The sequence below is a fragment of the Rhinoraja longicauda genome, chromosome 25 (genome assembly GCF_053455715.1).
Source record: "Rhinoraja longicauda isolate Sanriku21f chromosome 25, sRhiLon1.1, whole genome shotgun sequence".
In the NCBI taxonomy this organism is placed as follows: domain Eukaryota; kingdom Metazoa; phylum Chordata; class Chondrichthyes; order Rajiformes; family Arhynchobatidae; genus Rhinoraja; species Rhinoraja longicauda.
In genome coordinates, this window is record NC_135977.1 from 8,661,505 (window position 1) to 8,805,683 (window position 144,179).

The 144,179-nt window shown below is 45.7% G+C and overlaps 1 protein-coding gene across 1 annotated transcript; it reads right to left on the minus strand.

Moving 5' to 3' along the window:
* Window positions 1-20,358: 20,358 nt before the first annotated feature.
* On the minus strand, window positions 20,359-112,982 carry hnf1a (HNF1 homeobox a). Its single transcript, XM_078421450.1, has 10 exons — window positions 112,636-112,982; window positions 99,155-99,354; window positions 93,432-93,687; window positions 89,472-89,707; window positions 82,662-82,819; window positions 57,202-57,403; window positions 55,733-55,924; window positions 42,125-42,243; window positions 32,918-33,050; window positions 20,359-21,040 (listed from the first exon to the last, which is right to left on the minus strand). Exons 1-10 carry the CDS (start codon window positions 112,980-112,982, stop codon window positions 20,916-20,918), a joined length of 1,968 nt encoding a protein of 655 aa, XP_078277576.1. The 3' UTR covers window positions 20,359-20,915.
* Window positions 112,983-144,179: the final 31,197 nt, after the last annotated feature.

Below are 144,179 nucleotides of genomic sequence, written 5' to 3' on the forward strand. Positions count from 1 at the left end.
GACCCCCAGATGAAGTGGAAGACGGCCCGGGTGATCCCCTTGGCGTAGGAGGGAGGGACCGGCCACACTTGCGCCAAGTACAGCAGCCCCGAGAGCACCTCACACCTGATGACCAAATTTTTTCCCGTGATGGAGAGGGAGCGCTGCTTCCACAGCTCCAGCTTCTTCCCCACCTTGGCTATCCGCTCCAGCCAATTTTTGTTACATGCCTCAGCCTTCCCGAACCAGATCCACAGCACCTTCAGGAAGTCAGGCTTGATGGTGAAGGGGATGGAAGATCGGTCGGGCCAGTTGCCAAAGAGCATGGCCTCGCTCTTCCTGCGGTTTACCCTGGCCCCCGTGGCCGACTCAAACTGGTCGCAGACGCTGATCAGTCTGCGGACCGACCCTGGATCCGAGCAGAAGACGGCGACATCGTCCATGTACAGGGAGGCCTTGACCTGAGTGCCCCCACTGCCTGGCAATGTCACTCCTCTTATGCTCGCATCCTTCCTGATGGATTCGGCAAAGGGTTCAATGCAACAGACGAACAAGACAGGGGAGAGAGGGCAACCCTGCCTGACTCCAGACCTGACGGGGAAGCTGTCTGATTCCCACCCATTAATTTGGACTGCACTACAGATATCGGTGTAGAGCAGTTGTATCCACTTCCTGATTCCCTCCCCAAAGCCCATTTTGGAGAGCACGTCCCTCATGTACGTGTGCGATATCCTGTCGAAGGCCTTCTCCTGGTCCAAGCTGACCAGGCAGGCATCCACCCATCTGTCCTGCACGTAGGCAATGGTATCTCTCAGCAGCACCAGGCTGTCTGAGATTTTCCTGCCAGGTACAGCACAGGTTTGGTCCGAGTGGATCACCTGTCCCAGAGCAGACTTGACCCGGTTGGCGATGGCCTTAGACAGGATCTTGTAGTCTACATTTAACAATGTGATGGGTCTCCAATTCCTTATGTCATTCATCTCCCCCTTCTGCTTGTAAATCAGGGTGATGCTGCCCTTCCTCATAGAGTGACATGCTGCCGGCTAGAAGTATGTCGTTGTACACTTCCAGCAGGTCCGGGCCCACCCAGTCCCACAGAGACGAGTACAATTCTGCCGGTAAGCCATCGCCTCCAGGAGTTTTACTCGAGTCAAAGGAACGGATGGAGCCAGTCAGCTCCTCCAGGGTCAGAGGTTGGTCCAGACTCTCCCGCTTGCTGTCATCCAAGACTTCCGTGATGGAGGACAGGAAGTTCTGGGAGGCGGTGCTGTCTGTGGTCTTTTTATCGTACAGATCCTTATAAAAGGATCTGCAGATCTTTAGCATGTCTGTCTGCAAGGATGTTACTGGGCCGTCCTCCTCCCTAAGGCTTTTGATCACAGAGCTTCCCCTGTGAACCTTATGGAAGAAGAAATGTGAGCACGTCTCATCCTGCTCAACATGGCGGACCCTGGACCGGAAGATGATCTTGGAGGATTCAGAGGTAAAGAGCCGAGCTTGCCGGCCCTTCAACTCTCTCAGTTCCTCCCTCACATCCACCCCTCTCCTCTGCAGAAGGAGCAGTTGCTGCAAATCTGTCTGGAGTTGACACAATTCCCTCTTACCCTGTCTTGCTCTCTGAACACCTTTGGAGACGAAGAACTTCTTGATGTTCTCCTTTGTTGCCTCCCACCAGAGTGTCGGGGAGTCAAAGAGGGGCCTCACAGTTCTCCAACATGCGTAGTCCCTCTTTAGCTCCTCAATGTTCTCCGGGGTCAACAGCTCCACATTTAACTTCCACGTCCCTCTGCCCGCTTTCCGGTCCTCCTGTAGGTGACAGGTGGCCTGAAGGAGGCAGTGGTCAGAGAAGAACACCGGCGCGAGGTCGGTGTGTCTGACCGTTACGGCCCTCGATGTGAAGAGGAAGTCTACCCGGGACTGGGCTGAACCGTTCGGTCCTGACCAGGTGAACCGCGGCTGGGTTCCGCCTGCAGGGTCACTGAAGACGTCCCGCAGCTTTGCATCTTTGACCGTCTCCACCAGGAGTTTGGAGGTGCCGTCCAGTCTGTGGTTGGCACTGCCGGATCGTCTAGCCGCATCGATGATGCAGTTGAAGTCACCGGCCAGAACGAGCGGTCTAGACGTGGCCAGCAGCGGTGGGAGCTGCTGGAGGACGGCCAACCGCTCGCTCCGCCTGGGTGAGGCATACACAGTAATCAGCCGGAGCGGAGAACCACGGTACATAACATCCACCATCAGGAGACGCCCCCCCACCACCTCCCTTACCTCAGTGATGGTGAAGCCCCCTCCCCGCAGCAAGATCCCCAGACCGGACGCACGACAATCATTGCCCCCCGACCATACCGACAGTCCATGGGGCCACCATCGCGACCACCTCCGATAGCAGCGAAGGTGTGGCAGCCCGCACTCCTGTAAGAAAGTCACATCCGCCTTTACCTTGGCCAGGTACTGTAAGGCGTTTACACATCGCGCAGTCCTCTTCATACTGCGCACGTTTAAGGATGCCAGTTTCAGCTCCATTGTCCTTTAGAGTTCCAGACCGTCCTTCTGCCCCCGCATGTACATCGTCTGGGTGAGTTCCAGCACCTTTTCGTGGCACAGGTACTGGTTGTTGACTGCCTCAGCACAGGGCGAGTTTTCTGGCGTGGCCACTGCGATGCTCCCGGTCTCCCGGAGCTGGGGCCCATTGGCCACTGCACTGCTCCCAGTTTCCTGGAGCTGGGGCCCATTGGTCACTGCACTGCTCCCGGTCTCCCGGAGCTGGGGCCCATTGGCCGTTGTGCCGCTCCCGGTCTCCCGGAGCTGGGGCCCATCGGCCACTGCAATGCTCCCGGTCTCCCGGAGCTGGGGCCCATTGGCCGTTGTGCCGCTCACGGTCTCCCGGAGCTGGGGCCCATTGGCCGCTGCACTGCTCCCATTCTCCTGGGGCTGGGGCCCATTGGCCGTTGTACCGCTCCCGGTCTCCCGGAGCTGGGGCCCATTGGCCGTTGTGCCGCTCACGGTCTCCTGGGGCTGGGGCTTCATTGGCACTGCTTCCAGTCTCCTGGGGCTGGGGGACAACAGACATGTTCTTCCTCTTACCTTCCTCTTCCCCCGTTTTCTTCCTCTGCCTCCGTTGTCGGTTCTTCCCGGTCGCCTCATCCTCCGACGAGGAGAGGTTGCTGGCCTCGTCCTGGGAGAGGACTCTTTTTTGGGACTTGCTTGCTCCCTCCGGCTTTTTCTCGGTGCGCAGAGCCTTCAGGGTTTTCCTCGACTGTACCAACTTCCAATCCTCCTCTTCCTGTTCCCCCTCTTCCATTGACTCGCCCTCCTGGGCAGGGGGCTGTGGGGCTCTGTCGGGCGGTTGGGGGCTCGAGGTAGTCGAGCTGTCATCGCCCCTGCTCTCCTTTCCTATTTGGGCTTTTGCCGTGGTAGGAGGCGTCTCGTCCACCCTGGGGGTGCTGGCAGCGGCCCCTCTTATCGCCTGTGCGTAAGTGCTAGCTCTTTTAGGGCAGGCCCTGTAAAGGTGGCCTCCCTCCCCACACAGGTTGCAGCTCTTACTTTCTTTACAGTCCCTTGTCTCGTGGCCTTCTAACTTGCAGTTTCTGCAGACGACTGTCCTGCATTCTGCCGCCACGTGCCCAGGTTTGTTGCATTTCCTGCACACCCTGGGCTGCCCCGCGTACGTCATGTAGCCCCGGTTCCCTCCGATGGCGAACACCGAGGGAGGGTGGATGATGAATCCCTTCCCGTCCACCCTCAGCTTCACCTTCACTTGCCTCTTGCTCGTCCAGATCCCGAACAAGTCCTTTATGTCCACACAGTTCCCAGCCCCTTCGACATAGCGAGTGAGGAAGGTGAGGACATCCACGACGGGTACATGTGGGTTGAACATGTGCACCGTGATCATCCGTTCCCTCTGGGTGGGGAGGGTGAAGAGCGGTTGCACCTTCAAGAGCGACAGCGGGGCTTCGTCCCCCTTCTCCCGGAAGTCTTGCAGCATCTTCTGCCATCCCGCCGGGTTCTGGAAGGTAACGTCAAAATATCCATTACCTGGGAAGTCCTGGAGGCAGAAGATGTCCCCGGCCTTGAATCCACAGGCCTCCAGCAGCACCTTCTTGATGAAGAGGTCCCTTGAGAAAGGGGTCCCCTCCCTGAGGTCCTTCACCGATACTCGCAGGGTGTTCCGGATACCCTGCCCTCCAGCTCCACTTGCTGCTGCCATCCCACCTGGATAAGGGTGTTAGGTTGGTTACCCAACCAGCATGGATCCACCCCTAAACCAGACTCCTGTTCCTGACCTCGGCTCCTCGTCAATGATCCACGACTCAATACAGATACTGCTCTTATAAGAACATTTAGGGTTGTAGCTAATCAAACTCTACGCAATCCAACTCGTCCTGGGAGAACAGATACTACACTTGATCTTGGCACGGCTGTTGTTGAAGCCCCCGATACGATGCGCTTTCTTCAGGCCGCTGCCAACGACAGGGCGCTCTTGGTCCACAGATGCACCATAGAAAGCATTTTATCAGGATGCATTGCAGCTTGGTTTGGAAACGGCTCCATCCAAGACCGCATGAAATTGCAGCAAAATGTGGACACAGCCCAGACCATCACACAAACCAACCTCCCCTCCATTGATTCCATTTATACCTCACGCTGTCTCGGCAAGGCCAGCAGCATAATCAAGGACGAGTCTCACCCTGGCCACTCCCTCTTCTCCCCTCTCCCATCAGGCAAAAGGTATAGAAGTGTGAAAACACATACCTCCAGATTCAGGGACAGTTTCTTCCCAGCTGTTATCAGGCAACTGAATCACCCTACCACAACCAGAGAGCAGTGCTGAATTACTGTCTACCTTTTTGGTGACCCTCGAACTATCCTTGATCGGACTTTGCAGGCTTTACCTTGCACTTAACGTTATTCCCTTATCCTGTATCTATACTATACAGGGGTGGCCAAACCGCGGCTCGCGAGCTACATGCGGCTCTTTGACCTTTAATATGCGGCTCGTGGCCGCAAGAGACAAGCGTCGGTAGTCAGGATCAAACCCGGGTCTCTGGCGCTGTAAGACAGCGACTCCGCCATTGCGCCTCCCTCGCCTACTGTAACACACTGTTATTGGGTTTCAAAGTCCGGCCGGTTTGTTTACCAGACAGGTAGACAGCACCGCGGGGGGCTCGGGTTTCCACGGGGGCTATTTTAAGAATGCGGTCACACACACACAATGTGCTGGAACTCACTTAGTAACATTCTAGATCAGCCTTGAATACAGTGACGGAGAAGTCCTCAGGTTTGCTTGGGAGTTCATCTGTCTTTCCATTTGTCTTTCCGTCTCTCAGTCCAGCTCCCCACCTCGGCAGAGAGACGCAAAAATGCCGGGGAGTAAGTAACACAGCGGGACAGGCAGCATCTCTGGAGAGAAGGGACGGGTGACGTTTCGGGTCGAGAGACCCTCTGAAGATAGACATACAAAAACGCCGGAGTAACTCAGCGGCTCATTCAGCATCTCCGGAGAGAAGTCAGGGGAGAGAAGGGGGGGAGACACGAAGATGTGGAAGGGTAAAGGGTGTGTGCAAAACACAGATCAAAGGGGCCGCTGATCCAAGGAGAATGTAGGTAGACACACACACACACACACACACACACACACACACACAATGCTGGAGTAACTCAGCGGGTCAGGCAGCATCTCTGGAGAAAAAAGGAATAGGCATACATGCATTTCTTAATATTTATATAAATTTTTTGTAACAAAATGTGTATGTAACAATAAAAACGTATGTGTAAATTTTGTTCATGTCTTGCGGCTCTCAAACATCTGAACTTTATCGTATGTGGCTCTTACATTAAGCAAGTTTGGCCACCCCTGATCTATACGCTGTAAATGGCTCGATTGTAACCATGTTTTGTCTTTCCGCTGATTGGTTAGCACTCAACAAAAGCTTTTCACTGTACCTTGGTACACGTGACAATAAACTAAACTAACTAACTTGTATTGCAACAGTAACCAAGTGAAACATGCTGATTTGGATGTTGAATACTTTGGGACATCCAGCCCATTATGAATGCAACTCGGTGTCTGTTGTAATTTTTGTTATTTCTGAGGCGATGGAAGCTGAACAAATGCTGAAATGCTTATTTAAGTGAGGCCTTTAAAAGTAATGGTTATAAATGAGCAACTGCAATTTGTAACCAGTACTCAGCAAGCTGACAGAGGCTCCAGTGTTATTTGGTTTGATGGATTTTGTGAATCTTGCCTGTGGTTTCATTGCAGCCACTTTTTTCCGTTTTGATGTTAAAAGCATCTTGCAGGAAACAGGGGGTGATGTGTGCATCATCTTGCATTGTATTTCCGAGCTATCTGAATCCATTGTATAGGTGTGTGTGTGTGTGTGTGTGTGTTGAGGTGACAAATCGCGTTCCTAAATTTTCATTTGTTAGCATCTACTGGGAAATCAAACACTCCAAGGTCACACGTGGCAGGGATTGGATACCGATTTCTGACAGCATGCTTGAAGGATCCCTTCCCCCATTGCTTTTATGTTCTGCACAAATTTCCTCGGGGGAAATACACTGTAGCTGTCTGAACTAATTGAATTCATTTTGTTTAAATCCCCCTCTGAAGCGACTCCTGAGTTGAAGGGGCAGAATCACTGTCCTTTAACACTTGAACAGATTACTCAATGTTATTGGGGGTTTTTTGGACCCCTCTGCAGACGACGGTCAACTAACAAATCATTTAAGATAAAATAAATACGTTTTCTTTCTCGGCTTTACATCTGTTAAATGCTGTCTGTGTGAATCCATCCATTAGCATTCTCGAACAGAAAGAGAAGAGCACCACAGGCTGCCAGCAGTGAACTCGAGGAGCTTAACTTTGAGTGAGTACTTGATAGCCTAGGGCTGAAAATCTCTCGTACCTCTTTTTAAATGCAGATGCTTCCAGCAGAAATTATGGACGCAGCCCAAACCATCGCACAAGCCAACCTCCCTTCCATTGACTCAATCTGCACTACACGCTGCCTTGGCAAGGCCACCAGCATAATCAACAACTAGTCTCACCCTTCTTCTCACTCCTTCTTCTTCTCTCTCCCATCAGGCAAGAGGTACAGAAATATGAAAATGCACACCTCCAGATTCAGGGACAGTTTCTTCCCAGCTGTTATCAGGCATCTGAACCATCCTACCACCAACTAGAGAGCGGTCTTGAACTACCATCCACCTCATTGGAGACTCTCAGACCAACTTTAATCGGACTTTACTGGACTTTATCTTGCACTAAACATTGTACCCTTAGAAAATAAATTTTACAAAGGCCAAAGTTAAGTATCTGATCTTTAAAAGACCACAAAAGACTTCATAACGCCCAAGGTACGAGAAAATAGTGAATTTTAAATAAAGCAAGTAAAAGCTTTGAAACGCAATTTCTTTAGAGATACAGCATAGAATTCCATTTGGCCGACCAGCGATCACCCCGTACATTAACACTATCCTACACATTAGCGACTCTTTACAGAATCCAATTAACCTACAAATCTGCATGCCTTTTGGAGTGTGGGAGGAAACCAGAGCACCCAGGCAAAACCCCTGCGGTCGCAGGGAGAACGTACAAACTCTGTACAGATAGCACCTGTAGGATCGAACCTGGGTCTCTGGCGCTGTAAGGCAGCAACTCTACCACTGTGTTGCCCCTAAATTTCAATTTCTTAAAAAAATTAAAAAAGAATAATAATTTGGGAGCTATTTTCTTGTCCCAACAATGAAACCTAAGGACATATAACAATAACATATAACAACTACAGCATGGAAACAGGCCTGTCCGGCCCTACCAGTCCACGCCAACCATTCTCCCTGACCTAGTCTCATCTACCTGCACTCAGACCATAACCCTCCAATCCCCTCCTATCCATATACCTATCCAATTTACTCTTAAATAATAAAATCGAGCCAGCCTCCACCACTTCCACCGGAAGCCCATTCCATACAGCCACAACCCTCTGAGTAAAGAAGTTCCCCCTCATGTTACCCCTAAACCTTTGTCCCTCAATTCTGAAGCTATGTCCCCTTGTTGGAATCTTCCCCACTCTCAAAGGGAAAAGCCTACCCACGTCAACTCTGTCCGTCCCTCTCAAAATTTTAAAAACCTCTATCAAGTCCCCCCTCAACCTTCTACGCTCCAAAGAATAAAGACCCAACCTGTTCAACCTCTCTCTGTAGCCTAAGTGCTGAAACCCAGGCAACATTCTAGTAAATCTCCTCTGTACTCTCTCCATTTTGTCGACATCCTTCCTATAATTTGGCGACCAGAACTGCACACCATACTCCAGATTTGGCCTCACCAATGCCCTGTACAATTTCAACATTACATCCCAACTTCTATACTCGATGCTCTGATTTATAAAGGCAAGCATACCAAACGCCTTCTTCACCACCCTATCCACATGAGATTCCACCTTCAGGGAACAATGCACAGTTATTCCCAGATCCCTCTGTTCCACTGCATTCCTCAATTCCCTACCATTTACCCTGTACGTCCTATTTTGATTTGTCCTACCAAAATGCAGCACCTCACACTTATCAGCATTAAACTCCATCTGCCATCTTTCAGCCCACCCTTCCAAAAGGCCCAAGTCTCTCTGTAGACTTTGAAAATCTACCTCACTATCAACTACTCCACCTATCTTAGTATCATCTGCATATTTACTAATCCAATTTGCCACACCATCATCCAGATCATTAATGTAAATGACAAACAACAGTGGACCCAACACAGATCCTTGGGGCACTCCACTAGACACTGGCCTCCAACCTGACATACAATTGTCAACCGTTACCCTCTGGTATCTCCCATTCAGCCATTGTTGAATCCAACTTGCAACCTCACTATTAATACCCAACGATTTAACCTTCTTAATCAACCTTCCATGTGGAACCTTGTCAAATGCCTTACTGAAGTCCATATAGACAACATCCACAGCCTTGCCCTTATCAATTTCCCTGGTAACCTCTTCAAAAAATTCAAGAAGATTAGTCAAACATGACCTTCCAGGCACAAATCCATGTTGACTGTTTCTAATCAGGCCTTGATTATCCAAATAATTATATATATTGTCCCTAAGTATCTTTTCCATTAATTTTCCCACCACAGACGTCAAACTAATAGGTCTATAATTGCTAGGTTTACTTTTAGAACCTTTTTTAAACAAAGGCACAACATGCGCAATGTGCCAATCTTCCGGCACCATCCCTGTTTCTAATGACGTTTGAAATATTTCCGTCATAGCCCCTGCTATTTCTGCACTAACTTCCCTCAATGTCCTAGGGAATATCCTATCAGGACCTGGAGACTTATCCACTTTTATATTCTTCAAAAGCGTCCGTACCTCCTCTTCTTTAATCCTCCTAATTTCCATCACTACTCTACTTGTTTCGCTTACCTCACATAATTCAATATCCTTCTCCTCGGTAAATACCGAAGAAAAGAAATTGTTTAATATCTCCCCCATTTCTTCCGGCTCAGCACATAGCTGTCCATAGCACATAGCTGTGGAATTAAATGGTATCTCAATTACATATTTAAAATTATATTATTTGCTCACCTCTGTTTCTCCAAGCTGATCAAGTTATTCATTATTATCCTTGAACATTGTTGTCACATTGACAATAGCAATTTTATTGTTGCTTTGAAAGACCACATTCAGTATTCATATCTTACCATCAGCATCTTTTGTGCTTGGCTCTTTAAATGTCCTCTAACATACAAAGTGACCTTGTCAGAGAGAATGTCAGTGATTCGATTATGATGCCTGATCCTTACATTCTTGATAAACACAGTTTGCTTTAAATGTTTTTCAAGTGACCTATATCCTAAATTCCACTATCCGGTAATCATGTTAGAGTCATAGAGTCATACAGCATTGAAGCAGGCACTTCGGCCCGACTTGTCCATTTTGGATACTTGCATCCTCTTAAGGATACTAGAATAAACCAATCACTTCCACAGTTGACTCCAAATCATTCCCAAACTATTGCAGTTGTTATTTGTATTTCCAGTGTAGGAAGACCAAGCTCACCATCAAGGCATCTCGGATACAAAATACCAATAGTAATGTGTTAGAAACAGCTCCTTACAGATTCATAATAATGCCTCTAATGCTGTGAAGTTAGAGTTATGGAGCCATGGAGTCATACAGTGTGGAAAAAGAGCCTTCGACCCAAGATGCCCTAATCAAACTTGCCCGTGTTTAGCCCATATCCCTCTAAACCTTTCCTATCCATGTAGCTGTCCAAATGTATTTTAAATACTGTTATAATGCCTGCCTCAACTACCTCCTCTGATAGCTCGTTCAATAAACCCACCACTTTCTGTGTGAAAAAAGTTGCCCATCATGACTCATAATTATACAGTGAAGAAACGGGTCCTTTGGCCCAACTTGCCCACACCGACCAAGTTGTCCGATACACTAGTCCCACCCGCCCACCTTTGCCCCAAATCCCTCTAAACCTTTCATATTAATGTACCTGCCCAAATGTCTTTAAAATATTGTTATAGTACTTGCCATAACTACTTCCTCTGGCAGCTCGTTCCATACACGCAGCATCCTCTGCGTGGAACAAGTTGCCCCTCGGGTTCCAATTTAATCTTTCCCCTCTCATCTTAAACCTCTGTTCTCTAGTTCTTGATTCCCCCACTCTGGGTAAAAGACTTGTTATTCTGTGATACCTCCATTGACATCAAGGTGTAATGCAAACTAGAAATATTATTTTTAAGCAGCTGTGACCTTTGCATAGTTTTCCTTTTTGCAGCGCTGAATATTCCTAATCCATTCATTTAATTTGTCCATTCAATTTGCCTTGGGATAAACCTTTAGTCTGCCTTAACCTACTTGATCTCCCGGTTGCTCAGCACCTTAACTTCCCCTCCCATTCCCAACCTGACCTTTCTGTCCTGGGCCTCATCCATTGTCAGAGTGAGGCCCAGAGCAAATTGGAGGAACAGCACCTCATATTTCAGTTGAGTAGCTTACACCCCACGGTATGAACATTGACTTCTCTAACTTCAAATAGCCCTTGCTTTCCCTCTCCATCCCCTCCTCCTTCCCAGTTCTCCCACCAGTCTTACTGTCTCTGACTACATTCTATCTCTGTCCCGCCCACTCCCCTGACATCAGTCTGAAGAAGGGTCTCGACCCGAAACATCACCCATTCCTTCTCTCTAGGGATGCTGCCTGTCCTGCTCAGTTACTCCAGCATTTTGTGTCTGCCTTTGCCGTGGGCCAACCTAACCAGAGGATCAGCTTAGCATCTATATGTACTTTGATCTCTAGTTCAAAGAAAACCAGTTTATGCAATTTCAACTGCCAGTTCTCAAACCTATGCAGCGAGAGGATTTATTTTTTTTATAGGCTATATTAAATCCTATTTAAAAAGCCTCTTGAACTAAATTCCTAGTTTAGTTTAGTTTAGAGATACAGCGCGGTAAACAGGCCCTTCGGCCCACCGAGTTTGCACCGACCAGCGATCCCTAACGCTATCCTACACACTAGGGACATTTTTTAATATTTATACTAAGCCAATCAACCTACAAACCTCTACGTCTTTGGAGTGTGGGAGGAAACTGAAGATCTCGGGGAAAACCCACGCAGATCATGGGGAGAACGCAGAAACTCCATAAGGACAGTAACCGTAGTCAGGATTGAATCCGGGTCGCTGGTGCTGTAAGGCAGGAACTCTACCGCTGTGCCACTGTGCCAATAATTATTTCTAAACCTTACTACAAAAGTGTTCTAAAATATATAAATTGTCCTGCAATTTTATATCACTTGAAACTTATTACTTGATTACTTATGCTTATCAGTAATTATTGATAGTACTTATTCAGGACTGGGTACAGATGACTGACTTTTAGAATTAAAAACCTTTGCCCTTGTTAAGAAAATTCCATAATAGGGATTTTCTCACAATATTAACTAAAACTGCTGACAGCAAATCATCGTGTTTCATGCATCTCTTGATAAAAAATTGTTTAATATAATCTCCAGGAGCTTCAGTCATCAAATAAGAATTTGAAATATTGGCAATAATATTAAGAAAATGCTTACAGATTTCATGGTGAGATCATTTTTGCAATTAACTTGTGACCAAAAGGATTTGGCCAAGTCTGTAAGAACAATCGCCAGCCTATTGCTATGTCTCAGTCTGAAGAAGGGTCTCAACCCAGAATGTCACCTATTCCTTTTCTCTAGTTACTACAGCATTTTGTGTCTATCTTCTTGTTGCTATGTTTTGTTTTGTTCCCTTGGTTACATTATACAGGAAAGCAGTCATACTGCTGCAACCCAAGGTCACTGCAATAAAACCCTTGCCTTGGGTTCAAAATAATTGTCATTGATCTTTTGGTCAATATTTTTTTGTGAACTTGTGCGGTAATATTGAACTAATTGCTATTGGACTGCAATTAGCAACGCTGCTTGATTTGTTCATTAGATTTTTGAATCTAAATTTGCCATGCTTGCCCTCAGCAACCAGGGCGTTGAGTATGGGGGTCGGGATGTCATGTTACAACTGTCTATGTCATGGGCGAGACCACACTCCCACTTTTCAGACTCCCAGCTGTAGGAAGGGTTGCAAAGAAGATTCACAGAGATGTTGCTAGGACAGGAGGGCTTGAGTTGTAAGGAGAAGATCAAGAGAGAGTCAAGAGTGTTTTAATGTCGTACAGTGTATCCCATAGAACAATGACATTCTTACTTGCAGCAGCACAACAGAATATGTAAACATAGTACACTGTAAACAATACAATAAACGAGAGAGAAGAGAAAGAAAGAATATATACACATACTCACAAATACATCACATACATATATACATGTATAATGTATATACACATTAAAAAAAATAATAATAGTGCAATAATAGTCTATGTGGTTCAGAGCTTATTTGAGATTGTAGTGTTTAATAGCCGAATGGCTGTAGGGAAGAAGCTGCTCCTGAACCTGGACGTTACAGTTTTCAAGCTCCTGTACCTTCTTCCCATTGGCGGGGGTGAAATGAGTGTGTGGCCAGGGTGGTGTGGGTCTCTGATGTTGCTGATGCATAAGCAGTGGCCATTATTCACTTGAGCACTGGAGTTTGAGGAGTGACCTTGGAGGGATATAAAACCACCAGTGCCTGGTCAGAGAGTTGAAAACTAGAGGGTACAGATTTAAGGTGAGAAGGGAAAGGTTTAAAAGGGACCTGAGGGCACACTGGTGGTGGGTATATAGAACAAGCAGCCAGATGAAGCTGTAGAGACAGAACAATTACAATGTGTAAAATACATTTAAACGGCGACATGGATAGGAAAGGCTTGGAGACATATGGGCCAAACTCAGACAAATGGGCCTAACTCAGATAGACATCTTTGTCAGTATGGATTGTTAAGCCAGAGGCTCTTTTCAGGAGTGAAATGTTTATTTGTCATATGTGCAGAATAATTACATTCCTGCTGCAACTTTAATAGTTTTATTAAATACAGCAATAAAAGACACAATAAATGATCTCTTATTCTAAGTAAACATGGACTTTGATAGTGGAAAAAAACAAAGTTTTTACATTAAAATCATTGTAGTGCAAAGTGGGTAGTGATTCGGTGCTGAGTTAGGGTTGTGCAGGGTAGTTTACAAAAGGGAGGAAGCTGTTCTTGAACCTGGTGGTAACGGTTCTCAGGCTCCATCTTCCTCCTGATGGTAGCAGCGACAAGAGAGCAGGGCCAGGGTGATGTGGGACTCTGATATTATCTGCCATCAGGCAGTGCTTCCTGCAGATCCCTTCGATAGTGGGAAAATCAGTACTTCTGATGGTGGCGGCGGTAGAGTTGCTGCCTTACAGCACCAGGGAGCCAGGTTCGATCCTGACTACGGGTGCTGTCAGTACGGAGTTTGTACTTTTCCCCCAGTGGCCACGTGTGTTTTTTCCGGGTGCTCTGGTTTCCTCCCACACTCCAAAAACGTACAGGTTTGTCAGTTAATTGGCTTTGGTAAAGATTGTAAATTGCCCCTCGTGTAATCCTCGTGCCCCTAGGATAGTGCTAGTGAACAGGGTGATTGCAGGTCCGTGCAGACTCACCTGGCCAAAGTGCCTGTTTCTGCACTATCTCTAAAGCCTAAAGAATGGGCCATATCGGTCATTTTCTGCAGCCATATTTGTTCCTGAGCAAATGTTTCTGATAAGAATGTTGATGTTCCAGTAGACTGTTGATGTCTCTGGCTATTCTGTACCACAGGGACATTGTGACACTTGCTGTCCTAAGCTAATATCGGTGTCAAACTTCTGTTACATAACTTCTTGTGCTACACCCATCACCACATCTCATGCTATTTGACTGAGTAGTATTTCTCTGCATTTGGTAAAGTCACAAGCAATGGCATGGTACAAATCATTTATGCCACACCTGGTACAGGTACTAATGGACTAAACCATAGTAAAACCTTTGCATGCTTGGAGAAAGCATGAAAGTGCAAAAGGTTATCATTAAAAGTCTTGCATAAATAATTCAAGGTACAAAATACTCCCCCCACCCACCTTCCCCCACTAACCCAGTCACCTTTCAAGTTTATGTCACCACCATTCTCAATACAGATACTCCTCGGCCCATGCAATAGGCAACTAGCGTGAACTTGCATGTACGTAAATAATTCTGTACTCAGTCCCTAGTGCAATCGAGGCAGTTTGTGATTTACACACTGTACGATCACTCAACTTTATATCGGAAACAAGCCGGCAATGGCAGTGGTGCTTACCCAGAAGGCCATGCTCCACAGAAAGTGCCCTGGACGCAGCCAGTTGCTGCTGAGACAGTTCATACTCTCAGTAAGTCATTTAGGGCAGGGGATGGGGATGGTGATTCCAATTTGTATCAAATCTAACTCGTGTAAGGGTTCACGGAATGTAACCCTTACATAAGTCGGGGAGTGCCTGTACTGGGTTTGACATTAGATTTATGGTTATTGGTCCCAAAATTCTCCACCATTGACACATCAGCCATTTGCCCAGCCTCATTTCCTATCGAATGAACGGCCAATTGTGGCTCCTTCTCATTTCTTGATATCACTTCAGAAATCATTCTCCAGCACACTTTCTGCCGCATCTAATCAGTTAGCACTAATCCCAGTCAATATTCCGGAAGTTAAAATCACCTCCTATTTACAACCCTATTATCTTCTTTGATAAGGCAACGTTCTTTATCAAGAGTTGGTGAAACAACATTTTTAAGCTTTCCAAAAAATCTGGTTCCGTCCTGAAGCTGATTTAAAGACTTTAGTCTTTAGAGATACAGCCGTAAACAGGCCTTTCGGTCCACCGAGTCCACTAGCACTATCTTACACAATAGGGACAATTTACAATTTTACCAAAGCCAATTTTACTACAAACCTGTACATCTTTGGGATGTGGGAAGAAACCAGAGCACCCAGAGAAAACCCACGTGGTCACCGGGAGAACATACAAACTCCGAACAAACTGCTCCCATAGTCTGGTTCGAACCTGGGTCTCTGGCGCGTAAGGCAGCAACTCTACCGCTGCGCCCTGATGTTTGACATCAATGACTATCCCTACATTTATTTATCTTGTATGGGAATAAAAGACTTCAATGGGTATCATTTTGAAAAAGGCACACAAAAAGACTTGCTTAATTTATTAATTTAGCCTTTGGACATGCTGACAGCTGTTGAAATCTTGCACCAGCTGCCAGCATTAAAATTCAGTGATAAACCACCATCCCCACTAAAATTAGATGTCCGTGTACTTTTCTGCTTGAATTCATGGCGATGAAAGTTCTTTAATGAACATCAATGTATCTTGGAGCAGCAGGATCCAAAGACAAAGCTAGCTTCGTGAAACTCATTAGAACAGGGTTTAATTAAGCAGGATCACACATTTAGAAGCTGACAATGCAGATTACTGTAGTTATTGATGCAGAGGTGTTTTTAATTTTCAAGTCTTCGGTAGCTAGTTTCCACAGCTTTTTTTAAAAAGTGATGACCACCACATGTTTGAAAACAGAAAATGCTTTGAAATATTCATCATCTCATCCAGGAGCTGTGAAGCCTGTGCTCACCCCTGGGGAATGAGACTGGTGCAAAGGTTCAAACTGGCCCAAGTTGCTTCATTAGATTTGCCATTAAATTTGTACCTGTGCCTCGTGTCTCAAATGTCTCAATGTTTGAGTCACCAGATCATACAGCACAGGAGACTATTTGATCCACAATACTTGTGCTTTTTGAAAGGGCTACTTTGGGGGCGCAACGGTAGAGTTGCTGCCTTACAGTGTCAGAGACCTGGGTTTGATCCCGACTACGGGTGCTGTCTGCACCGAGTGTGTATGTTCTTCCCGTGACCTCCGTGGGTTTTCACCGGGTGCTCCAGTTTCCTCCCACATTCCAAAGAATGCAAGTTTGTAAGTTAATTGGCTTTGGTAAAAATTGTAAATTGTCCCTAGTGCAGAGTGTGTGGTAGTGTAACGGAGTCAACGTGGACTCGGTGGGCTGATGTGCTTGTATCCGCGCTGTATTTCTCAACTAAATCAAATTATATCCATTTTCCTCTCTCAAGTCCCGTCCCCTGCACCTCCCACCCCAATTTTCCTATAACCAGCAAACTTATTTAGGTTTTGGTTATAAAAAGGAACTGCAGATGCTGGTTATATCAAAGGTAGACACCAAATGCTGGATTAACTCAGCGGGTCAGGCAGCATCTCTGAAGAAAATGGACAGGTGATGTTTTGGGTCAAGACTGCTGAGTTACTCCAGCATTTTATGGTTTCTGTGAACTTTTTATTAGAAACAATTTCTATTACCTTTGTTCTCTGAGTTGGGAAGGGTGTGTTGAATGAGATCCATGACCTCACATGATCTGCCTCTATCATCCCCTTTCATTATGGTTCCCAACCCAGCACAGAATTTCTCTTGAATCCGTTGGCTTTGGCAGCCCACAAAATCGATTGTGCAAGAGATTTTCTTGGCGGCTAAAAGGAGGAAAGTCCCTCTTGACCAACTAATCCAGTAAACACAGCTGGAAAAAGACACAGAAACTGAGGTTGGATTATATATCCTGGATTTCAACACTTGCATTATATATTTTTTATAATTTTGATACAAAAAGCATATACTCTATAAGGTGCCTCTACTCCACTTGAAGGCAATGAAGCCACAGTAGATGCTAGTTAAGGGCAAGCTACTTAGGGTTGTGATGTGATGCCCTTCGAAATCAAAAGGCCTCTTCGGTACCCACTAAATAAGCTTGTATGTGAGGAGTCATCTATTAAATGAGATTTGTATGAGCACTTCAAAGATTGGATCAAGCTGGGACCTTCAACTGGAGAGGGAAAACAAAAACAAGTAAATTGAAGCAAGGGAAATCTGTCAATTTAGACTTGAGATACAGCGCGGAAACAGGCCCTTTGGCCCACCAAGTCCGCACCGACCAGTGACCACCCCATACACTCGCGCTATTCTACACAATGGGGACAATTTACAATGTTACCGGAGCTAACTGACCTACAATCCCGCATGTCTTTGGAATATGGGAGGAAACCGGAGTGCCTGGAGAAAACCCAGGTGGTCACAGGGAGAACGTGCAAACTCCGTGCAGACTGCACCAGGTCACGATCGAACCCAGGGTCACTGATGCTATAAGGCAGCAACTCTGCAGTTCCTTTCGACATACTCTTTCTTGTATGATTGTAGGCAAAGCCAAAAGTGGCAGGATAATATTGATGATCTGCAACTGATGTGACCGCGTGGGTTTTCTCCAGTTCCTCCCACATTCCAAAGAAGTGGAAGTTTGTAGGTTAATTGGATTCTGTAAATTGTCCCCAGTGTGTAGGATAGAACTAGTGTACGGGTGATTGCTGGTCGATGCGGACTCGGTGGGCCATAGGGCCTGTTTCCAGGCTGTATCTCTAAACTAAACTGTGCCAGATATTCCCACAGAGATCAATCATATCATATCATATCATATCATATATCTACAGCCGGAAACAGGCCTTTTCGGCCCTCCAAGTCCGTGCCGCCCAGCGATCCCCGTACATTAACACTATCCTACACCCACTAGGGACAATTTTTACATTTACCCAGCCAATTAACCTACATACCTGTACGTCTTTGGAGTGTGGGAGGAAACCGAAGATCTCGGAGAAAACCCACGCAGGTCACGGGGAGAACGTACAAACTCCTTACAGTGCAGCGCCCGTAGTCAGGATCGAACCTGTGTCTCCGGCGCTGCATTAAAGTTGCTGTAAAGCAGCAACTCTACCGCTGCGCTACCGTGCCGCTACAGTGAGGATTAATATTTTTTTTCAAGGAGACTTTGAAAACATCCTTGAAGTGTTTACTCTGTTCTTCTGGTAGTCTCTTGTAGTAATGGAGTTCCCAGTGTCTGCTTTGAAATCTGATTTTGAACATGAGAAGATGTGTCATGCCATCAGAATCATCTTAGACAAAGGGATTAAAAGTACCATTAGCAAATTTGCAGATGATACTAAGCTGGAGGGTAGTGTGAATTGTGAGGAAGATGCAATAAGGCTGCAGGGTGACTTGGACAGGTTGTGTGAGTGGGCGGATACATGGCAGATGCAGTTTAATGTAGATAAGTGTGAGGTTATTCACTTTGGAAGTAAGAATAGAAAGGCAGATTATTATCTGAATGGTGTCAAGTTAGGAGGAGGGAGAGTTCAACGAGATCTGGGTGTCCTAGTGCATCAGTCAATGAAAGGAAGCATGCAGGTACAGCAGGCAGTGAAGAAAGCCAATGGAATGTTGGCCTTCATAACAAGAGGAGTTGAGTATAGGAGCAAAGAGGTCCTTCTACAGTTGTACCGGGCCCTGGTGAGACCGCACCTGGAGTACTGTGTGCAGTTTTGGTCTCCAAATTTGAGGAAAGATATTCTTGCTATGGAGGGCGTGCAGCGTAGGTTCACTAGGTTAATTCCCGGAATGACGGGACTGTCGTATGTTGAAAGGCTGGAGCGATTGGGCTTGTATACACTGGAATTTAGAAGGATGAGGGGGGATCTTATTGAAACATATAAGATAATTAGGGGATTGGACACATTAGAGGCAGGAAACATGTTCCCAATGTTGGGGGAGTCCAGAACAAGGGGCCACAGTTTTAGAATAAGGGGTAGGCCATTTAGAACGGAGATGAGGAAGAACTTTTTCAGTCAGAGAGTGGTGAAGGTGTGGAATTCTCTGCCTCAGAAGGCAGTGGAGGCCAGTTCGTTGGATGCTTTCAAGAGAGAGCTGGATAGAGCTCTTAAGGATAGCGGAGTGAGGGGGTATGGGGAGAAGGCAGGAACGGGGTACTGATTGAGAGTGATCAGCCATGATCGCATTGAATGGCGGTGCTGGCTCGAAGGGCTGAATGGCCTACTCCTGCACCCTATTGTCTATTGTCTATAGTGTCATCGAGTTTAGTTTAGTTTAGAGATACAGCGCGGAAACAGGCCCTTCAGCCCACCGAGTCTGCGCTGACCAACAATTTCTGCACACTTGCACTCTCCGACACACACTAGGGATAATTAACAATTACACCAACCCAATCAGCCTACAAACCTGTACATCTTTGGAGTGTGGGGGGAAACCAGAGATCCCGGAGAAAACCCATGCAGGTCACGGGGAGAAGGTACAAACCTTTCGACAGCACCAAACTCCAGGTTTCTGGCGCTGTAAGGCAGCAACTCTACCGCTGTGCCACTAATGAATAAGTCAGGATTGAACCTGGGTCTCTGGCCCTGCAAGGAAGAAACTTTACCTCTGCGCCACCGTGCCACCCCGAGTTATGCAGCACTTTTAATCAGTCTTGATTAATAAGGGCATCAAAGGTTATGGGGAGAAGCCAGGAGAATGGTGTTGAGAGGGAAAGATAGATCAGCCATGATTGAATGGTGGATGAGACGCAATGGGCCGAATGGCCTAGTCCTGTTCCTTTGACATGAACTTACGAGCACAGAAACAGGCCCTTTGGCCTTACATGTCGTTGCTGACCTTTTTGCCCATCTACACTAATCCCGTTTGCCTGCATTAGGTTTGTGTCCTTAAAAGTGGCTCACTATTGATCTGGGGAAGTGTGCTGGTAATCTGCTCTTTGACCTTTACCCGATGCCCTCATTGGTATACACGGTGCACTAATAAGCCTAAAACCTCAGAAGAGGTGATCCTTCAGACGGCTCAAAGGTTGAAATCCTCAGGTAGCATGAATCCTGTTCTTAATATTTTAACCCTCTGGGCCAGAGATACCCATTCAGGCAAGAGTTACTCTGGTTGCGATGAGTTGGGGAAAGTGCCAACATTTTATAAAAAGAGATTCAATCAAAGAAAATAAAAGTCCCAGCAGTCATACAAACAAAATGTACTTTAATACTGTATATATTGCAATTTTTAAGTGAACCGCTAACGTTTACAAAGTGAGCTGCAATGACACAATTTGGTGAGTTAAATACTTTGGTCCAATTTTTATAATCAAAAGGAAAAAATATATATGTTTGATGTGAAGAGGTTTGTCAAAAATCAAAGCTTAAATTAAGTTCACATTATAAAGTATATGTGAATAAAATGGCAGCACAAAATGCAGGTTTGACTGCTAAATATCACTCGAGCATTAAACAATGGGAAGATCTGGCTTGTTGTTCTCCCCTCCCCACCCCATCAATGCCTTTGTCAAACTCTTTCCACCTTATGTAGCTCTTCAATTTGACACACAATTTGAGGATTTTCATTAAAATTATTGCACATCAACAACTCTCAAAACAGCCCTCTATAATAAAGTAATTCTTTAGACAAAATAATATGCAGGTACAATCTGCGTGCGATGTTTGCTAGAAGACTATCGGTCACACAGCTGAAGATTAGTTGGATCCTGTCGTATTTTCTGGGAGGGTCTGCTTCTGCTTCTGCTTCTGCTTTGTGTTGGCATGGTTACGGAGCGGTGGAAACCACCTGCTGTGGGATGAAGGCTTCGATGCTTTGACTGGGCGATAACAGGTGGGTGTGACCGTCGACTGACTGAGTGTTTTGGTACATCACGAGGCTCCCTGAAGAGACTGCGAATGAAGAGGGAAGAGAGAATTGTCGTAATGCTGAAACACTCTTTCGAAACACATCAAAATGGCTTCAAAGCTTTCCTACCAGGCAAGATTTTTGGTCGGAAGGAACTGCAGATGCTGGTTTAAACCGAAGATAGACATAAAATGCTGGAGTAACTCAGCGGGACAGGCAGCATCTCTGGAGAGAAGGAATGGGTGACGTTTCGGGTCTCGGGTCTGAACAGACCTCTGAACCAAAGTCTGAAGAAGGGTCTCGACCCGAAACGACACCCATTCCTTCTCTCCAGAGATGCTGCCTGTCCCGCTGAGTTACTCCAGCATTTTGTGTCTATCTAAGAATTTTGGACAATGGCATGGTGCGGTGATCCTTCATTTCTAATAGAATCTGCCTGGTTCCGAATCCATTTGTGATTGCAGCAAACTTTAACAAATCATAGTATATCCAACCACATTAAAACCAAAGAAAGATGAAAAAAATACCTTACCTTATCTCGCCTTCACCCTCTGCTCAGCCTTCTGGCTAAAGGCTCTATGTTCTCAAATCATGGAATGATTCAGGCCATTGCTTCTGTGCAAGGGCTATTCACTCGCTTATCTGCCCATCAAACATGGTAAAGGATCAAGAAGTGAGAGATCATGATGCAGAAAAGAAAGAGGCATCAAAGCTCTATGCAGACAGGAGACGATATGCCAGGAGATGAGGTGCCAGTGAGGAGAGAAAGTCTAAGCTAAATGGACACACCCTTCTTTCCACAACCACACACAGTGGTGTCCAGACAAGGGTATAAGGTGACAGTCCAATCGCCAGGAGTCAAATATGATAGAAACACATCGTTTGTGAAAAAGTATCACTGTTGTGATAGTTCAGGGACACGGCAAACTGGAGTTGAGACTGTGGGGGGATCAGACTCAAGACTACCAAATTGAGGAGCCAAGAATGTACGTCTGAGGAGGAGACGATGAGAAACCGGAATCGAGATGATGAACTGGGGCAACAGGACATGACTGATCAGAATCCAGTACCAGCGCAGACAGAGGCAGTGGTCAGACCAAAATATCATAGACCACCCAAGAGATACGAGGACTTTGAGATGTATTGATGTGAAAATGATGCCTTATCCTAAATGGTGTTGGAATGTTCACTTTACAATGTGATGATGCGGATATCCTTTTGTTTGATAAGAGAGGGATGTCATGGTAACTGACGTTGTATTTAAATGTATCACGTGTTACTATGAGTCAGAAAGATCAGAGGACACGTGTTGCTAGGATGTAAAGGAATGGCGGATGTTCAGTGTCCTTGAAGCGTGTTTATTACATTCAGATCCAGGTGAGGATCTGACACCAACCTCCCATCTACCCCATTGGAGACCTTCGAACTATCTTTATCGTGCACTGAATGTTATCCCCTTTATGCTGTATCTGCACACTGTGGACGGCTCGATTGTAATCATGTACAGTCCTTTCACTCACTGGATAGCGTGCAACAAAAAAGCTTTTCGCTGTCCCTCTGTACACATGGCAATAATAAACTAAACTTATCTAAGCACATGGAACTTTTTGAGATTTATTCCTGTACATTTGTGCAGTGATCGAAACACCCTGGTTAGTAGTGAGGAAACATGCATTAATTAGTCCATAATAATTCACAGCAACGTTTTTTGATCTCCCCCAGAGATCTTTCTAGAGATTTTTTTAGTTCATTTGCACATATTGAGATTTTCCAATTGCAAGTCATGTTGTACTAATGACAACATAAATTATTGTTTATTATGTTCCCACGGAGCTGGTGATTGTGCAGCCAGGAGGTAGAGCAGAGCAGTGAGGGAGAGGGACGTTTTAAAAGAGCACCGGCTGATTGGCCCATTGGGAGGCACAGCAGCCAATACGAAGAGGTGATGGTACAGTGGAGCAGCCATTTTGGGAGAGACTTTTTGTTGAGAGCTAGTTTAGTTTAATTGTTTTGTTTAGTTTAGAGATATAGCACCCACTGAGACCGCACCGACCAGCGATCACCCCATATGCCAACACTATTCCACACACTAGGGGCAATTTACAATTTTTATCAAAACAATTAACCTACAAACCTGTACGTCTTTGGAGCGTGGGAGGAAACCAGAGCAGCCGGAGAAAACCCATGCGGTCACGGGGAGAACGTGCAAACCCCACACAGACAGCATCCGTAGTCAGGATCGAATCCGGATCTCTGGCGCTGTAAGGCAGCAAATCTAGTGCTTTTCCTTCAGTAGTTTGAATTATATGAAGTTCCTCCCTATAGTTAATTCCGTCTCTCATACATTGATGACAAACAAAAAAAAATTGTTTACTGCATTTGCCAAATCTTTATTCCTTGTTCTAATTTCACCTGCTTTTTTTTCTTCTCCTGGAGACCTATAATTATTTTGCTCTTCTCTTTTATATTGTGTGTACATTGAAGTTCACGCTATTTCAAAAAATAGTTGTTAATTTACTTTTGCACTCTACCTTCTCCCTCCTCATTCATTCTTAGTTCTACCTTGCTGCTGCTCACTAATCCTTTGGTTTAATGTTACATTATCCTTCATGTCCTCGGTTAGCTACGGATGAACCATGTTTCCACAAGGAGATTTTTTATTTCTAAATAGAATTTACATCGGCTAAATTCGGAAACACATCTTTAAATGCGTGCCTTGTATCTCTACTGGCAAACTCTTACATCTATTTCCCAATCTACTTTACATAATTATCTTTCTGTCCAAACTGTCTCTCTCTTGAACTACATACAACATTTTTATTGCATTGTGATTATTTTTCCCCCCTGAGGATTAACCCTGAATCATTATGTAGTACTAGTCCAAAACCTCCTGGTACCAGTATTCTTCCTTGAAAACCATGCAAACGCGCTCTATGAATTCTTTCAAACTACTTTGGCCAATTTGAGTTCCGCAAAATAGATGGCCAGCAGCAGAATCATGGACCAGTCGCACCCCCAGTCACTCCCTGTTCTCCCCGCTCCCATCAGGCAAGAGGTACAGAAGTGTGAAAACGCACACCTCCAGATTCAGGGACAGTTTCTTCCCAGCTGTTATCAGGCAACTGAACCATCCTATCGCGAACTAGAGAACAGTCCTGAGCTACGATCAATCTCAGAGGAAACCCTCGAACTATCTTCAATTGGACTTTGCTGGACTTTATCTTGCACTGAACGTTATTCCCTTTATCTTGTATCTGCAAATGGTGGATGGCTTGATTGTAATCATGTATAGTCTTTCCGCTGACTGGATAGCACGCAACAAAAAAAGCTCGGTATCATATCATATCATATCATATCATATCATATCATATCATATATCTACAGCCGGAAACAGGCCTTTTCGGCCCTCCAAGTCCGTGCCGCCCAGTGATCCCCGTACATTAACACTATCCTACACCCACTAGGGACAATTTTTACATTTACCCAGCCAATTAACCTACATACCTGTACGTCTTTGGAGTGTGGGAGGAAACCGAAGATCTCGGAGAAAACCCACGCAGGTCACGGGGAGAACGTACAAACTCCTTACAGTGCAGCACCCGTAGTCAGGATCGAACCTGTGTCTCCGGCGCTGCATTCGCTGTAAAGCAGCAACTCTACCGCTGCGCTACCGTGCCGCCCTTGTGACACCGGTACTTGTGACACTAAACTAAACTAAACTAAACTAAGTTAATGAATATCAGAGTCTTTTTCCCAGGGTGGATAAGCCCAATACTAGAGGGTGTAGCTATAAGGTGAGAGGGGGAATGTTTAATGGCGATGAGCGGGGCAAGTTTTTTACACGGAGAGTGGTGAGTGCCTGGAACACATTGCCAGGGATAGTGGTGGAGGCGGATACAATAGTGGGGTGTAAGAGGCTTTTAAATAGGTACATGGAAGTGCAGGGAATGGTGGGATAAGGGTCATGTAATGGCAGATGAGATCAGTTTAGCTAGGCATGATGGCCGACACATACTGTGGCCTCCGGGCCCATTCCTGTGCCGTGCTGTTCTGTGTATTAATACACCCCGTAATTATTGTATTATTTGAGCTCTAAATCAAAAAAGTAATTATTTTTCAAAGCTTAATTGTGGTTGGCATAGTATTGGTTAGCCATTAGCCAAGTTAAACATTGCAGCAAGAGTGGTAAACATTGTTTGCAAATGTACAAAGGTTAAATGAAGACAAATCTAAATACAAACTAGAACAGTGAAACATTTGTCAAAGCCATGTAGTTTCGTGCGGCATAGTATTCATTAGCTCTTAGTTGCAGCAGTTGACTAACTAACAATGAATTATCAGAATGCCGCCTGGATTAGAGGATCTTAGCTACAAGAAGAAGTTGGATTGTTTCCCTTGGGAAGTCAGAGTCTGAGGGGAGACCTGATAGAAGTGTATAAAATAATGCGAGGCATAGATAGACTATCTTTCTTCCCAGGGTGGAAATTTCAAATACGAGAGGGCAAAGTTTTAAAATGTGGGGGCCAAGGAGACGTGCAAGGCAGGTTTTCTTGCACAGAATATGCTGCCTGGGGTGGTGGTGGAGGCATATACGATAGTGGTGGTTAGGAGGCTTTTAGATAGGCACGTGGATAAGCATGGGATTGAGGGATGTGGATCGTGTGCAGGCTGATTAAATGAGTTTATCTTGGTATCATGTTTGGTCTTTGTGGGAAGAAGGAACTGTTCCTGTGCTGTATGTTTCTATGCTTATGAAATACAAACACTTAGAGCACAATGGAACAAAGGCTCCACTCATTGGATGGGTAAGCTGCAAGACTAGAACATTGCTGATCTAATGACCAGTTTGTATTGAAAGAGCTGATCTCAGAAACATAGAAAATAGGTGAAGGAGGAGGCCGTTTGGCCCTTCGAGCCAGCACCGCATCGCAGCTGAGAGAGTTACTAGGGAGGAAAATAATAATTCATCTCTTTCATTGCTTTCCACAATCTGGTGACTGGTATGTGTACCCAGCTAGAGTCAGCGTGGAAACTAGCCCTTTGGCGTAGTACGGCACGGTGGCGCAGCGGTAGAGTTGCTGCCTTAATGTGCCAGAGACCCGAGGCTTGATCCTAATTCCGGCTGCAGTCTGTACAGAGTTTGTACGTTCTCCGCGTGACCCCGTTGCCATGACTTTGATAGATCATGAGGTTATGAGGAATAGGAGTAGAATTAGGCCATTCGGCCCATCAAGTCTACTCTGCCATTCAATCATGGCTGATCTATCTCTCCCTCCTAAACCCATTCTCCAGCCTTCTCCCCATAACCTCTGACACCCGTACTAATCAAGAATCTATCTATCTCTGCCTGAAAAATATCCACTGACTTGGCCTCCACAGCCTTCTGTGACAACGAATTCCACGGATTCACCGTCCTCTGACTAAAGATGCACAGGTGCCGGAAGACCAAAGATGACAGATGCACTGGAGAAAGTAATCTGACCGGTTGCATCATGTTCTGGTAGGGCAATTCCAACACACAGGAATGCAAGGGGTGGCACCGCATGGACTCATAAGGGACTGCAGCGGGAATATCCCGGCAAGCCACAGGCAGACTCACCAGCAGGCCCGGCCCACCCGCCATGGACCGAAGACCCGCTCTGTGGAACGGGAACCCGCGCGGAAAGCCCGGCTCAGCCGCTCAGAGTGGAAGGAGTCGGACGGAGGGCCGGCAAGCAGTCGGGCAGTGGGAGGGAGTGCACTGTCTCGATGGTGGAGGAGGTAGTTGAGGCAGACACTATCACAATGTTTAGGAAACATTTATACAGGTACATGGACAGGATAGGTTCAGAAGGAGATGGGGCCGGTTGGACTAGTGTAGGTGGGACATGTTGGTCGGTGCCCACAAGTAGGGCTGAAGGGCCTATTTCCATGCTGTATGACGCTGTGAACACAGCCGCAGCCGAGAACTGATCAAGGTGGGAGATTGCCAGCTCAAACTCCTGTACACCCTTCCATTCCGTGACGGGTCTAGACATCACATGGATGTTAATGGCACACAAATTACAGGCTTGCTTTTAGTCTGAATTCCAGCCTCTGAAATACGTTGCAGCAAGTCCAAATTCACACAATAAATCTTCCTGTCTCCCAGAAATCTCCCAGCCCAGAACCCTTTCCTCTGGGAGTTTAAATTGGCAACGTACAGACAAGACTTGATTTTCCGTCCATTTTATGATTGTCATTTGAAAATGTATTTGAATTCATACACAAGGTGATTTAATGGTGCTGTATACACAGGCAACCCCCGACTTACGTAGCAGGTGACTTGGGTAAACTTAGTGGGGCACCAGGTGTTGTTAAGGGCAGGCGTTACACTAAATCTTAGAGATTTTTGCTTAGTTTAGTTTAGAGATGCAGCACAGAAACAGGCCCTTCAGCCCACCGAGTCGGCACCGACCAGCGATCACCCTGTACACTGGCACTATCCTGCATACCAGGGACAATTTTCAATTTTTTACCTTAGCCAATTAACCTACAAAGCTGCACGTCTTTGGATTATCATATCATATCATATCATATCATATATCTACAGCCGGAAACAGGCCTTTTCGGCCCTCCAAGTCCGTGCCGCCCAGTGATCCCCGTACATTAACACTATCCTACACCCACTAGGGACAATTTTTACATTTACCCAGCCAATTAACCTACATACCTGTACGTCTTTGGAGTGTGGGAGGAAACCGAAGATCTCGGAGAAAACCCACGCAGGTCACGGGGAGAACGTACAAACTCCTTACAGTGCAGCACCCGTAGTCAGGATCGAACCTGTGTCTCCGGCGCTGCATTCGCTGTAAAGCCGCAACTCTACCGCTGCGCTACCGTGCCGCCCATTGTGGGAGGAAACTGGAACACCCGGAGAAAACCCATGAGAAAACAGGGAGAACGTACAAACTCCACCCAGACAGCACCCACGGTCAGGATCAAACCCGGTTCTCTGGCGCTGTAAGGCAGCAACTCTACCGCTGCCCCCACTGTGCCGCCCTCAGAGAATTACATGAGCAATTCTTTAAACCCACTGTTTTATCTCCGAGCTGTGCATCTCAGTAGTCTCGGTAACAGTGCGCTACTGCCGTGGTATGCGGTCGTCTCCACAAGCCAGTCTTGCTGTTCTCGCGGATGCTCCGCTCATGGTCTCTGCGTTGGAGCTCCTCCCATGGTCTCCACATTGAAGCTCCCATGTGGTCTCCACGTTGGAGCTCTCATGTGGTCTCCACATTGGAGCACCCATGTGGTCTCCACGTTGGAGCTCCCATGTGGTCTCCACGTTGGAGCTCCCATGTGGTCTCGACGTTGGAACTCCCTGGTGGTCTCTGTGCCGGAGCTCCCACCTGATCTCTGCATCAGATAGTAAATTTACGTGTGTGCAGTCGCACTTCAGTTTCAGACCTACGTAGCATCTGACTTACGCAAGGGTTGCAGCACGTAACCCTTACATAAGTCGGGGAGCATCTATATTCAGATTTTATTCACAAAAGCTGTGTGGGTTGTGAACAATATCCGCCGCACCAAAATCATCTGATTTGAACAAGTGCCTGTGGTACGTGATGAATGAGTCAATCCCTTTGGCCATGCATGAACAGGTTTGGTGACTGAGGAACAGCAAACTGCCTTGCACCAGGAGGGTGCAGTATTACACTTTTGCATCAGTGCATGATGTGTGAGTTGAAAAAGAGAAAATTATTGGTTGGTGACATAATCTGTGATTTGGGGACCAGTGGCTTTACCAATGCATGATGGGGTAGTACTCATTCATCCTTCAATTCCCGCTGTTACTCTGTGGGTAGATCTAATCAGCTTTATATATTTCGTTTAGTTTAGTATAGTTTAGAGATACAGCGTGGAAACCGGCCTATCGGCCCACCAAGTTCATGCCGACCAGCGTTCTATCCTACATACAAGGGACAGCTATTACGAAACCAAATAACTGACAAACCTACACATCTTTGGAATATGAGAGGAAACCGGAGCACCTGAAGAAAACCCAAGCGGTCACAGGGAGAACGTACAAACCCACTACAGACAGCACCTGTGGTCAGGATGGGGTCTCTGTAAGGCCCTGTAAGGCAGCAACCCTCCTGCTACGCCACTCTGCTGCCCAATAAAATCACACAGTTAATAGAAGCAATCTTCTCCACCTAATAGTAGGATGTTAATGAATCCGTGAAGATTTCAAATCACCCTCAAATAAGGGCATCAAAGGTTCTGGGGAGAAGGCAGGTCAACGAGCTGGAGAGGGAAGAATCAATCAAATGGCAGAGCAGACACAATGGGCCAAATGCCATAATTCTGCTGCTATGTCTTATGATCTTTATCTGCTTACTAACCCCAGCAAAAATGTCAACATAGTTGTTCAAGCAACCTCGAAATAATGGCAGCAAAATAAAGGTTTGAAGGTTAATTACCCCCCTAGTATTTAGGGAGTGGTTGCAAAAGTGGGATAACATAAAACTAATGTGAATGGACAAGCTCATACGTCATAGGAGCAGAAGTAGGCCGTTCAGTCCATTGAGTCTACTCTGCCATTCAATCATGGCTGGTCTATCTTTCCCTTTCAACCCCGTCTCCCGCCTTCTCCCCATAACACCCTTACTAATCAAGAATCTATCAACCTTAAAAATGCCCAATAACTTGATCTGATCTGTGGCAATGAATTCCACAGTTTCACCACCCTCTGACTAAAGAAATTCCTCCTCATATCTAATGGCACGCCTTTTTATACTGGGGCTATAGCCTCTGGTTCTAGACTCTCCCACGAGTGGAAACATCCACTCCACGCCCACTCTATCCAGGCCTTTCACTATTCGGCAAGTTTCAACGAGGTCCCTCCTCATCCTTCTAAACTCCAGCGAGTACAGGCCCAGTGTCGCCAAAGCTCATCATACCTTAACCCAATCATTCCCAGGATCCTTCGTGTAAACTCCGATTATCGATGGTCGGCGTGAACTCATTGGGCCGAAGGGCCTGTTTCCACGCTGTACCTCTAAACTAAAATTTACCATGAGATATTCCGGTGAAGCAGCTAATATTTCCCTCCGATCTCAGTGCCTGGCATTTAGTGCAACTCACAGATAAATTTATGCTGAGTCTGTGTTTTTAAATCAGGCAACCTGTCTGAGGGCAGGGACAGGAATCAAAAATAAATAAATCATCGCACAGTCCCGAAAGCTGATTCACCCTTGAATGTATGAGAAGGTGACACAGATTATGCCACTACATGCCCGACTGTTCCACCTCAGTACAGCGCCAACTGCAAACATGGCTCGTAATTGAAGGAAGGTGACATTTTTTCTCAATGACACAACTTCACAGGACTGACTGTACATATGTTTCATTAGAATAATTAGCATGAACCTTTCTCCAAGGAGGTGGTTCGGTTTTGCATACTGCAAACTGCAACTGCCTGTCACACACAAGAAAAGTGGCAGGGAGCTATATAAGCCAGCGTGCCAGCCAGCTGTTGTTCCTTCTGAGTTCTTAAGGAAGCCTTAAATTATGTATGATTGAGTGATGTATGAGCGGAGAGATCTTTAGAGATACAGCACGGAAACAAGCCCTTCAGCCCACCACGTCCACGCCAACCATTGATCACCCCTTCACACTAGGTCTATGTTATCCCACTTTCACATCTGCTCCCTGCATACTGGGGGCAATTTTACAGAGGCCCATTAATCCACAAACCCGCACGTTTTTCACCAGCGAGAGTGCGGTCCTGACCTCCCATCTACCACATTGGAGACCGTTGAACTATCTTTAAGCAGACTTTATCTTGCACTAAACATTATGCCCTTTATCCTGTACCTGTACACAGTGGACGGCTTGGTTGTAATCATGTAACCAAATGTGGGAGGAAACCAGAGCACCTGGAGGAAACCCATGCGCTCACAGGGAGAACGTTTAGTTGACTTTAGTTTATTATTGTCATGTGTTCCGAAGTACAGTGAAAAGCTTTTTGTTGCCTGCTATCCAGACAACAAAAAGACTACACATGATTACAACCAAGTCGTCCACAGTGTACAGATGCACAAGCACTATCCTACACACACGAGGATAATTTACCCAATCCAATTAACCTACAAACCTGTATGTCTTTGGAATGTGGGAGGAAACCCACGCGGTCACGGGGAGAACGTGCAAACTCCATACAGACAGCACCTGTAGTCAGGATCGAACCCGTGTCTCTGGCGCTGTGAGGCAGCAACTCAACCGCTGCACCACCCACCACCGCGCCACCGTCAAATATAGTGGCCTTCATAAGTATTTTCACTGAAAAATACCACATTTTTACTGGAAAACACCTGAGATACCTATTACTTCTCATAAGTATTTTCCATTACCTATTTTCCAGTACTGATAAACTGAAGGGTAACCATTAGACTGCTGAACACCAGCAAATATAAAAGAGGCTCCTAAAAACGCCTGAACCAACTTCATATTATTTGTTGATATGATTTCTTATGCACTGCACAGCTTAATTAGGCAGAAAGACACAAAATGCCGGAGTAATTCAGTGGGTCAGGCAGTATCTCTGATAAACCTGGGATTGTTTGGTAAACCAGCATCTGCAGTTCCTTGTTTCAACATCTTAATCAGACAGCAATTACCACACAACCACAGAATGATATTTTAGACCAATGCAAAAAATACTCCTGGTATTTGGTAATCTGAATTAAGAACAGAAAACGCTGAAATACTCGGTGGTCCTGGCATTTGCGACATTACTGAGCTCGGACAAAGAGCCGGGCTTTAAGGAAAGTTTAGTTTAGAAATACAGTGTGGAAACAGGCCCTTTGGCCCACCGAGTCCACAATGACCAGTAATCCCCAAACACTCGCACTATCCTACACAGGAGGGACAATTTACAATTTTTACAGAAGCCAATTAATCTACAAACCTGTACGACTTTGGAGTGTGGGAGGAAACCGAAGCTCCCAGGAAAAAACCCAAGCAGGTCACAGGGAGAACGTACAAACTCCGTACAGACAGCACCAGTAGTCAGGATTGAATCCGGGTCTCTGGCACTGTCAGGCTGCGCCACCGTGCCACCGAGTCTTAAAAGAGCCGAGAAATCCAGCAAGCTTTGAGGAGAAAAATTCAGAGCCACGGGCCAGCCCAGCTAAAGCCATTCTTGTCAACTTTGGATGAGATGCACAAAGGGTTATTGCTGTATATAATAAAGAACTGTTGTCGCCAAGATTGTGGCTCGTACTAGTGGCCTCTGCCCCTGAACCTTCTGGGAAAGTATCCAAGCCACACGCTGTTAATGGTGCTGGTCTGTTGAACGCAGTTTTATCTTGTGTGAAATTTGCAGCTCTGGAAATTTGAAAAGCCCAGCCTGTGCCGTGGAATCAGAGGCCAGTGACGAATGCAAGTTAGCGAGATGGTGGAGACAAAATGCTGGAGTAACTCAGCAGGTCAGGCTGCCTTCAGACTGGAATCACAGAGGGGGAGCAGAGAGAGAGGGTCTCACGGAACTCTCATCAGAGAGAAGGGAACGTCGGGACCCTTCTTTAGACATGGTGTATCATGTAATCATGTTTAGGAAGGAACTGCAGATGCTGGTTCACACCAAAGATTGGCACAAAATGCAGGAGTAACTCAGCGGGTCAGGAAACATTTCTGGAGAAAAGGAAGTAATCATATGTAGTCTTTTTGCTGACTGGATAGCAGGCAACAAAAAAGCTCTTCACTTTACCTCGGTACACCTGACAATAATAAACGAAACTAAACTCTGTAAAACACTGGTGTACAGAATCCACGTAATCCTACACAGCCCGGTCCAGACTGATGGGTGTTACTGTGGAAAGATAATGTTCCACAGCACCAGACGAGTTCATTCATTGGTGCATGATCTTTTACAAATGTACCCAAATATTAGACTCTACCTGTGGTAATCGCAGGATTTGAGGAAACCCGCTGGATGTGTTGAATGGAACCATCTAGGCTCTGAAATGGCAATTGCTGCACGGTTGCATGTATCTGGTTTTCTGGCTGGATTTCCGAATTAAGCGTCAGGACCTGAATTGGAACAAATGGTAACCATTAGCATCCACCTCTAGTTTTATCATAAAGGTATTTATTCACAAAATGCTGGAGTAACTCAGCAGGTCAGGCAGCATCTCGGGAGAGAAGGAATGGGCGACGTTTCGGGTCGAGACCCTTCTTCACACTGATGTCAGGGGGGCGGGACAAAGGAAGGATATAGGTGGAGACAGGAAGATAGAGGGAGATCTGGGAAGGGGAGGGGAAGAGAGGGACAGAGGAACTATCTAAAGTTGGAGAAGTCAATGTTCATACCACTGGGCTGCAAGCTGCCCAGGCGAAATATGAGGTGCTGTTCCTCCAATTTCCGGTGGGCCTCACTATGGCACTGGAGGAGGCCCATGACAGAAAGGTCAGACTGGGAATGGGAGGGGGAGTTGAAGTGCTCGGCCACCGGGAGATCAGATTGGCCAACGCGGACCGAGCGCAGGTGTTAGGAGCATCACCCCACGCTGCCTTGGCAAGGCCAGCAGCATAATCAAGGAAGAGTCGCACCCTGGCCACTCCCTCTTCTCACCTCTCCCATCAGGCAAGAGGTACAGAAGTTTGAATACACACACCTCCAGAATCAGGGACAGTTTCTTCCCAGCTGTTATCAGGCAACTGAACCATCCTACCACAACTAGAGAGCAGCCCTGAACTACTATCAACCTCATTGGAGACCCTCGGATTATCTTTGGTCGGACTTTACTGCCTTTATCTTGCACTAAACGTTATTCATGTTATTCCCTTTATCCTGTATCTTTGCACTGTGGATGGCTCGATGGTAATCATGTAGGTCTTTCCGCTGACTGGTTAGCATACAACAAAAGCTTTTCACTGTACCTCGGTACACATAGAAAATAGGTGCAGGGGGAGGCCACTTAGCCCTTCGAGCCAGCACCGCAGTAAACTGAACAAGTCAGTGACAATAAACAGAAAAACTCAGACTCACTGGCGGCGATTACCCTCTTTAGAATGGGGTAGGTTAATGGAAGAGTCGATGGGCCAAATCATCCCATTAGGTATCCACCTCTGACTTGGGACCCCACTTTCCACCAAACCTGCTATCTCTCAATGAACTTTGGCAGGTTGACCATACGTGGGGACATCACCTGGTCCACCTTTGCATGCAAGTATCTGTCCAAATGTCTTTTAAATGCCGTACAGTACTCTGGCAACTCATTCGATATACCCACCACCGTCTGTGTAGAGTTGCCCCTCAGGTTCTTATTAAATCTTTCCCTCTTACCTTAAACGTATGTCCTCTGGTCTTAGACACACGCACTCTGGGTAAAAGACTCTGCATTCACCCTATCTATTCCCCTCATTATTTAATACACCTCTAAGATCACCCCTCAGCCTCATGCACTCCAAGGCATAAAGTCCTAGCCCGACTAACCCCTCCCTATATTTCAAGTCCTGGCGACATCCTCGTAAATCATCTCCACACTCTTACCAGCTAAATGACATCCTTCCTAGAGCAGGGTGACCAAAGCTGTGCACAATAAATATTCCAAACATAGCCTCACCGATGTCTTGTACAACCGTAGCATAACATCCCCACCATCTATACTCAATATATAGACACAAAATGCTGGAGTAACTCAGCGGGACAGGCAGCATCTCTGGAGAGAAGGAATGGGTGACGTTGTGGGTTGAGATCCTTCTTCAGTCCCTCCACCCCTCCTCTCCCCCTTCCCCTTTCACCCCCCCACTCCATCCCCTTCAACCCCCCTTATCCTCCCTCGTCCCCCCTCCCTCCCTTCCCCCCCCTCCCTCCCTCCCTAGGAGATAGATTTAAACTTTAAAATGTGAATAACTTTAAAAATATAACACCGATTTCAATGAAACTTCTTTCATTAGCACCAAAGGGACGACGGTGAGTAAGGTGGGCCTAAACTTGTCGTGCTATCGTGTACCATTTTGGCTGTAGTTCAGGAACAAACAAACAAATAAACGAGTTTTAGTATATAGATATCTGCATTCAACTCTTTAAGGTCTGTTTAAGATAGGATTTTTGCCTAAGGCCAATAGATTTGTTTAGTCATGCTTAAACCTTTAACAAATATTCATGTCATAATTTGAGGCACCTTCACATGACGACAGTCAGTAAAAACATATAAAGTTCAAGTTTTTTGACTACAGAGTCATTTGGTCAAAAGAATTAGGAGTATATTCTCCACCTACTTTTTATCCTGTTCACCCACCCGCAATGGAAAGGAGCGTTAAAGGGAAAGAATTCAAGGCGGCACGGTGGCGCAGCGGTAGATTTGCTGCCTCACATGCCAGAGACCCGGATTCCATCCTGACTATGGGTGCTATCTATATGGAGTTTGTACGTTCTTCCGGTGACCGCGTGGGTTCTCCGGGTGCTCCGGTTTCCTCCCACACTCCAAAGACATGCAGGTTTGTAGGTTAATTGGCTGCGGTAAGTTGTAAAATTGAGCCTAGTGTGTGTAGGTTAGAGTACGGGGTGCGGACTCGATGGGTCAAAAGACCTGTTTCCATGCTGTATCCCTAAAGTCTAAAGTCTTAATCTTTTCTGCACCCTCTCTGAATCTTTTTAAAACACGATGCCCAGAATTGAACCCAACCTTCCAGTTATGGATGAACTGGCATTTTATGATTCCACATGGCTTTCTTGCAAGTTTCCCTCAGGTCTATATTTATCCATCATACCCACGGGAAGAAGGTACAGGAGTCTGAAAACCGTGCGCGAGTGCCAGATTCAAGAACAGCTTCTTCCCAACAACAATCAGACTTTGAACACTACACAACACCAACCTCAATTATGAACTATGGACTGTCTTTGGTTGCACTGAGGGCTTCGGTTTTTGCATTAGTATTAATTTATTGAATTTTTAAAACTTATTGTATATTAGGTGGCACAGTGGCATAGCTGGTAGAGCTACTGCCTCACAGTGTCAGAGTTTGACCCTGAACTTGAGTGCTGTCTGTGTGGAGTTTGCATGTTCTCCCTGTGACTCTGTGGGTTTCCTCAGGGTGCTCCAGCTTCCTCCCACATCCTAAAGTCATGCGGGTGCGTAGGTTAACTGGCCTCTGTAAATTGCCTCCAGTGTTTGGGGACTGGGGAGTAGATGTAAAAGTGAGACCAGTGTGGATGGGTGATCGATGGGCGGAGTGGACTCAGTGGTCCGAAGAGTCTGTTTCCATGCTGTATCTTTCAATCAATCAATAAATCTTTCATTCAATTCAATCAATTATCTGTGTTTATTGTGCTTATGGGCTTGTTAAGCTTCAGCAATTAATTCATTGTTCAGTTGTCAGAACATATGACAATTAAACGCTCTTGACTCTTGACTTTATAAAGCCTGTAATCCCCTATACATTATTTCTCAACCTGTTCTGCCACTTTGAATGTATTGCGCATGGATATTTATTTATTCCTTTTGTGCATTTCAGACTTGTGTCCTTTTGTGATATTGTCTCTCTTCCTTTCTCCTTTCGAGGTACTTCACTTCATTCTTCCTAGAATATAATTTTGCCTGTCACATGTGCACCCAGCCAATATATATCCTCTTGGACATTAAGTGCTGGTGTAACTCAGCGGGTCAGGCAGCATCTCTGGATGAACACGGATAGGTGACATTTCGGGCTGGCACCCTTCTTCAGAGTTCAAACTTGCGGAGTTACTCCAGAACTTTGTGTCCTTTTGTGTGTTAACCAGCATCTCGAGTTCCTTGAATCTATATCCTCTTGAAGTCCATTATTATCTTCCACATGTTTTGTCAAATGAACATGTTGAAATGGTGCCCTATACAGTCATGACTGTCATTATAGTCAGAGTCGTACAGTGTGGAAACTTGCCCTCTGTTCCTACCAATGGCTTGCACGCCACAGATGACAGACAGTGATTGAGATGATCATTTTGTGACATTTGTGATTCTCCACATTCAGGCAATACCACTTGCTGTTTATTCCCTGTGGTCAAGGAACTGCAGATGCTGGAATCTCGAGCAAAACACAAAGTGCTGGAGGAACACAGTGGGTCAGACAGCATCTGGGAGGGGAGGGAGGGGTTTGGACAGGCGAAGTATCGTGTCGGGAACTTTCTTCACACTCAAGAAGTCAGAAGAAGGATCCCAATCCAAAATGTCATCTGTCCATTCCCTCCAAAGAGGCTGCCTGACCTGCTGAGTCCTTCCAGCACTTTTGTGTTGTACAGAGTCTACACATACTGTCTGTATGAAGTTTGTACGTTCTCCCTGAGACCGCGTGGGTTTCCTTCGGGTGCGCTGGTTTCCTCCCACACTCCAAAGATGTGTAGGTTTGTAGGTTAATTGGCTTCTATAAATTGTCCCTAGTGTGTAGGATAGTGTTAGTGTACGGGGTGATCGCTGGTCAGTGCAAACCCAGTGGGCCAAAGGGCCTGTTTCTGCGCTGTACCTCTTAAAATAAAAAAAACAAATCTAAATCTAAAATCATGATTTTTCCATGTAATACCTTATACCTCCACCTCACCAACCTTGCAAAACATGTTTTATTAATTTTAAAACATGCACTGTGAAAAGGTCTTAGATGTTCTCATATTCCTTTTTAATCGATTTAATACAGTACACTTACCCTTGTTATTTTCATATGTCCGACAACTTTAGCTATTATTTTTCTCCCATTAAGTGTACATTTTTGTGCCGGGCAACCCACAAAATTAGCTTAAACCTTTACTCAAAACAATTGACATTACAAAGTATTTGAAGAAATAAGAATAATGATGTGAAGCTTATTACATTGTCAAGACAGTTTGTACGCAGGAGGAGCTCAATTTTTTTTTAAACATGTCGGCCTGGTGGCAGAGTGGTAGAGTTGCTGTCTTACAGCGCCAGAGACCCGGGTTCCATCCTGACTATGGGTGCTGTCTGTACGACGTTTGTAAATTCTCCCCGTGACATGGCATGTTGGCCTTTATGACAAGAGGAGTTGAGTATAGGAGCAAAGAGGTCCTTCTGCAGTTGTACAGGGCCCTAGTGAGACCGCACCTGGAGGACTGTGTGCAGTTTTGGTCTCCAAATTTGAGGAAGGATATTCTTGCTATTGAGGGTGTGCAGCATAGGTTCACTAGGTTAATTCCTGGAATGGCGGGACTGTCGTATGTTGAGAGACTGGAGTGACTAGGCTTGTATACACTGGAATTTAGAAGGACGAGACATACAGGGACTGGACATACAGGGTTATCTCGCAGAATGTAAGAATGTAAGAGAGGGGATCTTATTGAAACATATAAGATTATTAAGGGATTGGACACATTAGAGGCTGGAAACATGTTCCCAATGTTGGGGGAGTCCAGAGCCAGGGGCCACAGTTTAAGAATAAGGGGTAGGCCATTTAGAACAGAGATGAGGAAAAACTTTTTCAGTCAGAGAGTTGTAAATCTGTGGAATTCTCTGCTTCAGAAGGCAGTGGAGGCCAATTCTCTGGATGCTTTCAAGAGAGAGCTAGATAGAGCTCTTAAAGATAGCGGAGTCAGGGGGTATGGGGAGAAGGCAGGAACGGGGGACTGATTGTGAATGATCAGCCATGATCACATTGAATGGTGGTGCTGGCTCAAAGGGCCGAATGGCCTACTCCTGCACCTATTGTCTATTGTCTATTGTGACCTGTGTGAGTTTTCTCCGGGTGCTCCGATTTCCTCCCACACTCCAAAGACGTAGAGGTTTGTAGGCTAATTGACTTGGTGAAATTGTAAATGGTCCCTCGTGTGTGTAGGATAGTGCTAGTGTGTGGGGATCGCTGGTCGGCGACGACTCGGTGGGCCGAAGGGCCTGTTCACTCGCTGTGTATCTAAAACTAAAAACTAAGTTGAGAATGAGGAAGTTTGGAATAATAAAAGAAGTCAGGTGCAAGTTATTATAGAAATTGTAATGGTTGTAAAATGAGTGGCATGGGATTCCTCTAAAATGGATAATACTGACAGGATCAGCAGGCCATTGGTCATATCCCAGGGATGGGAAGGAAGAAGATTAATCTTTAGAATGGAGAAATCCATCAAGCTAATCAACAGAAACAATATTACACTGACAGAGTGGTAAATCAATGAAAGACACCAGAAGGAAAAGATGGAAGCATTTAATATTGATTCATTCAAAAGCAAATTAGATGAATTTCTTTCATATAATAACATTTGAGGATGAAATATATGAGTAATTTGAGACATGATATGGTCAGCATAACGTGCCTGAGGGGCAAAAGGGATGACTTTGGAACAATGGTTCCAACAACTCGGAACAGTGGGTGGCACGGTGGGGCAGCGGTAGAATCACTGCCTTACAGCCCGGGTTCCACCTTGACTGCCGGTGCTTGTCTGCACGGAGTTTGTACGTTCTCCCCGTGACCTGCGTGGGGTTTTCTCTGACTTCTTCGGTTTCCTCCCACACTTCAAAGGCATACAGGTTTGTCGGTTAATTGGCTTGGTATAAATGTAAAAATTATCCTTGGTGTGTGTAGGATAGTGTTAATGTGCGGGATCGCTGGGCGGCGCGGACCTGGTGGGACGAAGGGCCTGTTTCTGCACTGTATCTCCAAACTAAACTAAACTCCTATCCCTGTGATTTTCGTCGCATCATTTATGGGCTGCGTTACAATAATTGATTGAGACGGATTACTATAATTGGCCACCAAGTCCAACATCATTGTATCAAGTGACTACCAAGAGTGTGAAGATGAATTAGATTTTCATTAGGCAGTATTTTATCCAAGAGACTCGGTGAATATAGTATTCTAAAAGCTTAAATAACTTGGGGACTCTTTTCTTTTCCATTTGTGAGGTGAGGAACTGAGGATGTCGTGGTGGCAATCCCTTTGGAGGGCAGGGAGGGACCTGGCCAACGGGTGTGTGATGCTCTTGGTGTTGATGTACGTGGCACAAGTGTGGCACATCGTCATCAGTTCATAGATTCCAGGAGCAGAATTAGGCCATTCGGCCCAACTGGTCTTCTCCGCCATTCAATCCAAAACACCATTCAATTCAAGACCCATTTCCAAACTGCCATTCCTGTCAAAAGTCCTTGAAAAGGCAATTCTAAACCAATTAGTGCCCTACCTACACCAAAACACCGTCCTGGAAAGTTTCCAGTCAGGTTTCAGAGCCCACCACAGCACAGAGTCTGCCTTGTTGAAGGTACACAACGACCTGTTTCTCGCCATCGACACCGGCGACTGTGCAATCCTGCTCCTTCTCGACCTCAGCGCAGCGTTCGATACCGTGGACCACACCATCCTTATTGACCGTCTCCGGTACGCGGTTGGCATTGATGGCACTGCCCTGAGCTGGTTCGTTTCCTACCTCAAAGATAGGAGTTTCGCCATCAACATAGGCAGTTATTCCTCTTCTCCAGCTAGCCTCTCCTGCGGAGTTCCACAAGGCTCCATCCTAGGCCCCATTCTCTTCTCTCTATACATGCTCTCCCTTGACCAAAGCATTTCTTTCCACTGCTATGCCGATGACACTCAGCTTTACCTCCCCCTGAAACCCAACAACCAGTCAAATTTAAACAGCCTCTTACACTGCTTTGAGGACATAAAATGTTGGATGGCACAGAACTTCCTCCAATTAAACGAGAGCAAGTCTGAGGTCATCCTATTCGCCCCCCCCCCCCCCGACTCCATCAAATCGATAACAGGCAGTCTTGGAAGCCTATCCTGCCTAGTCAAACCGCATGTCAAAAACCTCGGCGTGATATTTGACTCTGCATTAAAGTTATGACAAGCAAGTCAACGCTGTGGTAAAAGCCAGCTTCTTCCAACTTCGTACCATAGCTAAAATCAAACCTTTCCTCCAATTCGACGACACTGAAAAAATCATCCACACTTTCATTTCCTCCCGCCTAGACTACTGCAACTCCCTATATACTGGGATCAGCCTATCATCCCTGTCCCACCTGCAACTGGTCCAAAACGCCGCAGCGAGACTCCTGACGGGTACCCGTAAAAGGGACCACATCACGCCGATTCTGGCCTCTCTCCACTGGCTCCCTGTACGGTACAGAATCAACATCAAGCTCCTCCTATTCACATATAAAGCCCTAAATGGACATTCCCCCCCCCTACATCAAAAATCTTCTAAACCACCTCTCTAACTCCAGGTCCCTCAGGTCAGCCGACTTGGGGCTACTCACTATCCCACGGTCTAGGCTTAAGCTCAGGGGTGACCGCGCTTTTGCGGTTGCAGCTCCTAGACTGTGGAACAGCATCCCTCTCCCCATCAGAACTGCCCCCTCCATCGACTCCTTTAAGTCCAAGCTCAAAACCTATTTCTACTCCCTAGCGTTTGAGGCCCATTGAGGAGGCGCTGTGAACTGTTTTGTATGTGCTGTTATGTATGTGTGCTACTGTATGTTTCATTTTTTCCTTAGTACCTAATCAGATGTACAGCACTTTGGTCAACGTGGGTTGTTTTTAAATGTGCTATACAAATAAAATTGACTTGACTTGACTTGACAATCATGGCTGATCTATCTTTTCCTCTCAACCCCATTCTCCTGTCTTCTCCTCATAAGCCCTGACACCCTCACTAATCAAGAATCTATCTATCTCCGCCTTGAAAATATCCATTGACTTGGCCTCCACTGTGGCAATACAGTGGCATTCCCTGTACCGAGGTACATGTGACAATAAAGTGCATGGAATCATTCCAGCATCTTCTGATGAAGGATGTTGGGCTGAAACACTAACTCTGTTTTTCTTGCAGAATGTTTCCAGCATCTGCTTTTATTTGAGATCTCCGTCATCGGCAGTTTTGGGATTTTCGTTTTAGACATGCAGCATGGAAACATGCCGTTCGGTCTAACAAGCCCATGCCGACCATGGATAATCTGTTCACAGCTCTGCGGGATATCCCATTTAACCCCCCCCCCCCCCCCCGCCCAATTGGGAAGAAACTGCAGCACTTGGAGGAAATACAAGCGGTCACAGGGAGAACGTGCAAACTCCACACAGACAGGACCCGAGGTCAGGATTGAACCCGGGTACTGGCGCTGTGAGGCAGCAGCTCTACCAGCTGTGCCACTATAGCAACGTGAGCTGGCGGAAGGGTGCATTGAGCCGCTGGTTACCTGCTTTGCCATGGGAAGACTGGTCAGGCTGCTGAAATTGCTGGCGTCCGTGAAGACCATGGTTTGTGGGAAGAGGCTGGTATGGTACTGCGACAGTTCTGGCTTGTGGCTGTAAACAGCTGCATAAAGAAAAAGAATGTTTTTAGCCAGTCCCGTGCCAAATGTGCTCAGCAGGTGAGTTTTTCCTTACCTGTATGATCTACCAGGTGTTCCACAAATGTTGCCAATTCTCCAGAATAGCCCTGGCCATCTCCAGACATTACTTCAGGAGAAAGGGCCTCACAAGTATCTGCTTGCGTTCATTTTCTTCAAACACTCTTTTTGTTGATTATTAAAATATCTAATAAAGATAATACAAGTTCCAGTTCTTTGGGGCGGCATGGTGGCGCAGCGGTAGAGTTGCTGCCTTACAGCGCCAGAGACCCGGGTTTAATCCTGACTGCGGGTGCTGGTCTGTACTGAGTTTATACCTTCTCCCCATGACCTTGTTCGTTTTCTCCAGACTCCTCCCACACTCCAAAGACGTACACAGATTTTGTAGGCTAATTGGCTTTGCTAACAATTGTAAATTATCCTTAGCATGCAGGATAGTACTAGTGTGCGGGGATCGCTGGTCAGTGCGGACATGGTGGGCCGAAGGGCCTGTTTCCGTGCTGTATCTTTTATCTGAACTAAAATAAACTTGTCTGTCGCTCGAATATGCCAGCCCACTCCGTTCCTAGTTGGACCTCTCTGTCTTTGCTCCCTGACACTATGCCACGAAGCTCAACTGAAGGATCAGCACTTCATTTTCCAACTCGGGACATTTTTGTGCTCATGATTCAACCATTGCATTCAAACATTTCAGATAACCAGCCTTTCCGGTTTGTGCCACAACAATTTTCAGCGAACCAGCCTTTCCAGTTTGTGTCAGAACAATTTCAGATGGCCAGCCTTTCCAGTTTGTGCGCATTTCTGAATGAAAAGTCAATTCTGTGCATTATTATCTAAAATTTTAAAAATCTGCAGATGCTGGAATTCTGAAATAAAACAGAAAACACTGGGAGTGTTGTGTGTCAGGCAGCATCTGAGAAACAGAATCCATAGTTCTGGTCAAAGACCTTTCATCAGACCTAGAAAGAAGGGAATTTGATCTAAAACATTAACTCTGCTTCCTGCTCTTTACACCCCAACACATTGTTTGTTTCCAATCTTGTCTGACTACCGATTTGTCCAAATATTTCCTTATCAAAACCCCCCCTCACTTGTGTTCACCCTATTACCGTCTACGCTTTGTCCTGCCCTCCTCTCCTCTGGCTTTGCTCCGTCCCTCCCCTGTACAGTCCCCTAACATGCAGCAAAACATTTTAAACTCTACCTTGGTACAAATGACAATAATAAACAACTAAACTAACCACCTCTCACTTGCTAGACTTTGTTCCCATTCCCACTCTCTTCCAGTTTTCTCCCCCTCCCTCCATCCCCCCTCCTCCCCGCTGCAATCAGTCTGAAGAAGGGTCCCGACCCAAAATGTCGCCTGTCCATATTCTCCAGAGATGCTGCCTGAACCGCTGAGCACCCGGATGAATCCCACAAGTAGAATGTGCAAACTCCACACAGACAGTACCTGAGGTCAGGATGGAACCCGGGTCTCTGGTGCTGTGAGGCAGCAGCTCTACCCGCTGCACTGCTGCATCGCCCCACAGTGTTCTGATGAGGAGACAGTCCAATGCTCGATATCAGAGATTAGGGCGGCACAGTGGTAAAGTTGTTGCCTCACAGCGCCAGAGACCCGTGTTCGATCCTGACTACGGGTGCTGTCTGTATCGAGTTTGTACCTTCTCCCCGTGACCCCGTGGGTTTTCCCCCGGTGCTCCGGTTTCCTCCCACACTCCAAAGACGTGCAGGTTTGTAGGTTAAACCTACAGGTTAATTGGCTTTGATAAAAATTGTAAAATTGTCCCTGGTATGTAAGATAGTGTCAGTGTACAGGGATTGCTGGTCGGCGTAGACTCAGTGGGCCGTCGCCGAAGGGCCTGTTTCTGCAGAGTATCTCTAAGGTCACAAGTCTAAAGTAACGAGACAATTTAAATCAACACATGGTGCCTCTTCCTGTGGGCAGTGGGTGGATTTCGACGACTTTGGAACCTGTTTCCTGTGGGCTTCCTCTGCTCTCTGAACTCTTATATTGAATGAATAATGAACTGTTAATCTGTCCCATTTAGATGAGCAATGAATTGATTAGCAGTAAGAAGCGGGGGAATGTGGCCCATTAATCTGCTGGTAAAGTGCGGTGTATGTGCACGGCCTACAAATCATAGGTTCAGGGAGAAAACCACTACCTACAGGATTAGCCGGATTATTACAAAAAAACGATGTGGTGAACAGGACTAAGCATTAAAGGGAAAACCTTCAAAGCAATATTTAATCCAACAGTTGCAGATCATAGCAACTGTTCCCATTTAATGGGGCTGCATTTTAGTTTAGTTTAGTTTAGTTTACAGATACAGCCCACCGAGTCTGCACCGACCAGCCATCCCGCAAACACATTAACACTACCCTACACACACTTGGGGCATTTTTACATTTTACATTTATACCAAGCCAATCAACCTACAAACCTGTACGTCTGGGAGTGTGGGCGGAAACCGGAGATCTCGGAGAAAACCCACGCAGGTCACGGGGAGAATGCAGAAGCTCCATACAGACAGCACCCGTGGTCAAGATCGAACCCGGGTCTCTGGTGCTGTAATGGCAGTAAAGTAGCAACTCTACCGCTGCGCCACCATGTTTAGAGATACGGCATGGAATGTAATATAATGTTCAGGTTTGTGATGCTGGGGCTTTATCAGGCACTGGTCTGACCACATTTGGAGCATTGTGAGCAGTTTTGGGCCCCATATCTGAGGAAGGATGTGTTGGCGTTGGAGAGGGTCCAGAGGAGGTTGACGAGAATGATCCCAGGAATGATTGGGTTAACTGATGATGAGCGCTTGATGACACTGGGCCTGAAATCGCAGGAGTTACGAAGGATGAAGAGAGACCTCATTGAAACTTACTGAATTGTGAAAGGCCTGGATAGAATGGATGCGGAGAAGAAGATTCCACTTGTGAGAGAGTATAGGACCCGAGGCCACAGTCTCAGAATAAAAGGACGTACCTTTAGAAAGATGAGGAGGAATTTCTTTAGTCAGAGGGTGGTGAATCTGTGGAATTCATTGCCACAGAAGGCTGTCATTGACAGATGCTTGATTAATAAAGGTGTCAGGGGTTATGGGGAGAAGGCAGGAGAATGGGGTTGTGAGAGAAAGATAGATCAGCCATGATTGAATGGCGGAGTAGACTTGATGGGCAGAATGTCCTAATTCGCCTCCTATAACATATGAACATGAATTTATGACACAGGCCCTTCTGTCCACCGAGATAACGGCAACCTTCGATCACCCCTACACTAGTTCTATGTTAACCCACTTTTGCATCCTACGCACAGAAGCCAATTAACCTGCAAACTCGCCCTCCAGTTCTTGATTCCCTAATCTGCAAAAAAGACTGCATTCGCCCTATCGATTCCCCTCATGATTTTATACATCTCTATAAGATCACCCCTCAACCTCCTGCGCTCCAAGGAATAAACCCCTAGCCTGCCCAACCTCTCCCTGCAGCTCAGGCCCTCGAGTCCTCGCAACATCCTCTGATCTTTCGCCTGTGAGAACACAATTTATCAGATGATGACTATTATTTTCCTCTTTGCAATGTTTATCAAAGTTTCTTGTTCAGGTCCGCAGATTAAATGTGACCCCCTACTCCCCTTCCCCCTGCTGGATCCACTTTCCCATTGATTTTTTTATTTGTCTGACTATACAGAATATATCAGTTGAAAAACAACAATTTATCTTTCACTTTGAAGGCCTTTGTCAAGGCTGTGCACTGCCTCACGAAAAGTGTGTGTTTAATTTGTTCAAGCTAGTCTGTCAGTGGGTCAGTTTAGTTTATTGTCACGTGCACCGAGGTACAGTGAAAAGCCTTTGTTGCGTGCTAACCAGTCAGTGGAAAGACAATACAGGATTACAATCGGACCATTTACAGCGTACATATAGATGATAAGGGAATAACGTTTAGTGCAAGGTAAAGCCAGCAATGTCTGATCAAGGATACCATCAAAGAGGTAGATAGTAGTTCAGCACTGGTCAAAGGCGGCCACAGTCACAGACAGCTGCTAACGTGACGCCGGTCTGTTCATCAGGAATAATGAGGCAGCACAACAGCACTGAGCCAGACCGGTTAAACCATTCCCCTGCCCAGTGACAGCACCAACACAAAGATCACTATGAGCCCACTGTCAGAGGCTATAGGATGTTCCCCTTCAGTTTCAGTTCAGTTTAGTTTATTGTGACGTGTACCGAGGTACAGTGAAAAGCTTATCTTGAGTGCTAACCATTAGTCAGGGTGTCAGGGGTAATGGGGAGAATGGGGTTAGGAGGGACAGATAGATCAGCCATGATTGAATGGCAGAGTGGACTTGATGGGCCGAATGACTTAATTCTGCTCCTACAACTTATGATCTTGTGAACATTTGTGTTTTTTTGTGTTTGTGTTGATTGTGTTTGTACTTGTGGGAAGCCGCAGCTATGTTTTGTGGTTGAATTTAGTACAGCCCACAGCGGGGGCAGCACGGTGGCGAGGAGTGTGGGAGGAAACTGGGGCACCTGGAGTAAACCCACAAGGTCACAGGGAGAACATGCAAACTCCGGACACACAGTACCTGAGATCAGGTTCCAATCCTGGCCTCTGGCTGGATGAGGCAGCAACTCTACCACAGCGCCGCTGTGCCGGCCCACATTGGTGGGGACTCGGGAGGTTGAAGGGCCTGTTTGCGTGGTATATCTTGCTGTGATTCTATGACAATTGCATGCCACTTAAAACAAAACACCATGTAGCTTCAACTCATGGCCCTTGCAATATAAATAATGCTCGGGATTGGGGAAGTAACTGTGGCAACTCCCAAAGATTCCTTCCTCTTTAGCAGGACACGGGCATAATGCCAGCTGGGAATGGGCAGGAAATTCACATTTGGCTGCTCTTTTACGACCGGGCTTGTGATGCTTGTTTATATCAAGTTGTCAACAATTAATAATCCTTTGCCACGAATGTTCATAAGTTCTAGGAGCAGAATTAGACCATTCGGCCCATCAAGTCCACTCTGCCGTTCAGTCGTAGCTGATCTATCTTTCCTCTCAACCCCATTCTCCTGCCTTGAACCCATAACCCCTGACACCCTCACTAATGAATCAGCATTTCTATGAAACGCAGTAGCCTCTGTGTGTGCACTCAGTTTGGAAGAGGTTATCCGAATTTGGGAACAGGGTGTTGGGAACGTGGTGTGCAGATCCAGGGAGAGCGCCAATCTGGGGAGGGATGGACACAAAATGCTGGAGTAACTCAGCAGGACAGGCAGCATCTCTGGATAGAAGGAATGGGTGATGTTTCAGTCGAGACCTTTCTTCAGACTGAGAGTCAGGGGAGAGGGAGGTACAGAGACAAGGAAGTGTAAGATGTAAAAACGAGACAAAGGGGATGAAGTTCAAGGAAAATGTAGAATAGATCATTGGAGAAGGTAACAACAAAGCAAATAGATCACAGAGGCATGGAGCAGATCCATGGAGCAAGGATTCAGGAGCACGAAAGAGGAGCTGCTGGGGGAATTCAGCAGGTCAGGCGGCATCTGTGGGGGATGATTGATGGTTGATGTTTCGAGCTAAGACCCTGCACGGGGATTAAAAACTATGGAGCACAGAGTTGGAGGAGCGAGGGGAGGGAAGAATCGTGGACCAGGATGGGTGGCAGCCATGAAACCGTGACATTTGTGACCTGTTTTAAAAGTTTAGTTTAGTTTATTGTCACATGTACTGAAGTACAGTGAAAAGCGTGCTAACCAGCCAGCAGAAAGACAATGCACGATTACAACCGAGCTGTCTACGGTAGATACATGATAAAGGGAATAACATTTAGTGCAAGATAAAATCTAGTAAAGTCCAATTTAAGATAGTTTGAGGGTCTTCAATGAGGTAGATAGTAGCTCAGCACTGCTCTCTGGTTGTTGGTAGGACGGTTCAGTTGCCTGATAACAGCTGGGATGAAACTGTCCCTGAATCTGGAGGTGTTCTGGAGAAGGTGTTCTGATATGATAATTACAAAGTATGAGTTACGAGATACAGCATGGAAACAGGCCCTTTGGTCCACCGAGTCCATGCTGACAATTGGTCACCCAATCACACTAGTTCTATGTTATCCCACTTTCACATCCGCTCCCATGGCACTCGGGGCACTTAAACAGAAGCCTGTTAGCCTACAAACCCGCACGTTCTTGGGATGCGGGAGGAAACCGAAGAACAATGTGGAAGCCCCGTGCAGTCACAGGAAGAACGTACAAACTCCACACAGACACTAGCCTAGGTCAGGATGGAAGCCGGCTCTCTAGTGCTGTGAGGCAGCAGCTCTATCAGCTGCTACATTGTGCCGCCCTGCATTATAGACAATAGACAATAGGTGCAGGAGGAGGCCATTCGGCCCTTCGAGCCAGCACCACCATTCAATGTGATCATGGCTGATCATTCTCAATCAGTACCCCGTTCCTGCCTTCTCCCCATACCCCCTGATTCCGCTATCCTTAAGAGCTCTATCTAGCTCTCTCTTGAATGCATTCAGAGAATTGGCCTCTACTGTCTTCTGAGGCAGAGAATTCCACAGATTTACAACTCTCTGACTGAAAAAGTTTTTCCTCATCTCTGTTCTAAATGACCTACCCCTTATTCTTAAACTGTGGCCCCTGGTTCTGGACTCCCCCAACATTGGGAACATGTTTCCTGCCTCTAACGTGTCCAACCCTCTAATAATCTTATATGTTTCGATAAGATCCCCTCTCTCACATTCTTACATTCTGCGAGATAACCCTGTATGTCCAGTCCCTCAGTGCTGTATAAATTTGATATAATGTTCTTAAAAGGAATTGCAAATGTAGGGTTATACCAAAGATAGACACAAAGTGCTGGTGTATCTCAGCGGGCCAGGCAGTATTTCTGGAGAAAATGGATTGGTGACGCTTGAAGAAAGGTCCCAACCCGAAACATCACCTATCCATGTTCTCCAGAGTTGCTGTCTGACCCACTGAGTTACTCCAGCGCTCTGTGAAACGTCATCTATCCATGTTCTCCAGAGTTGCTGTCTGACCCGCTGAGTTACTCCAGCACTCTGTGAAACGTCACCTATCCATGTTCTCCATAGTTGCTGTCTGACCCGCTGAGTTACTCCAGCACTCTGTGAAACGTCACCTATCCATGTTCTCCAGAGTTGCAGTCTGACCCGCTGAGTTACTCCAGCACTTTGTCCAAATCTGAATCTGCGTTGGCTCACCAAATCTTACAATATTTCTTTCAGAAAACTTTGAATTTGTCACTGAGCCATGAACTATCTGAAGTTACTTTGCTTGGCTATTGGTTGTTGCAATAGACTGTTAAACATTAATAATAGTGCATTTGGTATAATTAACAGTGTACTGTCAGATGGGCTCCTTGGGGTCAATGCACCACATAAACATTTGCCTGATGTAGTGGCTCCTCTTCTACCTTTCCTAGGGACTGTAAACTAACTGTAAATTACTTATTTCCAATCCATCTGGCGTGCTTAAACTATTTGTGCTTTTCCTATTAGTATTTTCGTGGAAGATTTAATTTTCGAAATAATTTAATCAGAGTGTAAATGGAGGGATATGTATATATTGCTCATTTGATGGAATCGGTGATCATTCCTCAGTAGTAAGACATGGTAAACAACTTCCTATTCGCAAGCAACACAATCCATTCTCTATTAAATCACCAAGTGCTGGAGTAACTCAGCGGGTCAGGCAGCATCTGTGGAAGGAAAAGCTAGGAGACATTGCCTGTCGGCAAACCGAGTCCACGCCAACCAACGATCACCCATACACTAGTTCTATGTTATCCCAGTTTCGCATCCTACACACTAGGGGGAATTTAAAGAAGCCAATTGACCTACAAACCTGCACGTCTTTGGAATGTGGGAGGAAACCGGAGCACCCGGAGGAAACCTACGCGGTGACAGGAAGAACTTACAAACTCCACATGGTAATACTCGAGATTAGGATTTCACCCAGGTCGCTGGCGCTGTGAGACAACAGCTCGACCGCTTCGCCACTGTGCCACCCTTTAAATCTTTTAAATCGTTTGGCCTGGTCCTGAAGGCTGGATTTGAGAGCTGCTGGCTGCTCATCATTCGCGAGCTAGAAATCCCTTCAGATTAAGTCAAACACACTGAACAGGTGAGGTCAGAACACATTGCCTTGTGATTTCAATGAAAATGTCAATGGGCGACACAGTGGCGATGTGGTAGAGTTGCTGCCTTACAGCGCCAGAGACCCGGGTTCCATCCTGACTACAGGTGCTGTCTGTACAGTGTTTGTACGTTCACCCGGTGACCGCGTGGGTTTTCTCCGGGTGCTCCGGTTTCCTCCCACATTCCAAAGATGTGCAGGATTGTAGGTTAATTGGCTTCTGTTTAAAAAAATAATAATTGTCCCTTCGTGTGTGGGATATTGCTAGTGTACTGGTCGGCGCGGACTCGGTGGGCCGAAGGGCCTGTTTCTGCGCTGTGTCTAACATCTAAAGAAACCATCTGCCACACAGCTAAATCCAATGCCATCACAAGGGAACAACAACTGTACATGGGGAGTCTTTAAGTAAAATAGTGATGAAATCAACGGCAATTGGAGTGGACCAAATAATTAAATAAAATTTCAAAAATAAATCTGCTGTAACCCAAATCTGCTGCCACAGCTGTTTCTACATCTCCTTGGATTGATTGTTGTAATCATTGAGATGCTGCAGTGAACGTCTGGGCTGACTCAAGGTTAAAAGGACAGCTATAAACAAGCTAAAAAGGATTTAATCCAAACAGCTTGTTGCTACAATTCCGTACAGGCCGATTGTTTAATATCACCAACTGGGGTCCTGATCTAAATAAATGAGATTTCTATCAAATAATGACTGTCTTATTGGAAGATTTAACGTTTACAAGAAGGCCATGTATCATTGGCGAGCGTGGCTGAGATGAACACAGATGATTTAGACTCAGTCTGAAGGACCTGCTGTTTTGATTTAAGAAGAACATTGAGCAGCAATAAATCTAGATCTGGATGGTTTTTATGGTTAAAGGTAAGCACTATGTCAGTTTCCAAGTTAAACTGATTTCATTTTAGGTTCAGGTCATAAAATGTAACAGGTGCCCACACTAGGGAGAGATTTTTATCCACACTGACCTCCCTTCCTCAAAGTCCCCTCAAATTGCCAACTCGAAGATGCAGTGGAGTCATAGGGTGTGGAAACAGGCTCCACGTGAGTATCTACGTGAGTACGATCTAGCATAAGTACAACAGGTAGTGCAAAAAGAAAAATACATAAATGCAGAATATTGTGTTACAGCCTAGTGCAGAAAGTGCGGGTTAAAATAAATTCAAAGGGGTAGGTTGGGAGATTGAGACTACTCCCTTAACTTATGGGAGATCCATTTAGTAGACTGATAACATCGGGGAAGAGGCTGTTCCTGAACCTGGTGATATATTTTTAATATTTTTTTTAGATTTTAGAGATACAGCGCGGAAACAGGTCCTTCGGCCCACCGAGTCCGCGCCGCCCAGCGATCCCCGCACATTAACACTATCCTACACACACTAGGGACAATATTTACATTTACCCAGTCAATGAATCTACATACCTGTATGTCTTTGGAGTGCTTTCATACAATTGTATCTTCTGCACAGTAGGAGTGGGGAGAAGGGAGAATGACCAGGCTGTAGATGGTCCTTGATAATGCTTGACCGAGGCAATATGAAGTGCAGATGGAGTCAATGGTTGGAAAGGCTTGTTTGTGTGATGAACAGGGCTACATCCTGACCTCCCAGCTACCTCTTTGGAGACCTTTGAACTATCTTTAATACTCTAATATCTTTATCTTTAATCGAACTTTATCAGACTTGCACATTATCTTGCTCCAAATGTTGTATCCCTTATCCTTTATCCGTGAACGGCTTGAATATAATCATGTATCGTCTTTTACTTTTGTTTAGTTCAATTTAGACATAGCAGGGAAACAGGTCTTTCGGCCCACCTAGTCCAGACCAAACGGCAATCCCTGTATACGAGCACAATCCTACACACCAAAGCCAAATTAACCTACAAACCTCAACGTCTTTGGAGTGTGGGTGGAAACCTGAGCACTCGGAGAAAATCCACCCGGTCACGGAGAGAATGCATAAAGTCTGTGCAGACAGCAGACAGATCCAGTAGTCAGGATTGAACCTGGGTTTCTGGCCCTGTAAGGTGACAACTCTACCACTGTGCTACCGTGCCATTTTCTTTGAATGGGTACCACACAAAGCAAAGCTTTTCACTACACCTCGGCACACGTGACAATAATAAACCAAACTAAATTAAACTAAACTATGCTCTCGATAATTTGATTTTTCCATCCTGAGAAAAAGATTCTGACTGTCTACCCTATCTAAGCCATTCATAATTTCACATAGAGTGAATCCTCATTTTGATGGACCGCTTTATAATGGATTCCAGTTACAGCAGATGGACCCGCCGCCATCACCCCAAACTCACAAGGTGCACCAGCGAGCCCTGCTTCATCCACCACACAATCTGGTTGATGCGGCTGTGTTGTTACGGCTCACGTTATAGCCCCTGGGGACGGTGTTTTCTGCAGGCCACTGCCACTGACAGGCCTCGCTCAGTCTCCTTCTCCCGTCACTTTGTCCACTCGTCCTCTCCCTCCTCACCTGAGGGAGAAGGAGGAAGGGGCGGCGGTGGAGTGGGAAATGGCGACAGCAATGGGTGAGAGGAGAGGGAGCACCGCAGTGACCGAGCGCGTCCTGTCGGCTGCCACAACAGCCACGCCAACCGGTGAAGTTGGGTCGAGACACGCCCTTCTGCCTACCGAATCCACGCCGACCAGCGATCCCCACACACCTACATTATCCTACACACACTAGGACAATTTACAATTTTACCAAAGCCAATTAACCTACAAACCAGTACGTATTTGGAGCGTGGGAGGAAACCGGAGCACCCGAAGAAAACCCACACAGGTTATGGGGAGAATGTGCAAACTCAGTACAGACAGCACCTGTAGTCAGGGTCGAACCCGGGTCTCTGGCGCTGTAAGGTAGCAACTCTGCCGCTGTGCCACTGTGCTGCCCCTTGAAAGAAGAATCTAGTCCTCTGGTAGAGTAGCACCAAATATGTGCCTTTAATGCTCCAAGTGATGCTATTAAGTTTTCATGCACTTGCAATGTTTACTAATGTTGGGAATACTGAGCACTTTAAAACAAAAGCCCACGAGGCTGCCTTTAATTGACAATTTCTGTCGAGTTTGCAGTCATTCATCAGGTCTAATGACCCCATTAGCTGCTTGAGAAGATCTTTACTGCAGGTACCTTACTACAGAGAAAAATTACTTCGGGGTAGCTGTTGGTGATTCGAGGATATCAAAGGAAAGCAATGCTCTGAATGTGGGAAGGGAGGAATTGTTCATGAGTTCACGAGTTCTAGGAGCAGAATTATGTCATTCAGCCCATCATGTCTACTTCGTCATTCAATCATGGCTGATCTATCTTTCCCTCTCAACCCCATTCTCCTGCCTTCTCCCCATAACCTCTGACACCCGTACTAATCAAGAATATGTGAATCTGTGCCTTAAAAACACCCAGTAGATTATTCTCCACAGCCGTCAGAGGCAATGAATTCCATAGATTCACCACCCTCTGACTAAAGAAATTCCTTTTCATCTCCTTTGTAAAGGTACGTCCTTTTATTCTGAGGCTATGGCCTCTGGTTCTATACTCCCTCATTTAGTGGAAACATCCTCTCCACATCCACTCTATCCAGGTCTTTCACTATTCGGTAAGTTTCAATGAGATCTCGCGTCATAATAGACAATAGACAATAGACAATAGGTGCAGGAGTAGGCCATTCAGCCCTTCGAGCCAGCACCGCCATTCAATGCGATCATGGCTCATCACTCTCAATCAGTACCCCGTTCCTGCCTTCTCCCCATACCCCCTCACTCCGCTATCCTTAAGAGCTCTATCCAGCTCTCTCTTGAAAGCATCCAACGAACTGGCCTCCACTGTCTTCTGAGGCAGAGAATTCCACACCTTCACCACTCTCTGACTGAAAAAGTTCTTCCTCATCTCCGTTCTAAATGGCCTACCCCTTATTCTTAAACTGTGGCTCCTTGTTCTGGACTCCCCCAACATTGGGAACATGTTTCCTGCCTCTAATGTGTCCAATCCCCTAATTATCTTATATGTTTCAATAAGATCCCCCCTCATCCTTCTAAATTCCAGTGTATACAAGCCCAATCGCTCCAGCCTTTCAACATACGACAGTCCCGCCATTCCGGGAATTAACCTAGTGAACCTACGCTGCACGCCCTCCATAGCAAGAATATCCTTCCTCAAATTTGGAGACCAAAACTGCACACAGTACTCCAGGTGCGGTCTCACCAGGGCCCGGTACAACTGTAGAAGGACCTCTTTGCTCCTATACTCAACTCCTCTTGTTATGAAGGCCAACATTCCATTGGCTTTCTTCACTGCCTGCTGTACCTGCATGCTTCCTTTCATTGACTGATGCACTAGGACACCCAGATCTCGTTGAACTCCCCCTCGTCCTAACTTGACACCATTCAGATAATAATCTGCCTTTCTATTCTTACTTCCAAAGTGAATAACCTCACACTTATCTACATTAAACTGCATCTGCCATGTATCCGCCCACTCACACAACCTGTCCAAGTCACCCTGCAGCCTTATTGCATCTTCCTCACAATTCACACTACCCCCCAGCTTAGTATCATCTGCAAATTTGCTAATGGTACTTTTAATCCCTTCGTCTAAGTCATTAATGTATATCGTAAATAGCTGGGGTCCCAGCACCGAACCTTGCGGTACCCCACTGGTCACTGCCTGCCATTCCGAAAGGGACCCATTTATCCCCACTCTTTGCTTTCTGTCTGTCAACCAGTGAGCACAGGCCCAGTGCCGTCAAACGCTCATCATATATTAACCCAGTCACTGCATTTCTCCTGCTTCCATTAATCCTGCAAAATTGGAGTTGATGTGAATGGAAACCTTTGAAAGTATGATGTAGGCAGCAACTCTACCATCACGCCCATTTGTTGCGTCTTTCTTGGACCTTGCAATAACCAAGATCTTGGGTATCGCCTGTGAGCAGGTAGATGTTTTCAAGACGTCTCTTCATATCTCCATAGCTCTACCAGCCCTTGAATATAATGTCGTTGCTCGAAGGCCGAGTGGCCTAATTCGACTCCTATGTCTTACGGTCTTGTGGACTGTTTTTGATGCAGCAACCCTCTTGAACGTCGGACTCTGCTGGCTTTACTTTGTACTAAACTTTATTCCCTTATCGTGTATCTATACACTGTAAATGGCTCCATTGCAATCATGTATTGTCTTTCCGCTGACTGGAAGGAGCTTTTCACTGTGACAATAAACCTAACTGAAGTGAATGAGATTAAACAAAAGACACTCACCGTGTGGGTTTTGCAGCTGTGCCATTGTAGCCATGAATGAGCTCTGGGCCATGTGCCCTTGGACCTGGTGCATGAGAGGCTGCTGGTGGTGGGCATGCAGTTGCTGGGGAATCTGGAGGGGTTGAAGGGTCGTTAGGCTGCTGCCCACGCTGTTAATGACCGGAACATTCTGGGCCTGAGTCGTGGCGAGACCTGAAAGCACAACAAAAAATATCTGTGTTAGGCAACCTTTCAAACTGACGCGTTCCACAGAAATGGAACCAAGGGCCGCATTAATAAATTCTAATTTAACACATATTGTAGACAAAGGTTTGTAGGTTAATTGGCCTCTGTGAATTGCCCCGAGTCATGGAGTCATAGAGTGATATAGCGTGGAAACAGGCCCTTTGGCCCAACTTGCCCACACTAGCCAAGATGTCCCTGCTACACTAATCTCACCTGCCTGCGTTTGGCCCATATCCCTCCAAACCTGTCCTATCCATGTACCTGTCTAAATGTTTCTGAAACAGTTTCTTATCCGAGTGTGCAGGATGCGAAACTGGAATAGCATAGAACTAGTGTGAATGGGTTGGTCGGCGTGGATTCGGTGGGACGAAGGGCCTGTTTCCACACTGTGCCTCTAAACTAAACTAAGCCTATTAGAGATATGCATGATCCTGAACAAATGTGAATCATTTTAGCCATTTATCCATCCACTAGTATCTGCATCGTCCTTGTGCCAACTTTATGAACGGCACAGTGGAGCACAGCTGCTGTGTCACAGCTGTAGAAACACGGTTCAATCCTGACCTCTGGCGCTCTACGTGTGGAGTTCACCCACCTTCTCCCTGTGACTGCGTGGGTTCCTCTGGGTGCTCCAGTTTTCACCTGCATCCAGAAAGCATGCAGGTTTAGTTTAGTTTAGTTTACAGGTACAACGTGGCACTAGGTCCTTCAGCCCACCGAGTCCGTGCCAACCAGCAAACACCCATACATTAGTTCCATCCTGCTTACGAGGCACAATTTGCAGAAGCCAATTAACCTACAAATCTGCAGGTTTTTTGTTATGTGAGAGGAAACCGGAGCACTCAGAGAAAACCCACGCAGGTCAGTCTGAAGAAGGGTCTCGACCCGAAACGTCACCCATTCCTTCTCTCCGTAACTGTAGCAACCGTAGTCAGGATGGAACCCGGGTCTCTGGCGCTGTGAGGCAGCAACTCAACTGCTGCACCACCATGCCTCCACTGTTGGGGAGGTTAATTTGTTGCTGCAAATTTACCAGCATTGATGTCTTTAGTCAGTAGGTGAGTGGGAGTTGATGAAAATGTGTTGAGAAAACAATGGGCTCAATGGAGGATTAGTGTAAAAATAGGTGCTTAATGGTCAGTGATGGACTTGGAGGACTGAGGTCTTTGTTCCAATTTGGTGTCCCTCCATGACTTGGTTCCAGCAAGTATCCCATCCACTGCAGCAACTGCCCGCCTACTTACCAATGACCAGTGCCGAAGCTCCTCCGTTAGCCAGTGTTGGTGAGAGACAGGTTGAGTCGCTGGGTGCAATGGCCATGACACTTGGCAAGGAAGCCATGATGAGGTTCTGGGTCTGTGGGGCCACAGTGTGCGGGTTGTGGTGCAGCCCGTGCAGGGCGGTCAGCGTGCTGACAGGAGGGAGCGTTCCACCCGATGTCGCTATCTGTGGAGAAAATGCGCCAGGTTAGAAAGAAGAGCCAAAGTGGAGAATATTGTTGCATTTTGGTGTATGGGACTCCCAGGGCAAAATAAGGACCTTCACTGGGACCAAGCCCAACCTCCACCTTGATTCTCAAAAAGATGAATTATGTATAAGAAAATAACTGCAGATGCTGGTACAAATCGATTTATTCACAAAATGCTGGAGTAACTCAGCAGGTCAGGCAGCATCTCGGGAGAGAAAGATGAATTATGTCCCTACTTTGACTTTAAACTTCAGAGATACAGTGTGGAAATAGGCCCTTCGGCCCACCGAGTCTGCGCCAACCAGCGATCCCCATACACTAGCACTATCCTACACACTAGGGACGATTTTTACAATTTTGCAGAAGCCAATCAATCTACAAATCTGCACGTCTTTGGAGTGTGGGAGGAAACCGGAGCAACTGGAGAAAACAGGGAGAACGTACAAACTCCGTACAGACAGCACCCGTAGTCTGGATCGAACACGGGTTTCTGGCGCTGTAAGACAGCAACTCTACCATTGCGCCACCATGCCACCCCATTGACTTTATTCAGCTAGTAGGTTAAATTTAATTTAATTAAAGCTACCCTGGTGGTAGGATTTACACAGGCGCAGATTGGAAACACCTGCTGTACGTCTGAAATCAGATAGTGGCATGCCCGGGATAGTTGAGTTCTGACATTGTGTTTTATTAAAGAGAATTCACCAAAGAATACAGGAATCTTAACAACTAATAACAATATCCTTATCAGATAAGAGTGCGGAGACTGGTGGGAAAATGAGTGTTATGTTTTGTAATAATATCAGATGTTCATTGTCTGTGGTACTGTTGTGTTAATGTATTTTTCTCTTTAAAGCAAGTGCTCTATTTATTTCCTCGTAAGGCTCTGTATGGGTCTGATGATACACATTATCTTGAAGAAAACTATCATTGTTGTGTATCAAGCAATAAAGACTTTGATAACTTCCATTTGTTCAACCTTGTCACGAGTCTAAACTAAGACCAGCAGAGTTCGATAATAACAAACTTTTCAAACTCTTGGAGACTGAGAGACGCATCTCGGAGGAACTTCTTGTAAACTATCAGAGTGTTGCTTTTGGGCGGCACGATGGCACAACTGGTGGAGCTGCTGCCTCACAGTGACAGAGACCCGGGCTTGATCCTGACCTCAGGTGCTGCCTGTTTGGAGTTTGCATATTCTCCCTGTGACCTCATGGGTTTTTGCCGGGCGCTCCGGTTTCCTCTCACATCCCAAAGACGTGCAGGTTTGTTCGTTAATTGGCCTCTATAAATTGCCCGTAGGAGTATGGGATACGAAATTGGGATGACATGGAACTAGTGTAAGCGGGTGACCGATGATCGGCATGGACTCGGTATAGTACCGTATGGCACTCGATTTGTCACATGTACCGAGGTACAGTGAAATTCATTTTTTGTGTACAGTTCAGTTCAAGCATCACGAGACATGGTGGGCCGAAGGGCCTGCTTCCATGCTGTGTCTCTTTAAAACCTGAACTAAAACAATTCAGATAAACCTTGCTTTTCACCGCACTCATTTAGCCAAGGGTACGAGTGAATCGTTACAACTCACAAAACAATGTACATCAGGTGCATCTGCCACTGTGATGAGTGAGAAACTATTCACAGTCTTCACTCACTGAGGAAATGACAGGATATTGACATTTCTGGAAACGTTTTCATTGCAAATGACTTTCAAATCCAAGGGTATTAACACGACATACAATGTAATCCCAGTAGACTTTGTTCTTCTCTTAGCTTTGACATGGTATCATGATCTCCTCACATTATAGCAACCTCATGCACTGTGATTAAAATTTATCCCACTAGTCCACCGAGAAGCTCCCATTACTGAGCTGTGGGCTATATGAGTATATAGGAGCAACTATGAGGACACTTAACAAATTAAAGACAGCAACAAAACAAATGTTTTCTTTGTTTCCCATTTCTGACAACGGATCTTTAAACTGAAATAGAGCATGGAACAGTACAGCACAAGAACAGACCCTTTAGCCCAAAATGTCCGTGCCAGACATGGTGCCAAGACCATCACTTATCTATCTGCATATAACCTGCACATAGGGCAGCTCAGTGGCGCAGCGGTAGAGTTGCTGCTTACAGCGCTAGAGACCCGGGCTCCATCCTGACTACGGGTGCTGTCTGTAGGAGTTAGTTTGTACGTTCGCCCCGTGACCTGCGTGGGTTTTCCTCCAGTTTCCTCCCACACTCCAAAGACGTGCAGATTTGTAGGTAAATTGGCTTCTGTAAATTGTCCCTAGCGTGCAGGACGGAACTAGTGGACGGGTGATCGCTGATCAGCGCGGACTCGGTGGGCCGAAGGGCATGTGTCTAAGCTTTATCTCTAAACTAAACTAAACTAAAAGATGTGTGGTAAAATATCTCTGTAGATACAGCCAGGAACGCTTTGGAAAATATCACGGGCCAAAAGCAGCACAGAGGCAGCACACAAGCAGTCCAGGAGAGGTTCTCGAAGGAGAGGTTGGACAAACGTGGATTGTTTTCTCTGAAAGGTCAGAGGCTGAGGGGAGTCCTGATAGAAGTATATAAAATTATGAGAAGCATAGATAGGGTATTCAGGCAGAACCTTCTTCCTAGGGTAGAAATGCTGAACAATAGAGGACATAGCATTAAGGTGAGAGGGTAGACACAAAATGCTGGAGTAACTCAGCGGGACAGGCAGCATCTCTGGACAGAAGGAATGGGTGACATTTCAGGTCCTGACCCTTCTTCGGACTGAGGGGCAAAGTTTAAAGGAGATATGTGAGGCGTTCTTTTATACAGAGAGTGGTGTGTGCCTGGAACGTGCTGCCAGGAGTGGTGGTGGAGGCACATACAAGAGTGGCGTTTACGAGGGTTTTAGATAGGCACATGGATTTGCAGGAAACGGAGGGATGCTGGCGGAGATTAGTTTACCTTGACATCATGTTACGGCACAGACACTGTGAGCTGAAGGACCGGTTCCTGTGCTGTACTGTTCTGCGTTCTATTAATAACTACAAATTCCCACTACCTAACCAATGCTCGGTAGCCTACTGTAGTACTGATGGCAGCATAATCAAGGACAAGTCTCACCCTGGACACTCCCTCTTCACCCCTCTTCCATCGGGCAAGAGGTAGAGGTGTGAAAACGCACACCTACAGATTCAGGGACAGTTTCTTCCCGGCTGTCATTAGGCAACTGAACTGTACCACCAACAACTAGAGAGCGGCCCTGACCCATCATCAACCTCATTGGAGACCCTCGGACTGTCTTTAATCAGACTTGATTGGGCTTTATCTTGCACTAAACGTTATTCCCTTCATCCTGAATCTGTACACTGTGGGCGGCTTGATTGTAATCATGTAATCCTCACTTTGTGCCTTCTTTTGTAAACCAGCATCTGCAGTTCCTTGTGTCTAAATTGGTGCAGGTTAGACAGTCCTGGGAGTGCGTCGTAGTTTTAAAAGCCCCAACAGGGAAACGATGTTAAAATCACAGAAGCCACACAGTGGACTGACATTGTAACCAGCAGTTACGTAAAGCTACAAGAACAATTTCAGCTGGAGCAGGAATTTAATCATTGGAGTTTTATTTAATAATGTTTTTAATCATGAATTGTTTGGATGGGGTGAAAAAGGAAAGATGATTGCATCCATCATTAGGATTGTCATTAAGAGAATGAGCAGCGCAGTTATGAACGATGCCTTTATTAGCAAAAGTTGTTCGATCGTGCAATGATTTGCCACAGGGAATCACGAGGTAGAGACGAGTGTATTTTTTAAAGGAAGAAAAATATTTGAAGCATAAATTACTGGGCTTTTGTGGGACAGAAAGCCAGTGGGATTATCTTTAGTTTGTTCCAAGAAAAAAAAACAATGTTTCAAATGAGGTTCTTCTGTGCTGGAAACCTATATGAACCTTTGGTTCCCAATGAAGAGTGTGTTTTGAGTGAGTTTCTGAACACTGAGATTCATGGTTTAACGGAAATTTCCACGATAAAGTTCTTCTTAAATTGAGTGAACGCTTTACAGGTTTGCTTCGGTTTAGTTTAGTTTAGTTTTATAAGTTCGTAAGTTCTAGGAGCAGAATTGCTATTGAGGGCGTGCAGTGTAGGTTTAACAGGTTAATCCCGGAATGGCGGGACTGCCGTATGTTGAAAGACTGGAGCGGCTAGGCTTGTATACACTGGAATTTAGAAGGATGAGAGGGGATCTTATAAGATCATTAAGGGGTATATATAAGATTATTAAGGGGTTGGACACATTAGAGGCAGGAAACATGTTCCCAATGTTGGGGGAGTCCAGAACCAGGGGCCACAGTTTAAGAATAAGGGGTAGGCCATTTAGAACGGAGATGAGGAAAAACTTTTTCAGTCAGAGAGTTGTAAATCTGTGGAATTCTTTGCCTCAGAAGGCAGTGGAGGCCAAGTCTCTGAATGCATTCAAGAGAGAGCTAGATAGAGCTCTTAAGGATAGCGGAGTCAGGGGGTATGGGGAGGCAGGAACGGGGTACTGATTGAGAATGATCAGCCATGATCACATTGAATGGTGGTGCTGGCTCGAAGGGCCGAATGGCCTACTCCTGCACCTATTGTCAATTGTCTATTGTCTAATTAGGCCAATCGGCCCATCAGGTCTACTCTGCCGCTCAATCATGGCTGGTCTATCTTTCCCTCTCAATGCCATTCTCCTGCCTTTGCCCCATGATCCCCAACACCTTTACTAATCCAGTTTAGTTTAGTTTATTATTGTAATGTGTACCGAGGTACAGTGAAAAGTTTTTGTTTACGTGCTGTCCAGTTAAAAAGACTATACACGAATACAATCAAAGACTCCACAGACCACAAAGGATAAAGGGTACAACATTAAGTGCATGATTAAGTCCAATAAATATAATATCCAATAAAGTCCATGATAAAGAGTTGCACGGTGGCGCAGCAGTGGAATTGCTGCCTTACATCTCTTGCAGTGCCGGAGACCCGGGTTTGATCCCGACTACGGGTGCTATCTGTACAGTTTGTACGTTCACCCCATGACCTGCGTGGTCTTTGGTTTCCTCCCACACTCCAAAGACGTGCAGGTATGTAGGCAAATTGGCTTGGTAAATGTAAAAATTGTCCCTAGTCTGTGTAGGATAGTGTTAATGTGCGGGGATCGCTGGTCGGCGTGGACCCGATTGGGCTGAAGGGCCTGTTTCCGCGCTGTAGCTCAAAACTAAAAAACTAATAAAGTTCGATTAAAGATAGTTCACAGGTCTCCAATGAGGCAGATGGGAGGTTAGGACCGCAAGCTAGCTGGTGAGACGACGGTTCAGTTGGCTGAGGAATGGAAATGTAAAGCCAGACGGAGGGACATAGATGAAAGGGGTCAGAGTGGGGGAAGAGGGGAAAGAAGAGCGGGACAGTGGGAGAAATAGCTATGCACTGGGACAGGGGGGCACAGGAATGAGAGAGAGGTTAAGGGGTATTACTTCAAATTGGAGAACTAAATGGCATTGGTGTGTAATGGGTTGGTTGTTGTGATTCAGAGATCTGAACTCTACTGGCTTGGGTAGAATGGTGAGGAGCAAGCAACTTTCAATTAACTGAGTTGTCACAAAGTCTAATTGAAATAGTCATAAACCAACATGCTTTTTACTTAGCCTAATAGATATTTATTGCAAGAGATTTGTTTTATGAAGTGCAAAAGCAATTGACGATGTCCTCATGGTTAATTAATATAAGAATGACAAAGAGTGCTTTTAAAGCACTTCCGTTGGATAGTCCAGTCCTCCGTCTTCTGCAAGTTCGGCAAGTCCCTGACAACCCTCACCCACATCTGCGGGTGCACCGTAGAAAGTATTGTATCAAGATGCACCACGCACATGGTTTGGGAACAGCTCCATCCAAGACTGCAAGAGATTGCGGAGAGTTGTGGACGCAGCCCAGACCATCACACAGACCAACCTCCCTTCCATTGACTCCATTTACAATTCAGCAAGGCCACCAGCATAATCAAAGACGAGTCGCACACCGGCCACTCCTTCTTCTCCCCGCTCCCATCAGGCAAGAGGTGCAGAAGTGTGAAAACGCACACCTCCAGATTTAGGGAAAGTTTCTTCACAGCTATTATCAGGCAACTGGACCATCCTATCAACAACCAGAGAGCGGTCCTGACCTACCATCTACCCCTTCGGACTATCTTTAATCGGATTTTACCGGACTTTATCTTGCACTAAACCTTGCACCCTTTATTGTACACTGTGGACAGCTTGATTGTAATTACGTATAGTCTTTCCGCTGACTGGATAGCATGCCACGTAAAGGATATTCACTGTACCTCGCTATACGTGACAATGATAAACTAAACTGAACCGAGGGAAAAAGATCAAGTTTCTTCTCCCCAACCCTACATCAGTGCAGCAACTTTGCAACTGATGACTGATGTATCTAGTCTGCCGCAGCCGGTCCCATGCAGTCAACAGTCATCTCCTTGACAACTCTGCACCCTCGGCTGAATACATTTGGAGGAGATAAGGTTTGTTTACAGCAGAAAATGCCGTTTGCATTATGTTTCTGTTCAGCCTATGAACTAAATAAACACCTTCCCACGGGCGTAAATGTGCTTTGCAAACATCTGTGAGGAGGACATGGTTGCTTGGTTTAAAGAAAACCTTTCTTTTGAAGCAAGTTGCAATAACGTTATCTCCTCCGCCATTCCTGGAGGCTCCTGTTCCATGTACTTTCACCGGCAACAGCTTCCTTCCCGTTGCTCACCTCAGCGGCCATTCTTCACATCTAAGCCAAACCCCAGTGCATGAGATGTGGAGCCAAGGCCCTCTGGGTCCGTGTAAAAGGTCGGGCGGCATGCCTGGCCCGGTGGCGCAGCGGTAGAGTTACTGCCTTACAGCGCCAGATACCCGGGTTCGATCCTAACAATGGGTGCCGTCTGTATCGAGTTTGTATGTTCTCCCTGTGACCGCGTCGGTTTTCTCCGGGTCTTCCGGTTTCCTCCCACACTCCAAAGACGTGCAGGTTTGTAGGTTAATTGGCTTCAATAAAAATTGTAAAGTTGTCTCTCGGTGGGCTGCAGGGCCTGTTTCTGCACTGTATCTCATGAATGAAATCACATTCCTGTTGCCCATCATCTAGGTCCCCACCCACTGATCCTCTGAGTTCCTCCAGCAGTCTGCATTTTGTCCCTCTGATTATCTACATCAACGTTCAGTTGTACAGAGCCTTACGGACTGTGAGAAGAGATTTAGTTTAGTTTAGAGATACAGCAGGGAAACAGGCCCTTCGGCCCACAGAGTCCATGTCGGCCAGACATCCCCGTACATTAGCACTATCGTACACACGGGACAATTTACAATCCATACAATCCTTACTGAAAGCAATTAACCTACAAACCTGTAAGTCTTTGGAGTGTGGGAGGAAACCGGAGCACCTAGAAAAAACCCATGCGATCACATGCAGAACACACAAATTCCGTACAGACAGCACCCATAGTCAGGACCGAACTCGGGTCTCTGGCGCTGTAAGGCAGCAACTCTTTCCATTCTTGAAAACAGACCAAGCCACCTCCTCTCCTGGGTCTCTTATACGAGCCTGTTCTCATGATACCATTCACAATGTCTTGCATCTTCGATTCTCTCCACCCCTAACTTCAGTAAAGCCGCCGTACCACGAAGCTCCATGCGGGAAGGTGTGAATGTCGGACACTCAAGCCCCTTGATCTTCAGGAACTCTCAATATTTCACGTCATGGGCCTCTCAGAAATCCCAAACAACTTGAAATCACATTCCTGTTGCCAAACATCTGGGCCCCCACTCCCTGACGATAACATTCCTAAGATTTGGCTGGAATGCTTTACGACTTTGAACTACTTAATTTATTGAAACCAGATGAATAAATCCTGCTGAATTTTCCTTTATGAATGAGGGTGCACGATGGCGCAGCGGTAGAGTTGCTGCCTCACAGCACCAGAGACCTGGGCTCCATCTTGACTACGGGCGATGTCTGTATGGAGTTTGTACGTTCTCCCTGTGACCACGCTGGTTTTCTCCAGGTGCTCCGGTTTCCTCCCACACGCCAAAGACATGCGAGTTTGTAGATTAATTGGCTTCTGTGAAATTGTGAATTGTCCCTAGTGTGTAGGATAGTACTAGTGTAGGGGTGATCGATGGTCGGGGTGGGTGGGCTGAAGGGCCTGTTTCTGCGCTGTATCTCGAAAGTTTAAAAACATTTATGTTAACAAACATTAACAATGAGTTTCATCCTTGTTCCCTGCAGGAACTTATGCAACTGCACTTCCTGACCAAGTTTCCTGACGATCACTGGGTGACTGTACAACTATATTTGTTTTTTTTTAGTTTACAGATACAGGCCCTTTGGCCCACCGAGTCTGCTCCAACCAGCGATCCATGCACATTAACACAATCCTACACACACTAGGGACAATTTACACTTATACCAAGCCAATTTACTTACATACCTGTACGTCTTTGGAATGTGGGAGGAAACCGAAGATCTCGGAGAAAGCCCACGCGGTCACAGGGAGAACGTGCAAACTCTGTACAGACAGCACCCGTAGTCAGGATTGAACCCGGAACTCCCGTGTTGCAAGTGCTGTAAGGCAACAACTCTACCGCTGCACCATGTAGGTTGTAGAGTCCATTTTGTTCTCAGTTAAGTAACTTTAAGCTGCACTAACAGAGTCGTAGAGTCATAGTGTCACACAGCATGGAAACAGTCACTTCAGCTCAACTTGTCCATACCAACCAAGATGCCCCATCTAAGCAAGTCCTACTTGCCTGTACTTGGTCCATATGCCGCTGAACCTTTCCTATCCATGTTCCTGTCCGAGTGTTTTTTATAATTGTCTTAGAATACCTGTCTCAACAACCTCCCACTCTCCAAAGATGTACAGGTTTATAGGTTAATCGGCTTGGTATAAATGTAAATTGTCCCTAGTGCGTAGGGTAGTGTTAATGCGTGGGGTTCGCTGGTCGGTGTGGACTCGGTGGGCCAAAAGGCCTGTTTCCACTCTGTATCTCTAAACTAAACTAAATTACTTCCCCTGGCAGCTTGTTCCATATATGCCCCACCCTTTGAGTGTAAAAGTTGCCCCTCGGGTTCCCATTAAATCTTGCCCCACTCATCTTAAACCGAGGTCCTCCGGTTCTTGATTCCCCTAAATGACTCACTGCATTCACTCCATCTATCCCCTTTATGATTTTATACATTTCTACAAGATCATTCCTCGTCCTGTACTCCAAGGAATAAGGTCCTAGCCTGCCCAGCCTATCCTTGTAGCTAGGGCCCTCGAGTCTTTAGATTTTATAGAGGTACAGTGCAGAAACAGGCCCATTGGCCCACAGAGTTCGCAACGACCGGCGATCACCCTGTACAGTAACTTTATCCCACACACTGGGGGCAATTTACAATTTTACCAAAGCCAATTAACCTACAAACCTTTACGTCGTTGGAGTGTGGGTGGAAACCGGAGCAGCCGGAGAAAAACCATGTGATCACAGGGAGAACGTACAAACTCCGTACAGACAACACCCGTAGTCAGGATCGAACTTGGAGCTCTGGGGCAATAAGGCAGCAGTTCTACCGCTTCATCACTGTGCTGCTCTGTGCCATCCTGGTAACATCCTTGTGAACTTTAATCAGAGTACATACAATATCCCTGATTTAAGGAACTATCAGCCATGGTTCCACACCATTCAACTGCATCTGGTGGAGTTTGGACATTGGACTTGGCTTTTACACATCTCTTTCTCCACCCTCGATTCCCACCCACACACCCCAAATGCCAGCAAACCTCCATCTCCCAGCCCATCTAATGATTCAACCATTGCTTGTACCATTGGAACAATGGTTCAGATAGACTAAAGCAATCTGAGCCTGCAAAACCAATGCTCGGGCAAAGGGGTACCACCTTCAATGGAGACAATGGATAAAGACGAAGGGAAGGGAAGAGGGATCAATGTAACTGTGCAAGAAGGTCAACATGGACGTGGTGGGACGAAGGGCCCGTTTCAGGGCTGCACGACTCTATGATTCTAAAACACCTCCATGGTAATGAAACATGGGCAGCGCAGTGGCACATGGGGAGCCCAGTGGCACATGGGGAGCACAGTGGCACATGGAGAGCCCAGTGGCACATGGGGAGCACAGTGGCACATGGAGAGCCCAGTGGCACATGGGGAGCCCAGTGGCACATGGGCAGCGCAGTGGCACATGGGCAGCCCAGTGGCACATGGGCAGCCCAGTGGCACATGGGGAGCCCAGTGGCACATGGGGAGCCCAGTAGCACATGGGCAGCGCAGTGGCACATGGGCAGCCCAGTGGCACATGGGCAGCCCAGTGGCACATGGGCAGCCCAGTGGCACATGGGCAGCCCAGTGGCACATGGGGAGCCCAGTGGCACATGGGCAGCACAGTGGCACATGGGGAGCCCAGTGGCACATGGGCAGCCCAGTGGCACATGGGCAGCCCAGTGGCACATGGGCAGCCCAGTGGCACATGGGCAGCCCAGTGGCACATGGGCAGCCCAGTGGCACATGGGCAGCCCAGTGGCACATGGGGAGCCCAGTGGCACATGGGCAGCCCAGTGGCACATGGGCAGCGCAGTGGCACATGGGCAGCCCAGTGGCACATGGGCAGCCCAGTGGCACATGGGCAGCCCAGTGGCACATGGGGAGCCCAGTGGTGCAGCTGGAAGAGCCGCTGCCTCATAACGCCAGAGACCCGGGTTTGATCCTGACCTCGGGTGTTCTCTGCGTGGAGTTTGCACGTGCTCCCCGTGACTGCGTGGGTTTCCTCCGGGTTTCTTCCCACATCCCAAAGACGGGCGGGTTTATTGGTCAATTACCCTCTGTAAATCGCTCTTGGTGCATAGGGCGTGGATGCAAAGAGATGGATTAACATAGGACTAGTGTGAACGGGTGATCAATGGTCGGCGTGGTCTCGGTGGGTACAGGTGATGGCTGGTCGGCGTGGTCTCGGTGGGAACAGGTGACGGCTGGTCAGCGTGGTCTCGGTGGGTACAGGTGATGGCTGGTCGGCGTGGTCTCGGTGGGAACAGGTGACGGCTGGTCAGCGTGGTCTCGGTGGGTACAGGTGATGGCTGGTCGGCATGGTCTCGGTGGGTACAGGTGATGGCTGGTCGGCGTGGTCTCGGTGGGAACAGGTGACGGCTGGTCAGCGTGGTCTCGGTGGGTACAGGTGATGGCTGGTCGGCGTGGTCTCAGTGGGCCGTTTCCATGCTGTATCTCTAAAAGCATGTATTGACTCTTGGCTACCTACCCAACGGCCTGGCCAATCGCTCAGCGTGCCCTTATCTCTGGCGATAATCCATTTCCAGCTCCTGGGCAACAATGGAAGGCAGATAAATGCCAACCTTCACCCAAATGCCGGTATCCTGATATAGACTTCAAAAATTCAATGGTCTAGGCTTAAGGTTACTTAATCACTCTGGTCCTCAGAGATATGAGGCACTTTGCTGTAAGTGAGAATGTCAAGGACAAGTAAAACATAGTGAATGTCTTTCAGAAGATGTCAAAAGGACACAACTGTTTAACAACAGCTGTTTGTAACTGAGTGCTTTCTCAAAGGTATAAAAAGCAGATGGAATTTTTCCAATGAAGCGGCGTGTACGATTACAATGGGCGTGACTCAGCCCACAATGCGACCACACAAAGCTGCTGGGAAATTGGCTTTTGCAATTGCTTTTCATTTGTTTTACTGAAGTCCACAAAGCATCTATAAGGAGAGAGGTCCTTGTAAAACATTCAGTTCCCTTGAGTCTGAAGAAGGGTCTCGACCCGAAACACCACCCATTCCTTCTCTCCAAAGATGCTGACTGTCCCGCTGAGTTTCTCCAACATTTTGTGTCTATGTTCAGTTCCCCAGTGCCTTTCGCATGTGATTGTCAAAGAAATGCCTCTGTTATTTCACAAATGCCTCTACTATTAAAACACAAAGTACTCGTGCTGTAACACCAGGATTAGCGCTCAACCAAGAAAACCAAGCCCTATGGAAAAGTAGCATGTAAAGTACCTGTATACATTTATGCTAAAAGACAATAACCAATTTTTTTTTGCAGTAATAAGCTGCCTACATGTTAACAAACACACAAGCTAAATGTGTAGGAAGGAACTGCAGATACTGGGCAAGAGACCGGGTTCGATCCTGACTACGGGTGCTTGTCTGTACAGAGTTTGTACTTTCTCCCCGTGACCTACGTGGGTTATCTCCGAGATCTTTGGTTTCCCCCCACACTCCAGGTTTATAGGTTAATTGGCTTGGTATAAATGTAAAATTGTCCCTAGTGTGTGTAGGGTGGTGTTAACGTGCGAGCATCGCTGGTCAGTGCAGACTCGGTGGGCCGAAGGGCCTGTTAGGAAGCTCGAGGCCCGCGAACGCGGGAGAACACAGAAGGGAAGAGATTGAACTTCTTTTTGTCGCCTTCCATCACGGTGAGGAATGTGGAGGAGTCACTGTGGTGGATGTTTATGTTAAAATGTATTTTGTGTGTTTCGTTGCTTTTTATTGGTATGACTGTACGGCAAATCAAATTCCTCATATGTTGCAAAACATACTTGGCTAATACAGTATAATTATGATTATGATTACCGCGCGGTATCTCTAAACTAAACAAGAAGCTGGAGTAACACAGCGGGTCAGACTTAGAGGGTCAGGAGAAAAGGAATAGGTGACGTTTTGGGTTGAGACCCAACTAAATGTTTAACCAAGAAACCCAATCCCAATGCCATGTGAGAATCTTTAATGCCTTTCCACAGTTAAACTCTGGGACAATAAAACCCAGGTGTGTAAATGCCAGTGTAACATTGGGGTTATCAAGTGGGCACCTCCCTTCACTGGCGTTTCATTGAGTTTGGCCCACGACACCTCGGGAAGGCTCAACAGTTAGTTCAGGCATCCCAGAACCATCCCCCTCAATGCCTGCTCTCACCACCCATTGTCAAAGAAATGCCTCTGTTATTTTACTCTGTCTAGTTTAGTTTAGTTTAGAGGTACAGCGCAGAAACAGGCCCTTTGGCCCACCGAGTCCCCACCGTCCAGCGATCCTTGCACATTAACAGTACCCTACACGAGGGACAATTTTCACATTTATACCAAGCCATTAACCTACAAATCTGTACGCCTTTGGAGTGCGGGAGGAAACCGAAGTTCTCGGGGAAAACCCACGCAGGTCATGGGGAGAACGTACAAACTCCGTACCGACAGCACCCATAGTCAGGATCGAACGCAGGTCTCTGGCGCTGTGAGGAAGAAACTCTACCGCTGTGCCACCATGGCGTCCGTATTTAATAATTACCATGCTGCTTGCAGCGTTGAATTCATAACAGGATCAATTTCTAATTTCAATAGCAACAGAATATTTTATTCCCTAATATCTACATAATTATGATTTTCTTCTTCGACCTGTTTCTCGAGCTGATGCTCTCCTCGGTCAGTGGTGCTGGTTTAATTTATCAGCAGCTCTGCAGTCGGTGTCTTGCTGTAATATTGTCACACAGCCCAAATCTGCAACCCCTTCACCGTACAAAGCTCATTCTCCACTCCATTCACATCTATTCTTTTATTATATCAGAACCTTTTTTTCACAGGGTGGAAATGGCAAAGACTAGAGAGCATTACAAACTGCCTTGACTACACGAGGGACGGAGTACTGAATTGTTTACGTTAAGTATGAGTTTAGGTAAGTTGCCTATTGCTGAGGTCGGGGTGTATCTGTAAATCCTTTGTTGTTAAACTTTGCTCTATCCCAACTCTGGAAACGTTGGATCGCTGGTCGGTGCGGACACGGTTGTCCCTCTGAGTTGTCCCACATTGTATCTCTAAACTAAACTAAACCTAAAACTGCAGCCCAGCCCACTCCCACTGCAACCTCCCTCACTCCCACTCTTCACACAAATTTGGTGACAATTACATCAGGATTCCCTTAGCAAATGACTCCATACGGTGGTAAACCAAGGGATCCCTAGGCACAGATCATAAACAAAATAAAAATTGTGCCGCGGGTTAATGAGGCCATCAAAATGCAAACAAAGTACTGTGTTTCAGGTCCAGAGGGATAGAATTGAAAAGCTGCAAATTCATATTAAATTTATATAGAGCATTTGATCAAGAACTCTTAGGGGCTCTGTTCTCCACAATATAAAGAGGATACAGAGGCACTGGAAAAGGACTAAGAACAAGAACAAAGAACAAATAGCCTGGAGTTCTTCAGCTGAGCAAATAGAAGATTTAACGGTGACCCAATTATGAGAGTGTTCAATCGACGTAGAAAATTCAACTCTAGAAGTAGGAGTTAGAAGTAAAGGTGGGCACGAATTAATTCAAGAGAGGATTAAAGAAAACTTTAGACTTTATTGATACCGCTGAGAAACCACCGAGTCCTCGCCAACCAGTGCTCACCCCGTAAACTAGCACTATCCTACACACGAGGGACAATTTACAACGTTTTTAACCAAGCCAATTAACTACAAACCCAAGCATCTTTTAAGTGTGGGAGGAAACCGGAGCACCTGGAGAAAACCAACGCTGTCCACCACAGGGAGTACATTCAAACTCCACACAGACAGCACCCAGAGTCAGGATAGAACTTGGGTCTCTGATGCTGTAAAGCAACAACTCCACCACTGCGCCATTGTGCTGCCCTCTAACATCGTAACCTATAGAGTGGTCACAATGAGGAACTTGCTGCTGTGAGACTAAGCGCACGAGAGTTATCCTGACATGATTAGATTAATAAGATGGAAAGAGAAGGCACAGTGCATTTTTTGAAGTCATTTTATGTTCTGGTAATTTTACCCAGGACTTGCATAGAACACAATGTACTGGAGTAACTCAGCGGATCAGGCAGCATTACTGCAGGACATGGTCAGGCGATGTTTTGGGTCGGGACTCCTCCAGAGATGCGGCCTGACCTGCTGAGTTACTCCAGCACTTTGTGTTGTATGGAAGGTTGCAGCGTCTGCAGTTCCTTGTGCTGACATTTTACCCACGACTTCCTAGCCCAAGTCACCCTATCTTGCATACATCGATTGAAGAGAATTTGTACTGGGACTCATCGACCATAAGCTTTTAAGTGCACTTGGGTTTTTTTCCCTTTGCTTGAAGCAGAATAACAGCTGTCCACATCACTACTGAAACATTTTTCCATGGTGCATCAAATACCTTTCAAAGACGCACCATGCTAAATGACTGAGATTGTTTCAAGCCTACATAAACTCAAATAACTAAACAGTTTCCAGACCACCATTCCTCTCTTTGCGTCTCTGATAACCACTTCAAAACTCTACTAAGGTTGGTCTAATTTTATATCTTCTGGTGAACATGTAGATAACCAGCACTGAGGGCATTAAAAAAATGTTATGTCTGAAGAAGGGTCTCGACCCGAAACATCACCCATTCCTTCTCTCCAGAGATGCTGCCTGTCCCGCTGAGTTACTCCAGCTTTTTGTGTCTATCTTCGGTTTAAACCAGCATCTGCAGTTCCTTCCTACACTTATACTCTCATAAATCTCAGCTCAACTAATATAACTGAGATCCAAAGAAAATATTTGCTATCCAGGTTATTCAAAATATTTTGTACTGAAACGATACTCAGCCAAAGAATCATAATACACGGCATTTGTACATTATCCTTTCAACTTAGAATTTGAGCTCAAAGTAAGTTCTGAGCCAACTTCAAATAGAGAAGTCAGAATGATGGTTGATGTTGGAAATGGAATGCTTTAGACTAAACCAGTCCAATGGAGTGGAAACAAAGACATATTTTTCTTTATGTAACATGTTAGTTGGCATGTTAGTGCTCATGACTACAACAAAGAAATACCAGATCTAACGTCCTTCATCTTAATGAGCGTAGAGCTCAGCTAAACACACAGCTGGAGGAAGGGTGGGAAGAGCAATCTCTAAATGATTCACATTCAAGTGAAAAAACTTTTCACTGCAGCCCAGTACACGTGACAATAAGCTAAACTAAAAATGAAACTGTACTAAATTCTTTCATAAGTGTACTGAAAATTTGTGCGATTATTTTTTTTCCCTAGTTCCTTGTCTCCATTTTTCTCCAGCGCCTTTTGGTTCGGCTGCAGGAGGCACCCCTGGAGCACAAAGATAGCGGGGCGAGGAGAGGGACGTTGGTTTGCGGGCGATGGAGGGAAGGCCCTGCAGGAGCCTGGGGCTTTCCTGGATTGGGATCCGCTCCAGTATATCAAGCGCGTGGGTCGACCGGACTTTGGACTTGTGGAAATGGCGCCAAAGCATGGCGGCGCCCACATGTGTAAATATGCAAAGAGAATTTCACTGTGCAGTTGCACATGTAACAAAGAAAGCACCGTTGAACCATTAAATGAATGCTCCATTAAATGAATGCTCCATTGTGAAATATCCACAAAGTATGGCTACTTTGAAGAAGTTTACATTACTCAGCTGATCTCTCCATTTTAGATCAGGATGACCAATCTAATCTATTACACTCAAATTTGTGATGTGAGGCTTGAAGCCAAAGCTTCCTGACACAGAGTGAATCAGAGCTATGGATGTAGCCCATTCCATCGCACAGACCAGACTCTCCACCATTGATTCAATCTACACACCACGCTGCCTGGGAAAAGCAGCCAGCATAATCAAAGACTCATCCCACCCGGGTCATTCCTTCTTCTCCCTGCTTCCGATGGTCGAAAGTACAGAAAATTGAAAGTGGCATCATCAGACTCAGGAACACGGGGCAGCACAGCGGCATAGCAGTAGAGCTACTGCCTTTCAGCGCCAGAGGCCCAAGTTCGATCCTGACTACGGGTGCTTGTCTGTACGGAGTTTGTACGTTCTCCCAGTGACCTGCGTGGGTTTTCTCTGAGATCTTCGGTTTTCTCACACACTCCAAAGACGTACACGTTTGGAGGTTAATTGGCTTGGTATAAATGTAAAAAATTGTCCCTAGTGTGTGTAGTGTAGTGTTAATGTGTGGGGATCGCTGGTCGGCGTGGACTCGGTGGGCTGAAGGGCCTGTTTCTCTAAACTAAACTAAACAAAACAGTGTCTTCCCCTCTGTTATCAGGCTTCTATAAGAAGGGTACTGTCCGATTCACCTCTACCCTATTGAGGACATGTGACTTTGTATATGGAACTGATGCGTATACTGCTGACACCTATATTCCGCACTCTGTATCTTTCCCTTTGCTCTACCCATTGTACTTGAATTTGGCTTGATTGTGCTTATGTACAGCATTATCTGATTTGATTGGACAGCATGCAATACAAAGGTTTTCACTGTACCTCGGTACCCAAGACAATAATAAACCTAAACCAGAAGGAAATGAACCAATTATCCTTTTTCTGGGTAAATCTTCTCCAATTGGTAACTTTAATGACGCATTGAAATATTAGAAAAGCAGAAATCCGTTGGACAGCTTGACCAAAACTACAGACAGAAAGAATTTCATTCCATTTCATCAGAAGGATGATTATATTTCTGAGCTGCTTCTAAGTTCCTGCGATATGCAAACTGCTTTGGTTCATATAATTGTTTCCACGGAAACTGCTTCCATTTCCAGGCAACTATGTGCATTTAAGCTGCTATTCATAACTTCGTAGCTGAAGGTGGAAATCTATGGAGGCAGTGACATGAATTCTTCTTAGCTGTGTGTCAGGCACACAGTTTGTTTCAATCACAGCTACCCAACAGAGAAGCAGAAACCCCAGCAATCACAGCCTCCATTCCCAAGGCTTGCTACATCTTTTAGAGCCAATCCCATCAAATTTAGTTTAGATGAGTTATTTCAGTTAGTTTAGAGATAACGCGTGGAAACAGGCCCTCTGGCCCACCGAGCCCGCACCGAACAGTCATCCCCACACCGTCCTACACACAGTAGGGGCAATCTACATTTATATCAAGCCAATTAACCTACAATCCTGTACGTCTTTGGAGTGTGGGAGGAACCGAAGATCTCGGAGAAAACCCACATGGTCACGGGGAGAATGTAGAAATTCCATACAGACAGCACCCGTAGTTGGGACCGACCCCGGGTCTCTGGCACTGTAGGCGCTGTAAGGCAGCAACTCTAACGCTGCGCCACCGTGCCGCCCTGTTTGGCAAATGTAAGCATTCAGGGCGGCAAGGTGGCGCAGCGGGAGAGTTGCTGCCCTTTCAGTGCCGGTGACCCGGGTTCAATCCTGACTACGGGTGCTGTCTGTACGGAGTTTGTACGTTCTCCCCGTGACCTACATGGGTTTTCTCTGGGATCTCCGGTTTCCTCCCACACTCCAAAGACGTACAGGTTTGGAGGTTAATTGGCTTGGCATTATTGTAAATTGTCCATAGCGTGTGGTAGCATAGTGTAAGTGTGCGGGGATTGCGGACTCAGGGGCTTAAACTAAACTAAACTAAATTTCCAATTCACATAATGGTAGGAAGATACCAAGAAGGAGTGTTACTAATGGATAGCTCCTTATTGACATGATGGGCCACATATCCTTTTTCTATCCTGCAAGATTCTATAACAAACTATTTTGACACCACATTTGGATGTGGAGAGGATGTTTCCACTGGTGGAAGGGTCTAGGACCAGTGGCCATGGCCTCAGAGTAAAAGGACGTACCTTTAGAAAGGAGTTAAGAAGGAATTTCTTTAGTCAGAGGGTGGTGAATCTGTGGAATTCATTGCCACAAGACGGCTGTGGAGGCCAAGTCAATGGATATTGTTAAGGCAGAGATTGACATTCGTGATTAGTACGGGTGTCAAAGGTTATGGGGAGAAGGCAGAAGAATGGGGTTGAGAGGGAAGGATAGATCAGCCATTATTGAATGGCGGAGTGGATTTGATAGGCCGAATGGTCTAATTCTGCTCCAATAACATGAACTTATGACTCTAGAAGTTATAGAGTCATAGTGGAAAGAGTCCCTTCGGCCCAACATTGCCCACACTGACCAACATGTCCCATCTACACTAGTCGCATCAGCCTGCATTTGGCCCATGCCCCTTTGAATTTCCCCCTAAATGTTTCTCAAAAAATGTTTCTTAAACCTTGCCTCAACTACCTTTTCCGGCAGCTCATTCCGTACACCCACCACCCCCTGTGTAAAAATGTTACCTCTCAGATTCCTATTAAATCGTTCCCCCTCACCGTAAACCTACGCCCTTTGGTTCTCGATTCCCCTACTTTAAGCAAGAGACTCTGTTACTTTAGCCGATCTATTCCTCTCATGATATTGTACTCTTCTACAAGATCACTTCTCCTCCTCCTGCGCTCCAAGGAATAAAGGCCTAGGATGCTCAACCTCTCCCTATAGCTGAAGCCCTCAAGTCCTGGCAACATCTTTGTAAATCTTTTCTGCATCTTTTCCAGCTTAATAACATCTTTAATACAACATAGTGCCCAAAACTGGACACAATACTCTAAATGTGGCCTCACCAATGTTTTATATAACTCTCCACCGGGTGGTGCCGTAGGTGGCAGCCTCGCCAACAGCCTGCCTCATCCCTTTCTTCTTTTGTTGTTTATAGTCTGTTTTATTTGTATGTTTTAGTGTATCTTTAGTGTTTTTATTATGTGGGGGGTTGGGTGGACTTGATAGGCCGAATGATACGCCATCCCTCGATACTCAGTACTCTGACTGATGAAGGCCAATGGAGTTGGATTCATGGGAGATGGTCTTGGAGGGGAGGATGCTCCTCAAACTGCGGAGCATGCTGGACAATACAGCTCACCCCCTGCATGACACACTGGTCAACCTGAGGAGCACCTTCAGCAACAGACTGATTCCATCAAGATGCAGAACAGAACGCCACAGGAGATCCTTCTTCCCTGTGGCTATCAAACCGTACAACTCCTCCCCCTTCTGTCGTGGGGTAGACTGACTCCCCTCCCCTCCCCCCTCCCCAATCTTCACACATCCCCAATCCTTTTAACTCGTCACTTTAATTTCATGTGTCATGTATTTTGTGTTTTTACAATTGTTAGCAGATCAATTTACCTCCTGGGATAGATAAAGTTCTATCGTGTCGTATCGCATATGCCAAAAGCCTTTTATGACCATCCTCTCAACCTGTCAAGTTGACCAAGATTTTTCCAGTTTTTTCCCCACCCTGTAGCATTGGAGCGAATGTGGGGCGAGAGAAGGCTCTGCCCAGGTCATGAGGAGACCTGCAAAACCACCATGGACTCTCCCCATCAGAGTATTTGTGGCTGCCGAGAATAATGTGATGATCATAAGATCACAAGTGATAGGAACAGAATTAGGCTAATCTGCCCATCAAGTCTACGCCGCCATTCAATCATTGCTGATCAATCTCTCCCTCCTAACCCCATTCTCCTGCCTTCTCCCCATAACCCCTGACACCCGTACTAATCAAGAATCTATCTATCTCTGCCTTAAAAATATCCACTGACTTGGCCTCCACAGCCATCTGTGGCAAAGAATTCCACAGATTCACCACCTTCTGGCTAAAGAAATTCCTCCTCAACTTCTTCCCAAAAGAACGTCCTTTAATTCTGAGGCTGTGACCTCTAGTCCTAAACTCTCCCACTAGTGGAAACATCCTCCCCAGGTCCACTCTATCCAGGTCTTTCACCATTCGGTAAGTTTCAATGAGGTCCCCCCTTATTCTTCTAAACTCCAGCGAGTACAGGCCCAGTGCCGTCAAATACTCCTCCTAGGTTAACCTACTCATTCCTGGGAATAGGCAGGATCCTGCCCTTCCCAAAACTATTTGGCACCAGCTCCCAAAGCTGAAATTTCCCTCTTTAGCCACTAATAGGAGCTCTGCCTCTGTGGTAAACTTCCTGAGGTGGCGAGACTGCCATCAAAGCGACAAGAAGTGACTTGAGATGACGACGGATAAAAACAACACTATTAAAGGAAAGGATTCCAAACCCTGCTTTTTCATTGCAGGCAGAGTATTTTGACAGCGTCAAAATAGCTTCAGAAAAAGGCTGCATTGTGTCCAACTACTTTGAAAATACTTCAGGAAGTATTCTTGTCATCACCACGACCCTGCAGTAGAGGCAGGCAAGAAGTAATGAAGATAATTGCCTGGCATTGGTTATGCACAGCTGTACCCTGACCTTTTCAGTGTTGTATTATGACAGAAATGTAGCTTCAAGAATACAAATGTAACTCTTCAAGTTCTCACATCCTATGCTGGGTGTAATGAGTGAAATTAGAATATTTGGATTTGTATAGTTTTTTGAAAGGCTCATCAAGACCCATTCAGTCCCATTGGCTCAGCTTCTCATCGTTTGCTCAACGATCAAAGGCAAGAAGAGATAATAAGTAATAACAAAGGAACCTGCAGATGCTGGTTTATGCCAAAGATAGACACAAACTGCTGGAGTAACTCAGCGGGTCAGGCAGCGTCTCTGCAGAAAAATGGATAGGTGACGTTTTGGGTCAGGTGCCTTCTTCAGCCTCAAGACTGCGCCAGAGAGCTTGGTAAAGACTTGGGTCTCGTTTATTTGGAGTCCTCCCTCCACTCAGCCATCTCTGTGGCACAAAACCTCGGCTTGCGTTGGAAACCATTGTTAAACGGTGAGATTTGCACACCGATTTAAGGTTGAGTTTCCAACTCCAAGCAACTCTGCGAATTCTCTCTCTGAAGACGGTAGATCTCAAAGCAATCTCACTGAATAGTGTGACACAATGGTGCAGCAGTAGAGTTGCTGCCTTACAGCGCCAGAGAACCAGGTTCGATCCTGACTACGGATGCTGTCCCTATGGAGTTTGCACGTTCCCCCTGTCACCGCATAGATTTTCATATGTTCATAAGTTATAGGAGCAGAAATAAGCCATTCGGCCCATCAAGTCTATGCCATTCAATCGTGGCAGATCTATCTTTCCCTCTCAACCCCATTCTCCTGTCTTCTCCCCATAACCCCTGACACCCATACTAATCAAGAATCTGTCAATTTCTGCCTTACCTATCATTACCACTTCCTTCTGTGGTAATGAATTCCACAGATTCACCACCTTCTGGCTAAAGATTTTCTCCGGATTCCTCCTACATTCCAAAGATGCACAAGTTTGTAGGTCAATGGGCTTCTTTAAATTGTCCCTTGTGTGTAAGATAGAACTAATGTATGGGGTAGTTGCTGGTCGGCACGGACTTGGTGGGCCGAAGGGCCTGTTTCCACGCTGTATCTCTAAATTAAACTCAGTGAGGGACTAATTTCATTGCTTAAGTTGTCATTGGATAATGTTAAGCAACCAATTCCACCAATTGGCTACTTTCCAGAAGAAACGAAGGTTAGACCTGGCATTGACTGCCAGGAAGAAAGTAGAGGGAGGTTAGGTGCCTAAACTGCTGTGAGAGAGACTTTAATTATGGAGAGAGTTATCTCATGGATGTGCAGTGAAAGTCATTAAGCGGAGGGAGTGGAGAAAGAAACCCTGTTGTCAACGTTTTTTTCCTTCGGCAGATCAGTTTTACAAGTAGTTTCCACACTGAGTTCCTGTGTAAAGCTTCAGATCATAGTTTAATTACTGCACGCCCCTCATCAGGGAAGCTCACACACAAAAAGAAAACGATTATTGCCAGGAAACCGCTGTGAATTAAGCAAAAGGAGAAGAAAACAAGAGGTCTGGTGGGTTAATGGACATTTGGAAACAATTCAGATGGTTTCAGATGGTTTGAAAAGTTTTTTCAGTTTGCAGAAGGCTATCACCATTATTACTCATTCCAGCTTCATTTATTTGCCTACTTTGTCTCTCAAATTTAGAACACAGAACAGTGCAATCCATAATCCTCCATTCCCTGCATATGTGCATATCTAAAAGCCTTTTAAATGCCACTATCGGATCTGCCTCCACCATCATCCTCTGGTGTCTATAGAAGCCTTGGGCCTAAGTTCCAAGGTCGGCAGAGCGACAAACAGGGATTAGGATTGAACCCGGATCTCTGGTGCTGCGAGGCAGCAACTATACTGCTGCGTCACTGTGTTGCCCCATTCATCCATTCATCCAAACATTCCTCTTTCTATTATCACAAAACAATATCACTGTCACCGCCCTGGTATGTGTGTATCTCTGCTTGCTCTGGAACAATATGCCCACTCTTCAAAATCACTTCATCGAACATGCTTTGAGAAAGGTAAACCTTTCCCTCCCTTTATCTCCCTCCCACAACAGAGGTGTCAAAAGATATGAATCATAAACACAAATATTCTTGATATAAAGTGCCATTTATAAATGCTTATGAATATTTTACAAAAACAAATAGAAGAGAACGAAGATTGACTCCTTGCAATTTAAATATGGAAAACATGATCTGGCTTAGGATTGATATGGGCGAAGCACCTGTTAGGACAGGGACAGCAGTAGAGTTGCTGCCTTAAAGCGCCAGAGACCCGGGTTCCAACTTGAATTTGGGTGTTGTCTACGGAGTTTGTACGTTCTCCCCGTGACCTGCCTGGGTTTTCCCCGGGCGCTCCGGTTTCCTTTCACACTCCAAAGACATGCGGATTAGTAGGTTAATTGGCTTTGTTAAATTGTAAAAATGATCCCTAGTATGTAGGATAGTGTTAGCCTACGGGGTGATCGCTGGTCGGTGCGGACTCGATGGGCCGAAGGGCCTGTTTCTGCGCTGTAGCTCTAAACTCTAAACACCAGATAATAAACCGGGACATGCTATAGTTGAGTTTTTTAGTTTGGTTTAGAGATACAGCGTTGGAAACAGTCCCTTCGGCCCACTGAGTTTGCACCGATAAGATCATCTAGGTCATCCGGTCTCACTCAGTCTCTGCCTATTTAAAGACACTCCCATTCTTGTTTTTGTTACACAATAAACATTTTGGTGGCGTCAGTCTCAGGATTTGCTGGATCTCGGTCTGGTGGTGACATTCCTTTCTTGTTTATTATTTTACTGGCAGCTTTGGTGACTTCTATAGAACGTTCTTTCTTAGTAAATGCCTTGATCACGCCTACAGCCACCGTCTGCCTCTTGTCCCTTCCCTTCTACTGGAAGGCAAACAGCACAGTGGCACAGTGCTAGAGCTGCTGCCTTGCAGAGCCAGAGTCCCAGTTCGATCCTGACCACGGGTGCTGTCTGTACGGAGTTTGTACGATCTCTCTGTAACCTGCATGGGCTTTCTCTGGGTGCTCCAGTTTCTTCTCACACTCCATAGATGTGCACGTTTGTAGGTTAAGTGGCTTCTGTAAATTGTCCCTAGTGTGCAGGATAGAACTAGTGTAGGGGTGATTGTTGGTCAATGCATTCAGTGGGCCAATGGGCCTGTTTCCAAGCTGTATCTCTAAAACTGAAACTAAAGCAAGTCCCTTCTATGCTACTTGAAGCATTTTTGATTTTTAATTTTACTCTGCTCTGATAAAAGGTCAGATAAAAATCCATAATTATTAACTATGGATTCTCTCTCCACAGATGCTGCCTGGCCTGCTGAGTGTTTCCAGCATGAGCTGACGGTATTTTAGATTTTAGTTTTAGTTCAGAGATATATCGCGGAAACAGGCCCTTTGGCTCACCGAGTGCATTAACCAGCGATCCCCGAACACTAGCACTATCCCACACACCAGGGGCAATTTACAATTTTTATCAAAGCCAATTAACCTACGAACCTTATGTGTAGGAAGGAACTGTAGATGCTGGTTTAAACCGAAGATAGACACAAAATACTGGAGTAACTCAGCGGGACAGGCAGCATCTCTGGAGAGAAGGAATGAGTGACGTTTCGGGTCGAGACCCTTCTCCAGACAGTCACCCATTCCTTCTCTCTAGAGATGCTGCCTGTTCCGCTGAGCTACTCCAGCATTTTATGTCTGGCTTCAACCTACAAACCTTTATGGGAGGAATTCGGAGCACCTGGAGAAAACCCACAAAATTATAGGGAGAATATACAAACTCCGTACAGATACCACCTGTAGTCAGGATCGAACCTGGGTCTATGGCGATGTAAGGCAGCAACTCTACCGCTGCGCCACCATGCCGCCTAAAGTATTTGATTCTGTTGCAACGCGCATTGTAAACCAAGGTAGGCCCCAGCGAGATTTGAACACCCAACCCGTGGTGCACTAGACCAGTGCTCTAACCCCTGAGCTAATACCTGCAGTTTTTTGCTTTCAAAAGCAAAGCGATTCCATGGAGTAATTCCACGTTTGTCCAACTGTGCGAGCAATCACAACTCGCCGCATTAGGGGCAGCAGTATCGTCCCACAGAGCCGATCTCATCGCTCCTGACACACTTACCAATTTGGTGTCCGTGGTCAACAGACTGGAGCTGGGTTCCAGACCCGGAGGAGAAACAGGTTGGAGAATCGTGTGAGTTGTCACCAGGGTGCTGTTGCCATGGTGCCTGACAGATGGAGGCATGGTGTCATTGGAAGTTTGGTGCCCATATCTCACTCCTGCAATGAAGGAAAAAGGAAATGTCAGAGCCCTGTTTAGTTTAGCTTAAAGATACAGGGCGGAAACAGGCCCTTCGGCCCACCGAGTCCGTGCCAAGCAGCGATCCCCGTACACTCGCACTATCCTATACACTGGGAACAATTTACAATCTTTACCGAAGCCAATTAACCTACAAACCCGGTAGACACAAAATGCTGGAGTAACTCAGCGGGTCAGGCAGCATCTCGGGAGAGAAGGAAAGGTTGGCGTTTCGGGTTGAGACCCTTCTTTAGACTGAAGATGGAAGATCGGAAATCTGTCTTTAGCACACGAGAAGTCCATTCAAGAGTGATAACAGCGAGGAAGAAGCTGTTCTTGAACTGGAGAACCTAATGTTGATGAAATCCATGCTGAAGAATCTATACAGTATTTGGCAGGTAGCTATGTGAAATTGAACTGAATAACCGCCACTTTGTCCTTCATAATAAAAACGACTCTTTTGCTGAAGATTCCAACATCTGCAGACCCTCGTGTCTACATTTTACTGCAAAATCTCCTCAAAGTAGGGCCTACTTTGAAAAAGTTGTCTTTCTCTCTCCGATGGGAGTTCTGTGAGACCCTCTCTCACTGCTCCCCCTCTATGTACTTGCCAGGCTTTGTCCTGATCCCACCTCTCTTTTCCAGCTTTCTCCCCCCTACTATCATCATTCTAAAGAATGGTCCCAACCCGAAACATCGCCTATCTATTGTCACCACAGTTGCTACCTAACCTGCTGAGTTCCTCCAGCACTTTGTGTTTTGACAGGATTCTAACATCGTCAGATTCTTGGCATCTTCGTTGTAATTTTTCTTTCACTGATTCAGGGACGCCAATCGCTGAGGAGCAGCACAACGGCGCAGCGGGTAGAGCTGCTGCCTTACAGCGCTAGAGAACCAGGTTCGATCCTGACCTTGGTCGGTGTGGAGTTTGCATATTCTCCCTGTGACTGACTGGGATTTCTCCGGGCACTCCGGTTTCCTCACACATCCCAAAACATGTGGTTTGTCGGATAACTGGCCTCTGTAAATTGCCCCTAGTGTGAAACAAGTGGCAGAATCTAATGGGAGTTAGAAATGTGAGACTCTTACCCCAGAAAAGACAGGCTCTGATACTGGTGACATATTTGTACCAATGGCAACCATCCTCTGAATGCCAGTCATTAAATGCAGGCTTTATACTGAAGATTCCACACACTTTATGAATTGAATACAGATTATATGAGAATATTCTAGAATCATAGAGTCTTACAATGTGGAAAAGGGCCCTTCAGCCCAACCTGCCCACACCGGTCAACATGTCCCATCTACACTGGTCCCACCGACCTGGGTTTGGCCCATATCCCTCTAAACCCGTCCTATCCATGTACCTGTCTAAATGTTTCTGAAATGTTGCGATAGTACTTGCCTCAACTACCACCTCTGGCAGCTCGTTCCATACCCCCACCACCCTTTGTGTGAAAAAGCTACCCCTCAGGTTCCTACTAAATCTTTCCCTCTTCACCTTAAACCCATGTCTTCTGGTTATCGATTTCCCTACTCTGGGCAAGAGACTCTGTGCGTCTACCCGATCCATTCCTCTCGTGATTTTGTACACCTCTATAAGATCAGCCCTCATCCTCCTGCGCTCCAAGGAATAGAGTCCTAGTCCTCGTGGAGTGTTATTGCACAGATTATTTCTGCAGCTATCAGACAGAAGGCACATTTAACCTGAGCAAGTCCCAGTGATTAAAGATCAGTGTCTATACCACTGTAACATTCAGTTCACTCAATAACCACTCAGTAAATATAAAATAGTCCACCTATTGAATAGACATTATCTCCTAATGCAGGCTGAGTCAATAAGGACAGGCAGTCTCTGAGGGTGTAAGCAATGAAGTTGGATCTTTTGAATGTGGATATCAGTGTCGAACAGACCTCAGCAATTAGAAGAAAGTCCAAATATCCATTTCCAATGTCAATTCATTAGCTGCTGTACCTGGATTAATAAATTAACCATTTTTTGTTTCAAATGAACACGTGTTGTGGGCTAATGCGAAATCAACTTATAAAATGATCTATTTTAAGAAAGTTAACAACCCATTTTAGCATTTGCTAAATTACAAAGAGTCCAAAACAAGCCTGAGATACACAGTCTAAGCAGCAGCAAGTAGCAACACCATCTCACAGAATGGCAGCAGCGTTGTATGTATAAAATGTCTACAAAACAGATCAGTATTGATTCAGGGAGATTATGGAAACGGTGAATGATGGATTAATAAGATTTAACTATCTGGTCTGGCATTTTAACGCAGCTTAGCAATTTTGCAAAATGTCAGCAATGCAAACATTCACATTCCTTCGCGCAGCGGGAAGTGGAGGCCACAGTTACAACAGCACCGAGAGTAATCTTGTGTAGGGAGGAACTGCAGATGCTGCTTTACACCAAAGATGGACACAAAATGCTGGAGTAACTCAGCGGGTCAGGCAGCATCTGTGGGGGAAAGGAACAGGTGACGTTTCGGATCGAGACTCTTCACAAGACTGAGAGTCAGGCAGGGGGAAACTCGAGGTATGAGAAAGTACAGATCAAAGCAGAGCCTGCACCTAAGGGTGGAGCCCACAACGAAGGGATACAAGCAGTGGAATTAGCAAGAGGATTGGGAGGGACAGAGAGAGAGGGAATGCAAGGGTTACTTGAAGTTAGACAAATCAATATTCATACTGCTGGGGTGTAAGCTGCCCAAGTGAGATATGAGGTGCTGTTCCTCCAATTTTCACTGGGCCTCACTCTGACAGTGGAGGAGGCCCAGGACTGAAAGGTCAGTGTGGGAATGGGATGGGGAGTTAAAATGTTTGGCAACCGGGAGATCACGTAGGCCATGGAGGACTGACCGAAGGTGTGCAGCGAAATGGTCGCCAAGTCTGAGCTTGGTCTCGCCGATATCTAGGAGTCCACACCAGTGAGTGACATTGTTTTGATGCACTACAACATATGGCCTTGGGCCACATATGTCCAATCAATATTGCTTAGGTAACTTCAGATTGAGAACAGTCAATAAAAAACAATAAATGACAGCAGTTCCATTCATCCTTTGGGCAATGGAAGATCAAGTCCCAGGCAGCCAGTGGATCAGTGGGCAGGAAGCGACATGGTACACATATCCTGGCAGACATTGACAGTGCCAAAGTAGAGATGGTTGAAAGCTTCAAATTCGTAGCAGTAAATATCACCAGCAACTTGTCTTAGACCAGCCATAGCAAAGCAATAGCCAAGAAACCACACTAATGCCTCTACTTCCTCAGAAGGCTTCGGAAGTTCAGCATGTCCCCACCAACTCTCTCCAACTTCCACAGATGCGCCATAGAAAGCATTATATCGGGATATACTACAACATGGTCTGGGAACAGCTCCATCCAAGAAATTGCAGAGAGTTGTGGACGCAGCCCAGACTATCACACAAACCAACCTCCCTTGCGTTGACTCCATTTACACCTCATGGTGCCTCGGCAAGGCCAGCGGCATAATCAAGGATGAGTCTTACCCTGGACACTCCCTCTTCACCCCTCTCCCATCAGGCAAGAGGTACAGAAGTGTGAAAATGTACACCTCCAGTTAGTTACTTGGTTTAGTTTATTGTCTGAGGTACAGTGAAAAGCTTTTTGTTGTGTGCTAGCCAGTCAACCAGCCGGAAAGACAATACCTGATTACAATCGAACCGTCCACAGTGTGCAGATACATGATAAAGGGAATTACATTTAGTGCAAGATAAAGTCCAGTATAGTCCGATTAAAGATAATCTGAGGGTTTCCAGTGAGGTATACAGCAGCTCAGGGCCACTCTCTAGTTGTGGTAGGATGGTTCAGTTGCCTGATAACAGCTGGGAAGAAACTGTCCCTGAACCTGGAGGTGTGCGTTTTCACACTTCCGTACGTCTTGGCTGATGAGAGAGGGGAGAAGAGGGATGACTGGGGTGAGACTCAGCCATGATTATGCTGCTGGCCTTGCCGAGGCAGCGTGAGGTGGTTGATGGAGTCAATGGAAGGGAGGCTGTTTTGTGTGATGGTCTGGGAGTTCCATGTCATTCCACTGTCTCATCCACTCCCCACCCACAAGCGGTAATTTACAGAGGACCAATTAACCTACAAACCCACACGTCTTTAGGATGTGGGATGAAACCGGAGCACCTGGAGGAAACCCACGCGGTCAGAAGGAGAACATGCAAACTCCACACAGACAGCACCTGAGGTCAGGATCGAACCCAGGTCTCTGGCGCTGTGAGGCAGCAGCACCACCAGCTGCACCACTGTGCGACCGCTATCTGCAGATGCAATTAAAGAGCTGAAAATCCTCCTCCCCTCTTTGCGTGTCAGCAGGCTTCTTGTACTTTGTTTCTTCCACATTGAGATTCCGGATGATTTTTCTTTTACTACCTCAGTAATCATTTAACAATACCTTTGCACAATTGATAAACCCTTTAAAAGCATTGTAATTATTAAACGGTAGGTAAACCAGTGCAGTACGGCCTTCCAGCATTGAAAATCACTAGTGGTTTAGGGGCCCCTGGTGTAGTAAGCTTGGCTAAGTGTAAGTGAAGACTCATTTACAGCACAGTATAAAGGTTCTCAGCTTACCATCCACTGCCACCCATGTCGGTCTTTAAAAATAAACAGCAATTCAGTTTCCATGGGTATAAAAACAACTCCAAGGAAAATTAGCACATTGAAATGCGGGTTCATTCCATCGACTTAGTTCAGTTCTGTTTGCAGATCTGTTACTTTGGAAAAATAAGAACAGTATACACACCCAGAGCACAATGCAGTATTATGTGCTGAGTGGTAAGCAAGTGACATGGGGCGAAGTCTTTTAAAGCCATATATCTCATTGCTGTGCTTTCTGTTTAGTTTAATTTAGTAGAGACATACAGCTTGGAATCAGGCCCTTCGGCCCACTAAGTCCGTGCCGACCAACCATCACCTGTACATTAGTTTATCCTACACAAAAGGGACAACCTTTTCACACAAAGGGTGGTGGGGTGTATGGGACAAGCTGCCGGAAGTAGTTGAGGCAGTGACTATCCCAAACTTTTAAGGAACAATTAGACAGGTACATGAATAGGACAGGTTTGGAGGGATGTGGGCCAAATGCAGGCAGGTCGGACAAGTGTGGCCGGGGCATGTTGGCCGGTGTGGGCAAGTTAGGCCGAAGGGCCTTTTTTCAGTCTCTATCACCGTATGACTCTATGGCAATTTTACAGAAGCCAATTAACCTACAAACCTGCATATCGTGGGAGGAAACCGGAGCACCCGGAGAAAACCCCACGTGATCACGGGGAGAACGTACAAATTCCATACAGGCAGCACCTGAGGTCAGGAACGAACCCAGATCCCTGGTGCTGTGAAGCAACAACTCTATCGCTGCACCACCGTGCCACCCTTGAAAGGCAATGAGAGACTATCAGATGCGTAATTAAACCAAAGCCCTATCCATGCTTCAGTTCAGAAGAAGAGCAAGGTATAACACCTCAATATTTACCTCTCAATGTCACTCATATACAGATTCTTTTGTCATTAATTCATCACCATTTTGGGGGAGTTTGTTGACTTGAAAATTGCTCGCTGTGTTTCGTATGTCAGTGACAACATTTGAAATGTATGGCTCTGGTTGTAAAACATCCTCAAATTATCTGCAGTGATAAATAGCTATGTTTTTTTCCCCGTACAGTACAAACTGTTCTGGATAAACTACACATATCAATCAAAGAGGAGAGGCACTATTTTCCAAGCGTTAGACTGAGTGACTGTTTCGCCGAACATTTGTGCTCGGTCCGCCAAGGCTTTTCATGGCCAATTTTAACTCCCCTTCCCATTCCCATACTGACCGATCTCATCTCTGCACTACTATCAGAACGAAGGTACAGGAGCCTGAAAATTGTGACCGCCAGGTTCAAGAACAGCTTCTTCCCAGTGACCACCAGGGTCTTGAACACCACACAACACCAACCACCAACCTACCACACCAACTATGATCTACTATGGACTTTGTTTTGGCTGCACTATGGACTTTGGTTTCGCACTATTACGGTCTGGTTACCGAGTATTACTGATTATTATTTGACTGTATTATTGAGTATTGTATATTTATTTGTGTGTTTTGCGATAATGGGCCTGTAAAGCTAGGAAGAATTAAACGCTCTTGACTCGTGCCACAATGGGAGATATTAAACATTGTCCCATTGTGCATTAAACCAGCAGTTGTGAGAGTGTGCAATGGCCAAGTCTCAGTGCGTTTATAGTTTAAAAGAAGAATAAGAAAGGGAACAAGCTTTACCAGGTAATTTGAACATAGACACAAAAAAGGTTGAGCAGGCTAGGATTCTATTCCTTGGCGCGCAGGAGGATGTGGGGTTATCTTACAGAGGTGTACAAAATCAGGAGAGGAATAGATTGGGTAAACGCACAGTCTCCTCTCTCCTGATGACGTTCTGTGGCAAGTCTGTCCCACACGGAAGAATTGATTTTGACACAAAAAACAACTGTTTCCTATTCACCTGCAGTCAAGCGACTGACTATAGAAACAAAAAGCTGGAGTAACTCAGCGGGTCAGGCAGCATCTCTGTTGAAAAGGAATAAGTGGCGTTCCGGGTCGAGACTTACCGTGTAACTTGTTGGGTGACAAAGCGTTTGGTTGGAGGGGTGAGTTACTGTGGAGTGTCATGGGGGTTACTGCGTGCGTTTGCTGACTGCCGTAAGCATCCATCGCCAACTTGTGCCGAAAAGCTTCTTCCTTCCGTCGATTGGCAAACCAGTTGTAGACCCGCACCTCAGTGACGAGGTTGGAGCCCAGCCCGTGGGCCTGGGATGGCGAGACTCCTCGCTGTATACACTCCGCTCTGCAATTAGCAAGGACAACAAGTGTGTCAGGCCAGAAACCCACTTAAATCACTCTAAAGAAACGCCCTGGGACAAATGACGTGCTATAAGTTGGTGTTAGGCCATTTTTAAGCTACACTCAGTCACCAAATCCATATGGAGACACAAGGAACTGCAAATGCTGGAACCCTGCATGGAACACAAAGTGATGGAGTAACTTAGCGGGTCAGGCAGCATCTGAGGAGGACATGGAAATTTGATATTTCGGGTTGGGACCCTTCTTCAGACTCCTACTGTCTAACATCGTGTCCCAAACTGAATCATCACCTATCTATGTCCTTGGGAAGGCTGGTAGGTTTGTTGCTTTCTCTATCTGGTCAAAGTTATTAAAGTTAGTCCGAAGAAGCGGCCAGACACAAAAGGTCACCTATCCATTTCCTCCACAGATGCTGTCTGACTGTACAAGATCATGAAGGGAATAGACGGGCTGAATGCACACTTTTACCCAGTGTAGGAGAATCAAGAACCTGAGGACATAGGGTCAAGGTGAGGGGGGGGAGGGATGTATGCAACGATCTAACAGAGGAGGTAGTTGAGGCAGGTACTATCACAACATTTAAAAGACACTTGGACAGGTACGTGGATAGGATAGGTTTAGAGGTATATGGGCCAAACGCAGGCAGGTGGGACTAGTGTAGATGGGGCATGTTGGTCAGCGTGGGCATGTTAGAAAATCATAAGGTCGTGATAGGAGCAGAATTAGGCCATTTGGCCCATCAAGCCCTCTCCGCCATTCAATGATGGCTGATCTATCTTTCCCTCCTAACCCCATTCTCCTGCCTTCTCCTCATAACCCCTGATACCCGTACTAATTAAGAATCTATCTATCTGTCTTTAAAAAATATCAATTTCCAAATATCCCAAAATATCCGAAGGGCCTGTTTCCATGCTGCATGACTCCATGGCCTGCTGAGTTTGTGTTTTGTGCAAGATTCCAGCATCTGCAGTGCCTTGTTTTATTAAAGTTAGTGGCAGTCAGTACCTTTGCACGTGAACCTGGATCAGTACTTGGTACTGATTAGCTAATGCACCTGCAGGTTTTAAGGTTCACAGTCTACTTAGCCACTGACCCACCACAGAGGTGACATCAGGACCACACCCTTGCTCAGTGTTGCCTCAGTGTTAAAGTGTTGCTTTAGATCTTATCTGAGACAAATATTGCCGATACCTTGTGTACATTGGATCTGTTAATATCTCCATTGTAAAATTCCCATTCTCAAGATCTCGTCACCATTTCTCTGAAGCACCCTTAAGATCTACAAGCTATAATGACAACACAGTGGCACAGCTGGTAGAGCTGCTTCCTTGCAGCTCCAAAGATCCAGCTTTGATCTTGACCTTGGACTTTGTTTGGACTGTTTGGACTTTGCACGTTCTTCCTCATCCTGTGACCGTGTGGGTTTTCTCTGGGTGCTGTGGTTTCCTCCCACATTCCAAAGACGTGCAGGTTTGTAAGTTAACTGGCTTCTGTAAATTACCCCTCCTGTGCAGTTCATAGTACTAGAGTACGGGCGATTGATGGTCGGAGCGGACTCGGTGGGTTGAAGGGCCTGTTTCCACGCCACATCTCTAAACTAAAAGAAAACTTAAGCTAAACTAATCCGGAGCACCCAGAGGAATCCCACGCAGTCACAGACAGAGCATCAAAACTCCACACAGACAACACCCAAAGTCAGGATGGAACCGGGGTCACCGGTGCTGTGAGGCAGCAGCTCTACCTGCTGCGCCACCATGCCGCCCAGCCAACAAAAACTTACTGCACTCTTAGTTAACTGGGTGACTCCGTCGGATAAATTTGATTAACTTGTGCAGCTTTGTGCCAGAAATTGAAAAGTCAGCTGACAATTCTTGACAGATTGTCTCTCCAACTTTTGTGTGGAAATGGGGAAGTTTATTCGTTAAAATGCAATTGAACCTAAGATGCATCAAGCACTTCCGATCTGAGATTGACACGTCCTCTTATTGGACAAGGTATATGATGTGCAGGCAGGAACTGCAGGTGCTGGTTTACACCGAAGATAGATACAAAGTGCTGGAGTAACCGCCTGCTGGGTCAGGCAGCATCTCTGGAGCGAAGGAATGGGTGACGTTTTGGGTCGACAGCCTACTAAGCCTGAAGAAGGGTCTTGACCTGAAACGGAGCTTATTCCTTTTCTCCAGAGACGCTGCCTGACCCGCTGAGTTACTCCAGCATTTGGTGGAATCTGAAGAAGGGTCTCGACCTCGTTAAGGCTAAATTTAAGGAGGACATTGGATGAATCTTTAACATAGACACATAATGCTGGAGTAACTCAGCGGGTCATAGAAACATAGAAAATAGGTGCAGGAGGAGGCCATTCGGCCCTTCGAGCCAGCACCGCCATTCAATATGATCATGGCTGATCATCTAAAATCAGTACCCCGTTTCTGTTTTCTCCCCATATCCCTTGATTCCTTTAGCCCCAAGAGCTAAATCTAACTCTCTCTTGAAAACATCCAGTGAATTGGCCTCCACTGCCTTCTGTGGCACAGAATTCCACAGGTTCACAACTCTCTGGGTGAAAATGTTTTTCCTCATCTCAGTCCTAAATGGCCTACCCCTTATTCTTAAACTGTGACCCTTGGTTCTGGACTCCCCCAACATCGAGAACATTTTTCCTGCATTTAGCCTGTCCAATCCTTTAAGAATTTTTATGTTTCTATCAGATATCCTCTCATCCTTCTAAATTCCAGTGAATACAAGCCCAGTCGACCCAGTCAGGCAGCATCTCTGGAGAAAAGGACTAGTTCCACTGTTTGCATCCTTGTATCCCTGTTGAGAGCACATCTTCCTCAGCCAGTCATTGTGGACTTCCACCCTTCCTGAGGTCATCTGTTGCCGGCCCTGTTTTGTTCTTGCCTTCTCTATCTTTCAGTCTGAAGAAGGCGGAAGAAACATCACCCTTTCTCCAGAGATGCTGCCTGACCCAGTGAGTTACCCCAGCTTGTCTATCTAAGGTACATGATGTAATTCGATGGAGAAGCAGCCGAAGGGGTGGATGGCCTACTGTGGTTTCAGTGCTTCTGCTGATTAACCAGTGTGGCCCTGCACCAGGTTATAGATGCTGAGGTTAATCACAGCTCAGTTCGGCTCATCCAAAGTGGCAGAGATCAAAGCAAGCTGTATTTCTGAAGCTTATCTGCATCCCACTTCCATTCCTGAAGGTAAAATTGAGTTAAACAGATGCAAATGCATCTAATTCCATTGCCTCAACCAATTTCCCTTCCCGCGCTGGAAGTAACTATTTAAAGAGCAAGAATCTTTTGACCCAATTAACATCGGTTCAGGCTTTCTAACTGCCTTCCTTCGTCTAAATTTTTGCAGCATTTTTGCTCCATCCTTAGACTCGGCAGAGAAACCCTGCACAGAAAATCAAGGCAATATCACTGCGCTTCAGAGAATCACCCCCATCGGCAGCTTTGTTCCTTCCCCCCAGACTTAAACAAGGGCCACGTTATGCAATGAGTCACTCCCCACGTGGCTGCCAAGGAATTATAACGCAGGCTTAGAGCTGGAAACAAGATGTTAAATAAAAGATGATTTGAGTCTCAACAGAATTACAGTGTGATGAAGTATGGATTGAGAGTGTTTGGCTGACTTTGAATATATATCCAAGATTTGTAACCAAATCAACACAGTGGTGACTTCACTGTTGCTTAGCTGACCTGTTGCACTCTTCAACCAAGGCTTCTCGCTCCTCCTTGCTTGGGTTCTTCTGTCTCTCATAGGCCTGAAATAGTATCTGCTGCGAAGCAGGCCCCCACTTGAACCTGTTTCTTCTCATCTTCTTGCTGGCTGGCTCTTCGACGAGTTCTTCCCCGGATGTTCCCTGCGCAGAGTTGTTGAACTCTGCAAAGAGAAACAGCTGCTGTCCGTTTTCACCCACATTTTGTCCCATCCTCTGAGTAGGTTGGCTGAACTCTATAACGAGAAAGGGCAGATAAACTTGGGTAGTTGGAACTTGCATAAACCAATAGATCAAAAAAAGGAGCTGCAGCATGTTGTATCTCATACATTTTTAATTCCAGAGCGTTAATGGCAGATTAAACACATTGATAATTCCATTTGTCACAGAGTCATAGAGTCATACAGGCCCTTCGGCCCAACTTGCCCACACTGACCAACATGTCCCATCTACACTTGTCCTACCTGCCTGCGTTTGGCCCATATCCCTCTAAACCTGTCCTATCCATACACCTGTCTAATTGTTTCATAAACGTTGCAATAGTCCTTGGATCAACTACCTCCACTGGCAGCTCGTTCCATACACCCACCAAACTTTGTGTGAAAATGTTACCCTTCATATTCCTATAATCTTTACCCCCTCATCTTAAACCTATGTCCTCTGGTCCTCGATTCCCCTACTATTCCATTTGATTCCACCTGATCTATTCCTCTCATGATTTTTTACACCTCTATAAGATCACCCCTCATCCTCCTGCACTCCAATGAATAGAGGCCATGCCTGCTCAACCTCTCCCTGTAGCTTAGAACCGTGAGTCCTGGAAACATCCTCATAAATCTTCTCAGTACCTTCTAACTTGGCAACATCTTACCTGTAACATGGTGCCCAGAACTGAACACAATACTCTAAATGCGGCCTCACCAACGTTTTATATAACTGTAACATGACCTCCCAACTTCTGTGCTCAATACTCTTGACTGATGAACGCCAATGTCCCAAAAGGCTACCATTTAAGGGAAGAAAATTACATGATGAACACAGCCTCAGCTCAGCTACATTTTCCATATTAGAGAATAAATAAATATGATGCACCACCCATGTTTTTCTCCACTGGCAGTAATTAGACAATATTCCAATGGAATATTCAATCACTAGAATGTATTGTGTGCAGTACAATAATCATGGGCATGGACCCCTGGTATGTTTGCCTTCATTGCTAGGGGTGTGTAGAAAGAAACTGCAGATGCTAGTTCATACCGAAGATAGACACAAAATGTTGGAGTAACTCAGCCGGTCAGGCAGCACCTCTGGAGAAAAGGAATAGGTTATGTTTCGGGTTGGATCCCGATCTGAAGAGCTGACTCAAGGTATGTGTCAGGCTCCTCAAGGTATGCCTACTTCGAAGAGGTTCTCCTCTCTGTGACAGGTGTGCAGCACCCACTCTCACTGCCCCCCTCTGTGTTCCCTCTTTCTCTCCGGCTCCACCACCACGTTTTAACCCAGGATTCTGAAGAAGGGTTCCGTATCCGAAACGTCACCTATTTCTCTAGGTGCTGCCTGACCTGCTGAGTTACTCCAGCGTTTTGTGTCGATCTTCATTGCTGGAGGCATTGAACACAAGTGTCAGGAAGTCATGATGCAGCTCCGCAGGACTTGGTGAAGCCGCATTTGGAGTATTGAATACAGTTCTGGTCGGCCCCCATTACAGCAAAGATGTAGAGGCTTTGGTGAGGGTGAAGAGGAGGTTTTCCAGAATGCTGCCTGGATTAGAGAGTCTCAGAGGTTGGGTACATTTGGTTTGTTTTCTCTGGAATGTCAGAGGTTGAGGGAAGACTTGATAGAAATATATAGAATTATGAGAGACATAGATAGGGCAGACAATCAGAACCTTTTCACAGGGTGGAATTGTCCACCGCTAGAGGGCATAGCTGTAAATTGAGAGGGGGGGGTTAATGGAGGTGTTGGGGGCAGGTTTTTTTACACTGAGAGTGATGAGGGCCCCTGCCAGGGGGGGGTGGTGGAGGCAGATACGATAGTGGTGTTTAAGAGGCTTTTGCATAGGCACATGGAAGGGCAGGGAACAGAGGGCTATGGATCACGTACAGGCAGATGAGATCAGGTTAACTTGGCATCATGTCGGGCACAAACATTGTGGGCCGCAGGGCCAGTTCTTGTGCTGAACTGTTCTAAGTTCCATCAGAATGTAGTCATACACCACACACTGCATAGCTTTGATGAGTCATGTATAATTTGAAGACAGCAAGACAACATCAAAGGCCTTGCAAAGTATTTTATGCAAAATGCATGTTCCCACGGGAGACCTTTTGGAAGTGTATCTAGGCAATGCCCATTAGCAGTAAAAGGTGGCAAAAAAACAGATGACCCATTTGAAGGAAGTGGAGAGAAAATGATACCAGGATTAACATGCGATGCCAGTTCTCCATGGAGGTGATGGCCAAATCAACCATCTTTATGGCAGAAGATCGACACATTTTAACAATGACTAAGACTAAAATTAAGAGTGCAAACTGAATCTTAATTGCTAATCCATGGTCATAACGCCAAGCTACAGGGAGAGGTTGAGCAGGCTGGGACTCTGTTCCTTGGAGCGCAGGAGGACGAGGGGTGATCTTATAGAGGTGTACAAAATCATGAGAGGAATAGATCGGGTAGACGTAGAGAGTCTCTTGCCCAGAGTAGGGGAATCGAGGATCAGAGGACATAGGTTCAAGGTGAAGGGGAAAAGATTTAATAAGAATCTGAGGGGTAACTTTTTCCACACAGAGGGTGGTGGGTGTATGGAACGAGCTGCCAGTGGAGGTAGTTGAGGCAGAGACTACCCCAACATTTAAGAAACTGTTAGACAGGTACGTGGATAGGACAGGTTTGGAGGGATATGGATCAAATGCGGGCAGGTGGGACTAGTGTAGGTGGGACATGTTGGCCGTTGTGGGCAAGTTGGGCCGAAGGGCCTGTTTCCACACTGTATCGCTCTATGACTCTATGACAAAAAGCTGGAGTAACTCAGCAGGTCAGGCAGCATCTCTGGACGATTCAGGGTCGAGACCAAACTGAGAGTCAGAGGAAAGGGAAACGAGAGATATAGATGGTGATACAGAGAGATATGGAACAAATGAATGAAAGAGATGCAAAAGAGTAACGATGATAAAGGGACCAGGCCGTTGGCTGTGGGTTAGGTGAAAACGAGTTACAGATAATGAGACTCAACCGGACGACTTTGAAGCACGTACAACTTGGGTAGAGGAGGGACGGAGAGAGGGGGGGTGCGAGGGTTACTTGAAGCGAGAGAAACCAACATTGATACCGCTGGGTTGTAAGCTGCGGTTCCTTCGAGCACATTCAATGGTACTTTATTGTCACATACACCTAGGTGCAGTGAGATGCTTTGTGTTGCGTACAACCCGGTTTAATCATACAGTGGACCTCACCCAGGGTGTATACGGGAGTCGCCGCCTATCAAAGTAAAAAAGGGTCACGCTATCGGGCTGGTTCAGGCTTATGTGGATGGAATCCCTGTCGCACGCTATGAGACTATTTACTTGTAATGAATGAGGGCGGAGAAGCATTGGAGGTGGGTGGATCCTCCTTGTAGCAAGATATCATTCTGACCATAAACTGATTCCACATAATCAGCCTGAAATATGCAAGATAGTTGCCAGAGAAACGTAGTAACAGAACGCTTTGAAGCAGGAGTAGTGATGTGGAAATGCAGCTCTCCAAGCTCACTCCACCGCTCATTAAGATGACTAATCCGGGCAGGTCGTAACGTCATAAGTGATGGGAGCAGGATTGGGCTGTTCGGCCCATCAAGTCTACTCTGCCATTCAATCTCGGCTGATCTATCTTTTCCTCCTAACCCCACTCTCCTGCCTTCTCCCCATAACCCCTGACACCCTTACTAATCAAGAATCTATCGATCTCTACCTTAAAAATATCCATTGACTTGGCCTCCACAGCCTTCTGCGGGAATGAATTTCACAGATTCACTGCCCTCTGACTAGAGAAATCCTTATTGAATGCACGCAGGCCCGGGTTCAGAGGGATTTGAGTGTTTTACACACACAGGCGTCAATGAGGGCCAACACATCGATGCAGCATGTGATTATGAGGGAAAAATGGTTTGTTAACCTTTATTATGAGAGGATTGGATCACAGGAGAAAGGTCGGTCAAGGTCGGGGGTGGCGTCATTGGTCGAGGACAGGGCACGTGGGTGCTAGATGATGGGCGCGCCGCCGAGAACAAAGGAGACCCGGTGTGGGGAGACCACCGAGAACAAAGGAGGATCCAACGTGGGGGGGGGGGCGCCAAGAAGGAGAACACAGGGAGACCCGGCATGGGGGGAGCGCCAAGAGGGAGAACACCTTGGGGATGCAAAACAAAGAACATCACTGTGACTTGTCACATCCCCACTACGGGATATAGTTCGATCCCGACTATGGGTGCTTGTCTGTACGGTGTTTGTACGTTCTCCCTGTGGGTTTTCTTCGAGATCTTCGGCTTCCTCCCACACTCCAAAGACGTACAGGTTTGTAGGTTAATTGGCTTTCTGTAAATGTAAACTGCCCCGAGGATGTGCATAGGATAGTGTTAATGTGCGGGGATCGCTGGTCGGCGCGGACACGGTGGGCCGAAGGGCCTGTTTCCCCGCTGTATCTCTCAACCAAACGAAACTAAAACTAAACTAGAACTATTCAGCATGAAGAGAGACATGAATAAGGTAGTCAGGGATAATCTTATATCCCCAGGGTGGAAATGACAAAGACTAGAGGGCATGGCTTTCAGGTCAGAGGAGTGAAGTTTAATGGGGAGGTGTGGGGCAAGGTTTTTTACAGGGAGAGGTTGGTGGGTACCTGGAACAAGATGCCAGGGGTGGTAGTGGAGGCAGAATTTCATTTATAAGGCCAGTGAGGCTTCACAAATTGCTCTTCACAAATTAAAATTAATAATACACTTCATTAGACATTATTTAAGGGAACTTCACACCAGAGAAAAGACTCAGGGCAGAGAAACATTCCACCAGGGAATGAGGAGACATATTACCCCAGAGGCAATAAAACACTCATAATTTCATAAGTTCATAAGTTCAGACCAGAAATAGGCCATTTGGCCCATGGAGTCTACTCTGCCATTCAATCATGGCTGATCTATCTTCTTTCCCTCTCAACCCCATTCTCCTGCTGTCTCCCCATAAACCTTCACACCCTTACTAATCAAGAACCCGCTTTAAAAATACCCAATGACGTGGCCTCCACAACCGTCTGTGGCAATGAATTCCACCACCCTCTGACTAAAGAAAATCCTCCTTATCTCCTTTCTAAAGGTCCGTCCTTTTATTCTAAGGCTGTGCCCTCTCGTCCAGTACTCTCCCACTGTTGGAAACATCCTCTCCACATCCACTGTAACCAGGCCTTTCACTACTCGGTAAGATTCAATGAGGTCCCCCCCTTCATCCTTCCAAACTCCAGCGAGTACAGGCCTGAATGGCTGAGTTACTCCAACGCTTTATGTCCTTTTGTGTATTAACTAGCAACTGAAATCATTTGTTTCTACTACTTATTCAATGATAATAACTTACTTGGTTATAGCGGACAATCGGCAATAACGGACACCTTTCCCGCACCCCCCATGGGGTGGGATCACGCAGGCTTACTGTACCAGGAGTTAAAGGGAACGAGACTTACGCTGCATGATCTCCCTCTGCTTGCGGAAGTACCAGGTGTAGAGCGCGGCCCGTTTCTGGTTTTTCATGGGCGTTCCCTTGTTCAGGTGCTGTGACAGGTGGGACTGGTTCAGGCCGGTGGTGTCCACCACCTCGCGCTGTGGGATGTTGTGCTGCTGCATGTAACACTTGATCATCTTCGCCGCCCTCCATGGGTCCTCCCTGCACACAAGGCAAAAAGAAACAACCAGGCTGTGAGCCCAACCTCAACGCTTCCATCACAACGCCAACTATCCCAACGTATAGGAAACAGTTAGACAGGTACATGGATAGGGCAGGTTTGGAGGGGCATGGGCCAAACGCGGGCAGGAGGGACTAATATAGCTGGGACATGTTGGCCGGTGTGGGCAAGTTGGGCCAAAGGGCCTGTTTCCACGCTGCATCACTCTATGACTTCTTTCCATTCCCTCTACGGGAATGATCCCAGGAATGATTGGGTTAACATATGATGACCGTTTGAAAGCAGTGGGCCTGTACTCGCTGGAGTTTAGAAGGATGAGGGGGGACCTCATTGAAACTTGCCGAATAGTTTCTCTGCAGTATGACTCTAGAACCCACTTAATCTTCCTTTAACTAAAGTTAATTGATTCTGAAGCAGGCAGATTTCATTAAAAGCTAAAGATCACCACACCATACTGTTGTCCAAGCTAAGACAACCAAAATCTTGCCTGGACAGAGTGAATATGGAGAGTACAGGACCAGAAGCCCCCAGCCTCAGAATAAAAGGACATATCTTCAGAAAGGAGTTGAGGAGGAATTCCTTTGTGGGTGTCAGGGGGAGGTGGGTATGAGGGGGGAGGTGGGTTTGAGTGTAGGTGGGTGTGAGTGTAGGTGGGTGTGAGTGTGTAGGTGGGTGTGAGAGTAGGTCGGTGTGAGAGTGTAGGTGGGTGTGAGAGTAGGTCGGTGTGAGAGTGTAGGTGGGTGTGAGTGCAGGTGGGTGTGAGAGAGGTGGGTGTGAGTGTAGGTGGGTGTGAGAGTGTAGGTGAGTGTGTGAGAGGTGGGTGTGAGAGAGGTGGGTGTGAGAGTGTAGGTGGGTGTGAAAGAGTAGGTGGGTGTGAGAGTCAGTGGGTGTGAGTGTAGGTGGGTGTGAGTGTAGGTAAGTATGAGAGTGTAGATGGGTGTGAGTGTAGGTGGGTGTGAGAGTAGGTGGGTGTGAGAGTAGGTGGGTGTGAGAGTGTAGGTGGGTGTGAGAGTGTAGGTAGGTGTGAGAGTGTAGGTGGGTGTGAGTGCAGGTGGGTGTGTGAGTGTAGGTGGGTGTGAGTGTAGGTGGGTGTGAGAGAGTAGGTGGGTGTGAGAGAGTAGGTGGGTGTGAGAGTCAGTGGGTGTGAGTGTAGGTGGGTGTGAGAGTAGGTGGGTGTGAGTGTAGGTGGGTGTGAGTAGATGAGTGTGAATGTAGGTGGGTGTGAGTGTAGGTGGGTGTGAGAGTAGGTGGGTGTGAGAGAGTAGGTGGGTGTGAGAGAGTAGGTGGGTGTGAGAGTCAGTGGGTGTGAGTGTAGGTGGGTGTGAGAGTAGGTGGGTGTGAGTGTAGGTGGGTGTGAGAGTAGATGGGTGTGAATGTAGGTGGGTGTGAGTGTAGGTGGGTGTGAGAGTAGGTGGGTGTGAGTGTAGGTGGGTGTGTGAGAGTGTAGGTGGGTGTGTGAGTGTAGGTGGGTGTGAGTGTAGGTGGGTGTGTGAGTGTAAGTAAGTATGAGAGTGTAGATGGGTGTGAGTGTAGGTGGGTGTGTGAGTGTAGGTGGGTGTGAGAGTGTAGGTGGGTGTGAGAGTGTAGGTGGGTGTGTGAGTGTAGGTGGGTGTGAGAGTGTAGGCGGGTGTGTGAGTGTAGGTGGGTGTGTGAGTGTAGGTGGGTGTGTGAGTGTAGGTGGGTGTGTGAGTGTAGGTGGGTGTGTGAGTGTAGGTGGGTGTGTGAGTGTAGGTGGGTGTGAGAGTGTAGGCGGGTGTGTGAGTGTAGGTGGGTGTGTGAGTGTAGGTGAGTGTGTGAGTGTAGGTGGGTGTGAGGTTTAAGAGGGGGGCACACTGGATCTGCTGCACACTCTGGGCTTCTCTGCTTTCCTGGCACAGGGACTCAAGTTTCTAAATGCTCGCGTTGCAGATGCGCCAGAGATTTATACAGCGGCAGGATTCACTCAGTACTTCAGCTCAGCGTTGACGTTGTGATACCTTGCCAAGTATGATTTTCCAGCTGCTTTGTTCTCAGGGAAGTGCAATCGGAGACATTCATCCTCGGGCAATCTGGCAGGCTTTGAAACCCCACACAGCTGCATTGTGGCAATGAGCAGCTTTCATAGGAGCGGGGAATGAAGTGCAAAGACTTGCTGTCTCTTCAACAATTCACCTCACCTCTCCATTCTCCTCTCTCCTCTAACTATTTTTCCTATCGCAACCGCACAGTTTCTTGAAAGCGCCTACAATCCTTCATACCCAGTTCCATGCTGGAATCGGTCGATCAGAACCACCCGCCATTGTGTTGACTGCATCAGTCCAGCATCTTCACCCATTCATTCACGGATGATCTGTGGAATGTCTCATCTCCCACATCCATCCCTCCCTCCCACACACAGCGCCCACTGAAAAACCCATCTTGCTATCTGCTCTGCATCACTTCTTGATTGATCTTGTCCCCTCTCCCACTCCTCTCCTTTCAATGGCTCCTTTGTTAATGAAGAGAAAGGACTGAAAGTTAAGACTGAACGAACACAGTAACTAAGAAGTACAGAGTTGTGAACTGTGGCCAGTTTGGCCAGAATGCACAGGCTGGGTGGAAAATGCAATGCAAGGACTTTGTTTAGTTTAGTTTAGAGATATGATATGGAAACAGGCCCTTTAGCCCACCGAGTCCTCGCTGACCAGTGAGCGCCCATACACCACTTCTATCCTACAACCTATAACCGATTGAGGATAGTTCACAGGTCTCCAATGAGGTAGATGGGAGGTCAGGATCACACCCTGGCTGATGAGAGGACCATCCAGTTGCCTGATAACAGCTGGGAAGTAACTGTTCTGAACAGTCCCTCCATAAGCTAGGGTGTGGTCTGATTCACCTTTACTTTAGTACCTTGGAGATACAGTGCGGAAACCCACCCTTCGGCCCACCGAGTCTGTGCCGTACACTATTACGATGCATTAGAGCCAATTTACAAATTACAGAAGACAATTAACGTACAACCCCGTACATGTTTGGCGTGTGGGAGTAAATCGGAGCGCTCGGAGAAACCTCACGCTGTCACAACGAGTACGTACAAACTCCACACAGACAGCATGCGTAGTTGGGATCGAACCCAGGTCTCTGACACTGTCAGGCATCAACTCTCCCGCTGCGCCACTGTGCTACAGGCACCTCTATCCCAATGCCGACATTGGACTTTGTCTATTGAACTGGTGCGCTATACTGCTGAGAACTACATCCCTTTGCTCTATGTATTGTACATGAGTTTGATTTGATTGTATTTATGAATAGTATTATTTAATCTGTTTGGATACCTTAGTATACGTGACAACAATAAACCTAAACCCAAACCTTCAAAATGGATTGTCATTTGCTAAATTGACTAATTCAGCTGAACAGCTAAAACCACACATGGGAGGAACGTACAGTAAATGGAATAAAATAAGTTGTGATGTTTAGAGTTTTTCACAATCTATTTTTACCTTTAGCGGGTGATAACTGGCATTGCTCCAGACAAGGCCAGATGAAAGTAGATCCCCTTTCAGCTGCCAACTAACGTGACTGAATAGTGGGGAGAAGGCAGGAGAATGGGGTTGAGCGGCAAAGATAGATCAGTCTTGATTGAATGGTGGACTAGACGCGATGGTCCAAATGGCCTGGATATAGTGAATGTGGAGAGGATGTTTCCGCTAGTGGGAGAGTCTAGGACTAGAGGTCAGGGCCTCAGAATAAAAGGACATATCTTTAGAAAGGAAATGTGGAAGAATTTATTTAGTCAGAGGGTGGTGAATCTGTTGAACTCATTGCCACAGACGGCTGTGGAGGCCAAGTCAATGGATATTTTTAAGGCAGATATTGACAGATTTTTGATTAGTAAAGGTGTCAAGGGTTATGGGGAGAAGGCAGGAGAATGGGGTTGTGAGGGAGAGATAGATCAGCCATGATTGAATGGCGGAGTAGACTTGATGGGCCGAATGGCCTAATTCTGCTCCTAGAACTTATGAACTTATAGCTTAATTCTGCTCCAATGACGTATGTACTTATGAAGGAAGTCAAAATCTGTCGTCTCGCGATTGAACACCAGTGCTCCTCCCAGAGATTACATACCTTAGCCTCTTGCTTCATTGATTTCCACTCAACACTTGTCATTAAATATAAGGCATATTTAATCACTTCTTTAGGAGCCTTTGGTTGTCTTGTGTCAAGAGAGAGCTTACAGTCGCAAATTTACAAAAGAAATTCAACAGTCAGCTAACTTAATTGCGAACGAACATATTAATTATTCAATTTAAGTGCATTCAGGCATAGAAGTTACAAGTATATTCCCTTTTCCTTAATGGTATCTTTATTTAATTGACTACATAACACACATTGTCTGTCAAAGAAGGGAGATATTGAGGAAGGCTCAGAGGGATAGATTTGCATCGCAGGTTGGATGAATTCATGGTAATTGAAAATTTGCTGCTAATATCTCCAGTAAATTCATATCAATGAAGAAATGTGAGCTCTATTCATCCGACCTCTTTGCAAAATGAAAACTGAACGGTGGTGCAGCAGTAGAGTTGCTGGCTTCCAGCACCAGCCCCCCGGGTTCAATCCTGACTACGGGTGCTGGCAGTACAGAGTTTGTACGTTCTCCCCGTGGCCTGCGTGGTTTTTCTCTGAGATCTTTGGCTTCCTCCCACACTCCAAAGACGTACAGGTTTGTAGGTTAATTGGCTTGGTATAAATGTAAAATTGTCCCAGGTCTGTGTCGGGTAGTTCATGTGTGGGGATCGCTGGTCGTCGTGGGGGGCCGCTGGGCCTGTTTCTGTTCTGTATCACTAAACTAAACTAAAAGTACGTATGGTTTTGGATTGAGTCATTCAACTATTCACGTATGTCCGATGTAACAGATGAGTTTGAAGTAGATTTCATTCACATTCGCACTATCCATTAGATGTCACTCAGCACTAATCAGAAAAGGCAGCCACCCCAAGCCAAATACAGTTTCCAAAGTGAATAATATGCTGTCAGAGATGTACAAGCAAAAAATCAATCACTTAAACTAAGTAGCCTATTGCATCAAACAGACCAGACTTCCCACCATTGACTTCATCTGCGCTTCACACTGCCTCTGAAAAGCAGCGGACTTAATCAAAGATTTGTCCCACCCCAGTCATTCCTTCTTCTCCCCAATCCTGTAGGGTAGAAGATACAGAAGCTTGAATGCGCGCGCCACCAGACTCAGGAGCGGCTTCTTCCCCTCTATTATCAGGCTTCTGAACGGTCCTTTCATAAACTAGCGTACCGTCCGATTCACCTTGACCCCATTGTGGACATTGGACTTTGTCTCTGGAACTGATGCGCTACAATGTTCAGAACTATACTCTGCACTCTGTATTTTTCTCATTGCTCTACCTATTGTACCCGGGTTTGGCTTGATTGTAGTTTAGTTTGGTTTAGTTTAGTTTAGATTATTGTCACGTGCACCGCGGTACAGTGAAAAACTTTTTTGTTGCATGCTATCCAGTCAGCAGAAAGACTATATATGATTACAATCAAGCACACAGTGCATAGATAAAGGATAAGGCATTGATGTTTAGTGCAAGGTAAAGTCCAGTAAAATCCGATTAAAGATAGTCCGAGGGTCTCAATGAGGTGGATGGTAGGTCAGGACCGCTCTCTAGGATGGTCAGTTGAAGATCTGAACGTGAGAGGACGGTTCAGTTGACCGGTAACAACTGGGATGGAATTATCCCTGACTCTGGAGGTGTGCGTTTTTACACTTCTGCACCTGTTGCCTGATGGGAGAGGGGAGAAGAGGGAGTGACCGGGGTGAACCCCATCCTTGATTAGACTGCTGGCCTCGCCAAGGCAACGTGCAGTGTAGATGGAGTCAATGGAAGGGAGGTTGGCTTGCATGATAGTCTGGGCTGTGTTTGCAATTCTCGACAATTTTTTGCGGTCTTGGATGAAGCTGTACCAAAACCATGGTCTTTGGCTTGTCCTTTATATAGGGAAACAGAACCAATGTGATATAGCTTCCGATTGTCACTGCTCTCTACTTCCTTAAGAGTCTTACAAACAGCACAAAATTCCTTGTGGAGCAAGGATTGTTAACCCAGTGGGAAGTGCAAACAAGCCGTGATCATTTGGCATCAGTTCAACCCAACGTTCAAAGAGAATATTCCCAAACAATTGCCTGATACTAAAAGGCAGAGCTCACACTGAGGAGAATTGAAATATAAGATCTAATTCAGTTCAACGACTGGGGAAAGTACTTCAACATTCCCATTCTGAGAGAGTGTGACAGCGTTCAGAGTTCACTTCTCTTTGCAGCATCCATTATATGCAGCACAGTAAGTGTTTGTCAACAGTTCTGTGCTGGCGTGGATGGAGGGTTCATGATGTAAAGAGCCTTTCACAACAACCAATTGCCTCCTTTAACAAAGGCGCTTCAGTTGTGGTCGTTACTCTTCTTCACCCACTTCTCTCCGTCCTGTGTTTCATTTCCCCATGGGAGGGTGGGAATATATAACCGAGACACTGTTTGGATTGAGAGCGGTGTAATCAGTGTAATTTGGGGGAAGGGAGGCAATATTATGGTGATTATGGTAAGCTATTTTCTAATGTATTTGTGGAGAGACTAAGCTTTGTAGCGAGGATAGAACAGACCCAGTCTTCCAACTGACATTGTGAACAATAGTGAGGTATGTGATAGGGATAATGGGGAAGAGAAAGAATCCAGACATTACTAACAAGGGAATACAGAACTGCTATGCTGTTGCAAGTAAGATTGTCATTGTTCTGTTGTCAGTATACATGATAATTAAATGCTCTTGACTTGACTCTTTTCTTCTAGACTCAGCCATATCTCAGTTGTATCATTCTTCCTTCTAATTTACTTGGGACTTCAAATCCCACTCTCAGGATGGGAGTACTAAATCTTAGATGACACCAGCATTTAATGTGTGGTGTCCATCAGATGAGATATTAAACCAATGCTCAGTTACATACGACAGATCCCACAGTTCTTTTTCAAAGAAGAGCAATTGTTCTGGTAAGTGTCCCATTGGCCATGAGGGTCCTCGGTCATGTGAGGCACTCTGTCAATGCAATCTGCTTTCCTTTATAACCTAAGGACTCACATTTGGATATCTGTGATAAACAAGTATCACTGAAGATACACAACTGAAAATATAGGAAACACGCAAGGTCAGCACAGCGGTGCGGTTGACAGAGCTGCTGCCTCACGACACCAGAGACCCGGGTTCAATCCTGACCTCAGGCACTGTTTGTGTGGTGTTTGCATGTTATGTGACTGTGGATTGCAGCCACACACAGAGGCAAAGACCGAGCCGCCGATATAAGCCAGAGACTGCCAGAGTCGCCTCTTCAAGCACAAAGCACAAAGCTGAGCCGCCAGGATAAGCCTGAGACCACCAGCGCCTCCACTCAAGACCAGGACTGAGCTGCCGGGACAAGCCCGAGATCGGCGGAGCCACCGCACATGCGGCCTGACGCAGGACAGCGCCCCCTTGTGGCCCTAAACTTTTTTTGTCACTGTAAATAAAACATAACACGTGAGTTTACCCTACGGCAAGTGTCGGTGTGGTGACTGCCGAACCCAGTGTCCTCTCTGATGCCACAGGCAGTTGTCAGAACTGAGGAATTTGAAAACAAAGGCGTGGGGTGACGATCCAGCCCCGTAGCGAAAACATGCGAATAAAGGGGGTGCCATTTAAAACTGAGGCGAGAAGAAACAAATTGTGAATTTGTGGAGTTCTCTGCCACTGAAGGCAGTGGAGGCCAATTCACTGGATGAATTTAAAATAGAGTTAGATAGAGCTCTAGGGGCTAGTGGAATCAAGCGATATGGGGAGATGGCAGGCACAGGTGGATCACTGTAGATGATCAGCCATGATCACAATGAATGGTGGTGCTGGCTCGAAGGGCCAAATGGCCTCTACCTGCACCTATATTTCCTATGTTTCTATGTTTCTATGCTGTGCTGTTAAAACTGACGGCTTTTGAATGACATAGACACAAAGTGCTGGAGTAGCTCAGTGGGTCAGACAGAATCTCTGGAAAAAAAGGATGGGTGATGTTTCGGGTCGGGACCCTTCGTCAGACCCAACCCGAAACATCACCCATCCTTTTTTTCCAGAGATGCTGCCTGACCCACTGAGTTACTCCAGCACTTTGTGTCTAACTTTGGTCTATACCAACATGGCTTTTTAATGGGACTTGCTATGCTTTGTGGAGGGAAATAAAAAGTCCCATAGCACCGATTTTAACGAGAAGGAGTTTCCGGCCAGTATTTATACCTCAACCAATGTCACCAGCAAGAAATCATCCGGCCATTATATATTGACATTTGGAGCACTGGCTTGTATTTTTCCTACTTTATAACAATATCTGTAGCACAGTTGCTTTTTAAATCTGTTGTGAATTCTAGACCATTGAAATGCTCTCTATAAATCCAAGTCAGCCTTTTGAATTAATCATGGCACTTGGGTAGGTTATATGGGCGCCCACACTTGTAATGCAATGTTACAGCAAAGGTTATCTCCCAGAGAGCCGATCGTTAGTAAATACACGTGTGGGAAGCGGCTCGGCTGTTGCAAGCTTCATTATTCCTACCGATTCACACTTCAATCTTGCTGTCAAGCTGTTAAAAGTGCAGCTGCAATATTTCATTGATAAGGAAATGTTGCTTAAAGACTTGACTTACAAATAAAATCGCCCAGAGATGAATTCTTCGCTGACATTTTTCAATCGCACAGTCTCACATTAGGTGCAAATAGCTCCTCATTTTGTTACATTTGGGTTATCAATCCTCTCCCCGTGACACCAAATTGCCGGGTGTTTCGCTAGTTTAAAAATAATGATTTTTGAGATACAGCATGGAAATAGGCCGTTTGGCCCCACCAAGTCCACGCTGACCATCGGTCACCCACTCACATCAGTTCTATGTTATCTCACTTTCTCATCCACTCCCTACACATGAAGGGCAATTTAATTTACCAAGACCAATGAACCTGCAAACCTGCGCACCTTCCGGATGTGGGAGGAAACCCAGGTGGTCTCAGGGAGAACGTGCAAACTCCACACAGGCAGCACCCAAGGTCAGGACCGAACTCGGATCTCTGGCGCTGTGAGGCAGCAGCTCTACCAGCTGCACCACTGTGCAGAGGGAAAGGTTAAACAGGCGAGGAGGAGCGCAGGAGGATGAGGGGTGATCTTATAGAGGTGTACAAAATCATGGGAGAAATAGATCGGGTAAAAGCGCACTCTTGCCCAGAGAAGGGTCATCGAAAACCAGAGACCATGGGTTTAAGTGAGGGGTGTTTTAATTGGAACCTGAGGGTAGCTTTTTTTTACACAAAGGGTGATTTGTGTATGGAACAAGCTGCCGGAGGATGTAGTTGAGGTACTATTGCTTAAGAAACATTTAGGCAGATAGATAGGCACAAAGTGCTGGAGTAACTCAGTGGGCCAGGCAGCATATCTGGAGACAAGGAATAGCTGACATTTCGGGTCAAGACTCTAAGGTCAACTAGGCCTGTACTCGCTGGAGTTTAGAAGGGGGACCTCTGAAACTTACGGAATAGTGCAAGGCCTGGATAGAATGGATGCGGAGAGGATGTTTCCATTAGTTGGGACCAGAAGGCGTAGCATCAGAAAAAAGGATGCATCTTTTGAAAGGAGATGAAGAGACATTTCTTTAGTCAAGAGGGTGGTGAATCTGTGGAATTCAATGCCACAGACAGTTGTGGAGGCCGTCATTGGGTATTTTTACGGCAGAGATTGAAAGATTCTTGATTAGGATTATGGGGAGAATGGGGTTGAGAGGAAAAGGTAGATCGGCCATGATTGAATGGCGGAGTAGACATGGGCCGAATGACTTACCTCTGCTCCTATGACTTGTGAACATGGCATGGATCATGTGCAGGCAGAGGAGATTAGTTTATCTTGGCATCATGTTCAGCAGGGACATCGTGAACTGAAGGGTCTGTTCCTGTGCTGTACTGTTCTGTGTTCTATCTGACTTTCTATCTGATGTTCCATGATTTTGTGACCGACATTTACTAAGTATCTCACAGAGGTGCAGAAGGCTATGGACTGAGTGCTGAGGGATACTAGATTGGAATAGTGGGTGCATACAGTTGACATGCTCACTGTGGACAGAAAGGCCTGTTTTGGTGTTGTATGATTCTTTTTGCAGCAACACTCATTTTCGCTTTGCGGCGCCAGGCGGAAGAGGGCTCTGCCTGAGACAGCTGCCTGCCACTTTTCTGGGGTTACGTGGTGGTGTTAGAGAGGGATAATAGACAATAGACAATAGACAATAGGTGCAGGAGTAGGCCATTCGGCCCTTCGAGCCAGCACCGCCATTCAATGTGATCATGGCTGATCATTCTCAATCAGTACCCCGTTCCTGCTTTCTCCCCATACCCCCTGACTCCGCTATCCTTAAGAGCTCTATCTAGCTCTCTCTTGAATGTATTCAGAGAATTGGCATCCACTGCCATCTGAGGCAGAGAATTCCACAGATTCACAACTCTCTGACTAAAAAAGTTTTTCCTCATCTCTGTTCTAAATGGCCTACCCCTTATTCTTAAACTGTGGCCCCTGGTTCCGGACTCCCCCAACATTGGGAACATGTTTCCTGCCTCTAACGTGTCCAATCCCTTAATAATCTTATACGTTTCGATAAGATCCCCTCTCATCCTTCTAAATTCCAGTGTATACAAGCCTAGTCACTCCAGTCTTTCTACACTCTGTCCACGGGCAACCTGGGGGATTTCCAGGACCACTGGGCAGGGGGGGGGGGTTGAATGCATCCCTTACAAGGATTGTAACATCAATGTATGTATAATAGTTTATTGTTTGTCTTGTATTGTGGTGGTGGGTTCTGTTTTTGGTTTTATTGTATTGTATATATTATTTTAATCTTTGAATAAATATTTTTGATAATAAAAAAAAAAAAGTGCGCTTTGCAACTTTGCAGTTTTAATGTGCTACCTCTCTGTACTCCTGGGCCCAACTTCGCAGTGAGTTTATTCAGGGGCTGGAGGATGGATCCCGGGAATGTAAGGCGAACATTTATATCCCGGAAATAGACACAAAATGCTGGAGTAACTCAGCGGGTCAGGCAGCATCTCTGGTGAAAAAGTAATAGGTGAGGTTTTGGGTCGAGACTCTTGTTCAGGCCCGAAAAGTCAACTATTCCTTTTGCTCCTGAGATGCTGCCTGACCCGCTGAGTTACTCCAGCATTTTGTGTCTATCTTCAGTGTAAACCAGCACCTGCAGTTCCTAACTACACATTTAAAACTCGGGTTGCAGCCAATGAGAGTAGCAAGGTCAACCGCGAGAAATATACCAGGTGGGATAGATACCACCCAGGTATAGAAACATAGAAAATAGGTGCAGGAGTAGGCCATTCGGCCCTTCGAGCCTGCACCGCCATTCAATATGATCATGGCTGATCATCCAACTCAGTATCCCGAACCTGCCTTCTCTCCATACCCCCTGATCCCTTTAGCCACAAGGGCCACATCTAACTCCCTCTTACATATAGCCAATAAACTGGCCTCAACTACCTTCTGTGGCAGAGAATTCCACAGATTCACCACTCTCTGTGTATAGTTGCTGTTTGGTTGAATTGCAAATTTGCAGTTATTTAAAAGAAAAGGGTTAAGGTTTGAAAGTTAACCTCGCTGCCAGCGAGCGGCCCCTTTTTCCCCCCAGTGTGGTTTAAATGAACGATAGACACAAAGTGCTGGAGTAACTCAGCGGGTCTGGCAGCATCTCTGGAGAGAAGGAATGGGTGACTATTCGGGTCGGGCCTCTTCTTCAGACTTCTGTACTCCAGCACTTTGTGTCCATCTTTGGTCATAGCCAGCATATGCCGTTCTTTGTTTCTACGCCACTCAAATGAAGGTGGCAGTCCGTGTATTCACCCTGAACTACTTTTTTTTATTTAACTTCTGATGCTGAGCTGCAGATAAAACTTACACCTGGAGCAAAGTCCAAATTGCAGTGGAACAAACAAGCACTCTTTTCCACCCTCGCGTTCAGCCTGTGACCAACTCGGCGATAGCGACCTCTGTTAAAACCCCCCTTCTCCCGCCATTCAACCGATCAAGTGACCGACCCTCGCCCCCTCTAAAACGAGAGCTCGGGGTAATCATTTAATAACATTATATTCATGCAAACACTTTGGCCTGCCACTGCGTTTGCTGGCTATTTCCTGCTGCCGCCTCATTAAAATCAATATCTGCAAGTCAAACTCCATTTCAACGCACATTCACACAGCAAAACTTATTATAAATCTAATTATTCACCTCCACATTTGGCTTAATTTATTATTTCAAGAATCAAGAGTGCTCTAATGGCATATGTTCCAAACAGAAATCCTTACTTGCAGCAGCATTGTGTTGTTTTACACTATTACTAAAGGTAAAACACTGCCTCGATAAATATCTAAACTATCCACAAAATACCGCGAAGGTCGATGTTCATTAAAAATAACATCTTTGAAGTTTTTGTTAAAAAGATCTAGTAGTATTCTGCGTTTACAACCAATTTCACCGCAACAACGCTCGCAGTTCTGGATATAATCTTGGGCAATATGATAGACTTACGTTATAAACCTGCTTTGTTGTGCAATGTACTAATTGTACCCGCTAAGCTGCAACAGCAGCAACAGTCACGTCTTGTTCGAAGTTCAGTTATAAATAAAAAAATAATTTGATTCTGGTGCACGAGAAAGGACATTGTTTTTTTTCTCCTTACACCTGTTTCTGCCTCAAACATTCAAACACACACACACAGAGCGATGCCACTGAGAGAATTAACCGTACTTGACATGTCATGCCAGGGCAAATGAAATGCACAAACCCTATAACGATATAATTTGCACACAAAAAATTAATTAATAACTGGGAACGAAATAACTTTTAATCTGAGCAGTCTTTGCCTATCGGTCACGCTTCCGGCCGCCTTGTATAATCAGTAGTTAATGATCAAGTGTAACCAAAAAGGGATGGCTATTCTATTTTAGTTTATATTTTGCAAAAGAACAGAGAAATAACAATCAATTGGATAATTAGTAACTAGCTGTGGCACGCCTGATTCAGACAGGCAACTTTTCATCACACGTTACAGAGAATGGGCTGCATAAGATCAGGGCAAACTTTGGATGGTACTAGATAGATTCCTCTCTCTCTCTCTCTATATATATATATATATGCAAAAGGAAGAAAAAGGCAAATGGAAGAAGAATGCTTACTGTAGAAGGTGTTCTACTATTGCTCTTTGCTGGGCCGCTTCCTCGGGGCTGAGGTTGTCCACTTCCTTCAGTATCGCCGGGGTGTCATAGTCGTCGTCGCCGTCTTCTGAGCTCTCGTCGCCCGAGAGCTTGGCCGGGTGGTGGCCGTTGCCCAGGTCCGGCAGCAGCTCGGCTTTGGTGCCCTCGTTCGGGAGCATGCTGATCGTCGAGCACTGGCCTTCGTCGCTCTTGACCGGTTGGTAGGCATCGAGTTCACGGAGAGCTTCAACCAGGGTCTGCTTGGAGATCCCAGACCCAACCAGGGCGTTCAACAGCTCCTGTTGCAGAGGTGTTAATTTGGTCACCATCTTTCTCTCTCCCCCCCCCCCCTACCCACCCCCACCCACCCCCCCTCGACCCCTATCCCCACAAAACTTGTAACTAATCCACGCCCCCCCCCCTACTCTTCACCCCAAGGTTTATTTAACCACTCCTCATCACCAGGTCTCCCCTGCTGTCACTGAAACTCTCCCACATGACCCATCAACCAAAGATGGAAACTCTCTTCCCAAACTAAGTAAATAATAAACCCCCCCCACTATTTTCTACACAAGAAAGTGGTCTGCTTTGGTCATCCCTAGCGTAGCCGTGTTCATCTGTTTACATTCCAACTGGGCACATTTTCCTGGGTTCACATTTATCCCTCCGCTCCTCTAGCCACTGAACTTTGGACCAAATGTTAACTGTTGCACAAAGTGCAGATGAATACCTTAAACACTGAAACTGCACCTAAGAGTACAATGCAAAACAAGTGTTTATTTTCCTTTGGTCTATCTTGGAAATGCACAAAATAACAAATGCTTTCTTTTTGAAACCAATTTTTTTCTCTCAAAGTCCCTCCCCCTTCCCCATTTCTGCTCAAATATTTATTTTCAACTCCTGTTCAATATTGATTCAGTTATCAGCCCCAGTCAGCTGCTCTCCTTGCTACCTACAATGCGTTCACCTAGCTCCGTCAATGGGTACAATGGTCACCTAGTTATCTTTTACAGGCCTGCGCTCCATTGAAACAGGGCTACTGATTTACTTTCTTTCGGCAAAGTCCATGATCATTGGAAGAGGAAGATCAAGGAAGGAGAAAAGTTCAAAGCCTCTAGAGATCCTAGTTTAGTTTAGTTTAGTTTAATTTATTATTATTGTCAAGTGTACCGAGCTTCAGTGAAAAACTTTATGTTAGGTGTGACCCAATCAGCGAAAAGACAATACATGATTACAATCAAGCCATCAGAAACAGGAGAAAGAGTATAATATTAAGTATATGATGATAAAGTCCGATTAAAGATAGTAGTTACTCCAGAACTTTGTGCCTTGCTCAAGATTCCAGCATCTGCTATTACTTTGCCCAATAGCCCCATGTTTTCTCATTGAATTTGTTACCTTTCCCTCATTCAAACTGAGCCCCTGCATTACCTTATCACCGGGTTATACAGATTAAGTGAAACCCAGACCAACAGATTATCGCTTCAAAACACTTTTCTTCCATGCCACTTTGATTTATGCATTTGAGTGTCTGATAGCGGAAACTCATGCCAGTCTCTGTGTGACTCAGGTAACAATCACTTGATTATAACTCTTGTGAATCTATGCTTAAATTTGTCTCTTGCTCCTCACGCTTTGACAGTCTACTTCTCAGTTCTTCCCATGTTGTTCTGAAACCATGACAACTAAATCGCCCCCCTCTGACTGTTACATTTTTCACCAGCCCTGAGAAGATGTCCGTCATCCAGGCATAGGGTACGCAACGCTGACCACATTGTCTTCTACTTTTCATTTCATCCACCTAATGGTCTCCTGAGTGCCACAGTTGCCATCCGATGAGGTTGCTCATCCTTGCCTATAGCTCCTGCTCACATCCATTCAGGCAGCAAGTTCCTCCTACCTGTTGGGCAATTGTCAAAAGGATGAGGCTCCAGCTTCATTACACCCTGAATCCATGTACTAGCTTGACTTCCTCTGGAGTGGTTGGTCACATCCTCCGTTTCTGACCACTGTCCTGCCTGAATCCAAGCTACAACCCAAACAGTTGTATATTAACCTCCTGGACCAAACTTTCCAGATGGATAGGATGGGTTTGGAGGGATATGAGTCAATTGCAGGCAGGTAGGACTAGTGTAGATGGGGCATGTTGGTCGGTATAGGCATGTTGGGCTGAAGGGCCTGTTTTCACACTATATGACAGCATGACTATGCCAATTCCCCTTTCCTGATGCATCACAAACTTTGTACTTAAACCTAGAGCGTTTTAAAAGACATTTGGCCAGACACAATGGCAGCACAATTGCGCTGCAGTAGAGTTGCTGCCTAACAGTGCCAAAGACCCGGGTTTGATCCTGACTACTGGTGCTGTCCGTATGGAGTTTGTACATTCTTCCTGTGACTGCGTGGGTTTTCTCCAGGTGCTCCAACTTCCTCCCACATTCTAAAGACATTCTAAAGAGGTTAATTGGCCTCTGTAAATTCCCCCTCGTGTGTAGGATGGGATAACGTAGAACTAGTGTACGGGTGATTGTTGGTCGACGTGGACTTGGTGGGCCAATTAACCTATAACCTGTACGTCTTTGGAGTTTGAGAGGAAACCAGAGCACCCGGGGAAAACCCCACGCGGTCTTAGGAAGAAGGTACAGACAGCACCCGCAGTCAGGATCAAATCCATGTCTCTGTCGCTGTAAGGCAGCAACTCTAGCGCTGCACCACTGTGCCACCCCATCTATCTGTCCTATCATTTTGTATACCTCATCATGGCCATGTGGCTCCAAAGTTAGCTCCATCCTTTCCTACAAAAGTAAGACAACACCAACAATGGCGGTGGCTTAGTCAATGTAAAAATATCATGCTCTGCCACAGAAGTTCAATTCAATTTCCTGGGAAGGTAGATATGACATACTTGTCAATTGGACAAGGAGCCAATCTAATATTCTGTTTGACTTTGGCGCAAAAATAACTTTCATATCCTTCACTGTTTTGAAACAGATGGCAAATATTTTTGAATGTATCATATCTCTGGAATCAATGTCGACATCCCACGGAAACTGATACACACAGCTATCTTTCTAAATGAGGCATGAAGATTGTCTTGTTCATTTATTTCCTCATTCAGCAAATTATTAACAGCCGTGGGTTTCACGGAGTTATCCAAGTCTTTGGTGGGCAATAGAAATGTTGAAAATAATGCACTGGAGTGCAATTTGTTTTTATTATTCCATCGTTTGGAGACCACCGGCAGTGTTCCTGCATGTCATGGGGAATCAGCTCATGGAGGTGCCCATTTCAGATCGAGATAGACTTGCACGGTTGTAATGGCAGCCTTTAGAGAAGCAGTATCTCCAGAATGCATTCATCCATCCAATCCTGGAAGGATTAGATTCTCCTGCCAATTGTTGCTTGACGGACTGTTGTCAATATTGACCCCACTTTACAAATGCAGGTCCACCACCAATTTCCCGGCACCCTAGCTTGCAGGGCCATTTTGCCAAACCAACAGAGGTTACAGAATAATGACATAATAATACATCTCTGACCCACTAATTATACCTCTCCCGTGCCTCTATAGTACCACCGACTGTTAGAAACATAAATAAAATAAATATTAAATGTAAATTAAATGTGCTTACGCTTGACACCATGACTGGCCCTTGGACCTTGCTCAGATCATAAGATCATAAGTGATAGGAGCCGATCCCATCAAGTCTACTCAGCTATTCAATTATGGCTGATCTAACTCTCCCTCCTAACCCCATTCTCCTGCCTTCTCCCCATATCCTTGGCTTAGAAGCCACAGCTGGGGTTAAATGTAAGTAAAATCAGCTAAGGATTGCACAAAACTGAGGGATTACCACCACCATGGGCTGATTGATGGAATCAAATAACTCTTCCGGGACATCCCAATGTGCTGTGCACAGCGCCATCTGTGGCCACCTGGGGAATTCTAAGTGCACTTTCATAATTTTGTCCGGATTAAAGGAGGTGCTGGACCATCAGTTGCCGGAAAGTCGGTGGTGAACCTGTCCAGTCAACGTGTGAAGTTGAGTGTGATCAACGCTTCCATATGCCATCTAAGGTAGACATATAGGGAAAGGCACACATTACAAATCATCTCTCCCCCGCTGCATGTGCAGGAAGGAACTGCAGATGCTGGTTTAATTCAAAGATAGACACAAAATGCTGGAGTAACTCAGCGGGACAGGCAGCATCTCCAGAGAGAAGGAATGGGTGACATTTCGGGTCGAGACCCTTCTTCAGACTGACCTTTTCCTTCTCTCCAGAGATGCTGCCTGTTCCGCTGAGTTACTCCAGCAATTTGTGTCCATCTCTCCCCTGCATGTTTGATTTCCTCTGCTTACCCCATAGGAAACTCCCTTTGCAGGGCACACTTGTTTAATAATAGCTTCTATATTGGTGATTCCAGATAGACAGCTATTATGCACGTCTGTGGGGAAATGGATGAAATCTATGACTCGAGCAAACTAAGCAAACACATTGCAGAAATGAACTCATAATCAGTAGCCACCTTTTGTAAACCAATGCAGTGAAAGCCATCTACTTGGTATTCCCAACTGAAGCCAAAAAGGAGCAAAGTGCAGAACTTTAGATGAAATGGAGTCTGAAGAAGGTTCCTCACACGAAACGCCACCTATCCATGCTCTTTAGGGCTGCTGTCTAACCTGCTGAGTTACTCCAGCACTTTGTGTCTTTCCTTGGTAAACTAGCATCTGCAGCCTTTTACTAATTACTGGTTGAATTATAAGTGATGGCAGCACTTGTGAAACTCCACATATTTCAGGTTATTGCAGTGCACACCTACACCTCACCATTGAATTCAGTGTTCATCTAGTACACTAAAACTGCAAGACACACTTTAATAAATTACTGACCTTGTTTTGAAAGTCCTGCCCGACTGGAAAGCAAAGAAAGGATCAATGTTTTGGGGGGGCCCATCACCTTCAGGATCCTGACTAACTCCAGGAAGGGGCAAAGTCATTTATGTGGAGAGAAGCCGCAAGACCATCTTTGGAGATACACCGTGGAAACAGGTCCTTCAGCCCACTGTGTCCATGCCGACCAGCGATCACCCCGTTCACCAGCACTGTTCGACACACTAGGGACAATTTAAAATTTACAGAAGCCAAAGTAACCTACAAATCTGCACATCTTTGCAGTGTGGGAGGTAACCCGGAGAAACTCACGTGGTCACAAGGAGAATGTACAAACTCCATACAGACAGCGCCCATAGTCGGGATCTAACCTAGGTCTCCAGCAACTCTACTACAAGGACACATGTGACGCACATCAGTCTGAAGAAGGGTCCCGAGCCAAAACGTCACAAAGAGCTCGAGTAAGTCAGAGTTACTCCTAGTAACCCAGCGGGTCAGGCAGCATCTCTGGAGATCATGCATGGGTGATGTTTTGGGTTTCTTCAGACTCTGATGTCCCCAGAGATGCTGCCTGACCCGCTGAATTACTCCAGCGCTTTGTGTCTTTTTTTTGTAAACAGGCATCTGCGCAGTTCCTAATTTCCGCAGGTGAAAAGGGCTTTACTGAAACATGGTGGGAGAGGTCAGAAACTGTACATGTTAATTCTCTGGCCCTTTGTATTAGTGGGCCCCACACAGGTGACGCCCTCTGCCTGTACCTCCACTTCCCCTTTAAGTGCTTGCACCCTATAGAGTGAAGGTGGAAGTCAGTGGCAGCAGCAGGAACATCCCACAGTAGCTTTTCTTGAAGCAATAGCGATGCTTTTTGTTGCCAATTAATCTTGAAATCGTGGCATTTTCAGTAAACAGATGTGAGGGCAAGGCAAGATGTGGAAACACTCACCGGGGAGAAGCATTGAACCTATCAGATCACCTGCTTTCAATAATTTAATGTGGGATTACTGCTGCAACAAAAGACAGCTGATAATTTAGTTTATTTACGTTTTGTTTCATTTAGAGATACAGCGCGGAAACAGGCCCTTCGGCCCACTGGGTCCGCACCGACCCCCGCATACTAACACTATCCTACACCCACTAGGGACGATTCTCGTTTATACCAAGCCAATTAGCCTACAAACCAGAGCAAGAGCTCAAAAAATGACAAAGCCACTGTCAGAATGCAATGAACGAGTTCAGTTTTGAACAGTTTTGAAGCAAGAGTTTGTTTTATTATGAACACATAAGACATAAAGAGCTGAGGTCCAGCAAGAGGAGCAAAGGAGCCATTTTAGTAGGCAAAACCCGCCGTTCGTTATGCCTCTCGCAGTGTAATCAGTGTTTTGGGGGAACAGTATGTGTGATTATTACCATTAAAATGCAGAATATATCTCATCTATCAATTCACAGATTTTTGTTATTTTTCTTTTTAAATGTTTCTGCAAGTTTCTGCCCACTAAAATGGCGCCTTGAAGTACTACGGTTTTTGGGGTCGAGCAGTCTGTCTTGTTCCTCTAGTATCTTTGCTCCAAACAGTCCGTGTAATTGTATGCAGTCAAATATGAAAGTTTAATGGTGCTTCATTGTCAGTACAAATGCACAGTGAAATTATTTTTTTACAAACAGTCCAGTAGAGCATTGCCATACCCAAGCATATCTCCGATTAGCAAAGTGTACAGAAATAGTCCATGGGGCCCGCATGCAAGAGGCGCCAGGTTTTGTCGCCATTTTCCAGGTCCAGTCTGCGCTCTCATTTTTATGAGCGGTACCGATCCAGGCAAGCCCCAGGTTGCTGCAGGGCCTCTAGCCATTGCCATGCTTGGACATATGGCTGCGAACCAAGGTCCCCCTCCTCGCCCATCCATCTTTGTGCCCCAGGGGAACCTCCTGCCACCGATCTGGAAAGCACAGTGGACCAGACCCCGGTTCCCTCTCCTGCCGGCCTTGCTCCTCGCCTGGTGCGTCTGTCGTCGTCACTAGTCTTTGGTCTTCGGGGAGGAGCAGGGCCCACTCGGCAGCTTCCCCACTACAGGACGTGGCCCACTGGGAGCTTCCGATGGCCAATGGTCAAGATGACAGAATATTGCAGCAATTTCCCCAGATATGAACCTGTGTTTCTGGTGTTCCCTGGGCATCTTGCCTTTGATGTGGGTACCTCTAGGTATGTTTGTGGGACATCGTTGGGCATGCAACATTTAACAGGTTACTGGAAACGATCATGGTTCAATGAACCATGCTTTATCATTACATGTACCAACGTACATCCTACCACAACCAGAGAGCAGTGCTGAACTACTATCTACCTCATTGGTGACCCTCGGATTATCGTTGATCGGACGTTGCTGGCTTTACCTTGCACTAAACGTTATTCCCTTATCATGTATCTATACATTGTAAATGGCTTAATTGTAATCATGTTTTATCTTTCTGCTGACTGGTTAGCACGCCACAAAAGATTTTTACTGTACCTTGGTACACGTGACAATAAACTAAACTATATTATTTTTGATTCAATTTTGAAACGATTTTTGTAATGACAGCAACTCTATTGTTGAGCCACTGTGGCCCCCTGCTGACTCAATGGGCTGAAGGGCCTGTTTCCACGCTGTACCTCTAAATATAAATATAAATTAAATATTTAACTTGTTAGAGGTGCAGGTTCATGTACCATCTCAATAAAAGCACTGCTTCTCTCACCCTCTCTCTCTCTCGTTAGTAGCCCCACTGCACACTAGTGTTAGGCAGGTAGGGGTGCTTTCATGCTCTTTTTTCAGTGGCAGCAACTACAAAGTATATCAGGGAGCCTGACAGGGAACTTTTGCCTCACTCCCCGAAGCATTTTATCGCTTTGCAGCTTTTCTTCTGTGAGAATTCATTTGTATCACAGTCATACTTGACGCCTGCTCTGGCTGTAAGGCAAAACCTGAATCACTTCAACGTTATCAAATCTGAAGGATTATTGAACCATTCCAATAAACTGGCCAACAAACCGTTTGAAGGCCTGTGCGGGAGTTATTTCTGCAAAGGTAAGCTTCACTTATAGGTGGAGATATTAAGGATAGCGGAGTCAGGGGGTATGGGGAGAAGGCAGGAACGGGGTACTGATTGAGAATGATCAGCCATGATCACAGTGAATGGTGGTGCTGGCTCGAAGGGCCGAATGGCCTACTCCTGCACCTATTGTCTATTGTCTATATTCTTTTCCAAGTGATTATTAATAAAACATATTTATTGAACATGTTCATAGAACGTAGAACAATGCAGCCCAGAAACAGGCCCTTCGGCCCACAATACCTGTGCCGAACATGAGACTCGTCTCATCTCATCTGCCTGTACATGATTCATATCCTTCCATTCCCTGCATATCTATGTGTCTATCTAAACGCCTCTTAAATTTACTTTAGTTTAGAAATACAGCATGGAAACAGGCTCTTCAGCCCTCTGAGTCCATGCTGACCATCGATCACCTGTTCACACTAGTTCTATGTCATTCCACTTTCTCATGGGCTCCCTACCCAGTACGGATCATTTACAGAGGGCCAATTAACCTGCAAACCCGCACGTCTTTGGGATGTGGGAGAAAACTGGAGAACCAGGAGGAAACCCATGCAGTTATAGGGAGAACGTGCAAACTGTACCCAAGGTCAGGATTGAACCAAGGGGCCACAGTTTGGGAGAAGGGGAGATGCAACGTGACCTGGGTGTCATGGTGCACCAGTCATTGAAAGCAAGCATGCAGGTGCAGCAGGCAGTGAAGAAAGCGAATGGTATGTTGGCATTCATAGCAAGAGGATTTGAGTTTAGGAGCAGGGAGGTTCTGCTGCAGTTGTACAGGGCCTTGGTGAGACCGCACCTGGAGTATTGTGTGCAGTTTTGGTCTCCTAACCTGAGGAAAGACGTTCTTGCCTTAGAGGGAGTACAGAGAAGGTTCACCAGATTGATCCCTGGGATGGCAGGACTTTCATATGAAGAAAGACTGGATAGACTCAGCTTGTACTCGCTGGAATTTAGAAGATAGAGGGGGGATCTTATAGAAACTTACAAAATTCTTAAGGGGTTGGACAGGCTAGATGCAGGAAGATTGTTCCCGATGTTGGGGAAGTCCAGAACAAGGGGTCACAGTTTAAGGATAAGGGGGAAGTCTTTTAGGACCGAGATGAAAAACTGTAAATTGTCCTGAGTGTGTAGGATAGTGCTAGTATACAGGGATCACTGGTCAGCATGGACTCAGTGGGCCGAAGGGCTTGTTTCTGCGCTGCAACTCTAAACTAAACTCTATGCCCTCTAGTTTATGAATCATCTACCTTGGGGAAAAGACTGTGAGCATTTACTTTATCTATGCCCCTCATTATCTTGCGCTCCTCAATAAGGTCACCCCTCAGTCTCCAACGCTCCAAAGAAAAACCTCTCCATATACCTCGTCCACAAATCCAGGTAACATCCTGGTGTATCCTTTCTGCATTCTTTTTAACTTAAAGAATCCTTCCGAATCCGCACCGACCAGCAATTGCCCCGTACACTAGCAATAGGGACAATTTACAATTTTTTACCTAAACCAACTAACCTACAAACCTGTACCTTTTTGGAGTGTGGGAGGAAACTGGAGCTCCCGGAGAAAACTCATGCGATCACAGGAAGAACGTACAAACTCCGTACAGACAGCCCCCATAGTCAGGATCGAACCTGGGTCTCTTGCGCTGTGAGGCAGCAACTCTACCGCTGTTGCACTGTGCCGCCTCCTGTACCAGGTCAACAGAATGTGAGTTAATCGCACATTGCAAATCCCGTGTCCATTTCCCACCATCACGGTGTTTGAAGCATCTATTTATCCCACTCAATATTCTTGGCCCATGGCACTGCAAGTACTTTTTAAAGTGAAACCGAATTGTCTTTTGACAGTTACTAATAAATCTGTTTCCATCAACTTTCATGATGGTATATAACCGAACATCACAGCCCAAACTTTACCACTGTAATAACAGTGAATTATGTCACACACCACAAAACTGGTAGGAACCTTCAGAGTTTTGTGTGCGAGCAACTTAAATTTGTAAATCAACACACCTCTCGGGACTGCACTGTTTATGGTCATTACCATCAGAATCAAGGGAAAGCACTCAATCTGGTATAAACGGTCCCAGGAGACACAAGGAACTGCAGATGCTGGAAAAGTGAGCAAACCACAAAGTGCTGGAGGAACCCAACGGGTCTGTGGAGGCAATGGACAGATGGCGTTTCAGGTTGGGATCCTTTATCAGGCTCAGGCCCCAGGTCATTGCATCAGTTTTAAGTGAACTTTTAATCATGTATTAAGTCATAATTATTGTCTAAAAATCTATCTGGCTCTAAAATATTAATTTTATGAATATGTATTGTAATCCCTGGGTATTTCATAATGCATTAATTGTAAAATGTCCTTTTGCTTCCTTGTGCATTATCTTTAACCCTTTTAGTCAAGAGTGTTTTATTGTCATATGTCCCAAAATGGAACAATGAACGTCTTACTTGCAGCAGCACAACAGATATGAAAATATGTGTAGGAAAAAAAAACCTACAGATGCTGGTTCAAATCGAAGGTAGACACAAAATGCTGGAGTAACTCAGTGAGTCAGGTAGCATCTCGGGAGAGAAGGAATGGGTGACGTTTCGGGTCGAGAATCTTCTTCAGTCTGAAGAAGGGTCTCGACCCAAAACGCCACCCATTCTTTTTCTTCCGAGATGCTGCCTGACCCGCTGAGTTACTCCAGCATTTTGTGTCTACCTTAGATATGAAAATACGTTCAGTATAAATATATATATTTTAAAAATGCAAAGACAAAAGCAATCCCCCGAAGTCTATGTAGTTCAGAGTTTATTTGGAGGTTGTGGTGTTTAATAGCCTGATGGTTGTAGGGAGGAAGCTGCCCCTGATCCTGGATGTCACAGTTTTCAGGCTCCTGTACCTTCTTCCTGAAGTGGCTGCAGTTGGCTGACAACAAAGATGCAGGAAGTCAGGTTTGGTACCCGTACTTGACATCAGCCGGAATCCGGCATCAGAGTGGGAACCTCATTGAAACTTCTCGAATAGTGAAAGGCCTGGAAAGAGTGGGTGTGGAGAGGATGTTTCCATTAGTGGGAGAGTCTAGGACCAGAGGTTATTGCCTCAGAATTAAAGGACGTACCTTTGGGAAGGAGATGAGGAGGAATTTCTTTAGTCAGAGGGTAGTGAATCTGTGGAATTTGTTGCCACAGACGGCTGTGGAGGGCAAGTCAATGGATATTTTCAAGGCAGAGATAGATAGATTCCTGATTAGTACAGGTGCGAGGGGTTATGGGGAGAAGCCAGGAGAATGGGGTTGAGCGGGAACGATAGATCAGCCATGATTGAATGGCGGTGCAGACTTGATGGGCCGAATGGCCTAATTATGCTCCTATCACTTGTGAACATGGGAAATCATTTCAGATATCATTGAATATCTGGAATGAACTGTCTGTCCGGCAGTAGCAAGCTTCGACTTTAGCTGTAGATTCCAAACCCGTGATACACTGCATAAGCTATCGCTCCTCATTCCGCTGCTGGTTCTTTTATCTCTTGTCGTAATCCTGCGTCTTCTATCTAGAGATCTACACACAGATAGATGCGGTTTACCCTTATCCATCAAGCCCTTCATTTCAATGTTAGGACTATTATGATTTTATTATGATGACAATCTTTAACAGCAACAATGTCAGAGAAAGATATTAAGTTTGCTCAGCATTGATTCCATTGACAAACACACTAAACAGGAGTTTGAAGCCATCCATACTCTTGTGGGATATGGATCAGCTTACCAGATTCATCAAACATTGGGCATAAGGCCAGGTGTATTCTCCAAGGTGATTTTCCCTCCAATATGTGACATCTCCTTCTTTATGTAACAATTCTGTGACCATCCCTCAAAATGGCCCATCTTGACAATGATAAATTATTCTCCTTTTACACATTTTGAAGGTGAACTGCATACTTTAAAGTAATGAGATTTTCGTTACCTTAGCCTTAAGGCTTCTGGCTACTATTAAAGGAAGCTTGCATATGGCAGGATGTCCAGTCCCAGATAGAATAGAGATGATTTATTAACTCGGTGCTCATGCATGCCTGTAAAATGGCCTTAATCGATAAATGTCCTGCACCCACTTATTAAATTTGCTCGGGGGAATCATCAATAATGAGTAACCCAATTAAAACAAACTTTTAACAGTGGCACGACTGGTCATGAGCTCATATGGAATAGGAGTAGAATTAGGCCATTCGGCCCATCAAGTCTACTCCGCCATTCAATCATGGCTGATCTATCTCTCCTAACTCCATTCTCCTGCCTTCTTGCCATAACCTCTGACACCTGTACAAATCAAGAATCTATCTATCTCTGCCTCAAAAATATCCACTGACTTGGCCTCCACACCTTCTGTGGCAAAGAATTCCACAAACTGGTCGAACTGCTGCCTCATAATGCCAGAGACCCAGGTTCATTTTTGACATCGGGTGTTATCTGTGTGGAATTTGCATGTTCTCCCTGTGACCATGATGGTTTCCTCTCATATCTCAAAGAGGTGAGGAGTTTGTAGGTTAATTGGCCTCTGTACTGTGCCCTCAGTATATGAGTGGTAAGAATAGATCGGGTAAATGCTCAGTCTTTTATCCAGAGTAGGGGAATCAAGAACCAGAGGACATAGGTTTAAGGTGAGGGGGGAATGATTTCTTAGGAACCAGGGGGGCAACTTTTTTACACAAAGGGTGGTGGGTATACGGAATGAGCTGCCGAAGGAGGTAGTTGAGGCAGGTACTATCACGACATTTTAAAAACATTTAGACAGGTAAATGAATAGGATAGGTTTAGAGGGATATGGGTCAAACACATGGATGCTGCTTGACCCACTGAGTTCTTAGAGTGGTTTATTTCTTTTTCTCTTTGGTCTGAAACATTAACTCTATTTCCCCTTCCACAGGTGCTGCCTGACCTGCTAAGTGCTTCCAGTATTTTCTGATTTAAGTTCAGATTTCCAATATTTGCGGATTCTTTGGATCTCTAAATAATTGAAGGAGATTCTTCTGCACCAATGCTCTGAATACCATGAACCTGGTCTCATGTTATTCTTATTGTGAATACGGCAAAATCTTACATGGAAGGGAAATGTGCAATGAGATGCATTAGGATGGAATTTAAGGATTCCTAAGCTCCTCTCGGCAATTTGTGTTCTGATGTACTAACAGGTGAAATCTGCAATGATTTTGTGGACTTTCCATGATACTTTAATGGAGTGGCCTACGAGATTTGGGAAACAAGTTAAACTACCTTCTTATTCTCATCATGACTTAATCAAAGATCTATGTTGATCTCGCAAATATACTTCTGCTCACTTCTACCTACATTACTTTAAAACTTAAAATCCCATGGATTATTTCTGCGGTTGAATCACCTTGTCCTCCATTTCTTAATCATTAAATGTTGCTTGATCCGCTCAACCCTAAATTTTAATACAAGCTAATGTAATCTTCATTCATGAACCCGAATACTTAGTTAAACAATTGTGATGTTTGCAGGCACAATGGACTGAAGATGCTGGTTTACGAAATAAAAGACGCAAAGGACACAAAGTGCTGGAGTAACTCAGTGAGTCAGGCAGCATCTCTGGAGAACGTCAGAGTCTGTAGTGTCCTGACCCAAAAAGTCAGGTATCCATGATCTCTGGAGATGCTGCCTGACCTGCTGAGTCACTCTAGCACTTTGTGTCTTGTTTTTGCGATGGTTACCATGCCAACTAGTAAAATGTTCAAAAGGCCATGAAAGCCTTTGCAAAAGCAATTCTCCATGCAATCTGAGCTGATCTATTTCCTGTGCACTTTATAAGCAAAATTGTTCAGTCTCAACCAGCAAAGTCCCAAGTGTTCTGAATCATCAACGTTTTAATGAATATAAAAGCAATTTTTTAATTGGAATGATATTAAATTCTAAATATTTATGATACATCCTGCAATGCTAGAATCTGAACCTCCCTAATCCATTTTATGCTTGTGATTAAAATTGATGGTATAGTAGACATGGAGGAACGTTATCTAAGTTTAGAACAAGATCTAGATTAGTTGGGAAGGTGGGCCAAGGTATGGTAAATGGAATTGAACTCTGACAAGCGTGAGACGTTCCCCTGCAGAATATCAAACCAAGGGAGGACTTACACAATAAATGGGCGACCCCTGGAGAGTGTGGCAGGACAGAGAGATCTGGGAGTACAGATTCATAGTACCTAGAGAGCGATAAGAACACTGAAAAAGTCTGGTCTACCCCAACAGCTGCTGACGACATTCTACCGCTGCACCCTAGAGAGCATTCTAACGCATGGCATCCCTGTGTGGTATCTCAGCTGCACGGAGGCAGAGAGGAAAGCTCTTCAGCGGGTAGGGCATAGAATTCAGAGGACCATCGGAACACGGCTACCAGCCTTGGAGGGCATCTACAACATACGATGCCTCAGAAAAGCCACCAGCATCCACAAAGACTTTTCACACCCCTGCAACAGTCTGTTCGAACTTCTACCATCGGGCAGACGATACAAGGCCTTCTACGCCCGCACCTCCAGACTCAGGAACAGCTTCATCCCCAGGGCCATAGCTGCTATGAACCGGTCCTGTTGAGCCGGATGGTCACATCGCACAGTGAACCGGCACAGATCCACTTGCATTTTATTCTGTTTTAAAACTGTTACAATTTGTTTAATTGGGTTGTTTAAATTAATACTGACTAGCTAATTAATTTATTGCATCGTATGGGAGGCGCATTCCCAACCTCGTTGTACCCCTGTACAACGACAATAAAGATATATTGTATTGTATTGTATTGTATAAGCCAGGATGACAGCGTAATGAAGAGGACCCTGAGCACACTTGCCTACATTGGGAAGAGTATTGAGTACAGGTTCACCACCGATTATCTGGCAACTGGTGGTCCGGCACTTCCTTTAATCCAGACAAAGTTACGAGAGCGCCCTTGCAATAGTCTCCCCGAAAATGTGGCACCAAGGCCGGGTGGGATGGCCAATCTCGATCTCATCAGGACTTCTATAGCCGATCGGTGGGTCGAATTTGCCGGCTATTTCCGGGGCTCTGGAACTCCAGCTATGTTGGATGTAAATATTGAATCTGTAGTTCATTCAGTCGATGATCCCAAGTATAAAATGAACTGGTGAATCCACAGTCCAGACTGAAAGCCAATGATTGTTCAGTTTAGTTTGTTGTTCTGTGCATCGAGGTACACTATAATGCTTTTGTGCGTGCTAGCCTGTCAGCGGAAAGACAACACATGATTACAATCGAGCCATTCACAGTGTATAGCTACATGATAAGGGAATAACATTTAGTGCAAGGTAAAGCCAGTAAAGTCCGATCAAAGATAGTCGAGGGTCACCAATGAGGTAGATAGATGGTAGTTCAGGACTGCTCTCTAGTTGCGGTAGACCTTTCTGAGGTGCTGAAATTGCAATGTTGTGGACAAAGTGAGTCAGACCATTGACAAATTGAGTCAGGCTGTAGACAAACTGAGTCAGACTGTAGACAAAGTGAGTCAGACTGGCTGACAAGTTTCCGCCTGTTGCTCGATGTCTTTGTTTCTTGCAGATCTAGGCACCTTGTTTAGCCTCAACAACAACAACAAAGTGTAATTGGGGCGGCACAGTGGTGCAGCGGTAGAGTTGCTGCCTTCCAGCATCAGAGACCAAGGTTCGATTCCCTTCCATCCAAGGGTCGGAACGTTCTAAAACTGGATCACTATGGGCTGAGTCACTGTAGACTTCTCATGATCCGAAGCAAAAGTAGAGCCAATGGATTTTAACCTTTCTGAGAACATTCACTCTGGGACAATGAATCCCCAGTTCAATATTATCCCATTTTCTCATTCACTCTGTACTGGGAAAGTGCTGGAATAACTCAGCAGGTTAGGCAGCATCTCTGGAGAACATGGATAGGTGATGTTTTGGGTCAGCATCCTTCTTCAGACTGATCGTAGTAGGAATGAAGAAAGCTGGAAGGGAGTTGGGATGGGACAAAGTCTGGCAAGTAACCATCCTTCCAGGTGAGACAGAGCTCTATGTGCACCTCCTTTAACCTCATCTACTGCATTTGGTGCTCCTGATGTGGCGTCCTTCTCGTGGGCGAGACCAAGGGTAGACCAGGCGACTGTTTCGCTGAACACTTGCACTCGGTACGTCGAGGCCTGCTAGGTCTCCTGGTTGCTATCTACTTTAACTCCCCTTGTCATTCTGCCCTTTCTGTCCTAGGCCACCTCCATGGCCAGGGTGAGGCCACATGCACATAATGCACATTGGGTATCTTACAACCCAACGGCATAAACACTGAATTCTCTAATTTTAGGTAACTAACCAGCCCTTTCCCTCCCCCTTTTACCCCCCTCACCTCCCTTTGACCCACTTGGAAGCACAACCATTTCTCCACATCCCTTTGTCCCCTCCCTTTCCATCTATATTCCTTCTTCTGGCCTCACATTTCGCTCCACTTCTATCCTTAGCTCCTTATCTCACACCTTTTGTCTTTTCATCTTTGGCCTTTGTCAACCGTTTGACAATCAAACCCCCTCCCCACACCTCCATTTACCTACCACTTGCCATACTTGGTGCTGCCCCCTCCTCCCTGCCAGCTTTTTCCCCCTTACCACAATCAGTCTGAAGAAGGGCCCCGACTCAAAACATTGCCTATCCATGTTCTCTAGAGATGCTGCCAGATCCACTGAGTTACTCCAGCACTTTGTGTCTTTTTAAGAAAAATAATATTAAGGGGTATTTATGTATCCAAAATAAGTGTATCATTTTAGACTTATGACCTTAGACATACAGCGTGGAAACAGGCCCATCGCCTCGCCGAGTTTGCGTCGACCAGTGATGACCCTACACACTAGCACTATCCTCCACACCCTACACACCCTACACATTCTCGCGTCGACCCTACACACTAGCACTATCCTCCACACCCTACACACCCTACACATTCTCGCGTCGACCCTACACACTAGCACTATCCTCCACACCCTACACACCCTACACATTCTCGCGTCGACCCTACACACTAGCACTATCCTACACACTAGGGACAATTTACAATGTCTACCGAAGCCAATTAACCGTCTTTGGAGTGTGGGAGGAAACTGGAGCACATGGGGAAAACCCACGCGGTCACAGGGAGAATGTACAAAACCCATACAGACAGCACCTGTGGACAGGATCGAACCTTGGTCTCTGATGCTGTAAGGCAGCAACTCTACCGCTGCGCCACTGTGCTGCCCCAATTGCATTTTGTTGTTGTTGAGGAAAAACAAGGAGCCTAGTTCTGAATGAAATAATTTGATGGTACTGAGTTGGCAATGACTGGACTGTTTGCACCACCGCATTTATGATGGTGATGTGTTCAGTGCCACATTAATAACCTCTCCCCATCAGCATTTATGGGAAGGGACAGGATCAAACAAAGGGGATGTAATTTTTTTCACTGTTTAATTGCTTGGGTGCTCTTGGACACAGCACTAATAGAGTTTAGTGCTACTGACATTTAGCCCTCAGTTCCAATTAATAATAAATTACCATGAAAGTTGTAAATGTTTCCAGTATTCTCTCTTCTTTAGAAATGAATGTGACAAATACTCTTGGGATGAGTTTATGCACCAATGTGAAGGCTTGTTTGGGGGCGATGTGGTTTACAGCAAAATCATACTTTTGCACCGTGCTTTGAAGACTCATTTGTGTAAGTGGAAATGAGTTATCGCAGCTTGATAATTAAATGTCCTAAGTGGAGTCAATTACAAATTTATCTCACACTCAATTTCCATTTTACAGAGATAATAGACAATAGACAATAGGTGCAGGAGTAGGCCATTCGGCCCTTTGAGCCAGCACTGCCATTCACCGTGATCATGGCTGATCATCCACAGTCAGTACCCCGTTCCTGCCTTCTCCTCATATCCCTTGACTCCACTATCATGAAGAGCTCTATCTAACTCTCTCTTGAAAGCATCCAGAGAATTGGCCTCCACTGCTGACGGAAAATTTATGTATTTGTTACCTTGTGTATTCTGTCTGTGTCTGTACCTATAAGATAATTACTGGCGCGACCAGAAGTTGTTTCGCATGTTCGCTTACCGAAACTGCCTAGGGAACAAGTAATTAACAGGTCTCAGTCAGCTATCTGTTGATTCCTTTTACCCCAAGGGACTTATCAGTTGCCATTGTCTCGACACTTTGTGGTTTTCAATCAATGTATAAAAGAGATGTGTTGCAGCATTAGCACACAGGGGGGGGGGGGAGGGGGGGGGGAGGGGGGGGGGGAGGGGGAGGGGGGGGGAGGGGGGGGAGGGGGAGGGGGGGGAGGGGGAGGGGGGGAGGGAGGGGGAGGGAGGGAGGGGGAGGGAGGGGGAGGGGGAGGCGGAACTCGTACAGACTCCTGTGCGCTCTCTCTCTCTCTCTCTCTCTCTCTCTCTCTCTCTCTCTCTCCTCAGTTTTTGTAATAGTCATTTGTTGGAAAATTTCTAACAACTGCCTTCTGAGGCAGAGAGTTCCACAGCTTCACAACTCTCTGAGTGAAAAAGTTTTTCCTCATCTCCATTCTAAATGGCCTACCCCTTATTCTTAAACTGTGGCCCCTGGTTCGGGACTCCCCCAACATCGGGAACAAGTTTCCTGCCTCGAGCGTGTCCAATCCCTTAATAATCTTATATGTTTCAATATGATCCCCTCTCATCCTTCTAAATTCCAGAGCATACAAGCCCAGTCGCTCCAGTCTCTCAACATACAACAGTCCCGCCATTCCGGGAATTATCTTTGTGAACCTACCCTGCACTCCCGCAATAGTAAGAATGTCTTTCCTCAAATTTGGAGACCAAAACTGCACACAATACTCCAGGTGTGGTCTCACTAGGGCCCTGTACAACTGCCAAAGAACCTCTTTGCTCCTATACTCAACTCCTCTTGTTATGAAGGCCAACATTCCATTAGCTTTCTTCACTGCCTGCTGTATCTGCATGCTTACTTTCAGTGACTGATGAACTAGGACACCCAGATCGTTTTACTTCCTCTTTTCCTAACTTGACACCATTCACATAATAAACTGCCTTCCTGTTCTTACCACCAAACTGGATAACCTCACATTTATCCATATTAAACTGCATCTGCCATGCATCTGCCCACTCACACAACCTGCATCCTCATAGCATACACGGAGGTGGGCACTTTGGGTGCTGGAATTAAATAATGATTTGCAGTGAAATGCAAGGACATATTGTTCAAATGTACGGAAAAGTAATTATCCATGATTTTTCACTTCCCACCTTCTGATGATTGCTTTAAAATAAATTCACAAATTGATTCCTGACAATAACCATACAGGAAAGTAAGGGCAATTATAATCATCCGCTATACCTGGATAGAGTGAATGTGGAGAAGACTATTGGGAGAGTCTAGGACCAGAGGCCACAGCCTCAGAATAAATGGACGTACCGTTAGAAATAAGATGAGGAGAAATTTCTTTCATCAGAGGGTGGTGAATCTGTGGAGTTCATTGCCACAGAGGGCTGTGGAGGCCAAGCCAATGGATATTTTTAAGGTGGAGAATAACAGATTCTTGATTCAGGGGTTATGGGGCAAAGGCAGGAGAATGGGGTTGAGAGGGAAAGATGGATCAGCCATGATTGAATAGACTTGATGGGCCGAATGGCCAAATTCTGCTCCTAGAACTTATGAACTGTGCTTACCACAGCACTTAATTGAATTTTTAAGGAAAAGATTTGAAGGAAGCCATCATCAAATGCGTTGGGTAGGTCTGACAGCCTAGCAGAGATATGGACGACTGACGTGATCATTCATTAGTCCAAGGTAAATCTGTGACCTGCTCTTTGAGCACCCCAGTTCCTCAATTTTGTGTGATTTTTCCAACGTGCACAGAGATTTTGGCCACAGTAAGTACACAGCCGGGAATCACATGTGGGGACCGCGTGATTTTCCAGACCAGAAGTGTGAAATCAGATCATTATTTTCCCCTCTGCGCCTGCCAAGTCTGAGTCAAGCCAGACATGTAGAGCATCTGCCCTTGTGCCTATTTGACATGATCCTATCTGCAACAGTTTTTTTGATCTCCTCGCAACCAGTGCAGGCACATCTTTGCTCCTCTGAGCCTCCAGGGTCAACAGTACTTTCGACACAGGCTATAATTGACTCACGTGGCTCCAATTTACCCAGCATATGTTCATCTCACTATCCTTCGATCAGAAGTACTCATTGCAATGCGAAACAGAATTAGTCCTTATTCAGCAACGTGTACATTTGGTATTCATATGCGTTTCTCTGGCAAAAGGAGAAAAAAATAATAAAATACATCAAACTGTAAAAACGAACAGAATGCTTGAGAAGCGTTCACTTTTATTCCTTTGTAAATGTCCTTTTATTCTGAGGCTACGGCCTCTGGTCCTAGACTTTCCCACTAATGGAAATTCTGATTTCCTTTTTTAGTTTACTCCTTAGTTCCTGAAACTCCTCCAGGGATGCACTTGATCCCAGCTGCCTGTACCTGTCCCATGCATCCTTCTTGTTTTTGACGAATGTCTCAATTTCCCTCATCAGCCAAGCTTCCTTACGTTTGCCTGCTTTGCCCTTCACTCTAACGGGGAAGTACACATCCTGAGTTTTTTTCAGTACACTTTTAAAAACATCCCACTTGGCTGATGTTCTTTTCCCCTCTAATAACATTGGAACAGGTGTTGGCTTGCATGTACTAATCAGTGACAATGAATTCCTTAAAACTTCTCTGCCAGATGCTGCTACATCAACCAACTGACCAAACAACATTAATGACAATGTCTATCCTATTGAGCAACAGATAACAGGTCTGAACCAGTCAAAGCACACAAGCAGTGGAAGTACTATTCGTTTGGATCCATCTCCTCAACAGTGCCTGATGTCTGCATTTCCTCCAAATAAATCTTGCCATGGGTTTACAGCAAAGATAAAATGATTTGGAAGAGATTTGCCTTGTCAAAAATGTAACTGAGAGTAACAGCTGTAAATTGCGTTCATCTCCGAGCTGTAATTCTTGCTATTGAGGGCCTGCAGCGTATTTTTACTTGGTTAATTCACGGAATGGCGGGACTTTCATATGTGGAAAGACTGGAGCGACTAGGCTTGTATAGACTGGAATTTAGAAGGATGAGAGGGGATCTTATCGAAACGTATAAGATTATTAAGGGGTTGGACACGTTAGAGGCAGGAAACATGTTCCCAATGTTGGGGGAGTCCAGAACAAGGGGCCACAATTTACAAATAAGGGGTAGGCCATTTAGAACTGAGTTGAGGAAAAACTTTTTCAGTCAGAGAGTTGTGAATCTGTGGAATTCTCTGCCTCAGAAGGCAGTGGAGGCCAATTCTCTGAATGCATTCAAGGGAGAGCTAGATAGAGCTCTTAAGGATAGCGGAGTCAGGGGGTATGGGGAGAAGGCAGGAACGGGGTACTGATTGAGAATGATCAGCCATGATCACATTGAATGGTGGTGCCGGCTCGAAGGGCCAAATGGCCTCCTCCTGCAACTATTGTCTATTGTCTATTGTAAGGGTAGCACTGTGGCGTAGCGGTAGAGTTGCTGCGTCACGGCGCCAGAGGCCCCCGGTTCAATCCTGACTACGGGTGCTGTCCGTACAGAATTTGTACATTCTCCCCGTGACTGCATGGGCTTTCTCCACATGCTCCGTTTCCCTCCTGCACTCCAAAGACGAGCAAGTTTGTAAGTAAATTGTTCCTAGTGTGTAGGATAGAACTAGTGTACAGGGTGATTGCTGGTCGGCGTGGACTCGGTGGGACGAAAGGGCTGTTTCCGTGCTGTATCTCTAAAGTAAAACTTTGGTTCTGTTGATTTCAAAGATACTGAATGGAAGGAGTTAAGAGATAATCGTGCAAGAAATGAGCACCAGAGACCAAAGGTTTGTCTTCACTTCATTATGTCTTTTCTAAAAAAAGTGGGCAAGCCACAGCATTGCCTAATATTGATTGTCTGCTTAGATTTTTTTTCAATGTGTTATTTGCTGAATCATTCTCCACATAATCGTGTGGGTTTTCTCCGGGTGCTCTGGTTTCCCCCCATATTCCAAAGACGTGCAAATTTGTAGGTTAGGTGGCTTCTGTAAATTGTTCCTAGTGTGTAGAAAAGAACAACTGTATGGGTGATCGTTGGTAGGTGCGAATGGTGTGCTGAGGGGCCTGTTTCAGAGACCCGGGTTCAATCCTGTCTGCGGGTGCTGTCTGTACAGAGTTTGTACATAGAAACATAAAAACATAGAAAATAGGTGCAGGAGTAGGCCATTCGGCCCTTCGAGCCTGCACCGCCACTCAATATGATCATGGCTGATCATTCAGCTCAGTAGCCTGTACCTGCCTTCTCTCCATACCCCCTGATCCCTTTAGCAAAAAGGGCCACATCTAACTCCCTCTTAAATATAGCCAATGAACTGGCCTCAACTACCTTCTGTGGCAGAGAATTCCACAGACTCACCACTCTCTGTGTGAAGAAATGTTTTCTCATCTCAGTCCTAAAAGACATCCCCCTTATCCTTAAGCTGTGACCCCTGGTTCTGGACTCCCCCAACATCGGGAACAATCCTCCCGCATCTAGCCTCTCCAACCCCTTAAGAATTTTATATGTTTCTATAAGATCCCCCCTCAGTCTTCTAAATTCCAGCGAGTACAAGCCCAGTCTATCTAGTCTTTCCTCATATGTAAGTCCCGCCATCCCAGGGATCAATCTGGTGAACCTTCTCTGTACTCCCTCTAAGGCAAGAACGTCTTTCCTCAGGTTAGGAGACCAAAACTGCACACAATACTCCAGGTGCGGTCTCACCAAGGCCCTGTACAACTGCAGCAGAACCTCCCTGCTCCTAAACTCAAATCCTCTTGCTATGAATGCCAACATACCATTCGCTTTCTTCACTGCCTGCTGCACCTGCATGCTTGCTTTCAATGACTGGTGCACCATGACACCCAGGTCACGTTGCATCTCCCCTTCTCCCAATCGGTCACCATTCAGGTAATACTCTGCTTTCCTGTTCTTGCCGCCAAAGTGGATAACCTCACATTTATCCACATTATATTGCATCTGCCATGCATTTGCCCACTCGCCTAATCTATTCAAGTCACTCTGCAGCCTCCTAGCATCCTCCTCGCAGCTAACACTGCCACCCAGCTTCGTGTCATCCGCAAACTTAGAGATGTTGCATTCAATTCCCTCGTCCAAATCATTAATATATACTGTAAATAACTGGGGTCCCAGCACTGAGCCTTGCGGTACCCCACTAGTCACTGCCTGCCATTCCGAAAAGGACCCGTTTATTCCTACTCTTTGCTTCCTGTCCGCCAACCAATTTTCTATCCACCTCAACACTGAACCCTCAATACCGTGTGCTTTAAGTTTGTACACCAATCTCCTATGTGGGACCTTGTCGAAGACCTTCTGAAAGTCCAGATATAACACATCGACTGGTTCTCCCTTATCCACTCTACTAGTTACATTCTCGAAAAATTCTATAAGATTCGTCAGACATGATTTGCCTTTGGTAAATCCATGCTGACTTTGTCCGATGATTTCTCCACTTTCCAAATGTAATGCTATCACATCTTTAATAACTGACTCTAGCATTTTCCCCACTACCGATGTTAGGCTAACTGGTCTATAATTCCCCCTTTTCTCTCTCCCTCCCTTTTTAAAAAGTGGGATTACATTAGCTACCCTCCAGTCCTCAGGAACTACTCCAGAATCTAAAGAGTTTTGAAAAATTATCACTAATGCATCCACTATTTCTGAGGCTACTTCCTTAAGCACTCTGGGATGCAGCCTATCTGGCCCTGGGGATTTATCTGCCTTTAATCCATTTAATTTACCTAACACCACTTCCCGACTAACCTGGATTTCCCTCAGTTCCTCCATCTCTTTAGACCCCCGGTCCCCCGCTATTTCCGGCAGACGGTTTATGTCTTCCTTAGTGAAGACAGAACCAAAGTATTTGTTCAATTGGTCTGCCATCTCCTTGTTCCCTATGATCAATTCACCTGTTTCCGACTGCAAGGGACCTACATTTGCCTTAACTAATCTTTTTCTCTTGACATATTTATAAAAGCTTTTGCAGTCTGTTTTTATGTTCCTTGCCAGTTTTCCCCTCATAATCTATTTTCCCTTTCCTAATTAAGCCCTTTGTCCTCCTCTGCTGGACTCTGAATTTCTCCCAGTCCTCTGGTATGCTACTTTTTCTGGCTAATCTGTATGCTTCATCTTTTGTTTTAATACTATCCTTGATTTCCCTTGTTAGCCACGGATGCACTACCTTTCCTGGTTTGTTCTTTTGCCAAACTGGGATGTACGTTCTCCCCTATGACAGCGTGGGTTTTCTCCAGGCGCTCTGGTTTCTTACCACATTCTAAAGGTTTGTAGGTTAATTGGCTTCTGTAAGTTGTCCCTTGCGTGTAGGATAGAACTAATGTACCAGTGATCGCTGGTTGGAGCGGACTCAGTGGGTCAAAGGCCTGTTCCCACACTATATATCTAAAACTAAATTAAAACAAAAATGAAATTGATGACTGGCTGCCAGCATTAATCAAAGGAGAGATTTTCTATTGTGCATGGAAACAACATGTGTGACAAATGCTCGGAGCCTTGAACTGAAAAATCACCTTTAATATGACACGTACAGAAACTATCAGAGCTATCCAGCCTAAGGGGTGATAAAACGGAAAACAATTCTCCACTTATGTAAGACTACTGAGCTTTAAAAAAAAATCTTTCGCAATCACAGCAACAGCCTATATCTGTGTGATGGCCCTTGCGTTCAGTAAAAAAACATCCTCAGGGCATGCTGCAAAACAGAGAGAAAGGTTGCCTGCCATGCAATGGAAAGGAAAAATAGCAGGAAAATGAATTAGGGAAAGGAGCCAAGATCACCAAAGAGGAGAGGGCATCTTGTACGCCTGAAAGGAGGGAAGGCAGCAATGGCAAAATGGCGGGTGAACTTCTGAGTATTATAGTGACTGTAATTGTGGCCATTGATGGTGGAGCAAGCAGATGTTAACCTGGTGGAGACATGCACAGATTGTGCTGAGTTAGCAAAGGAACATGCCCTTGAAGAATGTCGTTCAAAAGAATCTTCACTGGACACAGTGCAAGGAGAAGTAATGAAGCTAATGCATCCACTATTTCTATACTCAGTTATAGAGTCATTGAGTCACAGAATCACAGAGTCGTACAGCGTGGAAACAGGCCCTTCGGCCTAACCTACCAACACACCGAACAACATGTTCAATCTACACTAGTCCCACCTGCCTGCATTTGGTCCATATCCCTCTAAACCTGTCCTATTCTTGTACATGTCAAAATGCTTCTTAAACATTATGATAGTACCTGTCCCAACTACCTCCTCTGGCTGCTCGCTCCATGTGTCTAATGACACCCTTTGTCTAAAAACGTCACTCCTCAGGTTCCCATTAAATCTTTGCCTCTTCACCTTAATCCTATGTCCTCCGGTTTTCGATTCCCCTACTCCGGGCAAGTGACTCTGTGCATTACCCAATCTATTCCTCTCATGATTTTATACACCTCCATAGGGTCACCCCTTATTCTCCTGCATTCCAAGGAATAGAGTCCTAGCCTGCTCAACCTCTCCCTATAACTCAGGCCCTCGAGTCCTGGCAACATCCTCGAAAATCTTCTCTGCACCCTTTCCAGCTTGACATCTTTCCTATAACATGGTGTCCAGCACTGAGCACTATACTATAAATGCGGCCTCACCAACGTCTTATATAGTTCTTTGAAAACTATGCACAATTTTCCTATCTGAAACTTACTGAAGAAGATTGAGCGTTGCCCGTGCTTCAGTATGAGCGTTATTAAATCTACCACTCAATGGGGTCTAAGTGTGCAGGCAAGAACTGCACTGATGTCAAGTTGCCTGTGGTAATTAATCTCCTTTTCATATAAGAGGGAGTTGGAAATTCTAGGTGGGCACGATCTTTAGTTTAGAGAGATAAGTCGTGGAAACAGGCAGTGGAGTGCAGGAGGATGGCGGGTGATCTTATAGAGGTGTATAAGATCATGAAAGAAATAGATATTGTAAATGCATAATGTCTTTTACCCAAAGTACGGGAATCAAGAACCAGAGGAGGTTTAAGGTGCGGGAGGTTTAAGATGAGGGAGGAAAGATTTAATAGGAATCTGATGTGCAACTTTGTTATACAAAGGGTGGTGGTAAATGTAACGAGCTGCCGCAGGAGGTAGTTGAGGCAGGTATTAGCAGAAGGTTTAAAAAACAGTTGAAATAGTATATGAATAGGATAGGTTTAGTGGAATAAGCGCCAACTGCAGGCAGGTAGGACTAGTGTAGATAGGCCACGTTGGTCAGCATGGGCAAGTTGGGCCGAAGGGCCTGTTTCCATGCTTCTTCTTCTTTCTTCTTTCGTATGTCAACTACAACAATCAAAAGTGGCAATTGGTGCTTCAGAGTACCGTAGTTGAAGCTTTGCTGCAAATTTTGCCAGTTCCGTAGAACTACCCAGGGTGGGCGACCTAAAGCAGCTCCCAACCCATTTCCATGCTGTATGACTCTATGACTCAATGATTTATTCACAAAATGCTGGAGTAACTCAGCATTTGCATGTATGACTCAATGATTCTGCCTACACTGCGAGCAGCTGCACAATGAGGTGGAGGACGCGGAGCAAGAAGGAAATAATAATCACAGGGACAACCGTGGGAATTTTTTTATGAAGCTTAAACGAGGAATTAATCTGAGTTTTCCAGAACTAATGCATTCTAATACATTCTACCTATGATGCAGCCAACTAAGTGGTGTCATTGGCAAATGTGCAGATGGTGTTGGACCTATAACATATAACATATATAACATATAACAACTACAGCATGGAAACAGGCCTGTCCGGCCCTACCAGTCCACGCCGACCATTCTCCCTGACCTAGTCTCATCTACCTGCACTCAGACCATAACCCTCTAATCCCCTCTTATCCATATACCTATCCAATTTACTCTTAAATAATAAAATCGAGCCAGCCTCCACCACTTCCACCGGAAGCCCATTCCATACAGCCACAACCCTCTGAGTAAAGAAGTTCCCCCTCATATTACCCCTAAACCTTTGTCCCTCAATTCTGAAGCTATGTCCCCTTGTTGGAATCTTCCCCACTCTCAAAGGGAAAAGCCTACCCACGTCAACTCTGTCCGTCCCTCTCAAAATTTAAAAAACCTCTATCAAGTCCCCCCTCAACCTTCTACGCTCCAAAGAATAAAGACCCAACCTGTTCAACCTCTCTCTGTAGCCTAAGTGCTGAAACCCAGGCAACATTCTAGTAAATCTCCTCTGTACCCTCTCCATTTTGTCGACATCCTTCCTATAATTTGGCGACCAGAACTGCACACCATACTCCAGATTCGGCCTCACCAATGCCCTGTACAATTTCAACATTACATCCCAACTTCTATACTCGATGCTCTGATTTATAAAGGCAAGCATACCAAACGCCTTCTTCACCACCCTATCCACATGAGATTCCACCTTCAGGGAACAATGCACAGTTATTCCCAGATCCCTCTGTTCCACTGCATTCCTCAATTCCCTACCATTTACCCTGTACGTCCTATTTTGATTTGTCCTACCAAAATGCAGCACCTCACACTTATCAGCATTAAACTCCATCTGCCATCTTTCAGCCCACCCTTCCAAAAGGCCCAAGTCTCTCTGTAGACTTTGAAAATCTACCTCACTATCAACTACTCCACCTATCTTAGTATCATCTGCATAGTTACTAATCCAATTTGCCACACCATCATCCAGATCATTAATGTAAATGACAAACAACAGTGGACCCAACACAGATCCTTGGGGCACTCCACTAGACACTGGCCTCCAACCTGACATACAATTGTCAACCGTTACCCTCTGGTATCTCCCATTCAGCCATTGTTGAATCCATCTTGCAACCTCACTATTAATACCCAACGATTTAACCTTCTTAATCAACCTTCCATGTGGAACCTTGTCAAATGCCTTACTGAAGTCCATATAGACAACATCCACAGCCTTGCCCTTATCAATTTCCCTGGTAACCTCTTCAAAAAATTCAAGAAGATTAGTCAAACATGACCTTCCAGGCACAAATCCATGTTGACTGTTTCTAATCAGGCCTTGATTATCCAAATAATTATATATATTGTCCCTAAGTATCTTTTCCATTAATTTTCCCACCACAGACGTCAAACTAATAGGTCTATAATTGCTAGGTTTACTTTTAGAACCTTTTTTAAACAAAGGCACAACATGCGCAATGCGCCAATCTTCCGGCACCATCCCTGTTTCTAATGACGTTTGAAATATTTCCGTCATAGCCCCTGCTATTTCTGCACTAACTTCCCTCAATGTCCTAGGGAATATCCTATCAGGACCTGGAGACTTATCCACTTTTATATTCTTCAAAAGTGTCCGTACCTCCTCTTCTTTAATCCTCCTAATTTCCATCACTACTCTACTTAGCCAGGCAGTCATAGGTGTAGAGCAGGGGACAAAGCCTGCAGCCATGAGGTTTATCTGTGTTGGTGGTCAATGAGATGGAGATTTAGTTTAGTTTCGTTTCAAGATACAGCACGGAAACAGGCCCTTCAGCCCACCGAGTCTGCGCTGACCAGCAATCTCCTGTACACTAGCACTATCCTATTAACCTGCAAACCTGTACGTCTTTGGAGTGTGGGAGGAAACCAGAGCACCCAGAGAAAACCCACACGGTCACGGGGACAACGTACAAACTCCGTACAGACAGCACCCGTAGTTAGGATCGATCCTGGGTCTCTGGCGCTGTAAGGCAGCAACTCTACCGCATTTAAGCATTTTTTAATTCTGAAATCCTTTGTGTTCCTGAGATACTGATTTGTGAAGCATAATGCACCGGTCTCACAGATTAGCAGCGCACACACACAAGGTAATGAATACAATCTCACTATTGTACCCTTCCATTTAAGGTGCAGATGAATCGTTCACAATGCAATCTGACAATGCCAAACTTCCTGGTCATTTCTTAAATTATTCCCACCAGTCATATTGTTATATTTCAATATGGAATAAATTTTAGCAAATTTATACATTTTAATTGAATGTACTGATGGTCACAGGCATCACTGAATAGATGCTCAGTTAGTGCATTGGGATGGGACACCACATTGGCCTTTTCATTCTCAAGCCCCATCAACTCATGATTAAACAGCAAATCTGGATTATTAGTTCTGTATTTACTTAGATTGTATTTGTAGTTTTAGAATTAACTGCAGGAATCCATGACCAGACCTGAAGGATTTTGCTTGGTGTGCAAGTTTATTTTACTGGTTAGTTACAGCTGTGATTTGGATATATGGGTTGGGGGCAACTGGTCAGAACCTGTTCTGGATTTTACACTGGAAAGTGGTTTCAGTTGTACAAAATACCCATCCAAAGGTATTCTGGAATGTTTTACAGCTGGTTAAGCTACTGCCTCACAGCGCCAGGTTCAATACTGACCACAGATGCTGTCTGTGTGGAGTTTGCATATTCTCCCCGTATTCGGTTGGGATTCCTCTGGGTGCTCCGGTTTCCACCCACATCCCAAAGATGCGCAGGTTTGTTGACTAATTAGCCCAACATGGGGAACGTTTTTTCTGCATCTAGCCTGTCCAATCCTTTAAGAATTTAACGTTTCCATAAGATCCTCTCTCATCCTTCTAAATTCCAGTGAATATAAGCCCAGGCGATCTAATCCTTCATCTTATGTCAGTCCCGCCATCCCGGGAATTAACGTGGTGAACCTACGCTGCACTCCCTCAATAGCAAGAATGTCCTTCCTCAAATTAGGAGACCAAAGCTGCACATGATACCCCAGGTGTGGTTTCATCAGGGCCCTGTACAACAGCAGTAGGACCTCCTTGCTCCTATACTCAAATCCTCTCGCTATGAACATGCCATTTGCTTTCTTCACTGACTGCTGTACCTGCATGCTTACTTTCAAACTAATTAAAATCTATCTCTTTGATCAGGCTCCTAATTTTCCACCCAAGTATCTCCCAATATAGTTCATCGTCATATGTTATGTAATAATGCTAAGATACTAGGACCAATATATACTTTTGCTATATCAACATATGCTATATAAATGAAAGTTGTTGTTACGTTATGAAGCACTTTGGGATATTTTCTTCCATGAAAGGTGCTGTACAAGTTATGGTCATTATTCACCAAAACATAAAGCTCTGGAGGGTGGCACTGTGACGCAGCGGTGGAGCCACTACCTTACAGCGCCAGAGACCCAGGTTTGATCCTGACTACCGGTGCTTGTCTGTATGGAGTTTGGACATTCTTCCCTTGACCTGCGTGGGTTTGCTCCGGGATCTCAGGTTTCCTACCACACTCCAAAGATGTACAGGTTTGTAGGTTAATTAGCTTAGTATGATTGTAAATTGTCCCTAGTGTGTGTGGGATAGTGCTAATGTGTGGGGATTGCTGGTCGGTATGGACTCAGTGGGCCAAATGGCCAGTTTCCACTCTGTATCTCTAAACTAAGTTCAGTGGATCAGGCAGCATCCCTGTCCCGCGGAAGAAATGGATAGGTGACGTATTGAGTCGGGTTAGTTCTTCAGACTTAAAAACGTCCTGACCCGAAACGTTGCCTATCCACCTCCTCCACAGATGCTGCTGAGATTCTCCATCACTTTGTATTTAGTTCAAGATTCCAGCATCTGCACTTTCTTGTATTTCCATGGTCATTATTAATGCACTTTCAGCCCCGCTGTGGATTTTTCTCATCCATTTTGCTTTAACTCTGAAGGGCAACATCAGTTTAGCAGTAATACCTTACTTCCTACATCAACATCCCAGTTTCCATATTCTATATCTGAATTGATGTATTCAGCATATTTATTTCTGCGAAGAAGAATAAGTTCAAAGGCATATTGGTGGATTCAGAGTCATCATGCATTTGTTGTTTGGCTGTTTAATTGGATATCAGAAAATTTTGATCATCTGAACAAGGATATTGTGAAAAAGCCTTTGTGGTGATATCCAAAAAATTAAAAGGGTCTCGACCTGAAACGTCACCCTTTCCTTCTCTCCTGAGATGCTGCCTGACCTGCTGAGTTACTCCAGCATTTTGTGAATAAATACTTCCAAAAAATTAACTCTCATTTAAATGCCAAATTATTGCGATGCATATTATGCAATCATCTCAAATTTCAGGCACCATCAATGCCTCTACTGAAATGGCTTCAGCTGCAGCTTACTTCCAGGCAACTCAAAATATGTTTACATACAACACAAGGGCAAAACCGTAACTGCACTGATACTTGTTAATTTAAGATTAAATAAATTTTGTACACACACAAAAACCTATTGAACTCCCCGCCTGTGTAATCTATTATTTCAAGAAAGTATTATGAAGTAGAGAAGCACCGTAAACGATAAATCAAACGTGTTTACCTGCCCTCATAATAATTTGAGATACTTCTGCAGAGTTTTATATCTGCAGTGCCTTGCTA

Bases quoted from the DNA above. Each gene is read 5' to 3' on its own strand.
- hnf1a (XM_078421450.1), bottom strand. From the start codon at position 112,982: ATGGTGACCAAATTAACACCTCTGCAACAGGAGCTGTTGAACGCCCTG. The intron at 82,820-89,471 runs GTAAGTCTCGAC...CCTTCATTGCAG, and splicing joins GTCACCCAACAAGTTACACG to GAGTGAGATATGGGCACCAA. The intron at 55,925-57,201 runs GTAAGTAGGCGG...TTGTGCTTTCAG, and splicing joins AGCTTCGGCACTGGTCATTG to GTCTCGCCACGACTCAGGCC.